Source organism: Peromyscus maniculatus, chromosome 19 (assembly GCF_049852395.1).
Source record: "Peromyscus maniculatus bairdii isolate BWxNUB_F1_BW_parent chromosome 19, HU_Pman_BW_mat_3.1, whole genome shotgun sequence".
Classification (NCBI taxonomy): Eukaryota; Metazoa; Chordata; class Mammalia; order Rodentia; family Cricetidae; genus Peromyscus; species Peromyscus maniculatus.
The window spans coordinates 35,625,794-35,769,972 of record NC_134870.1 but is presented as its reverse complement, the minus strand read 5'-3'; the positions used below and the strand labels follow the sequence as shown (position 1 = coordinate 35,769,972).

Below are 144,179 nucleotides of genomic sequence, written 5' to 3'. Positions count from 1 at the left end.
TTGGGCCTTGCATAACCTTTGTGAATGACTCAGGTTTTTTTCCTGGTTCCTCAACTCTGTCCCATGCATTCAAGGCTGCCATTCGACATAAAATTAGGGTTTGAACATCATATAAACATTGTGTTTGTATTGAAGCATATTGGCCTTCTCCAATAAGCTGATCCTGACAAACTTGTATTCCTTTATCCGTCCATTGTTTTTCTACATTTCTAGCTTCCTCCTTAAACCACGTTAGAAATTGAAGTCTCTGGCTGGGTTCCAGAACAGCTTGTGCAAGGTCCCGCCAGTCCTGTGGTATAATCCTATTATATGTTGACCAAGAGTTTAACATTTGCTTTACATATGGGGAATGCATGCCATAAGATACTATTGCCTCCTTAAACCTTTTAAAATCCATCAGTTCAATTGGAGCCCAAATATTTTGTGTAGCCATTTGATCAGGCATCTGCTGTACGGTTACAGGATAAATTAAGGGTGACTGTGTGAAAACAGGCTTTCTTTCTGTAACCTTATCCAAACTTGAACCAACTTCACTGTTAATTTCTCCTGTCTGAATTTTTACAGGTTTAACAGGTTTTTCTAAAGCTGTTATCCTGGCACTTAAATCGACTATCTTTTTAAATACTAAAATGAGAATAAGCATGGTGATAAACTGCATAATTCCCATAATACTAATCTTTTCATATAGTTGTTCCATTGTCAGACTGCCTAAAATTTCAAACAAAACCCATTCTTCCAATGTACACAGGAAACCCATTTTTTTTATATATATATATAAGCTGATCCCTTGATATAGAAAGAGCTCTGAGACTGGATGAGACATGATCAATCTTGTTGGCTGCAGAGTCCTCATGACTTATTATTGCATGCCATGCTTTCATGTGGCACAAATAGAGATTTATATTACAGTTGGTTATATAGTCCAAATGGACTTATAAAGTTGACAGATGCCTTTTACCTGCTCAAACATAAAACAAAAAAATCATCTTTAGCTGACTTGTGCACACCACACATTCCATACTTTTGTTAGTACATGTAAATATGTTAACTTTAAAAGTTTGTGTATTAAGCCGGGCAGTGGTGGCACACGCCTTTAATCCCATCACTGGGAGGCAGAGGCAGGTGGATCTCTGTGAGTTCGAGGCCAGCCTGGTCTATGAAGCGTGTTCCAGGAAAGGTGCAAAGCTACACAGAGAAACCCTGTCTCGAAAAAAAAGAAAAAAAAGTTGTGTGTTTTCAGAAAAACAGGAACCAAACATCAATGAAGACAAGTAGCTCAGGTGATCTAGCCTCTCAGAATGCCTCTGTTGCAGGTTCCTCAAAATTCTACTTTGAAGAATAACTTCAAAGCTGCTAGCTGAGATGGCCCAGTCACATGCATTACTCAGCCAGGACTTCAGATAAGCCCTGCACTTTCCCATTACACAGAGACTGGACAACAAATAATGCAGTTAGCTCTCCTAAGACTTGATAATTATCTCAATATTTTCAGGATCTTGTAAAGATGCCATAGGCCCCAAACAACAGGAAGCAGTCCAAAGAATATGACACCCACATACCCAAGAGGTGGGGTGGGTTGTGGATGTTTGTCATTATTCAGGGTGTGTTGGTAATGGTTAAAAAAAAAAAAAAAACTAAACAAAGAAGGTTAGATTCCATAATCTGTTTCTAAAGGGAAAAAGGGGAGGTATAGTATAGAAATGATGTGATCAATGGGTGGATTGTAGAATCTACTTTGGAACAACCACTAGTCTCAAATATTTTACATTGGTATGGATTTTTGTATATTGATACAAATTTAAGGTTACTTTTGTGATACTGTATATGTGTTTCTACTCTTGTTTATGATATTAGACTTATGCAGTTCATTTAAAAATGCAATGTAAAGATCTAGTCCTTAAGAGTGCTGCCAATGCCCCGGCAGAGAAGCTGAGGTCAACATCTAATTTGAAATATTAAAAGTGGATACAAAACTATTTCCGCAATGCAGACAATTAAGTGTGTTGTTGTTGGCGATGGTGCTGTTGGTAAAACATGTCTCCTGATATCCTATACAACAAACAAATTTCCATTGGAATACGGACCAACTGTTTTCAACAACTATGCAGTCACAGTTATGATTGGTGGAGAGCCATATATTCTTGGACTTTTTGATACTGCAGGGCAGGAGGATTATGACAGACTACAACCACTGAGTTAGCCACAAACAGATGTTTTTCTAGTATGTTTTTCAGTGGTTTCTCCATCCTCATTTGAAAATGTGAAAGAAAAGTGGGTTCCTGAGATAACCCACCACTGTCCAAAGACTCCTTTCTTGCTTGTTGGGACCCAAAATGATCTCAGAGATGACCCCTCTACTATTGAGAAACTTGCCAAGAACAAACAGAAGCCTATCACTCCAGAGACTGCCGAAAAGCTGGCCCGGGATCTGAAGGCAGTCAAGTATGTGGAGTGCTCCGCCCTCACACAGAAAGGCCTAAAGAATGTGTTTGATGAAGCAGTAATGGCTGCCCTGGAGCCTCCAGAACCGAAGAAGAGCCGCAGGTGTGTGCTGCTATGAACGCCTCTCCAGAGCCCTTTCTGCACAGCCGGTGGTGTCCTCATACTAAAAGCAATGTTTAAATCAAACTAAAGATTAAAAATTAAAATTGGTTTCTGCAATAATGACAAACGCCCTACACCTACCCACATGCACTCATGTGAGACAAGGCCCATTGGTATGCCCCCCTCCCAGTAATAGTTAATTTTGAATAATTGTGTATTGTCTGAAAAGTGATGAGTGCTAGTTTTTGTTTCCTTGTTTAAAAAACAACAACAAAATCCCCCCCCCCCCAAAAAAAATCTAGTCCTTAAAAGTTTTTATTATAAGTCATTTAGAATAATGAAGAAATGCAGGTTAGTAATCATCTGTAACAATCAAACTTGTAGTCAGGTATGCTTTTAAGGTCATACAGAAATGTATTTTAGATAGCTAGATGGTCTTCAAATGCTTCAAAGACCTACAGAGTACAGTATTTAAATTGTTTTAGTAACCTAAGGTTTTTCATGAAAGTGAGACATGTCTGCTCCTGGCAGCACCAATTTACTTCAAGAAAGGATGAGGGACACTGAAGAACCTCCATATGGAGTTTGCTTTTATTGTGGCAAAGTTAGCCATTTGGGGAAAAACCTGCCCTTGCCTCTACTGCTGACAGTATGCTGTCCAAATTGGACAAACAGGACACAAAAGAAAGAGACTGCCAAATTTCACCAAGACAAGGTAGGACAGTTTCTTAATTCTTGATTCTCAAAAGTCTGTCAAATGTTCTAGGGTTGTAGGCCAAAGATGGATGCCCCAATGTTACAGAGGAACCTTGGGTGACTGTCCACATAGCCAGCTGCTTCTGTCATTTCTATAGTTTTGGAAATTTTTCTGCTCGGTACTTTCTGTTTACTCAGGTAATATTTTATCCTTCTTGGGTTTCTGACAGAGCTGAAGATGAGAGTTATAGTTTCAGGTTTCCTCATCCCAAATTAAAAAAAGTTATGTAAGAGATACAAAGTTTATAAGGTTGAAAACATAAAAGCTTAAGTTTTTTAATCTAAAAATGTTTTAAGGTCTAAAAAGATGGTTTTGGGTTGGTAATACAAGTTATAATAGGAAGTAAATTAGTTACAAAACTTTTAACTCACCAAGATAGGATAGATAATGAAATATTTTTTTCTGAATTTGCCAAATACAGATGGACTGGACATTTTAAATGTAATTCTTACTTGACAATTGCTCTTCTTGTATATAGTTTTACTGTGTTAGAGTTAAAACCTTTCCTTTTTATTTGAAAAAATAGGGGGAGCCGGGTGGTGGTGGCGCACGCCTTTAATCCCAGCACTCGGGAGGCAGAGCCAGGTGGATCTCTGTGAGTTCGAGGCCAGCCTGGGCTACCAAGTGAGCTCCAGGAAAGGCGCAAAGCTACACAGAGAAACCCTGTCTCGAAAAACCAAAAAAAAAAAAAAAAAGGGGGGGGGAAGGTTGTGGGATATTTGTGCACTGTGTGAAGATATGTTACTGTGAATGATTTAGTAAAGAACCAAATGGCCAATAGCTAGGCAGGAGGTATAGGTGGGATTTCTAGGCAGAGGAAGAGAGAGAAAGTAGGAGATGAATCTAGGTGCACATCAGACATCAAGGAGACTAGGAGGTAGTCAGACATACAGAATAAAAAAAGGTAAGAAGTCACAAGACAAAATGTAGACTAATATAAACGGGTTAATTTAAGTTATAATAGCTTGTGTGATAAGCCTAAGCTAAGGCCAAGCTTTCATAATTAATGTCTCTGTGTCAATTATTTGTGAGCCGGTGGCTGATAACAAAACTTGTTACAAGTGGATGGGAAAATTTTTGGACTAACAGGACTACAGGACAACTTGTCCCAGTCCCTAGAAATGCATCTAGAGAGCAAAATTTCAGTGCCATAGGACTATGCGGGTTCTATACCAAGATTGCACCCAAAATTATGAATATCACTCCTCTGGGAGAAGGCTGTTTTGAAAAATGGATAATTTTTTTACATCAAAAATAAATTTTTGATAATTTTTGTATACATTTTACAATTTAGCTTATAGTTAATTGGGAGGAAAAAGGGACAAAAAATTTAAACTTTGAATCACCTCCATGTATATTAGTCATAGATAACTAGAAAGTTATAAATGGACACAATGCAACATTCCCTGCCCTGTATGATGACTATGATATTTACAATGGTTCTTTTTAGTGTATGCTTGAGTACCTTACTCTCTGGAGTTAATGGAAGTGCTAATTCTTTGTACCCCAAATGGTTCAATTGTTACGTATAAAACTAAATAAATCAACTGAATTTTCACTCATAAACAGTTTTTCTCATTTTAAAATATAAAAATGTATTTTGTTAAGCAAAGGTGTCCATAAAACATGAAAAAGAAATCAAAAGTTATAGGCATGAACTATATTTTTAGTAAAAAGAAAGCTAAGGGAAAGAATAAACATTTTAAATTAGAAAATATTTTATATTTAAATCAGATTTACAAAGTAAAAGATTTTTTTTTTTAGAAAATAAAGAGGAAAATGAGGACAAAGCTAAAAAAACCTGTGTGTCAGAACAAAGTTTGTGAAAGGCAAAAATTAAGGAAAACTGTGTATATAATTTGGTACTGTTAAAGTTTATTCAAATTTCTAATGTCAAGCTGGGGTATGCCAAATCCCATGTGATACATCTGCAAGATTAACCTAAGACTTAGGAAATATACTGAACATTTCCTTAAGTGTTTCTCAGCCATTTGAGTTCCTCTATTGAGAATTCTGTGTAGAAGATACCCCATTTTTAAATTGGATTATTTGTTGATGTCTAGTTTCTTGAGTTCTTTATATCTTTTGGATATTAACCCTCTATAGGATATAGCTGGTGAAAATCTTTTCCCATTTTATAGGCTGCCTTTTTGCCTGTTTGATTGTATCTTTAGCCTTACAGAACCTTTTCAGTTTCATGGGGTCCCATTTATTGATTGTTGATCTTAGTGCCTGACTATTAGTATTCTGTTCAGGAACTTGTCTCCTGTGCCAGTGAGTTCAAGGCTATTCCCCACTTTCTCTTCTATCAGATTCAGTATATCTGGTTTTATGTTGAAGTCTTTGACCCATTCGGACTTGAGTTATGTGCAGTGTATAAATATGGATTTATTTGTATTCTTCTACATGCAGGCATCCAGTTAGACCAGCATCAGTTGTTGAAGATGCTTTCTTTTTTCCACTGTGCTTTTCTTGCTTCTTTATATAAAAAAAAACAGGTTGTCCACAGGTATGTGGATTTGTGTCTGGGTCTTTGATTCAATTATATTTATCAATATGTCTCTTTTTATGCCAATACCATGTGGTTTTTATTATTATTGCTCTGTAATATATCTTGAAGTCAAGATTTCTTGTTCAAGATTGTCTTTGCTCAGTATTGTTTCAGCTTACCATGGATTTTTTCCTTATGAAGTTGAATATTGTTCCAGGTCTGTAAAGAATTTTGACGGAATTTTGATGGAACATTGAATCTATAGATTGCTTTTGGTAAGATGACCATTAATCCTACTGACCCATGAGCATGGGGGATTTTTCCATCTTCTGATAACTTCCTCAATTTCTTTCTTCAAAGAAGAAAGTTGAAGTTTTTATCATACAAGTCTTTCACTAGCTTGGTTAGAGTAACCACAAGATATTTTATATTATTTATATCTTTTGTGAAAGATATTGTTTCTCTGATTTCTTTCTCATGTTATTTCTAATTTGTATATAGGAGGGCTACTGATTTTTTGGAGTTAATCTTGTATCCAGCCACTTCACTGTAGGTGTTTATCAGCTGAGGGGTTTGCTGGGAGAATTTTTGGAGTTGCTTATGTATGCTATCATATCATCTCCAAATAATGAAAGTTTGACTTGTTCCTTTCCAATTTGTATCCTCTTGATATCCTTCAGCTGTCTTATTGCTCTAGCTAGAACTTCAAGTACTATATTGAATAGATTTAGAGAGAGTGGACAGCCTTGTCTTGTTCCTGCTTTTAGTGGAATCACTTTGAGATTTTCTATATTTGATTTGATTTTGGTTATAGACTAGCTGTAAATTGCCTTTATTATGTTGAGGTATGTTCCTTGTATTCCTACTCTATTTAGAGCTTTTATTATAAAGGGTGATGGATTTTGTCAAAGGCTTTTGCAGCATCTAATAAGACGAACAGGTGTTTTTTTTTTCTTTCAGTTTGTTTATATGGTGGATTACATTGACAGATTTTCATGTTTAACCATCCCTGCATCTCTGGGATAAATTCTACTTGGTCTTGGCAGATGATCTTTTTGATGTGTTCTTGAATTTGGTTTGCAAGTATTTTGTTGAATATTTTTACATCAATGTTCATAAGGGAAATTGGTCTGTATTTCACTCTTCATTTGTTCATTTGAGTGTTTGTGTGGTTTGGGTATCAGGGTGACTGTGGCCTCATAAAGAAGAACTTGACAACATTCCTTCTGTTTCTATTTTGTGTAATAATTTGAGGAGTATTTGTATTAGCTCTTCTTTGAAAGCCTGTTAGAATTCTTTGCTAAAACCATCTGGCACTGGGATTTTTTTTGGTTGGGAGGCTTTTTAATAAATGTTTCTGTTTCCATAGGGCTAATACATCTGTTGATTTAACTTCAGTATATGGTATCTATCAAGAAATTTGTCAATTTCTTTCAGATTTTTCAGTTTTGTGGAGTACAGGCTTTTAAAGTATGACATAAAAAAATCTTTGGATTTCCCCACTATCTGTTATTATGTCCCCCTTTTACTTCTGTTTTTGTTAATTTGGATGTTCTCTCTCTGTCTTTTAGTTATTTTGGATAGGGTTTTGTCTATCTTGTTGATTTTCTCAAAGAACCAACTCTTTGTTTCATTGATTCTTTGTATTGTTCTCTTTGTTTCTACTTTATTGATTTCAGCCCTTAGTTTGATTATTTCCTGCTGTCTACTCCTTTTGGGTGTGTTTGTTTCCTTTTTTTCTAGAGCTTTTAGGTGTGTTGTTAAGTTGCTATTTTGAGATCTCCAACATTTCTTTATGAAGGCACTTAATGCTATGGACTCTCCTATCACCACAGCTTTCATTGGGTCCCATTTTCATTGAATTCTAGGGAATGTTTAATTTTTTTCTTAATTTCTTCCCTGACCCAGCAGTCATTCAGCAGAGAGTCATTCAGTTTCCATGAGTTTGTAGGATCTCTGTTGTTGGTGAAATCCAGCTTTAATGCATGGTGATCAGATAGGATGGCAGTGGGTTATTTAAATTTTCTTGTATGTGTTGAGACTTGCTTTGTAATTCAGTATGTGGTCAATTTTTGAGAAAGTTCTATGAAGTGCCATGAAGAAGATATATTGAATTCCATTTTTAAATCATGTATCAACACCATATTTTATTAAATTGTCTCTATTGTCTTAGAAAATAGTTGTATCTGCTTTGAGTAAATGATCACAATTATGAAGCTTTTGATTTGTGCACCAGATATTTCATTAAAGTCATTCCCACCAGAGGCCTTCTATGGTGTTAGTAATTTTGGGAGAAAAAAAAAACATTTTGTTTTTTCATGTTACTTGTGTTATTTCACTGAGATCTCCCCAATCTCAATTTCTATTGTTATCCTTGTTAGGTTACCCTTTTTCCAATGTTTGTGTTTGCAGTGTTCAGGACTAGGTTGTATACATTTGTGGTCAAGCTTTCATGTATTAAACTGGGGCTCAAGGCACCAGACCCTAAATCTAGTCTGTTCTTGTTGCTGAGCACTGTTTGCAGCAACAGTCCCTATCCAGCAGTTAACCCATTCTAATAATTGACTAGCACACAACTATAAACCAGACACTAGTTCAGTACTGGTTAGCTTAGGGAGTAAGGTAAAGGGACCCTGATTGTACTGTGTACAATGATATATATTAGTTATTTTGTCATGAGAAGACAGGAGAATAAAAGAAAAAGAAGCATTCTCAGTGAGACTATTAAGTAATGTTATTTGTTGAATGTGAGGTAGAGGAGGAGTGAGAATTATTGAGGCAAAGTAAAAAAAAATGGAGGGGGTGGGTGTCATTTGTGGGAGTTTGCTTAGTGGTATACTAAAGAGAGGGTAAAGACATGTACTCAGATATCATAAACAGGCAGCCTCTTGTCTTTTGGAGGTGTAAGAGTAAGAGGAGTGGGTATAGGAAAAGAAACAGGGGGAAAAAAACAAGGAAAAACAAGAAGTAAAAAGGTATGAGCAGTAGGGGGCAGTATTGGTCTGCTACATTGACCTCCTGCAGTATATCGATAATAAATATTTGTTTTGGTGAGGAAGAGAGCAGGGTGAAGGTGTAAGATAATGAAATCACTGCCAAATAAAACATAGCTGTAGTGGGGAAAGAGAAGTGTGGGGATATAATGTGATCATTTGAATATTATTTTGTCTCTTCGGTCTGTTGCTCCAGTCCTCTGGTCCTGGTTTGAGCTATCCTCTGTACTGACTTTCACTAGTTCAGCATCCTCTGCATGTAGACTTTTCTTGACAGCTCTGCTCTGTCAGCTGTAGATAGCCAGCACAAACTCGGTCCTAATGCAGTCTCTGCATTCCCACAGGGTTGAAGAAGTGGGAGGTTGTGTGGAGCCCAAACCACAGTTTAGAGCTCCTGCTTAGCTTACGCAGTGTTGCTTTTTCCAAGGGGTACTGAAGGTGTGTCCCTGGCTGAAGTACCTGGGAAGCCCCTTTATCAAATTCCCTCTGGAATTGCTGTTACAGATTTTTTCTGGCAGGATTGGCCCAGAGACTGCAGCTGTGGTAGGGGTTGCTTTGCTTGCACTTGGAGCAGGAAGTCCAATCGCATGACAGAGGAAGTTCATGGGTCTGATGGCAGAAGAGGTTTGTTGGGCCCATGATCAAGTCAATTTGAAGACCGAAGAAGTAACTGTGGGAGTGTTGAGTTATTATTTTTTTAAAGTTATATGTCTTTAATTCTATGAGATTTTCATGCAATGTATTTTGAACTTATTTATCCCCCAACTCCTCCCGGATCATCCTACCTCTCTACCTACCCACCTTCATGATTTCCTTCCTCGCTCCCTTCGTCTGTCCCTCCCTCCCTCCCTCCCTCCCTCCCTCCCTCCCTTCCTTCCTTCTTTCCTTCCTTCCCTCATCAAGTCTGCAAGTCTGGTTTGTGTTGGATAAGCCTCTTAAGTGTGGGCCCTGCCCTGGTGTGTGGCAGTATAACAGAAGTAAAATTATTCCTATTTGCAGGTGATATAATATTATGCAAAGAAAATTCCGAAACTTCCACCAGAAAATTCCTAGAAACAACCATTTCAGCCAAGTGTCAGGATACAAAATCAACTTATAAAAATCAGTGGCTTTCTATACACCACCAACAAACACACTGAGGAAGGGATCATGGAGACATGCCCATCTTCTATATTTTAAATAATTCTTCCTTTGAACATCAATATTTCATAATGTTTTGTCAGGACTTTGTTTGTTCTTTAACCTTACATGTCCACTGTGTATATATTACAGCCTCTGGTCTTGTCCTTTTTTTGGGATTTCTGTGTGTGCAAATGTGTGTGTGTGTGTGTGTGTGTGTGTGTGTGTGTCTATATGTTTCTTGAACTTTTTCTTTGTCTCTTTTTTCTGTTTCTTCATTTGTTTTGTCCTATTCTATTATTCTGTTTTATTTTATCTAATTTTATTTTATTAACATTATTTTTTTAGATGCCTCTTTGTATCCTAACAAGAGAGAGAGAAAGAGAGTGTGTGGATTCAGGGAAATGGGGAAGATGTGGACGATCTATGAGGAGGGGGAATTATTGTCAGAATATATTGTATTAAAATTTTATTTTCAGTTAAAAAATCAACATTACTCCAAACCTAAGAGATAGAAATACACTTCTCAGTCTTATACTTTTATATTCATTTAAAGCAATGGTCTATTTTTAATGTTCTAGATTTAATGAAGTTAGTGTTTATTTCCCTATATACTCAGGGGAAAAAAAATAAAGCTATTGATCAAAAGCTCAGCAGTAGAAAAGTGTGCCTCAGGGCAGGCACAGTGCAATCCATTCCTAGTGTTTATATTTGCAGAGAAGTTGGAGAGAAATAATTAGTAAACCTTAACAGGGCAACTTTCCTCTCAGCTCGTGGTCTCTTCTGCTCTGTACTTTGGAATTCTGTTTTGTTTGTTTTTCAGATTTTATTTTTTTGAGACAGATTTTCTCTGTGTAGTTTTGGTGCCTGTCCTGGATCTTGATCTGTAGACTAGACTGGCTGTGAACTCGTAGAGATCTGCCAGACTCTGCCTCCCCAGTGCTAGGGTTAAAAGCATATGCCTCTGCCAGGCTTTGAATTCTGTTTTGGGGAAGCTTCCTTAAACCAGGCAGTTGATGAGACTCACCTGGGAGCATTTGCTCATGCAATATTAGATTTCTCTTAACTATGAATTCACTGCTTTGACAGCATGACAATGTCTTCACTGTTGTTAGGTTTCCATAATTCCACCATACATTTATTTACAAACATTTAGTAACCGATGTCCTTGTCTAAATGTCATTGTCAACTTTTTTTCCTCATTGATTCTCTTTTCCGCTAACAACTAGTTCATTTGGAAAGATTTATATTTTTCCTTTTCTAGAATAAATGAGAACTTTCATTCTTTAGTACTCATGAGTTCATGAGGACAAATTGTCCCTGTGTCTGCTGCCAAGAAGAGATCTACCAAGAAGTATTTGATAGGCTTCACTCATGACCCGCTTTACAACTTCCAGGAAGAATGCAGGATGCCTCCTTGTTTTATTTTTCTTGTGCAATTCTCTTAGCCCCTAGAGCTCACCGCTCACAGGTAAATCGGAGACTTTGCTGGCAGGCTCTGATTGAGGAAATAAAAGTGAACATTGGATTGAATAGAACAGCCACAGTCTCTGAACTGTCGTCCTTACCCTAATATCTCTCTGTGTGAGGTAGGTCAAGTGGGGCTCCCAGTGAGACAGCCTTGTGTGAGGTCTTCTCCAGGTTAGTGGCCTTCCTAAAATAATGACACTGGAGGCTTTTTTTTAAAAAATATAGATTTAAATGTCTCCTTTCCCCCCATCTCTTTCTCTCTCTCTCTCTCTCTCTCACACACACACACATTAGCTGATGTCCTCTATTAGTATTTTCCCACTCTACTTTGTTGTCTATCTGTCTATCATTTATCTATGTATCTATTTATCTATCATCTACCTATCTACCTGTCTATCTATCTAACACCATCATCTATCACCTATCTATCTTATCTATCTATCTATCTATCTATCTATCTATCTATCTATCTATCTGTCTATCTATCAATCATCTATCAACTATCTCTATCATCTATCTATCTATCTATCTATCTATCTATTTATCTATCTATCATCTTTGTGTTATCTATTTTAATCTCTGGGTGGTCTTCTGTGATTATATTTCATGATCATTTTGAATCATATTTTAGAAACAGATGAAAGTGACTATTATCTTAGTTAGGAATCTGGGTGGATACAACTATTTCCTCAAAATCAAGAAACTCTGTCACTGATCCCTGGTTGTTTTCATTTGCTGTCCAAAGTACCCTGTTCACCGTATCTTTCATAAAATGTTGGTCTTCTCAAGAGTTATATACATCATCTTGTCACTTCTTCTTTATTCTGGTGAGTACATCTTCCTGTCCTGCATGAGCACCTTAAAGATATTCTAAAAAATTCAGGGAGGCCAAAACTCTGAAAAACCACAAAAGAATGAATGAGCTTGTCTTACTGGGGTTGTGGTCTTTAAATGGTCATGTTACAAATGTCTCTAAAATTATAGCAGTGGATTGCTTTTTCTAACTAGTCCACACTGGAGAAGTTTGAAGGGAGCAGTGGATTAGAACAGGCTGTGCAGACTTTCAATCTCTGCTAATTTGTACCTCAGGTTGTTAACTAAGTTCTATTGGGAAATGCAAAGTCAAGGAAAGAATAATGTCCTTAAATATGCTATTCTTTAAAAATCTAATTTGTTCGACAGCCTGAGGCCCTCTAAGTCAAGACCTATGTTAGAAAGTGTTTTATCCTCAGTCAGGTTCAAGACTGGCAGTTGAACTTCAAAGTGAGGACTTGTGAAATGTTACCTGGAACTTTGAAATTACAGCTGATTAATTTTTTCCAACTTAAGTGAATACATGAAAGATATTTTGAACTCTGAGCCAGGATATTTCACTTAAAATTTATATAATGTTAATAGACCCAGACCTATTAACAAATGGAACATGATACTTTTATATAGGAGAGCAGTATATAGTACTACATTTCGCAAAGCTATATATATTTGGAAATCAGAATTTCCAAATATATTTTTAGTTAATTTTTTACTACTGCCACAAAATCCTTATTTATTACTTACAGCAGTAGGCAATTTACATTAGTGTCTGCTACATTTACATGTAGGTATTTCTTACCATAAGCAGTCTGGACAAGGTCATTTTTATACTTTTTAACTGTCTTCTCTGATCTGTTTTCAGAAAGTACCTTTATAGGTCCAGCATTGTACAGGAGACCAGTAAGTTACTATTATTTTATATGGAAATTTATAATGTAAAGTTTTCTTTTTTATAAATGAATCAATTTAATGTGAAACTTATCAAAGAAAAAAAACTCTTCAAACATTAAAAATGGTGTATTTTTATTACAATAAGTCCAAAATATCAATCCAGAAATATAAGACAACTTATTATTGATATAAGATACAACAATGAGTATGTTAATCCCAAATTCTGGCCATTGGCAATTAGATGTATAATTCAATGTCTATACAGGCAGTGGGGACAGCTCAGTGGTTAACTTACCATTAAAAATGATGACTTCCATGGTATAATGTTACATTTGAAAATAAATGTTAAATTTGAAAATAAATAAACTGTCCCTCTAAATATCATTATATCTCTATATCTGTGGCATATATGTGTCAGAAGGATGTGTAAAAAGTCAGTCATGTGCACATAATATATAGTATTGTTTTCTTTGTATAAATTACCAAAATATTGAAAATTACAAATGTGTGTTTATGAACACACACATAAATGAGATGTATTGACATGTAAATATACCGTAAATATGTGCATCAGATTGCAGAGAATTTACAGAGGAATAAGAGAATAATCAACAAAATATGTTATGAGGGATGAAGGGAATGTTGTTTGTTGGGGAATCACAGATGTTATAATGTGAGTTGGCTGCTTTGCAAGATCATGTTACACTAGCTGTGTGGTGTTCTTATTAGTAGAGGCTTACAAACTAAAAATATGATAATTATTTTTACATGTATTATATGTGTTATATGTCCTTTATATATATGTGTAGATTACATTTAAACTCTTTTGTATGACATTAGTGACTAAGAGTGAAGAACGTTTTCTTCAATAGCCCTTTGTCTAATATATTTCTGTTATCTTTGTGTGTTTTTCAGACAACGTGTGGAATGTATAGTCCTCTAGGAATTTGTACCAGAGAGTATTATCCAGTCTGTGGAACCAATGACCGTACTTATTTCAACAAATGTGCTTTCTGTATTGCATACAGGTAAATAATACAATACTAATACAAGTTCTTCATAATTAATGAATATTTAGTAGCAAAATTTTAGGTTTGCGTTATTGATGTCCATGCTCATAATACACAGAAAATATGACCCTACCAAACCAATGTGCTATGAAAAACAAAGCAACATATATATCTCCCTTTAATATTGTGAATTATAAAAGTGGCTTTTATATTAGGACCAAAGAATATAGTTGTGTTTAACATTGTACAAACAAACAAATCAGTTAACTTAATTATTGGGAATTACTAATTGTAGATGTGTAAATATTATGAGATAATTCTAAAGCCCCAATACATCCCTGCTACAGTCTGCAATCTATCATCCTAGAAAGAAACTCCCTGGGAGGATCCTCTTATACCCTGAACTCCATGAAAGATTCTGTGGCACAGGATGGATGTTCTAGGTAGGGTACTTCCCTCCAACGTTTTTGCCCTGTAATCAGATAGCTGTGTCTCTTGCCACGTTGTTTCCAAGGCCTAGTAACTGTTTCAAATTCTTTTCAATTTTGAGTCTGAGCAAACTCCAAGACTAAGGCAGAGCCAAGGCATAGAAAGGGTCCAGTAAACCCACAGCTGGAAGTATGCAGAAGCTGGGAGCTGTCAGGGTTTAGTTCCACGTAGAAGGAGAAATTAATGCTCACAGTTCAATCTTTTCCTATAGAAAATTACATGATGCACTTCCCAAAGAGTTTGATGTATTCTTTCAATATTTTCTTTAAACTTTTTTACTTCTTTTATTTTTTTCTTTACAGACAAAGCCGTGGTTCCATTAATTTGGCACATTATGGTAAATGCTGAGTTTTCGATGGAGCTGCATCTTCCTATGGATCTTATTATGATCACAGTTTTGTCTGAAGTCTGCAGTGGATTGGAGATTTTGTCATCAGGTTCTCACAGTCCTAGAAGATTGGATGAATCTGTGTAGGACACAGGATAGTAGGCTGGGCTGTCATTGCTCTTTTCACTCCTGGGATCCTGGGATTTCAATGTTTTGCATTCTGTAGTCAGCTATTTAATGACACCTAAGAATCCAAAATTTTAATATATACATTCTGTATACTGACAGTTTAAAATAATCAATATCTTAGTTGTAGTTCTTAATAAAATCTTTCCCCCCTTTTTAAATTAAGTTATTATTTATTCATTTTACATACCAACTGCATATGCCCCCTCCTCCCACCTCTCTCCCCTCCAGTCTCCCCTCCAAATCCAGTCCCATATTGCCTCCTCCAACAAGGTAAAACCTCCCATGGGAAGTCAACAGAGCCCGGTCCATTCAGTAGAGGCAGGTTCAAGACCCTCCTCCCTCCTCCCTCCTCCTGCATCAAAGATGTGTGCAAGGTATCCTGCCCTAGGTTTTAGGCTCCAAAAAGCTAGCTCATGCACCAGGGATAGGTCCTGATTCTACTGCCAGGGGGGCACCTTAAGCAAATCAAGCTTATGTACAAAACTGTCTTGCTTATGCAGAGGGCCTAGTCCAGTCTCATGGAGGCTCTATAGCTATTGGTCTAAAGTTTGTGAGTTCCCATTAGTTTAGTTTGATGTCTCTGTAGGCTTCCCCATCATGATCTTGATGCCCCTTGCTCATAGAATCCCTCTTTTCTTACTTCAACTGGCCTCCTGGAACGCAGCCTGGTGCTTGGCTGTGGATCTCTGTATGTGCTTCCATCAGTTACTAGATGAAGGCTCTATGATGATAGGGTATTCACCTGTCTGATTGCTGCGGTAAGCCAGTTCAGGCACCCTCTCCACTATTGCTAGTAGTCTAAGCTAGGGTCATCTTTGTGTATTCCTGGAAACTTCCCTAGCACCCGGTTTCTCCCTATCCCCATGATGTCTCCCTCTATCATGGTATCTTTCATTGTTTTCACACTCCATCCCTGTTCCAGCTCCACCATCACGTTCCCTTATGTTCTCATCCCCCATCTCCTACCCTCCATTCCCCCCCATCCCCAGTTTACTCATGGTGATTTTATCTATTTCCTATTCCCAGAGGAATCCATGCATCCCTCTTTGTGTCCTCCTTGTTAGCTAGCTCCTCTGGAGCTGTGAGCTGTAGTTTGTTTATCCTTTGCTTTGCATCTAGTATCCACTTATGAGTGAGTACATACCATGTTTGTCCTTCCGAGTCTGGGTTACCTCACTCAGGATGATATTTTCTAGTTCTATCCATTTGCCTGCCAATTTTATGATGTCATTGTTTTATTGCTGGGTAGTACTCCATTTTGCATATGTACTAAATTTTTGTTATCCATTCTTTGGTTGAGGAGCATCTAGGTTGTTTCCAGGTTGTGGCTATTATGAATAATGCTGCTATTAACATAGTTGAGCAGGTGTCCTTGTGGCATGATTGAGCATTCCTTGGGTATATGCCCAAGAGTGGTATAGCTGGGTCTTGAGGAAGATTGATTTCCTATTTTCTGAGAATCTGCGGTACTGATTTCGAAAGTGGTTGTACAAGTTTGCACTCCCACCACCAACAGTGGAGGAGTGTTCCCCTTGCTCCACATCCTTTCCAACATAAGTTGTTATCAGTGTTTTTGTTTTTGATCATAGCCATTCTGACAGGTATAAGATGATATCTCAGTGTTGTTTTGATTTGTATTTCCCTGATGACTAAGGATGTTGAGCAACTCCTTAAATGTCTTTCGGACATTTCAGATTCTTCTGTTGAGAATTCTATGCTTAGTTCATTTTTTAATTGGATTATCTGTTATTGTGATGTCTGATTTCTCGAGCTCTTTATCTTTTTCCATTCTGTAGACTGTCATTTTGTTTTATTGACTATGTCCTTTGACTCACAAAAACTTTTTAGTTCCATGAGGTCCCATTTGGTAATTGTTGATCTCACTCAGCTACTAAAAACAATGAGCTGGGCAGTGTTGGCCCATGCCTTTTATCCCAGCACTAGGGAGGCAGAGGTAGGTGGATCTCTGTGAGTTCGAGGCCAGCCTGGTCTTAGGGCGAGATCCAGGACAGACACCAAAATTACACAGAGAAACATTGTCTTGAAAAACAAAACAAACAGACAGACAAACAAACAATGACATCATGAAATTTGCAGGCTAATAGATGGAACTAGAAAAAAATGTCTTGAGTGAGGTAATCCAGACCTATGAAGATAAACATGGTATGTACTCACTTTAATGGATATTAGCTGTGAAGTAAAGGATAAACATGCTACAATCCACAGACCCAGAGAAGCTAAGTAACAAGGAGAGTTCAAGGGAGGGAGGAACAATGGATCTCCCTGGGAAGGGGAAATAGAATAAACATCTGGAGTGGATGAAAGGTGGGGTGGATAGGAACAGGTTGGGGGAGAATGGAGGGAGAGAGTACTTGGAGAGTAAAATGAAATTGGATGCATCTCGGGGATGAGCTAGAAACCTCAGGAATCTACAAAGGTGACCCTAGCTAAGACTTTTAGTAATAGGGATTCTAGAACCAGAACTCTCCATTGTTGGAGAACATTATTTTAAGCTGTGCTGCTTTTGTTTATATTGCATTTGTTTAACTCTTTGAAGGTGTGCAACTGTGCCTGTCTAAAACACCTGATGGTCTAATAAAAAACAACCAATTCAAGGCAGGAGAAAGGATAAGTGGGGCTGGCAAGCAGATGGAGTATATAGAGGGACAAATGTGGGAGAATAGAAAAAGAAGTAGCCAGAGAAGAGGAGGACTCCAGGGGCCAGCCACCCAGCTACATAGTAAGCCATGGAGTGAGAGTAAAATTTACCGAAGTAAAAGAATAGGAAAGGCCCAGAGGCATAAGGGTGATGGGATAATTTAAGAAATAAAGAGAGCTTTCAAGCAACAAGCCAAAGGCTGGGCATTTATAGTTAAGTATAAGTCTCTGTGTGTGATTTATTTGGGAGCTGGGTGGCTGCCCCCCCAAAAAGAACCAACCCCTCAACTGCTCTCCACCTTCTATAAACTGGCAAGACTTCCAGTGGAAGGATTGGGACATCAACCCAGCCACATAACCCTTTGCCTACAATTTGTTCTTCCTAGAAGATGTGCTAGGACATAGGCAGCACAGAAATTGTGGGAGTGGCCAACCAATGACTGGTTCAGCTTAAGACCCATGCCACAAGAGTGAACCCACCCCTGACATTGTCTGGAAGTCCAGGAATCAGAGACTGGATAGTCCAGAGACCTAGGATAAAACCAATCACAACTGGAAAAACCATCAGTGAAATGATTCCTAATGATATTCTGTTTACTCATAAATTATTACCTATCCCAATTGTCATCAGAGAGGCTTTATTCAGTAACTAACAGAAACTGATGCAGAGACCCATGTGCAACCAGAAGATTTCCTGTGTCCTGTCCTGCTGGCAATCGGGACAAATCTCTCCTACTTGTGTCCCCCAAATAAACACACAGAGGTACATATTAATTATAATTGCATGCCCATGGCTCATGCCTTTTGCTAGCTAGCTCTTATATCTTAAATTAGCCTATAACTATTAATCTATGTATTGCCACATGTTCTGTGGCTTTACCTGCGTCCCATTACATGTTGCCCCTAGGTTGGCTCACTGGCATCTCTGCCAGTCTTTCTTCCTGTCTCTCTCTTTGAATTTCCCACCTGCCTCTAAGCTGCCTTGCCATAGATCAAATGGCTTTATTTATCAACCAATCAGAGCAACACATATTCGCAGCATACAGAAAGACATTCTCCCATCACCCATGTCTAAATATTAAGCATGCCTCAGAAATCTTTCAGAAGAGGGGAAGAAAGGACTGCAAGAGCCAGATGGGTCAAGGACACCTCAAGAAAACCCCACAGAATCAACTAACCTGGGTTTATAGGGGCTCATAGAGACTGTACTGACAACCAAGGAACCTGCATGGGTCTGACCTAGACCCTCTGCTATGTTACAGTTTTGTAGCTTTGTCTTTTTGTGGGACTCCTAACAGTGGGATCAAGGGCTGTCTTAGACTCTTGCCAGCTTTTGGGATGCTTATCCTCATACTGTGTTGCCTCATCCAACCTTGAACTTGATATTCCATGTTTGCTTGATATCCATTGGAGGCTTACCCACCTCTGAATATAAACAGAGTGTGAGTGGATGCAGGGACAGAGAGAAGATCAGGGGAGGGACTAGGAGGAGAAGAAGGAGAGAAAGCAGTTGTTGTGTGTCATAAAATACACACACACACACACACACACACACACACACACACACACACACACACACAGCCTACCATCTAGCAAGGAAAACAATTCCAATTAAAAAATGCTATTTTATTTCAAAACTCCAAGTGTTATTGTGATATTTATGTACCATGGAGATGGCCGAATGGCAGCCTTGAATGCTTGGGACAGAACTGAAGAAGTAAGAAAGAAAACTGAGTTATTTACAAAAGTTATACAGGGCTCAAAAGAAATCTTCACTTATTTGTTACAAAGATTGTCTTCAGCAGTAAATAGAATGACACTAAATTCAGAAGCTATAGAGGTGATAGTTCATCAACCAGCATGACCATTCAATTTAAATTAACTTATACAACTAACAAATGATTTTCATTTAATCAGATATAACTTGCCAAAAGGAAACCTTCCCAAAGTTAGGGTGGAGGAAGGGTTTTGATTTTGTCTTTCAGGAGAATGAAGGCTAAGGAACCTGAAGAACACTGGATAAATGAGACATCTGAAGAAAAAGGATAAGTTATCCAGAAAAAATGTCTAGAGTTTTCAGGTGTGCTGTTAAGTCACTAGTCTAAGATTTCTCCATCTTCTTCATGTGGTCACTTAGTGCTATGAATTTTCCTCTTAGCACTGCTTTCGTAGTGTCCCATATGTTTGCGTATGTAGTCATTAACTTTCATTGAGTTCTAGGAAGTCTTTAATTTCTTTCTTTATTTCTTCCTTGACCTATTGGTGATTCAGTTGCGTATTATTCAGTTTCCATGCAATTGTACTCAGTTTGTGTCTTTTTCATTGATTCTATTTCAATTTTCAGGTCTTTAACTGTTTCCTTCTCATGTTTAATTGCCTTTTCTTGGTTTTCTTCGCTTTCTTTAAGGGGTTTATTGATTTCTTCCAATTTTTTGTTTGTCTTTTTTTCAATTTCTTTAAGAGAATTTTTCATTTCCTCTTTAAAGGACTCTATCATCTTCATAAAGTTATTTTTAAGGTCACTTTCTTCTGCTTCTTCTACGTTTTGATGTACAAGTCTTGCTGTTGTAGAACCTCTAGGTTTTGGTGATACCATATTGCTCTTCATGTTGTTATATGTATTTTTTGCACTGGCATCTACCCTTCTCTTCCCCCAATAAGTGCAAGAAGTGCCAGTGTCTGAGTGAATTGCTCTTGGTCCAATCTGAGCTGGCTGATTCTGTGCCTCAGGGAGCTGATCTTGATCCTATCAGGGCTCTTGGTTCAATCACAGCTGGCAGATTCTGTCTCTCAGGAAGCCTCTTTTGGTCCAATAACAGCTCTTGGTCCAATGAGAGCTGGTGGATTCTATGTCTCAGGAAGCCATTCTTGGTCCAATCAGAGCTGGCAGATTCTGTCTCAGGAAGCCACTGGGGTAGAAGAGGGATGCGTAAGTTTGTGGTAGGGTGTGGGTCTTGTAGATTGCAGGGTATGATGGAGAGTTTGGTGGGGTAGCCTGCCCATAAAAGTCTTCCCTGCTGCCCGGCAACTGGGGCAGCAATCATTGGTTAGGTTTCTAATACCAGGCAGATTAATAGTCACCAGCATCGGTGACTATTAATCTGTAAGTCTTGTCTACCTAAATAACCTAAGGGCTAAGGGTTTACATTAAAGTAAACAATCTGTAAACAAACATACAGTATAAAGACAATGACCTCAACATGGTGGCATATTAATAAAGCATTATGTAATCTATTTCTAGGAGTCATTGTTACCTTTTTTTGTTTATTTAACATACCCTTTAAAGTTAGATTGAATCTTTCCCTGACTGCTTGGCCTGTGGGATTGTGTGGTATAACTGTAATATACTTTATATTGTAATAAGCAAAAATCTGTTTTATTTTACTACATGTATATGCTGGAGCATTGTCAGTTTTAATTTGTACAGGTATTCCCATGATGACCATAACTTCTAATATATATGTAATTACAGAATCAGCCTTTTCAGAACTCATAGGAGTTGCCCATTGAAATCCTGAATAGGTGTCAATGATGTGGTGTATATACTTTAATTTTCTGAAAAAAAAACGCATCTGCTAAATTTCATTTCTTTGTATACCTTTCGGATTACTTCCTATAAGTAATAGAGTTTGGTTATAGAAGGAACAAGTAGAACTTTTTTTTTTTTTACAATAATCTTGGCTTGCTGCCAAATGATAGAAAAGTCCTTTTTTCAAACCTTTGCTACTTATGTGGTTTTTCTTATAACATTCTGAGCCCCTTCCCCCTCCCCACATTTCCTATTAATAACTGGTCAATCTCATCATTACCTTGTACTAGAGGACCTGTCAGATCAATGTGGGACCTGATGTGTGTTTTATATATAGGATGTTCCCTATTTCTGATGATTTCTAGTAATTGTATCAATAGTAAAGTTAATTTTGTGTTATCGGGAATAAGTTGAGCAGTTTCAATATGTAAAACAACTTTCTTTGTGTATTGAGAGTCAGTAACTATATTGAGAGGTTCTGTGCAGATCATTAGTATTATAAAAATAACACACAATTCTGACTTTTGTACAGAATTGTAAGGACTTTGAACCACTTTACTTAAACATCCTGATTTATATTCTGCCTTTCCTGATTTATTTGCATCAGTATAGAAAGTGGAGACTCCAGAGATTGTTTTTTTTTTTTTTTTTTTTTTTTGCCATGCAATGTGAGGAATGACTCAATTGGTCCTTTTTATTTATTCTGTTCTTTTGCTTTTGGAATAACAGTTGTTAATCTCTCCCAAAAAATTACTGTAAGGTTTTTGCCAATACTCTTTCCATACCTATAATTTCTGCTAGGTCCATTTCTGTTAATTGTCGAAGTCTTAATTTTCCTTTTAAAATCAAATCAGAGATCTTTTCTACATATGTCTTTAATTTCTTACTTGCTGCATCAAGATCCCTGTAGGGGAGTGTCTGGAGGGTAGTATGACCAGAATTCAGTTAAGCTATGGATTCACATGATTCATGTGTGCCTCTCATATTTTCTTTTCTATTAGAACCCAAATCTTCTCAGCTTCAGTTGATAATTCTCTTGGACTGTTTAAGTACTTGTCCCCATTAGGGTATTGGCCAAATTTACTAGTCCATCTTTAGTTATTCCAGTGAGAGTCTGTAAATTGGAAATGCTTCCTAATAGTCTTTGAAAATCATTGAGTCCACAATAGATCACTCATGATTTATACCTTTTGGGATCTAATATTTTTATAGCTCTATCTTTATCCTAAGTGATTAATAGAATCTCCTCTTTGTATTTTTCAGGAGCAATTTGATAACTCCAATGAGGCAAAACTTTCCTTACTTCTTCAAATATGCTTTCTAAATTATCTAGCATAGCTTTCTTTGGGTCCCATTTTCATGAATTCAAGAATGACTTTAATTTCTTCCTTGGCCCAGCAGTCATTCAGTAGAGAGTTGTTCAGTTTCCATGAGTTTGTAGGATATCTGTTGTTGCTGAAACTCAGCCTTAATTTGTTGTGGTCTTATAGGATGACAGGTGGTTATTTCAATTTCTTTATATTTGTTGAGACTTGCTTTGTAACTTAGTGTGTGGTCAATTTTATTTTTTATTTTTATTTTTTTAAGTGTTAACACCTGAAGGGTTCATTTTTATTTTTTAGTTTTTTTTTTAAACAAATGATTGATGAAATAATGCAACACCTTAAATTCCAGAAAATGGCATGGTTTTTCAACCTCCTGTGAATACAGTGCATGATCAATCTATTATATATGATTGATACAAGTTCATGCTTTTTGTGTTATGGTGAGACAACATTAAAGAATTCAATTTAGACTGGGTGAAGCACAAGTATAATAATCCTTGAATGTGATCAAACCTATGCAAGAGATAAGTTTGATTCCATCATCTTGGGACTTAACGTCGTACTGTGGTCCATCCATCTTCATCAGTTTCATTCTTAGTGCCACGAAGGGACTCCCTATCTTTCTCAGCTCTCCAGAATGCTTTCTCTTTCTCACCTTCTCGTTCTTTCTCTTTCTCGATCTCTTGAAAGAATTGGGGGAGGAACACGATGAGGTAGATCCCTTTCTTCGGTCCGGTCATCTTTCCTGTCATCAGCCCGTCTCCAAGAGCTTGCTTCTTCTCGCTCTGATCTGAGAGGAGATCCTCTCCAGTCTCTATCATCTCTTAAATCCCTTCTTTCTCTCAGGTCTCTCAGATCACAACGATCATCTCTTTCCCGACGACGGTCATCCCTGTCTCTATCATCACGGCGACTTGAATCTCTCCAGCTTGAAGATTCTTCTGCTGGTCCTCTTCTCCAGCCACCTTCATCCCTGGGTCTTCTAAAGCGATCCTCCCGGTCCCCATCTCTGTCTCTGTCCCTTTCTCGGTCAGGGTCCTTGTTCTCCTCTCGATCTTGACTGTCTCTATCCTTCTCTTTGTCTCTTTCCCATTCACGTTCTTCTGATGGTCTTGATTCTTGAGGTGGACCCCAACTCTCTTCTCTAGCCTTTTCTTTCTCTCTCCATCCACCTGGCTTGACAAATGAGATAGCTCAGCCGTTAAAGTGTGGTCAATTTTAGAGAAGGTACCAAGGAGTGCTGAGAAGGTATAGTGAATTTCATTTTCTTTTCTTTTTTAAATAGAACAATAAACACCTTTATTACATGAGCTATGAATGATACTTTATTTGCCTTCCCGGGCTTTGATCTTCCTCAGATAGAACTCCAGCTCCTCGCCTTCTAGCACATAGCCGTCTGCTCAGCCACACTGGTCTGGTCTTGAGGCGATACAGGCAAGAAGCTTGCCCTGCTGGAACTGCTCCTCCAGAAGACTGGTGATTTTAGTGTTCTTTTTCCTTTCATCATATTTCTTTTGGATTTTTTTTGATCGTTTTTTGTTTAATATTTCTTCCTCTTCAGGAGTCAACTTGGCCCCCTTCTTGCGGCCCAGGGACAGCGCATAGTGAGACTCATACCACTGTCGGTATGGTGTGCTGTCAATAAGCACGATGCAGTTCTTCACCAGGGTCTTGGTGCGGAGCAGCTCGTTTTTGGATGCATTGTAGACAACATCAATGATCCTTGTTTTCTGAGTACAACACTCAGAGCCCCAGGAAAAGTTCCCCACATCCAATCTTAGGGCACGGTACTTCTTGTTGCCTCCTCGGACTCGGACTGTGTGTATACGACGAGGGCCAATCTTCATGTTGGCAGCAGGCTGTCCTAGCTCATACTTCTGCTTCTTGTGGTAGGGCTTTCTCTTACCCCCGGTTTGCGGCACTTGTGCCAGTTGTCTCAAGAGATGCACATCGCTCGGCACTGGCTGGAAAGAGCGAATTTCATTTTCTTTTTTATTTTATTTTACAATATTATTCAGTTCTACAGCCACAGATTCCCTTGTTCTCTCCTTTCCTGCCCCCCTTCCCTTCCCCCCAGCCCACCCCCCATTCCCACCTCCTCCAGATCAAGGTCTCCCCCGAGGACTGAGATCGACCTGATAGACTCAGTCCAGGCAGGTCCAGTCCCCTCCTCCCAGACTGAGCCAAGCGTCCCTGCATAAGTCCCAGGTCTCAAACAGCTAACTCATGCAACGAGCCCAGGACCTGGTACCACTGCCTAGATGCCTCCCAAACAGATCAAGCCAATCGACTGTCTCACCTATTCAGAGGGCCTGATCCAGTTGGGGGCCCCTCAGCCTTTGGTTCATAGTTCATGTGTTTCCATTCGTTTGGTTATTTGTCCCTGTGCTTTATCCAACTTTGGTTTCAACAATTCTCGCTCATATAAACCCTCCTCTTTCTCACTAACTAGACTCCCAGAGCTCCACCCGGGGCCTAGCATCCAGATTTCTCAGTCCTTAGATAAGGTTTATGGCACAACTATTAGGGTCCAGTCATCCTTGTTCCACATCTAGCATCCTCCTATGAGTGAATACATACCATACCACAAGAGCACTTGCTCAGCTATGTTCATATCAGCATTGTTTGTAATAGCCAAAACCTGGAAACAACCTAGATGCCCTTCAACTGAAGAATGGATAAATAAATTGTGGCACATATACACAATGGAATACTACTCAGCAGAGAAAAACAATGACATCATGAGGTTTGCAGACAAATGGATGGATCTAGAAAAAATCATCCTGAGTGAGGCAACCCAGATTCATTTTCAAATCGTGTATCAACACCTTATTTCTTATCTTTGTTGTCTTAGAAAATAGTTGTATCTGCTTTGAGTAAATGATCACAATTATGAAGCTTTTGAATTATGCACCAGATATTTCATTAAAATCATTCCCTCCAGAGGCCTTCTATGGTGTTGGCAATTTTGGGAGGAAAAACTCACTTTGCTTTTCCATGTTACTTGTGTTATTTCATTGAGATCTCCCCAATCTCAATTTCTATTGTTCTTCTTGTCAGGTTACCTTTTTTTCAAACGTTTGTGTTTGCAGTGTTCAGGAGGCAGACAAGGTTGTATACAATTGTGGTCATGCTTTCATCTATTAAACTGGTGCTCAAGGCTGTTCTTGTTGCTGAGTACTGTTTGCAGCAACAGTCCCTATCCAGAAGGTAACCCATTCTAGTAACTGACTAGCACACGATTATAAACCAGACACTTGTTCAGTACTGATTAGCTTAGGGAGTAAGGCAACAGGATGCTGATGTAGCTGTGTGCAACAATATACTGGTTATTTTGTCATAAGTGGACAAGGACATAAAAGAAAAAGAAGCATTCTCAGTGAGAGTGCTAAGTACTATTATTTGTTGGATGGGAAGAAAGGAGAAGTGAGAATTACTGAGGCAAAGTTAAAAAAAATGGGGAGAGGTGAAATTAGTGGGAGTTTGGTTAGTGGTATACTAAAAACAGGGTATGGATATGTACTCAGATATCATAAACCAGGCCAGCCTCTGGTCTTTTGGAGGTGTAACAGTAAAAGGAGTGGGCATAGAAAAAAAAGACAGGAAGGAAAACAAGAAAAACAAGGAGAGCAAAACTTTAAAAGATGTTAGCAGAAGGGGGCAGTATTGGCCTTCTACATTGACTTTCTGCAATATTTGTTTTGGTGAACAGAGAGGAGGGTGAAGTGTAAGATAATGAAATCACTGGCAGATAAATAATATCTGTAATGGGGAAAGAGAAGTGTGGATATGAGGAAATGTGATCACTTGAATATTATTTTGTCTTTTTGGTCTGTTGCTTCATCTCTCCAGTCTTGGTTTGAGCTACCCTCTGCAATGACTTTCACTAGTCCAGCTTCCCCTGCATGTAGACTTTCCTTGACAGCTTCTGCTCTGTAAGCTGTAGATAGCCAGCACAAATTCTGTCCTAATGCAGTCTCTGCATTCCCACAGGGTTAGAGGGGTAGGAGGTTGTGTGGGGCCCAAAGCACAGTTTAGAGCTCCTGCTTAGCTTATGCAGTGTTGCCTTTCTCCACTGGGGTGCTGAAGGTGGCCCTGGCTGCAGGCTCTGAGAAGCCCCTTTATCAAATTCCTTCTGAAAGAGCTGTTACAGATATTTCTGGTAGGATTGGCCCAGAGACTGCAACTATGGTTGGAGTTGCTTTGGTTGCATTTGGAGCAGGAATTCCTGTCTCATGATAGAGGAAGTTCATGGGTCTGATGGCAGAAGCGTTTTGTTGGCCCTTGATCAAGTCAATTTGAAGACTGAAGAAGTAGCTGTGGGAGTAATGAGATACTCTTTATGTAAAGTTAAAAGTCTTTAATTCTTTGAGATTTTCATGCAATGTATTTTGAACATGTTAATCCCCCAACTCCTCCCAGATCTCTCTACCTCTTGACCTACCCACCTTCATGAATTCCTCCCTCCCTCCTTCCCACCATCTCTCCCTCCTTCCGACCATCTCTCCTTTCTTCCCGCCCTCTCTCCCTTCTCTCCGTCTCTCCTCTTTTTCCTACCTTCCATCCTTCCTTACCTCACCAATTTTGCAAGTTTTGTTTGTGTTGGAAAAGTCTCTCAGGTGTGGGTCCTACCCTGGAATGTGGTCAGTACAACAGAAGTCAAATTATTCCTATTTGCAGATAATATGATATTAAGCACAAGATGTTCCAAAACTGCCACCAGAAAATTTCTAGAAACAACCATTTCAGCAAAGTGTCAGGATACAAAATCAACTTATAAAAATCAGTAGGTGTTCTACACAGCACCAACAAAAATGCAGAGAAAGAGATCATGGAGACATGCCCATCTTCTATATTTTATATAATTCTTCCTTTGAACATCAATTTTTTTTCTCATAATGCTTGTCAAGGCTTTGTTTATGTTTTAACCTTACATGTCCTTTTTTATATATTATAGTTTTTGGTTTTGTGTTTTTTGGGATTTCTGTGTGTGAGAATGTGTGTGTGTGTGTGTGTGTGTGTGTGTGTGTGTGTGTGTGTGTTGTCCCTAGATGTTTCTTGAGCTGTTTCTTTGTCTCTTTTTGTCTGTTTCTTCATTTGTTTTTGCTATAATCTGCAGGAAAATGTAATGGAATTCAGCTACTCTCACAAAAGGTGTTACTTGAAAAGGTTAAGGACTTTTCCAAAGTTCAAACCAAGGCTTAGAAGTCTTATTGATATTTTAGCTTTTGTGTATATATTAGCCAATTCCTGCAATGATTTTCTTATATGCTATGTGTGCTTCCAAGAACTCCTAACAGTGTATGTATCTAAAACACCTATCAAGCATCCAAGGCCAAGCAGTCTCCTAAACCAAGGTAACACTTGTACGGAAACACCTGTCTCCTAGATCAGGCAAATAGCTTAACTTCTTGTGCATTTAAGCTGAAATCCTCCTTTCTTATACAGCCTTACTAACATTATAGGCTCCTAACATTTTTACCTAACCACTTCTAGGAATGTAGTTTGAGCACATAAATTCTGTTTTTCTCATATATTAACCGATTTCAGCTCTCAGTTGACCTCCTCCTTTACAACTCCCTTTTATAGTTGTAAAAGAAAGCCTGAAGGTGACTACCTGAGGAAAACTCTTGTCTGCCTTTCTGACTCTAGTCTAGTAGTGATTCTAGCCTGGTGACCTTGCTCTGCCAGAGGATTGCTATTGCTTAGGTTTAAAACTGAATACCTGAGAGACTTGGAGAGAACTAAGAGGTATAAGGAGACTTAGAGGAGGATTTTGACTAGAGAACTTGAGGATGAGATGGAAGATGAGGAAGAGCCAGATGGGGAAGTACTAGATGTGTAAGAATGAGATGAGAAGGACATAGATGAGGCAGAATTAAGATGAGAGAATTAAGATAGAACTTAGAGGGTACAGTGAATAAATATATAGAGAAATCAGGCAAGAAAGGAGCTAGGTATGAGAACAGAACTGAAGCTGTGTAGATAGGATTTTTATCCCAGAGGAATAAAGTAGACGAACAAAGAGCTTGGTGTACTTAGATTCCTTTCCTGAAAATAATTCTTGCCATTTGTAGCTCCTTTTCTGGGACCCTGGGAAAAATATTATTAAGGCAGATCCTTAATAATGTTCAAGATAGTTTGTCCTATTCTGTTATTCTGCTGTATTTTATCTAATTTTATTTTATTAACATTATTTTTTAGTTGCCTGTTTGTATCCTAATGAGAGAGAGAAAGAAAAGATGAGGATTCATTTGGGTGGGGAATTGGGGAGGATCTATGATGAGGGGAAATTATAATATTGTATTAAAATTTTATTTTCAGTTTAAAAAAATCAAGATTACCCCAAAGCTAAGAGATAGAAATGCATTTATCAGTCTTATATCTTTATATTCTTTAAACCAATGGTCTATTTTTAATGTTCTAGATTTAATGAAGAATAGACTATTACAGTTTATTTCCCCATGTACTCAGAAAAAAGATAGCACTTGATGAAAAGCACACCAGCAGAAAGTGTGTATCAGGACAAGCACAGTGAGAATCTGATGGGAGCCATAAGCCTAAGTGACCCTTGATATACATGCTGCCTTACTTGGGCTTCTCTCCTCTTTTCCTAGATCTAGGTCTTGCTGAAATCTCCATAGCATCAGAACCTCTTGTCAGAAATCAGGTAACCGAGTTGCAGTTAGGCAGTTAGGCAAGAATAGATAGATAATCCCCATAGCAACATTCCCTGCTGATTGAACAACCCATGACTAAAGTCCCCTTCCTGATTTCACCCCCTCTTCGCCCCCGCCTATATATGCCTTAAGAGGAAAATAAAATTTTGGATTTTGATCAGACATCCTGTCTTGCTCTCATTCTTTGTGTCTCTTATCCCTCTCATTTGCCGGCCCTCCCTTCAGGACCCATTGAAGACTCTGCTGCCCAGGGCAAGAATCCATTCCCAGTATTTATAGTTGCAGAAAAGTTGGAAAGAAATAATTAATAAACTTTAACAGGACAACTTTTCCCTCAGCTTGTGCTCTCTTTTGCTCTGTACTTTTGAATTCTGTTTTGGGGAAGCTTCCTTAAACCAGGCTGTTGATGAGACTCACCTGGGAACATTTGCCCATGAAATGTTTGGGTTTTCTCTTAACTATGAATTCACTGCTTTGACAGCACGACAATGTCTTTACCACTGTGAGAACATTTGTATTATTCTACCACATATTTATTTTTAAAAAATTAATAACTGATGCCCATGTCTAAATATCATTGTCAACTCATTTTTCCTCATTTATTCTCTTTTCCTCTTACAATGAGTTCATTTGGAAAGATTTATGTATCTTCCCTTTTCTAAAATAAGTGAGCACTTTCATTCTTTTAATACTTATATGTAGCTAGAGTTTTCCTGCCTTGCCCACAGTCAGGACAAATCTTTGTCACCCGCCAGTCCCACAGCCGCTCAGACTCAACCAAGTAAACACAGAGACTTATATTGCTTACAAACTGTATGGCCGTGGCAGGCTTCTTGCTAACTGTTCTTATAGCTTAAATTAATCCATTTCCATAAATCTATACCTTGCCACGTGGCTGGTGGCTTACTGGCGTCTTCACATGCTGCTGGTCATGGCGGCGGCTGGCGGTGTCTCTCTGCCTCCGCCTTCTGCTTCCCAGAATTCTCCTCTCCTCTTGTCCTACCTACTTCCTGCCTGGCCACTGGCCAACCAGTGTTTTATTTATTGACCAACCAGAGCAATTTGACATATAGACCATCCCACAGCACTGTTGGCAAAAGTTTCTACCTAAAACCTGAGAAAAGATTCTAAAACGGAGCTAAAAACAGCTTCCTAATTGTCTCTCTCAAATGAGCAGCAGCTGCCAGTTTGAGTTACTGGCGGGTTCCTGGCTTGTGAGCTCGATCTGCAGTATGGCAGGAATGAGGCCTCTGCAAGTGGCACATTAAGCTGCATGGTGGATTTAGCTTTTGCTAGTACAAAACAAAAAGAGGTTTCTGGGCTACATGCTGCTTTGATAAGAAGCATAGACCCACTATTTCTGAAAATTGATGGCTCCCAGAGCTGGCGGAAAACGTACCACCGCCATGTTGGGAAGCTGAAGTGGGCAGAGTCAGCAGCCACGGTGCCGTTTCAGGCTTAAAGGCTGCAATAGGCCTCAGTTAAAAGCAATAGGCTCAAGCTAATATAAAAAATAAGCCACATAAAGATGGCTACCACACAGAGAATCTGGATTATGTTCTCTTTGATATTCGTAACTGAAGAGAAACATTTGATTGCAAAAGCTGTTTAGTTATGCCAAAATGTGTATTTTAAAGGTACCTTAACTTCAAAATTTGGATGTAAGGATATGTTGCTTTGGAAAGGAGGCTCTGCTTTTGTTTCCACAGAAAGCCAGAGGCTATGGATTTGTTTCAGATTAAGATACATCAGGTTTGACCAGCCAAGACCACCTGAAAGGTCTCTGATGACACCATGGCCCAGATGATCCAACATCCAGAATCGTTTCAAGGCAACTGGCTCAGACGATACAGTCTCACGGACTACTCCATGATCCTAAAATTTTCTTTGTGTCCCCATAAGATACAGCGCCCCCCTCCAGCAGGAAGTAGTAAGAGAAGCTACGCCCAAATTCCCAAATATACCAAGCTGACTTTGGAGATGTGTAAAAGTTAAAACCTTCCTTTTAAAAAAAAGAAAGGGGAAGTGCTGTGGGACGGTCTATATGTCAAATTGCTCTGATTGGTCAATAAATAAAACACTGGTTGGCCAGTGGCCAGGCAGGAAGTAGGTAGGACAAGGAGAGAGGAGAATTCTGGGAAGCAGAAGGCGGAGGCAGAGAGACACCGCCAGCCGCCGCCATGACCAGCAGCATGTGAAGACGCCAGTAAGCCACCAGCCACGTGGCAAGGTATAGATTTATGGAAATGGATTAATTTAAGCTATAAGAACAGTTAGCAAGAAGCCTGCCACGGCCATACAGTTTGTAAGCAATATAAGTCTCTGTGTTTACTTGGTTGAGTCTGAGCGGCTGTGGGACTGGCGGGTGACAAAGATTTGTCCTGACTGTGGGCAAGGCAGGAAAACTCTAGCTACACTTATAAGTTCATGAGGACAAATTGTTCCTCTGTTCTCCAGCCAAGAAAAGATCTACTGAGAAGGATTTGCTAGGCTTCACTTATGACCTGCTTTACAACCTCCAGGAAGAATGCAGGATGCCTTCGTGTCTTATCTTCCCTTGCAATCCTCTTAGTCCATAGAACTCATTGATCATATATAAAATGGGGTCTTCACTGGAAGGCTTTGAATGAGGAAATTGAGGTGAACTTTTGAAGGAACAGAACAACCACAGTCTCTGAACTGTTGTCCATAAACCAAATATCTCTCTGTGTGAGGTAGGTCAAGTGGGGCTCCCAGTGAGACATCCTTGTGTGTGATCTTCTCCGGGTTAGTAACCTTCCTAAAATACTGATACTGGAGGCTTTTTTTAAAATACAGATTTAAATGTCTCTTTTGCCTCCCCTGCTCTCTCTTTCATACACACACACACACACACACACACACACACACACACACACACACACACACTTGCAGATATCCTATGTTAGTATTTTTCCACTTCTTTGTTCTCTCTCTGTCTCTGTCTCTCTGTCTGTCTCTGTCTCTATTTTTAATCTCTGGGTGGTCTTCTGTGATTATATTTTATGACCTTGTTAAATCATATTTTAGAAGCAGATAAAAGAGAATATTCTCTTAATTAGGAATCTGGGTGGATGGGACTGTTTCCTCAAAATCAAGAAACTCTGTCATACTGATCCCTGGTTGTTTTTATTTACTGTTCAAGGTACCGTTTACCTACATTCCAAAGATTTCTTGTGTATCTTTCATAAAATGTTGGTCTTCTCAAGAGTTATGTATCTTCTTCTTTTTTCTGGTGAGTACATTTTCCTGTCCTGGATCAGAACCTTAGGCATATTCTAAAAATTTCCGGGAGGTACATCTCTGAAATACCACAAAAGAATGAATGAGTTTGATTTAATTGTGTTGCAGTCCTTAAATGGACTTGTTATAAATATCTCTAAAATTACAGTGGTGGATTGCTTTTTCTAACTAGTCCACACTGGAGAAGGCTACAGAGAGCAGAGGATTAGAACAGGCTGTGTAGACACACAGTCTCTGCTAATTTGTACTCCAGATTGCTAACTAAATTTTATTGGTAAATGCAAAGTCAAGGAAAGAATAATGTCTTTAAATATGCTATTCTCTGGAAATCCAATTTGTTTGACAGCCTTAGAACCTCCAAGTCAAGGCCTTCATTAGGGTGTCTTTTATCCTCAGTCTAGATCAAGACTGGCTATGAACTTCAAAATGAGGATTTGTGAAACGTTACCTAGAACCTTGAAATTACAGCTGATATTTTGTTTCCAACTTATGTGAATACATGGAAGACATTTTGAACTCTGATTTCAGGGTATTTCACTTACAAATTATGTAATGTTAATAAACCAGATCTATTAACAAATGGAACACAATACTTTTGTACAGGAGCATAGTATATAGTATTACTTTCACAGAGCTATATATATTTGGAAATTACAATTATTTAGATTTGCATGTATTTTTAGTTAATGTTTTACCACTGACACAAAATTCTGATTTATTACTTACAGATGTACTCAATTTACATCAATGTCTGCTACATTTAGATGTAGGTACTTCTCACCGTGAACAAGGTGGACAATGTTGTTTTCTATATTTTTTTTATCTGTCTTCTCTGTTCTCTTTTCAGAATGTTTCTTCATAATATCAGCATTTACCAGGAGATACGTAAGTTACTTTTATTTTCTATGGAAATTTAAAATGTAAAGCTTTCTTTTTTATAAATGAAGCAATATAATGTAAAATTTACTAAAGAAAATAAACTCTTCAAACACTAAAAAATGGTATATTTCATTGCAAGAAGTCCAAACCATCAACCCAGAAATATAAGGCAACTTATTATTGATACAAGATACAACAATGAGTGTCTTAATCCTAAATTCCAGCCAATGGCAATTAGATGTATAATTCAATATGTATATAGGCAGTGGGGGACAGCTCAGTGGTTAACTTACCATTAAAAATGATGACTTCCATATACTAACATGGTATAATGTTACATTTGAAAATAAATGTTAAATTTGAAAATAAATGAATTGTAACTAAATATCAATATATCTGTATGCCTGTGACATTAATGTGTCACAAGAATATGTAAGAAGTCACATGCATATAATATATGTAGTATTGCTGTCTATGTATAAATTAACGAAGTATCTAAAATTGCAAAGGTGTGTTTATAAACATGCACATAAATGAGATGTATTGATATGTAAATATACAGTAAATACATTCATTGAATTGCAGAGAATTTACGAGGAATAAGAGAACAATCAATAAAAATTCAAGCTAGAGGTGAGGTTGATGAACAGAATGTTGTCTGGTGAGGAATCATATAATTATAATGTGAGTTGGCTGCTTTACAAGATCATGTTATACCAGCTGTGTGCTGTTCTTATTAGTAGAGGCTTACAAACTAAAAATATGATAATTATGTTCATGTTTTATATGTGTTGTAAGTCCTTTACATCTATGTGTAGATCATACTTAAACTCTTGTATGACATTAAATACTAAGAGTGAAGAACATTTTATTCAATACCCTTCATCTAATACATTTCTGTTATCTTTGCATGTTTTTCAGTCAGTATGTGGAATATATAGTCCTCATGGATATTGTACCAGAGAGTATTTACCAGTCTGTGGGACCGATGGCTATACTTATGGCAACAGATGCATGTTCTGTATTGCACACAGGTAAGAATACTATAATAAATACAAGTTCTTTCTAAATAATGAATACTTAGCAGCAAAATCTTAGGTTTGTGTTATTGGTGTTCCATGCTCATAATACACAGAAAAATATGACCTTACCAAACCAATGTGCTATGAAAGACAAAGAAACATATGCACTTCCCTTTAATATTGTGAGTTCTGGTAGTGGCTTTTGCATTTGGGACTTATGAATATAGTTGTGTTGAACATGGTGCAAACAAAGGAATCAGTTCACTTAATTATTGGGAAATACTAATTGCAGATGTGTAAACATTATGAGATAATACCAAATCCCTGATGCTCAATGTGTCTCTGCTATAGTCTGCCATGTATCATGCTAGAAAGTGACTCCCTGAGAGGATCCTCTTATCCCTTGAGCTTCATGAAAGATTTTACATCACAAGACATTCTTGGATTCCTCCATCCAATATCTCTGTCCTTTCTGCTCTGTGATCAGAAAGCTGGGTCTCCTGTAGAAATATTTCTTCTGCTATTTTATATGTCATGGTCTCAATGGCTTTTCCACATAACAATCCTCTAATTGCCATGTCTTTCTCAAGGTCTTCTAACAATCCCTACTTCTTTTCTTTTATGAATCTGGGCAAGCTCCAAGACTAAGGCAAAGCTGAGACAGTAGAAAGGGCCCAGTACAGCCGCAGTTGGAAATATGAGGATGCTGGGAGCAGTCAGGGTTTAGTTGCTCAAAGAAGGAGAAATTAATGTCCATAATTCAATCTTTCCCTTTTGAAAATTACATAATACACTGCTCAAAGAGTTTGATGTATTATTTTAATAATTTCTTTAAACTTTTTTGACCTCTTTTATTTTTTCTTTATAGACGAAGCCGTGGTTCCATTAAATTTAAACATGATGGTGAATGTTGAGTTTTTGATGGAGCTACATCTTCCTATGGATCTTATTATGATCACAGTTTTGCACTGAAGTCTACAGTGGACTGGAGATTTTGCCATCAGGTTCTTAGAAGACTGGGTGAATCTGTGCGTAGGACACAGGGTAGAAGGCTGGGCTGTCATTGCTCTTTTCACTTATGGGATCCTGGGGTTTCAGTGTTTTACCCTCTATGGTCAACTACTTAATGACGCCCAAGAATCCAAAATTTTAGTATCTATATTCTGTAAACTGACAATTTAAAACAATCAATACCTTTGTTGTAGTTCTTAATAAAATCTTAAAGTACACTCTTTATCAAGTAAATCTTTTGTGGGATAGAAAGACAGCCCAGTGGTTAGCAATGCATGGTGATCTTGGAGAGAACTCAAGTTTGGTTTCCTGCCCCCATGTTGTGTAACTTATAACTTCCATCTCTTGGGGGGATCTCATACCATCTTCTGTTCACTCTAGAACCTTCACAAACATATTATACATGCACACACACATATAAATAAAAATAAATCTTTTAAAAACAATGCTGTTTGCTTCTTTGGATAATGAGGTAACCCAAACACATACTCTTGACAAATACATATGACAATCTTGGAAGTAAAGTGCTAATTTTGATTTTTTTTCTCCTTTTTTTAATTAAGAGATTTTCTATTTATCATATATATATGATATATATATATATATATATATATATATATATATATATATATATATCACAGATTCCCCTGTCCTTCCTCCTCCCCCTCCCCAGCCCTCCCTCACAATCCAACCCCCCACTCACACCTCCACCAAGGGAAAATCTCCTACTGGGGAGTCAGCAGAGCCTGACACATTCATTCAAGGCAGGTCGAAGCCCCTCCTCCCTGCACCAAAGTGTCTCACCATAGGCACCAGGTTCCAAAAGCCAGCTCATACACTAGGGACAGGTCATGCTCCCACTGCCTGGGGGCCCCCTAATCACTTCAGGCTAGACAGCTATCTCACTTATCCAGAGGGCCTAGTCCAGTACCATGGGGCCTCCTGAGCTATTGGTCTACAGTTCCTGTGTTTCCACTAGTTTGGCTAGTTGTCTCTGCACTTTTTCCAATCATGGTCTTGATATCTCTCACTCATAGAATCTCTCTTCTTTTCCATCTATTGGACTCCTGGAGCTCTGCCTGGGATCTGGCCATGAATCTCTGCATCTGCTTCCATCAGTCACTGGATGAGGGTTCTATCATGACAGTCAGGGTATTCAGCCATCTGATCACCAGAGCAGGTCAGCTCAGGCACCCTCTTGACCATTGCCACTAGTCTATGGTGGAGTCAATTTTATGGATTCCCAGTGTCCTCCATAGCACTCTGTCTCTCCCTATTCCCATGGTGTCTTCACTCATCATGGAATCTCTTTCCTTGCTCTCCCATTCCAAAGCTGATCCAGCTCAAACCTCCCACTCCCCTAAGCTTTCTTTCCTTGAACCCTTTCCCTCCATTACCCCCCTCACCTCCAGTGGGCTCCTGCAGCTCTCATTCATTTCTCCATCACTGGTTGATCCCTGCGTCCCTCCCAGGGTCCTCCTTACCAGCCAGGCTCCCTGGAGCTGTGGGTTGCAGGCTGGCTATCCCTTGATCCACATCTAGTATCCACTTATGAGTGAGTACATACCATGTTTGTCTTTCTGAGTCTGGGTTACCTCACTCGGGATGATATTTTCTAGTTCCATCCATTTGCCTGCAAATTTAAATGATGTCGTTGTTATTGTTGTTGTTTAACTGCTGAGTAGTCCTCCATTGTGTATATGTACCATATTTTCTTAATCCATTCTTTGGTTGAGGGGCATCTAGATGTTTTGAGGTTCTGACTATTACAAATAATGCTGCTATGAACATAGTTGAGCATGTACCCTTGAGGTATGGTTGAGAATTCCTTGTGTATATGCTCAAGAGCGGTATAGCTGGGTCTTGAGGAAGATTGTTTCCCAATTTTCTGAGAAGTCACCATAATGATTTCCAAAGTGGCTGTATAAGTTTATTATGTTTAGGTATGTTACTTGAATTCCTGATCTCGCCAAGACCTTTATCATAAAGGGGTGTTGGATACTGTCAAATGGTTTTTCAGCATCTAATGAGATAATCATGTGGTTTTTTTCTTTCAGTTTGTTTATGTGGTGTATTACATTGACAGATTTTCCTATGATGAACCATCCTTGCATCTCTGGGATGTAGCCTACTTGGTCATGTTGGATAATTTCTTTGATGTGTTCTTGGAGTTGTTTTGCCATTATTTTATTGAGCATTTTTGCATCTTTGTGTGGTTTGGGTATCAGGGTAACTGTAGCCTCATAAAAAGTTTGGCAATGTTCCTACTGTGTCCATTGTGTGGAACACTTTGTAGAATATTGGTATTAGCTTTTCTTTGAAATTCTGATAGAATTCTGCACTGAAACCACCTAGTCCTGGGCTTTTTTTTTGGTTAGAATTTTAATGACTGTTTCTATTTCCTTACGGGTTATTGGTCTATTTAAATTGTTTATCAAGTCTTGATTTAATTTTATTAAGGTGTACCTATCCAGAAAATTTTCCATTTATTTTAGTTTTTCCAATTTTGTGGAGTACAGGTTCTTGAAGTATGACCTGATGATTCTCTGTATTTCCTCATTGTCTCTTGTTATGTCTTTCTTTTCATTTCTGATTTTGTTAATTTAGATATTCTTTCTCTGCCTTTTGGTTATTTTGGATAATGATTCATCGATCTTGTTGATTTTCTCAAAAAACCAACTCTGTTTCATTGATTTTTTTGTATTGCTCTTTTTGTTTCTATTTTATTGATTTCAGCCCTCAATTTGGTTACTTCCTGGCATCTATTTATTCCTCCTGGGTGAGTTTGCTTCATTTTGTTCTAGAGCTTTTAGCTGTGCTAGGAAGTTGCTAGTGTGAGATTTTTCAACTTGTTCATGTGGTCATTTAGTGCTGTGAATTTTCCTCTTAGCACTGCTTTCATAGTGTCCCATAAGTTTGTGTATGTAGTACATTCACTTGCATTGAGTTTTAGGAAGTCTTTAATTCCTTTCTTTATTTCTTCCTTGACCAAGCAGTCATTCAGTAGGGAGTTGTTAAGTTTCCAGCAATTTGTAGGATATCTGTTGTTGCTGAAACTCAGCTCTAATTTGTTGTGGTCTCATAGGATGACAGGCAGTTATTTCAATTTTCTTGTATCTGTTGTGACTTGCTTTGTAACTTAGTATGTGGTCAATTTTAGAGAAGGTTCCATGAAGTGCGAAGAAGAAGGTATAGTCAATTTCATTTTCAAATCGTATATCAACACTGTATTTTATTAAATAGTCTGTATTGTCTTAGAAAAGAAGTTGTATCTGCTTTGAGTCATTTGATCACCTTTATAAACCTTCTTTTGACTTCTGCATCAGATATTTCATTAAAGTCATTTCCTTTAGAGGCCTTGCTATGGTGTTGGTAATTTTGGGACAAAAAAAAACATTTTACTTTTCCATTTCCATGTTACTTGTGTTATTTCACTGAGATCTCCCCAATCAAAATTTCTATCATTATTCTTGTTAGGTTACCTTTTTTTTTTTTCAACGTTTGTGTTTGCAGTGTGCAGGAGACAGATTAGGTTGTGTACATTTGTGCTCATGCTTTCATGTATTAAACTGGTGCTCAAGGCACCAAAGCCTAAATCTAGTCTGTTCTTGTTGCTGAGCACTGTTTGCAGCAAGAGTCCCTTTCCAGCAGTTAACCCACTCTAGCAATTGACTGGCACCCGCCTATAAACCGGACAATTGCTCAGTACTGATTAGCTTAGGGAGTTAAGGCACTAGGATGCTGATGTAGCTGTGTGCAACAATATACTGGTTATTTTGTCATGGATGGACAGGAAAATAAAAGAAAAAGAAGCATTCTTAGTGAGAATACCAAGTAGTATTATTTGTTGGATGGGAAGTAGAGGAGAAGTGAGAATTACTGAGGCAAAGTTAAAAAAAAAATGGGGGGTGGTGAAATTTGTGGGAGTTTGGTTAGTGGTATACTAAAAACAGGGTATGGATATGTACTCAGATACCATAAACCAGGCCAGCCTCTGGTCATAAACTGTTACAGCCTCTGGTGTAACAGTAAAAGGAGTGGGTACAGAAAAAAAGACAGGAAGGAAAACAATGAAAAACAAGGAGAGCAAAGTTTTAAAAGATGTTAGCAGTAGGGGGCAGTATTGGTCTTCTACACTGACTTTCTGCAATATATCAATAATACATATTTGTTTTGGTGAACAGAGGTGGGTGAAGTGTACGATAATGAAATCACTGGCAGATAAATAATAGCTGTAGTGGGGAAAGAGAAGTGTGAGGATATAAGGAAATGTGATCATTTGAATCTCACTTTGTCTCTTTGATCTGTTGCTCCATTCCTCTGGTCCTGGTGTGAGCTATCCTCTGTACTGACTTTCACTAGTCCAGCATCCCCTGCACATAGACATTTCTTGACAGTTCTGCTCTGTAAGCTGTAGATAGCCAGTACAAACTCTGTCCTAATGCAGTCTCTGCATTCCCACAGGGTTAGAGGGCTAGGAGGTTGTGTGGGGCCCAAAGCACAGTTTAGAGCTCCTGCTTAGCTTATGCAGTGTTGCCTTTCTCCACTGGGGTGCTGAAGGTGGCCCTGGCTGCAGGCTCTGGGAAGACCCTTTATCAAATTCCATCTGGAAGAGCTCTTACAGATTTTTCTGGTAGGATTGGCCCAGAGACTGCAGCTATAGCAGGAGTTGCCTTGCTTACACTTTGAGTAGGATGTCCAGTCTCATGATAGAGGAAGTTCATGGATCTGATGGCAGAAAAGTTTTGTTGGGCCCTTGATCAAGTCAATTTGAAGACTGAAGAAGTAGCTGTGGAAGTGATGAGATACTTTTTATATAAAGTTAAATGACTTTAATTCTTTGAGATTTATATGCAATGTATTTTGAACATATTAATCCCCCAACTCCTCCCAGATCACTCTACCTCTTTACCTACCCACCTTCATGATTTCCTCCCTTACTTCTTCCCACCATCTCTCCCTCCTTCCGACCATCTCTCCTTTCTTCCCGCCCTCTCTCCCTTCTCTTCGTCTCTCCTCCTTTTCCCACCTTCCTTCCTTCCTTACCTCACCAATTTTGCAAGTTTTGTTTGTGTTGGAAAAGTCTCTCAGGTGTGGGTCCTACCCTGGAATGTGGTCAGTACAACAGAAGTCAAATTATTCCTATTTGCAGATAATATGATATTATACACAAGATGTTCCAAAACTGCCACCAGAAAATTTCTAGAAACAACCATTTCAGCAAAGTGTCAAGATACAAAATGAACTTATAAAAATCAGTACAAACAAACATGCAGAGAAAGAGATCATGGAGACTTGCCCATCTTCTATATTTTAAATAATTCTACCTTTGAGCATTAGTTTTTTTTCTCATAATGCTTGTCAAGGCTTTGTTTATGTTTTAACCTTACTTGTCCTTTTTTATATATTATAGTTTTTGGTTTTGTGTTTTTGGGATTTCTGTGTGTGAGAATGTGTGTGTGTGTGTGTGTGTGTGTGTGTGTGTGTGTGTGTGTGTGTCCCTAGATGTTTCTTGAGCTGTTTCTTTGTCTCTTTTTGTCTGTTTCTTCATTTGTTTTTGCTATAATCTGCAGGAAAATGTAATGGAATTCAGCTACTCTCACAAAAGGTGCTACTTGGAAAGGTTAAGGACTTTTCCAAAGGTCAAACTAAGGCTTAAGAAGTCTTGTTGATATTTTAGCTTTTATGTATATATTAGCCAATTCCTGCAATGATTTTCTTGTATGCTATGTGTGCTTCCAAGAACTCCTAACAGTGTATGTATCTAAAACACCTATCAAGCATCCAAGGCCAAGCAGTCTCCTAAACCAAGATAACACCCTTAGGGAATCACCACCTGTCTCCAGATCAGGCAGATAGCTTAACTTCTTGTGCATTTAAACTGAGATCCTCCTTTCTTTTTTTTTTTTTTTTAAAGATTTATTTATTTATTATGTATACAGTGCTCTATCTGCAGACCAGAAGAGGGTAACAGATCTCATTACAGGTAGTTTGTGCCACCATGTGGTTGCTGGGAATTGAACTCAGGACCTCTGGAAGAACAAGCAGTGCTCTTAACCACTGAGCCATCTCTCTAGCCCCGAGATCCTCCTTTCTTATACAGCCTTACTAACATTATAGGCTCCTAATATTTTTACCTAACCACTTCTAGGAATGTAGTTTGAGCACATAAATTCTGTTTTTCTGATATATTAACTGATTTCAGCTCTCAGTTGACCTCCTCCTTTACAATTCCCTTTTTTGGCTGTAAAAGAAAACCTGAGGAAAACTCTTGTCTGCCTTTCTGACTCTGTAGTAATTCTAGCCTGGTGACCTTGCTCTGCCAGAGGATTGCTATTGCTTAGGTTTATAACTAAATACCTGAGAGACTTGGAGAGAACTAAGAGGTATAAGGAGACTTAGAGGAGGATTTTAACTGGAGAACTTGAGGATGAGAAGAACAATGAGGAAGAGCCAGATGGGAAGTACTAGATGTGTAAGAATGAGATGAGAAGGACATGGATGAGGCAGAATTAAGATGAGAGAATTAAAACAGAACTTAGAGGGTGCAGTAGATAAATATAGAGCGAAATCAGGCAAGAAAGGAGCTAGGTATGAGAACAGAACTGAAGCTGTGTAGATAGGATTTTATTCCAGAGGAATAAAGAAGATGGACAAAGAGCTTGGTGTACTTACATTCATTTCCTGCCATTTGTAGCTTCTTTTCTGGGACCCTGGGAAGAATATTATTAAGGCAGGTCCTTAATAATGTTCAAGATGTTTTGTTTTATTCTGTTATTTGGTTGTATTTTATCTAATTTTATTTTATTAACATATATTTTGCCTGTTTGTATCCTAATGAGAGAGAGAAAGAAAGAATGCAGATTCAATTGGGTGGGGAAGTTGGGGAGGATCTATGATGAAGGGAAATTATAATCAGAATATATTGTATTAAAATTTTATTTTCAGTTTAAAAAAATCAAGATTACCCCAAAACTAAGAGATACAGATCCATTTCTCAGTCTTATATCTTTATATTCATTTAAAGCAATGGTCTATTTTTAATGTTCTAGATTTAATGAAGAATAGTCTATTACAGTTTATTTCCCCAAGTACACAGAAAAAAGAAAGCACTTGATGAAAAGCACACCAGCAGAAAGTGTGTGTCAGGACAGGCACAGTGAGAATCTGATGGGAGCCATAAGCCTAAGTGACCCTTGATATACATGCTGCCTTACTTGGGCTTCTCTCCTCTTTTCCTAGATCTAGGTCTTGCTTAAGTCTCCATAGCATCAGAACCTCTTGTCAGAAATCAGGTAACCGAGTTGCAGTTAGGCAGTTAGGCAAGAATAGATAGATAATCCCCATAGCAACATTCCCTGCTGATTGAACAACCCATGACTAAAGTCCCCTCCCTGATTTCACCCCCTCTTTGCCCCCGCCTATATATGCCTTAAGAGGAAAATAAAATTTTGGATTTTGATCAGACATCCTGTCTTGCTCTCATTCTTTGTGTCTCTTATCCCTCTCATTTGCCGGCCCTCCCTTCAGGACCCATTGAAGACTCTGCTGCCCAGGGCAAGAATCCATTCCCAGTATTTATAGTTGCAGAAAAGTTGGAAAGAAATAATTAATAAACCTTAACAGGACAACTTTTCCCTCAGCTTGTGCTCTTTTCTGCTCTATACTTTTGAATTCTGTTTTGGGGAAGCTTCCTTAAACCAGGCTGTTGATGAGACTCACCTGGGAACATTTGCCCATGCAATGTTTGGGTTTTCTCTTAACTATGAATTCACTGCTTTGACAGCACGACAATGTCTTTACCACTGTGAGAACATTTGTATTATTCTACCACATATTTATTTTTAAAAAATTAATAACTGATGCCCATGTCTAAATGTCATTGTCAACTCATTTTTCCTCATTTATTCTCTTTTCCTCTTACAATGAGTTCATTTGGAAAGATTTATGTATCTTCCCTTTTCTAAAATAAGTGAGTACTTTCATTCTTTTTGTACTTATAAGTTCATGAGGACAAATTGTTCCTCTGTTCTCTGGCCAAGAAAAGATCTACTGAGAATGATTTGCTAGGCTTCACTCATGACTTGCTTTACAATTTCCAGGAAGAAGGCAGGATGCCTCCGTGACTTATCTTCCCTTCGCAATCCTCTTAGTCCATAGAACTCATCAATCATAGATAAAATTGAGACTTCACTGGAAGGCTTTGAGTGAGGAAATTGAGGTGAACATTTGGAATTAACAAAACAGCCACAGTCTCTGAACTGTTGTCTTTAACCCAAATATCTCTCTGTGTGAGGTAAGTCAAGTGGGGCTCCCAGTGAAACAGCCTTTTGTGAAGTCTTCTCAGGGTTAGTATCCTTCCTAAAATATTGACATTGGAGGCTTTTTTAAAATACAGATTTAAATGTCTCCTTTGCCTCCCCTGCTCTCTCTTTCTCAGATACACACACACACACACACACACACACTAGCTTATTTCCTCTGCTAGTATTTTCCCACTTTACTTTGTTCTCTCTCTCTCTCTCTCTCTCTCTCTCTCTCTCTCTCTCTCTCTCTCTCTCTCTCTCTGTCTGTCTCTCTCTCTATATATATATCTATTTTAAATCTCTGGATGGTCTTCTGTGATTATATTTTTTGATCTTGTTAAATCGTTGTTTAGAAACAGATAAAAGAGAATATTATCTTAATTAGGAGTCTAGTTGAATGGAACTGTTTTCACAAAAATTAAGAAATACTGTCAGACTGATCCCTGGTTGTTTTTATTTGCTGTTCAAGGTATCCTGTTTACTGACAATCCAAAGATTTCTTGTGTATCTTCATAAAATGTTGGTCTTCTCAAGAGTTATGTACATCACCTTGTCATTTCTTCTTTTTTCTGGTGAGTACATCTTCCTGTCCTGGATCAGAACTTTAGCATATTCTAAATAATTTAGGGAGGTAAAAATCTCTGAAAAACCACAAAAGAATGAATGAGCTTGTCTTATTTGTGTTGCAGTCTTTAAAGGGACTTGTTATAAATATCTCTAAGATTACAGTGTTGGATTCCTTTTCTAACCACTTGACACTGGAGAAGGCTACAGAGAGCAGAGGATTAGAACAGGCTGCGCAGACTTTCAGTCTCTGCTATTATTACTCCAGATTGCTAACTAAATCCTACAGGTAAATGCAATGTCAAGGCAAGAATAACGTCTTTAAATATGCCATTCTTTAGAAATCCAATTTGTTTGACAGCCTTAGAAGCTCTAAGGCAAGGTCTCCATTAGGGATTGTTTCATCCTCAGTCTAGTTAAAGGCTAGCTATGAAATTCAAAGTGAGAATCTGTGAAATGTTATCTAGAACCTTGAAATTATAGCTGATTAATTATTTTCCAACTTCTGTGAATATATGGAAGACATTTTGAACTCTGATGTGAGGGTATTTCACTTATAAAATTATATAATATTAATAAACCCAGATCTATTAACAAATGGGACATGATACTTTTGAATAGGAGCATAGTATATAATATTACTTTTCACAGAGATATATATATTTGGAAATTACAATAGTTTAGATTTGCATGTATTTTTAGTTAATGTTTTACTACTGCCACAAAATTCTCATTTATTACTTACAGGTGTACACAATTTACATCAATGTCTGCTACATTTATATGTAGGTACTTCTCACAATAAACAAAGTGGATAATGTTGTTTTTATACATTTTTATCTGTCTTCTCTGCTCTGTTTTCAGAAAGTTCTCTTATAATATCAGCATTTACCTGGAATGAAGTAAGTTACTATTATTTCTATGGAAATTTAAAATGTAAAGCTTTCTTTTTTATAAATGAAGCAATATAATATAAAACTTACCAAAGAAAATAAACTCTTCAAACATTAAAAAATGGTATATTTCATTGCAAGAAGTCTACAACATCAATCAAGAAATGCAAGTCAACTTGTTATTGATACAAGTACAAGAATGAGTATCTTAATCCTAAATTCCAACCATTGGAAATTAGATGTATAATTCAATATCTATACAAGCAGTGAAGACAGCTCAATGGTTAACTTAACATTAAAAAAGATGACTTCCATATACTCACATGATATAATGTTACATTTGAAATAAATGTTAAATTTGAAAATAAATGAATTGTAAGTAAACATGAATATATCTGTATATCTGTGTCATATATGTGTCACAAGAATATGTAAGAAGTAAGTAGAATGCATATAATATGTATAGTGTTGCTGTTTTTGTATAAATTATGAAAGTATCATAAATTGCAAATGTGTGTTTATAAACATGCACATAATTGAGATGCATTGATATGTAAATATACAGGAAATACATTCATTGAATTGCAGAGAATTTACAGAGGAATAAGAGAGCAATCAATAAAAAATTCAACCTAGTAATGGGGGTGATGAACGGAATGTTGTCTGGTGAGGAATCATATAATTATAATGTGAGTTGGCTGCTTTACAGGATCATGTTACACCATCTGTGTGGTGTTCTTACTAGTAGAGGCTTACAAACTAAACATATAATTATTTTCACGTTTTATATGTGTTGTATATCCTTTACATCTATGTGTAGATTATATTTAAACTCTTTTGTATGATATTAAATACTAAGTATGAAGAACATTTTATTCAATACCCCATCATCTAATACATTTCTGTTATCTTTGTGTGTTTTTCAGTCAGAATGTAGAATATATAGTCCTCGTGGATTTTGTACCAAAGAGTATTTACCAGTCTGTGGGACCGATGGCTATACTTATGGCAACAGATGTGCTTTCTGTAATGCACACAGGTAAGAATATTATAATAAATACAAGTCTTTCTAAATAATGAATACTTAGCAGCAAAATCTTAGGTTTGTGTTATTGGTGTTCCATGAACATAATACACAGAAAAATATGACCTTACCAAACCAATATGTGCTATGAAAGACAAAGAAACATATGTACCTCCCTTTAATATTGTGAGTTTTGGAAGTGGCTTTTGCATTTGGGACTTATGAATATAGTTGTGTTGAACATGGTGCAAACAAAGAAATCAGTTTGCTTAATTATTGGGAAATACTAATTGCAGATGTGTAAACATTATGAGATAATACCAAATCCCTGATGCTCAATGTGTCTCTGCTATAGTCTGCCATGTATCATGCTAGAAAGTGACTCCCTGAGAGAATCCTTTTATCCCTTGAGCTCCATGAAAGATTTTACATCACAAGACATTCTAGGATTCCTCCATCCAATATCTCTGTCCTTTCTGCTCTGTGATCAGATAGCTATGTGTCATGTAGAATTATTTCTTCTTTTATTTTATATGACATGGTCTCAATGGCTTTTCCACATAACAATCCTCTAATTGCCATGTCTTTCTCAAGGCCTTCTACAATTCCTACTTCTTTTCTTTTATGAATCTGGGCAAGCTCCAAGACTAAGGCAGAGCTGAGACAGTAGAAAGGGCCCAGTACAGCCGCAGTTGGAAATATGAGGATGCTGGGAGCAGTCAGGATCTAGTTGTTCATAGAAGGAGAAATTAATGTCCACAATTTAATAATTTTCTTTTGAAAATTACATAATACACTGCTCAAAGAGTTTGATGCCTTCTTTTAATAATTTCTTTAAACTTTTTGACCTCTTTCATTTTTCTTTATAGACAAAGCCATGGTTCCATTAAATTTAAACATGATGGTAAATGTTGAGTTTTTGATGGAGCTACATCTTCCTATGAATATTATTATGATCACAGTTTTGCACTGAAGTCTACAGTAGATTGAAGATTTTGTCATCAGATTCTCATAGCCCTATAAGATTGGGTGAATCTTTGTGTAAGACACAAGTTAGAAGGCTGGGCTGTCACCGCTCTGTTCACTTATGAGATCCTGCTATTTCAACATTTTACCTTTGATGGTCAAATACTTAATGAGACCCAACAATCCAAAATTTTAGTATCTACATTCTGTAAACCAACAATTTAAAACAATCACTACCTTCATTGTAGTTCTTAATAAAATCTTAAAGTACACTCTTTCAAGTAAATCTTTTGTGGGATGGAATGACTGCCCAGTGGTTAGCAATGCTTGGCGATCTTGGAGAGAACCCAAGTTTGGTTTCCTACACCCATGTTGGGTGACTTATTACCTCCATTTCTAGGGGGATCTCATACCATCTTCTTTCCACTCTGGAACCTTCACAAACATGTTATACATGCACACACACACACACACACACACACACACACACACACACACACACATAAATGTAAAAGAAAATATATCATTTAAAAACAATGCTCTTTGCTTCTTTGGATAATGATGTAACTCAAACACATGCTCTTGACAAATAAATATGACAAGCTTGGAGGTAAAGTGCTAATTTTTAAATAGTATCTGAGGGAATGACTTTTTTTTCTGGAAATAACTCTTGCCTCAAGAGTTGAACTTTTGTGGTCTGACCTTGCAATAATGTTGACCATATGCATCAGGACTATTTAATCTTAAACCATATTGTCCCTCTTCTTTGTGACCCTTCCATGACCCTGAGCCAGAGCTGAAAGCAGCCTTGAAATCAAATATGCACTAGAAAGATTGAAAGCAATATGTGGTTCTACATTGAAAATATATATTTTTAGTCAAGTGGTATTGTGGGTCAGGAAAGAAAACACCTTTTGAAACCTCTTGAAATGCCTTGCCTCTTTAATCATTCATAGCCACTCTATAGTGTACATAAACACACAAATATAAGAATATGTATTACCGTGTGTGTGTGTGTCTGTGTGTGTGATTACTATATGATGTGTGATATGAGAGTTAATATTAGTAACAGAGATTGAAAAAAAGGAACCCATGTTTGCCTCTGCTGAAATCACTGAGGAAAGCCAGAATAGCCAGCAAATGGCTGCTAATGAAAGCAACATACCTTGTGAATGATATTTGTTTTGATTCAAGACATTAGGCCCTGTGAATAGGCAAAATCAAACAGACAAGCCAGCAAAAATGGAAGTTAAAAGAATCCCTATTCCTGGAAATCAGTATGGCAGTTTCTCAGAAAATTAGGAATCGAACTACCTCAAGACCAGCCATCCCACTCTTGGGCATATACCCAAGGAATGCTGATTCATACCATAAAGATACATGCTCAACTATGTTCATAGCAGCACTATTTGTAATAGCCAGAACCTGGAAACAACCTAGATGCCCGTCAATTGAAGAATGGATGAAAAAAATGTGGTACATATATACAATGTAGTACTACTCAGCAAAGAAAAACAATGAAAGCATGAAATTTGTAGGCAAATGGATGGAACTAGAAAAAATCATCCTGAGTGAGGTAACCCAAACCCAGAAAGACAGTTATGGTATGTACTCACTCATAAGTGGATTCTAGATATAAAATAAAGAACAATCAGACTACAACCCACAGAACCATGGAGGCTATATATATAGCATCGAGGTCCCTAGCACGACTGTGGCTTATAATAAATTTCAGTTTTACTCAATTACTGAGCAAACCTCAATGAAACATCTCACTATTAAGATAAGAATACATACTCTATCAAGCTGATAATAGAAAACTTAATTAATTAATTTTAAAAAAGAAAAAGAAAAGAAAAAATTGAAATATTAAACAAACAAACAAACAAACATTTTACTAAAGTTAAAAAAAGGGAGAACTAGGGACTCATCATTCCTCTCCACATTCTATTCTTTCCTTTGTTTTATATATTTTAAATTTTTTTATCAGTCGGTGGATTCTGCTGGAGGATCCGATGCAGATAAGCACTGGAGGGCTCCTGTTGCAAATCACCCTCTGGAGCGATGAAAGGATCTTTCTACTAGCACGTGGAGGAGACCCAATCTAGTGTTGGTGTGGGCCTGGAGTTTGGTTTATGTCTTTCATCAGGACAATGAAGTTCCTCTTTGGATTCCTGAGCACTGAATGCGCACGCTGTGGCTGCTGCTGAAGCCCAACATGACAGAGACCTAATGGGTCTCCATGAAAAAAATCTACCCTTCTGATGCCAATGGAGATTGAGAGCCCAATATAGCCAGCTTTGGCAAGCATTAATGTTAGCCTAGGAACTGTAGCCATGAGATTGGATTCTCCAGAAGAGCTGCCAGCTAAAGTCATGCTGGAATAAAAAAAAAAAAAATGGGCCTTGGCAGTTCGTGTTCCTGGAGTTGTATCCATGCCAGAGGATGTCCACACAATCCAGAAGAGAATCTGACATTGCTGCTGCTGCTGTTGCTGTTATAACAAGGATGCACACCACTGCTACTGTTTCTGGGATTACCATTTCATAATTGCTTACTACAGCTAGCACAGTGGAGACCCTGGCAACAAAAGTAGCTACCACAGTTAGTTAATCTTTCCTCCTATTGGGCATGATAAATTTAATTCAGTAGTTATATACATCTCGATTGGCTTTGAAAATTATAAACTTATAAACGCAAGTTCCAGTTTCTTTTGGAGTATTATCTTACAAGGACTCCAACATACAGTATGGCTCGTTAAGGAAGGGAATGGCTCAGTTGCTTTTAGCCTACTGGCTATGGGTGAGATAGGACCTATGTTGGTCTTTTCTGTATGGAACACACAGATTGCAGGCCCAGTGCCACTTTGAGATCTTTGGCAGCAATTAACCATGTATCTCACATGATTGATCTGGTATGATAATGAGTATTCAGAGACGGGTAATACCTGGAGGGCACTCACCAACCTAAGACAGAGCACCTATGTGGCCTGGGCAGGTGTCTCCATGACGGGTAAGGTGACCTGCTGACATCCCACGCAACCCAAGTCAGAAGCTCATTTTTTAATAAAAGGGGGACCTGCAGGTCCCTGGCCCACGTTTTGGGTAACTGTTGCCTTGTTTGCAGACCTTGACCTAGATATCCTCCCAATGCTAATTCCCTGCCAGATTCCACCCTCCTGAATGCTTAAGGGAAGTTCCTTGTCCGTGTATCCTGAATAATGGGTGTTAACAGCTTAGATGCAAGATTGTAAAACATCAGTAGTGAACTTCTGCCCTCCAGGGTCCTCCCATTGTGCTGTAAGCCTGTATTTAACCTCCTACCCCCTTCAAGAGATGACATTTGACATTTAAAATAAAAAAACATATATATATATATATATATATATATATATATAATTGAAAAATACTGCGAATGTAATCTATGAATACCACAAATGTGATTAATATCATGAGTGTAAGTAATGAATATCATGAGTGATGAGTGTAATTTAAAAAATAAAAAAAAAGAATCCCTATTCCTTTTGTACACCAGGTTTAAAGCACTCTTCAATAAATAGGGGGCAATGACTTTGCTGAGGGCACATGGAAGATACAGAAGCAGAAAAATCATCTAGGGTTTGCTCTTGATAGAAATTATACACAGAGGAAGAGGCCATTATTTAGTATAGCACCATTAAGTTGGTGCCACATCCAAAGGTGGGCCTTTTCCTTCTATACTCAGAGAATCAGCCTAGGAAATTCTTTGGCAAAGGGAGACTCAGATGTGCAAATCAGTATGCTTTCACTCTATAACTACTACTTTTTAAAAACTTAAACCATAGTTTAGATATTATGAAAGTGAACCACAGTGTTTTAAACTTTTAAATGCTTACCATTAAAAGCCTACCTTTTTAATAGCACAGTAATATTCATTATGTAAATGTACCATAATTTCTTTATCCATTCTTCAGTTGAGGGACATCTAGGTTGTTTCTAGTTTCTGGCTATTACGAATAAAGCTGCTTTGAACATAGCTAAGCTAAGTAACAAGGTCAGTTCAAGGGGGTGGGGACAATGGATCCCCATGGGAATTGTAGATAGAATGGACATCCAGGGTGGAGGAGTGGTGGGGTGGATAGGAACAGGTTGGGGGAGAATGGAGGGACAGAGTACTTGGAGAGTAAACTGAAATTGGGTGCATCTCGGGGATGAGCTTGAAACCTCAGGAATCTACAAAGGTGACTGATGGGTTCACAACACACCCCCACGGTGGGCATGTTTGCGCATGCCCGGCGGACCTAGACACTTCCGCCTAGCCAGTTCCAGGTTAAAATAGCCATTTCCAGGTCAAGGCGTCTTGCATGACCAGGACCCCATGGCTTTGCATGGTTGTGTAGGAGCACGCAATACAACCATGTGATCTGCGCATGTGTGGAGTAGCCACATCGACCTGTGTATGCGTGTGCCACCCAGCCTTTATAAACCGGTGCCATATTTCCGGCTTTCTTCTCCTCCTCCTTTTTCTCCACACACATGTCTCTTCTACAGGCCTGAGCACTTGTTTGTCCTTTTATCTTAATAAAACTCTCCTTAGTGGATTCTGTCGTGTTTCGTGACATTTCCTCGCAGGGTAAGAGCGCTGCTAAATAACTAACATCTGGTGGCGAGACCAAGCGGGCACTTCCAGGCACCCTGTGCCTGGAAACCTGTACACTGGGGATTGCTACACAGAAACCGGGGACTCTGCTTCGTATGCAACAGACCGCTCTCCATTCACCTGGCTGCACTAAACTCCATCCAACACTGCTTCTCTGATTGGTGAGTCCCCCACTTTTCAGTCAGCATAAACAGTTTCCTGAATCTGTGAGAACGACCGTTGAGTGTCCTGCGCCTCACTAAGTATTCTTGAAACTGGGGTAACCCCTGGCTATGGTCTTTATTGGCTACGGTTGGCCCCTATTGTAGGCCTAAATTTCTAGCCATCTCCCACATCTGCAGCCTGAGATATTCCTCGTGGTTGGACCACCACCATTCGGTGCATTCTGGGGCTGTGTGAGGGAGACACGTTCTTCTGGCTTGACGAATCGGTAGACACTGTCCGGATTCGACTAGCAGCCTGTGCCCAGTATCCATCCTTGGCCTTGGGGACACCTGGGGCCTTGGCTCCAGATCACATTTGTTATTTTTATTTATTTTTTATTTATTTTTCTGCCTCTCTGCTGCAGACATGGGAAACAAGGCTTCCAACCCTATTAGTCCTTCCTTTCCCTTAGGCTCTCTTCTTGAAGCTTAAAAACCTCTCAGCTTAATGCCTTACATAAAGATTCCTAAGCTGATCCGTCTCTGTACTAAGAAATGGCCCAAATATGCTTTACAAAATAACAAAAAATGGCCGCTGAGTGGCTCCTTAGATCCCGATATTTTACGGGAGTTATCTAATTTCTGTCAGCGAGCAGGCAAATGGAAAGAGTTGCTTTCTACTTTCTGAGTGCTAAACCATCTCTTCTAGATTCCTTCTCTCCTGCTCATATGCTCCTAGCTATGCCTAAACTGGGGGATTCTCTGACTCCGGAATCTCTGACTCTAGATCTTGCTAACAAACCTCCACCTATTCAACCTCAGGCTCCCACCCCTACTCCTAGGGCGACTGTTCCTTCAGCTCCTCTTCCGGATTCTTCTCCCTCTAAAGCTGATCTTCCTTTGGCAGCAGCTGCTCCTCCCTCGGCAGTGGTCGTTTCCAAAGGCCCTGCCCTGGCTCCGACCTTCACCCCCCTTACCACCCATTCTTGAACTGCTAAAATGCCTGATTCCAGCCATCCAAACCCTTCCACTGTTCTTCCTTTGTGAGAGGTGGCTGATGTGGATGAACTGATTAAAGTTCATGTTCCATTCTCTCTAGCAGAACTCTCTCAGATAGAAAGTAAGCTGGGTTCTTATACTTCTAATTCTGCTTCCTTTATTAAACAGTTTCAATATATAACTCAATCTTATAGTCTCACCTTTCATGATATATACATGATACTTTCTAATAATTTACTTCCTGAGGAGCACAGGTGGGTATGGGAACAGGCTAGGACCCATGCAGATGAAATTCACCAGACTAACCTTTCACACACACACACACACACACACACACACACACACACACACACACCCAGGAGCTGAGGCAGTTCCTGACCCAGAACCACACTGGGACTATAACACCCAGGGTGGCTGTCTAGCCAGAGATAGGTTTATTACCTGTCCCCTAAAAGGCATCTGTAAGGCTGCCCTGAAACCAGTGAACTATGAAAAACTAAAAGTGGTAATTCAAGATAAGGATGAAAATCTGTCTCACTTCTTAGAGCGGCTCACCAAGGCTCTACTTCAGTTCACTAGCTTAGACCCGGAGACCCCTGAGGGCAGGCAGCTGCTAATGACCCATTTTGTCTCATAGAGCTTCCCCAACATTAGGGATAAACTTAAACATTTGGAGAACGGCCCTCTGACTCCACAGGCAGATGTGCTGGCGATAGCATTTAAGGTGGACCATGGGAGAGATGAAAAGGCCCAGAAAAGGAACTGCCAGATGCTGGCAAGCACCATCTGACCGGCTCCCCAAAAGCCGTCTGGTCCCTGTTTCAAGTGAGGGAAGGAAGGCCATTGGGCCCGGGCTTGCACCACTGCCCCACGAAGGGCACCGACAAGGCCTTGTCCAAAATGTTGCCAAAAGGGTCACTGGTCAGCTGACTGTCCTAATGTCCCAAGCGACATAGGAACGCCAGACGAAGACCACCCTCCAGCTGACTTTCTAGGCTTGGCCTACAGGGAGGACTGACGCTGCCTGGTTCCTGCCCCGGCCACTCCCATCTCACACAGGGAACCAAGGGTAATAATAAAAGTAAATGGGCTTCCCACCTTGTTCCTTTTGGACACTGGAGCTACCTACTCTGTCCTGAGAGAGTTTGGGGGGTCTACCTCTCATGCTCGTCTCCCTATTGTCAGGGTTGGGGGACAGCCTTATATACCTCATCAGACACCACCACTTAATTGCATTTTCAGAGGCATCCCTCTCACACACACATTCTTAGTGGTGCCAAGCTGCCCTGTATCTTTAATGGGGAGGGATCTTCTAGCTAAGGTAGGAGCGTCCACTTCTTTCGCTCCACACATTCGCCTCATCCCAGATGCCCAGCAGCTCCCCTCTACCTTCTCCTAGCCACTCACTCTACTGACTCTAACAGTTCTTTTCCCTTTCCAGCCTCTCAGGTAGACCCCAAAGTCTGAAATACCCAAAACCCTTCTATTGCTAGATACCATTAGCCTATTATTATCCAGCTACAAGATCCTGCCAGATATATCACCCAAGCTCAGTACTCTCTCTCACTCCAGAGCCTAAGAGGACTTAAGCCTATCATTTCTGGCCTTCTCAGGAAAAAGCTGCTCCACCTAACATCTTCACCTTTTAACACCCCCATACTTGCAGTTAAAAAGTCTAATGGAACCTACCGCCTGGTTCAAGACCTCTGGCTCATTAACTCTGCAGTGGTCCCTCTCCATTCTGTAGTGCCTAATCCTTATACTCTCCTGTCCATTATCCCTTCGGGAACCTCTCACTTCTCAGTTCTGGATCTCAAAGATGCCTTATTTTCAATCCTCTCAGTCCTCAGTCTCAAAATATCTTTGATTTCACCTGGACTGACCCTGACACTCACTGGTCCACACAGCTGACCTGGACTGTTTTGCCACAGGGATTCAGAGACAGTCCACACCTATTTGGTCAGGCTCTGGCCTCTGACCTGCTTTCTCTGTCTCTCCCTGGCTCTAAACTAATGCAGTATGTAGACGATATTTTACTCTGTAGCCCATCCTTACAGGTTAGCCAAACTAACACCTCTGCTCTCTTAAATTTCTTATCCAGCTGAGGTTACAGGGTATCTCCTTCTAAAGTTCAGCTGTCAACTCCCCAGGTCACCTATTTGGGTCTATCCATTATTCCAACTCACAAGGCTATTACTATGGACAAAAAGTGTCTAATCCAGTCCCTTACAGTCCCTTCTACTAAACAGGAGATTCTGTCTTTCCTAGGAATAGCTGGCTTCCTACGGTCTTGGGTTCCATCTTTTTCTCTCCTTGCTTGCCCCTTATATGAGGCAGCTCAGGGCTCGCCACATGAGCCTCTCCTCCATCCTGTCACTAAACCTTCCCAAAAGCTCAACAGGCCCTTCTTCTGGCCCCAATGCTTCATCTCCCAGACTTAACGCATCCCTTCTCCCTCTATGCAGCAGAGAAGGAGGGATTTGCCCTGGGAACTCTAGGGCATCAGCTGGGACCCTCCTTTGCACCTGTAGCCTATCTGTTAAAGAAGCTAGACCTTACCAATCAGGGCTGGGCACCTTGCATCCGTGCCTTAGCAGCTGCAGAGCTCCTTATTCGGGAATCAAAGAAGCTAAGTTTTGGGTCATCCATTACTGTTTTCTCTCATCATAATCTGTCCCATCTTTTAACTTATAAAGGCTTACAAACTTTACCTCCTTCCTGGGTTCTTTCTCTCCAGGTGGCATTACTAGAGGATGCCACACTTACTTTCTGGACTTGTCCACCTCTTAATATTTCAAGCCTCCTCCCTCAACCTAATGCTGACTATTCTCCTTCTCATTCCTGCACTGAAACCTTAGAGGAACTGTTACCTCACCCTTCACACATACAGGAGGGCACATTGCCTCAGGCTTCTTATACCTGGTACACAGATGGCAGCTCCTTTTTATATGAAGGGACCCATAAAGCAGGTTATGCCTTAGTGTCAGATACTGAGATAATAGAGGCACAGGCATTACCCACACACACCACTAACCAACAGGTTGAGTTGATAACTCTCACCCGTGCCTTCCAATTGGCACAGGGACAATCTCTAAATGTTTACACAGACTCCAAATATACTTTTCATATCCTCCTGTCCCACCCTGCTATTTGGAGGGAATGTGGCCTTCTCACAGCAAAAGGGGAATCAATATCTAACTCAGGCCAAATAATGGCCATGCTGGAGGCTTCCTACCTCTCCAAAGCTATAGGAATTTTCCACTGCTGGTCTCATCAGACCCATAGCTCCATCATCTCTAGGGGAAACAACCGGGCTGACCAGGCAGCCAGGACAGCGGCCCTCCAGGGCCAAGTCTCACTTCACTCACCACAGGGAATCCATACAGTACAGCCTACACCCTCACAGGGAACTCCAGACACTAGACAAATTCTTTCCTATCTACACTAGCTCTTTCATCCTAATAATCTTGCTCTGTCTCAATTCATAAAAGCTTACCTGCAGCCCACCTCTGAGGACTTAACGGTTCTTAAGAACTATTACTGCCTCTTGTGAGATCTGCCAAAAACCAGATCCCAATACCAAGTATAGGAGTCAGCCTTTTGCTACCCACCAGGCTAGCAGTTCCCTTCCAGGGACTGATTGGCAGCTCAATTTTACCAATATGCCAGGAAAGTTAAATATCTCCTCATGATGGTACACTCATTTTCAAATTGGGTGGAGGCATACCTGGTTTCTAATAAGCGGGCTCAGACAGTTGCAGACCTCCTTCTCCGAGAAATTATTCCTCAGTTTGGGGTTCCTGCTTCTCTTCAGTCTGACAATGGCCCAGAGTTCACCTCTCAGACTTCTCAGACACTAGATAAGGCTCTTAACATTCCTTGGCATTTTCATACCCCATACCATCCTCAATCCTCAGGAAAGGTGGAGTGTACCAACCAGACATCCAGGACAGCGGCCCTCCAGGGCCAAGTCTCACCTCACTCACTACAGGGAATCCATACAGTACAGCCTACACCCTCACAGGTATTTAAAAACTATTCTTACTAAGATGTCACAGGAACTTCATCTCGACTGGGTAAGATTATTGCCTCTAGCTCTTCTCAGGCTCAGGGCTCTTCCTAAAAAGTCTCTTTCGATTTCTCCATTTGAACTAATGTATGGAAGGAAGGCCAGTTCTAACACCAAGTCTTTTATCCAACCTTCCAACTGTTCCAGATAGCCTGTTAACTCCCCTTTTATGTCACCTAAGGTCTATTCTATGGAGCTACGAAGACTGTTCATTACCTCAGCCATGTGACAATAATTGTCCACCTCCAATACACACTGGGAATCAGGTTCTTCTCTGATTCCAGTGCCCTTCACCCCTTTCCCCTAAGTGGCAAGGACCCTTCAGGGTAATTCTTGTGACTCCTACAGCTGCTAAACTCGAGGGCTTTCCTCACTGGGTCCACCTGTCTCATCTAAAACCTTTTATCTCACCTCCATCCAGGAAAAAATCTCTCTTCATATACAGTGAAACAAACAGGGCCTTGTACTCTCAAGCTCCAGAGGACATCAGGATCCACTGCCTTGTCACCAATTCCAGAGGAATAAGGTATCACCCCTTTCTTTCCCAACTAGGGCCACACAAAGCCAGAGGCAAAAAGGGCCATCAAAAATATCCAGGCGGTAAGGAAAAATATAATACAACAATCTATCATTGTTCAATACTCAGTAACTGAGCACCTGCATTCCCTAAATGCTAAACTAATAAAGGAAACAGGTGCCTTAAATAAACTACCTCTAATAAGGCTTATCTCAGATAAAAATTAAGCAGAGTACTAAGGCCAGATCTACCTCAGATAAATGTCACATGTCTCCATCTGGGCAGGCCAGATCTACCTCAGATAAATGCCAACTCCAAAAGTAAAATAATAATGATTCTTTTTTCTCTTAGCCTTTTCTATGTAAACAGTATCTTGTCAAACAGAAGGTTCCCAGCCACAGCATGGATGGACAGCTGCAGAACAAGGGGACAGCAGAATGTTATTCTAGGACCGCCCCCACCATCATCCCAGGACTTCACAAGCTACCCTCCCCTTTTCCCCCAAGAGTCAACCAATGCCCACTATTCAGCTGGAAGCAGTCTTTGAGAGAAACATCGCCCCATACCCACTTAACCACAATTTTTTTTTCTTTTTTAAAAAAGAAGAGTCAGGGATGATGGATTCACAACACGCCCCCATGACTGGGCAGCCATATTGACCTGTGTACTTGTGGGCCACCCAGCCTTTATAAGCCAGCACCATATTCCAGGCTTTCTCCTTCTCCTTCTTTCCTTCTCCTTCTCTCCTTCTCCTTCTCCTTCTTTCCTCTCCTTCTCTCCTTCTTCTTCTCCTTCTCCACACACATGTTTCTTCTGCAAGCCCCAGCACTTGTCTGTTATTTTCTCTTATCTTAATAAAACTCTTGTTAGTGGATTCTGTTGTGTTTCGTGACATTTCCTTGCAGGGTAAGAGTGCCGCTAACTAAGTGACCCTAACTAAGACTTGTAGCAATAGGAAATACAGAACTGAACTCTCCATTGTTGGGGAATATTATTTTAAGATGTGTTACTTTTGTTTATGTTGCATTGTTTAACTCTGTGAAGCTGTGTTATTGTGCTTCTGATAAACTATATGATGGTTTATTAAGAACTGAATGGCAAATAGTAAGTCAGGAGAAAGGATAGGCAGGGCTGGCAGGCAGAGAGAATATATAGAGGGAAAAATCTGGGAGAAGAGAAAAATAAGTAGCCAGAGAAGGAGGAGAACTCCAGGGGTCAGCTACCTAGAAACACAGCAATCCATGGTGTAAGAGTACGATTTTCAGAAGTAAGAGAACAGGAAATGTGTGGTGGGCCACACAAACATATTATAGAGATTCAGCTGTGTATTAAAGGTATACTTTGACCAGCCAAAGGTCTGTCAGAAGCCAAGCTGTGAAGGGGCCCCAAAATAGCTTGACCACCCAGCAGCCATGACAGGCTTAGGGGTCTAGACACAGCTTCTATCTATAACAGGCTTACTGGCAGGCCACACCCAGATCCAGGAAAGCCTTAAGCTGATACCACCCAGGGATTTACCTAGGGGTGAGGAAGTACCTGACATCCCAAACATTCCAACCATTAGATAAGGTGACCAGATGTCCTTGAGTCTAGCACACACCTATTTTTTTTTTTTTATAGATACCCCTAGACAACTGTCAGCCAATCAGGGTCCTGGATCCTGGAAATCCCCTCACCCCAACATCTGCTACGACAAAAACTCTGCCCCACCGTAGTTCAGGGTGCTTTGCTCTCACCACTGTGTTGTACAGACAGAGGGACCAGGCTCTGGAGCTTGAAATAAAGGCTCTTTGCTTTTACATGCGGGATTTCGTCTCCATGGTGGTCTTTTGGGGGCCTCCGAGATCTGGGCATAACACAAGCCATTTATTATAAATATTTGGTGTTATCCAGCTTTTAATATTTAATATTTCATCTGTCTTCTGCTATGAAATTCTTACATGCCCAAATATTCCCAGACGAATTGGCAAACAATTCAGCTCCTCAGACCTGCTGAACTTCTAGGTAACTAACTCCCCAGCTGAGCCTAGGAGACAAACTGGCTGGAGACACATTGCTTTGTTTCTTGTGCAAATGAAGCTCAGACCATCCCATTGCCTTGAGCCCTAGTGGCTTTCCAGAGCAATTGCCTGAGAACAAAAGATGTTTTTACATATCAAGGTGCAAGGTAGGGTGGAGCAACATTCCTCAGGAGGCAGAGAACCACATGGCCAGGGGAGGAAGGAACAGGTGTTTTCTGTGGAGACATATAGAATGGAATGACCAGGGAGAAAAAAACACAGAGGTAATGTACATGGTAAGGCAGAACTCTTGTAGAGTTCATCAGACCCAGGAATAGAAAGCGAGTAGAGATGTAGGTAGAAGAGACAGAGGGCAAAGATGAGGTGGGAAGCATAAGAGCTTAGTTGTTAGCAGGACTTTGAGGGAACAGTGAAAGAGAGGACAAAGAGGAACTGAAGCTATGGAGACAGGATTTCATCCCAGAGAAATAAAGTAGATGGATAAGGAGCTTGGTGTATCTAGATTTATTCTTGTCCTGAATGCCTGACAGAGCTGTAGCTGAATAGATGGAGTTTTATCTTAGAGGAATAAAGTTAACTGATATAAGAACATAGTGTACGTAGATTTTCCTTTCCCTCAGATATCCCTCGCTGGATAGAGCAGTTTCCCTGGACTCTGGACATCCATAGAAAAGCCCAGAGCCTTAAGTGTGACAGGATAATTTAAGAACTAAAGAAAGATGGCAAGCAACAAGTCAAAGTAAGGCCAGGCATTTATAATTAAATATAAGCCTCTGTGTATGGTTTTTTTTTTTTTTTTTTTTTTTTTTGAGCTGAATGGCAAGTTCCCCAAAAGAGCCAAAAACCAAACAATAGCTATGGAACCAAAATAAGACCAAAATGCTCTCACCCCAAAACTAAAGGCCTAAGACTGCTCCTTTTAGCTACAGGCCAGAAGTTACTGGAACAGGCCAGAAGTTACTGAGACCAGTCAGTCCAGATTCCAGAAACCAGGAAGTATAAAAGTACAGAGTCACAAGATAGTCACGAGGTAATGCCTGCCAGACTATGGAATGTCCTCTCCCTGGTTTCCAGGGCAACTGACCACAGAAATGCCCCCCACCTGAGGGCAGCCAATGAGAAATGGTGGCGGGCAACCACTCCCTTAGAAGTAATTTCTAGAAGTCCCTAGAAGCGAGCCAATCAGAATTGTACCTGTACTAGCACCCTTAAATGATGTAACCTTGTGACTTTTCCCTTTAAAAGCTGAGCTTGCAGACAGGTGGGCGCTTCCTCCAGCCTCCACTGCGTTGGATGTATTGGACTAAGTCCCTGCCTAGGCTTGTATTGCTTTTGGATATCCAGAATTAAACCTTGCTTTTGCATTCCGGCATGCTCGTCTTTGGTGGTCTCTCTGGGGGTCACGATCTGGGCACAACAATAGCAACATTATGATCTATCAACTTGGAGCTCAGATAGCCATCTAGAGCTTGAGAAATCTCTCTTTTTTTTCTTGTCTTTTTATTAAGAGATTTTCTATTCATTTTACATATCAACCACAGATTCCCCTGTCTTCCTTCCTCCCACCCCCAGCCTCTCCCCCTACCAGCCCCCCATTCCCACCTCCTCCAAGGCATGGTGTCAGCAGAGCCTGGTATATTCAGTTGAGGCAGGTCCAATCCCCTCCTCCCTGAACCAAGGCTGAGCAAAGTGTCTCAGCATAGGCACTAGGTTCCAAAAAGCTGGCTCATGCACTGAGGACAGGTCCCAATCTCACTGCTTGGGGCCCCCCTAAACAGTTCAAGCTAAATAACTGTCTCACTTATCCAGAGTTCCATGGGGGTTTCTCGGCTATTGGATCACAGTTCATGTGTTTTCACTAGTTTGTGCTGCAGGCCGCAGGAATATATCGTGAGGACTCAGCTGGTTATGGCAAAGTCACTACCTAGAGGAATCAGGGAATTCCTCCAGAGTGTGAGACCAAAATGAGCCATCTTAGAAATAAGACCAAAATGCTTTCACCCTAAAACTAAGGCCTAAGATTTCTCCTTTTAGGAATAGGCCATTAGTTACTGAAACCAGTCAGTTCAGATTCCAGAAACAAGGAAGTGTAAAAGTACAGAGTCACAAGATAGTCTGCCTGCCAGACTATGGAATGTCCTCTCCCTGGTTTCCAGGGTAACTGACCACAGAAATGCCCCCACCTGAGGGCAGCCAATGAGAATGGTGGCGGGCAACCACTCCCTTAGAAGTAATTTCTAGAAATCCCTAGAAGCGAGCCAATCAGAATTGTATCCATACTAGCACCCCTAAATGATGTAACCTTGTGACTTTTCCCTTTAAAAACTGAGCTTGCAGACAGGTGGACGCTTCCTCCAGCCTCCACTGCGTTGGATGTATTGGACGAAGTCCCTGCCTAGGCTTGTATATCCAGAATTAAACCTTGCTTTTGCATTCCACATGCTCGTCTTTGGTGGTCTCTCTGGGGGTCACGATCTGGGCACAACAAGAGGAAGCCAAATCCCAAGGAGTTTTTGGTGTTACTTGGCTTGTTATATATCAGCTGTCTTCTGTTATGAAAATCATGTGTGCCTTCGTGGTTTTCCCAATTGACTTTTCCCTAAGAAGTGTGGTGGTAATCTAATTGTACTGAAATGTGATTTTGATTGTATGTTAATAAATAAAGTTGCCCGGGGGTCAGAGCTATTAGAGCCATAGACAGAGTGTGGCGGTGGTGGCGCACACCTTTAACCCCATAGATCTCTGTGTGTTCAGGGATACAGCCAGCATTGGAGACATATGCCTTTAAGACCTAGGGGGCTGTACATTCAGACAGTGATGAGGCAGTCACATGTTTGGGTTTACAACCAATGAGAAGGCAGAACAAAATACTATAAATAGACGAACAGACAGGAAATAGGTCTCTTTCGGGAAGCTGGGACACCACAGGCGGAAGGGTGAGATTTTAGCTCTGAGCTCTGACCTCTCGGCTTTCTCTTTTACATTGTTTCTGTGTTTCTTATTTAATAAGACGGTTAGTTACATCAACAAAGAAGGGCTAACAGTGTGGGACTGATCACTCTCTTGACATACACATTCCAGGTATTTGGAGAACTGCCTCAGGAAAGGCTTTCTCTGGAATCAGATATCTCCCTTGGCCACTTTCAAAGACTAGCAGTAATAACAGTCCACATGCAAGTCTCCTGATTTAAGACAAATTCCACAAGGAGACACCGCCTAGGTCAGATGGATGTTCAGTAATAGCTTTACACAATTTAGCTCAGACCCTCCTTTTTTTCAGCCTTGCTAACTTTATAGACCTCTAACTCCTTATTTAACCACTTCTAGGAATATTTGGATAACCTTCTGCACTGACAACTATGCTCAGCCAGAACCCCAGTTCTCTCAAGCCTCCCTGTAATTATCATCATTGGCAGCATTCAGCCAGGTCCATCCCCAGATGGAGGAAAGTACCTTATCAGAGACACCTCTGTATTCTCTAAGAACAGACTTAACCATCCAGGCTACCTGTTTGAGAAGGCCTGGCCTATGTGCCAATTAAGCTTTACTTCCTCCTTTCCCAAACCCTACCTCTAGTTCCAGATCTCCCTTTAACTATCACCAGAGGCATCTAGCTGTACAGGTTGCCTAGCGACCGAGCACACTTCCCCCCACCCTGCAGAAAAATGGCAGATAGCTTGGACAGATAGGAGCCACAGGAAAAAAAGAAGACAGTTTTATTTTCTCCCATTGACCTAGCAACTTATAGATTCTTAACATTTTCTACTAAGTACGTTTAAGAGTTTAATAGTTGAGCACATAAGATCCCTCTTCTTAGATATTACCTGAATTTAGCCTTTAGTTAATTCATTTCCCCATTGGTCACTTCCCTTTAGGGTTGCAAATGATAATTAACGGTTATTGCCTCTCAATGTGATTCTTATCACCCCTCTGTTTGACCCTGGAAGCTTGGCTTTATATACCAGGACTTCCAGGGCACGAGGAGACAGAGAAGAGAAAAGAGAATGGAAGAATTAGATGGGTAAGAACTTGAGGGAAACAAACAGATGGAAAAGAAGTAGATTGAAGGGCTACAAGAGAGTACTAGAGGAGTGAGATGGAAGATGAGGAAAAGCCAGACGGGGAAGAACAAGATGAGGAAGAACTAGATGAGAGAGAAGGAGATGGGAGAGGAGATGATATGAGAAGAAACAAGATGGATCAGAACCTAGAAGGGGCAGAACTAGATGAATGAATTAAGATAGAACCTAGAGGGGCCCACGGACAAGTGTAGAGAGAAATTGGGCTAGAAATGAGCTAAATATGAGAGCAGAATATAAGCTTGTAACTGACACAATAATAAAGTATATGGACTAAGGAGTTTCGTGTACATGGATTCATTTCTTCTCATCAAAGATTAATTATCAACTGGTTGTAGATTCTCCCCAGACCCTGGGAGGGGACTATCCAGGGGTTGGACCCCATAGTCCCCATTAAGTTTGGCTAGTTGTCTCTGTGCTTTTTCCAATAATGGTCTCGATATCTCTTGCTCATATGATCCTTCCTCTCTCTTGTCCATTGGGCTCCTGGATCTCTGCCTGGGGCTTGGCCATGGACCTCTGCATCTGCTTCCATCAGTCACTAGATGAGGGTTCTATCATGACAGTTAGGGTGTTTGGCCATCCGATCACCAGAGTAGGTCAGCTCAGGCACCCTCTTGATCATTGCCAGTTGTCTATTGTGGAGTTATCTTTGTGGATTCCTGGGGACCTCTCGAGCACCCTGATTCATCCTATTCCCATGGTGTCTTCATTTATCATAGTCTTTTTTTCCTTGTTCTCCCAGTCTGTTCCTGATCCAGCTAGGACCTCCCACTCCCTTAAGCTCTCTTTCCCCTGACCCTTGCCCTCCATTACCCCCCTCACCTCCAATTGGCTCATGTTGATCTCATCCATTTTTCCATTGCTCGGTGATCCCTGTATCTTTCCTAGGGTCCTCTTTACTAGCTAGCCTCCCTGGAGCTGTGAGCTGCAGTCTGGTTATCCTTTGTTTTACATCTAGTATCCACTTATGAGTGAGTACATTGTGGGAGCCCGTTCTGGGGTTCCTCGTGGCTTTACCCAGCAGGTCTGAATAGAGGATGATCAGGACCACGGGCCTGAGTACAGGTGTCTGAGATGGTCTGCACTTGGCTGTGCTGGGGGAGGAGGTCTTTTGCTCCACCCCTTGGCGTCTCTATAAAAACCCTGGACCAGAGACAGTCCGGGCCCGTTGGAATAGGTTCCAGGCCCTCTCGAGGCTATCCTTTATTTTCTATCTGTTTATCTCCGCAAGATTCTCCGCTATAAATCCTTCTATCTAATATTTCCTGCTGATCGCACTCAAGAAAACTCTGGGAAGCTGTGGGGGTGGTGGGTAAACGCCCCACAGTACATACCATGTTTGTCTTTCTGAGTGTGGGTTACCTCACTCAGGATATTTTCTAGTTCCATTCATTTGCCTGCAAACCTCATGATGTCATTGTTTTTCTATGCTGAGTAGTACTCCATTGTGTATACGTACCACATTTTATTTATCCGTTCTTCAGTTGAAGGGCATCTAGTTTGTTTCCAGGTTCTGGCTATTACAAATCATGCTGCTATGAACATAGTTGAGCATGTGTCATTGTGGTATGATTGAAAATTCCTTGGGTATATGCCCAAGAGTGTATAGCTGGGTCTTGAGGGAGATTAATTCCCAATTTTCTGAGAAAGTGCCATACTGATTTCCAAAGTGGGTGTACCAGTTTGCATTCCTACCAACAGCGTAGGAGTGTTTCCCTTGTTCCACATCCTCTCCAACATAAGTTGTCTTCAGTGTTTTTGATCTTAGCCATTCAGACAGGTGTAAGATGGTATCTCATAGTCATTTTGATTTGCATTTCCTGATGACTGAGGATGTTGAGCAATTCCTTAAATGTCTTTCAGCCATTTGAGCTTCTTCTGTTGAGAATACTCTGTTTAGCTCCATAGCCCATTTTTTAATTGGACTGTTAGGTATTTTGATGTTTAATTTCTTGAGTTCTTTATATATTCGAGAAATCTTTTTCAAAAAGATATTAAGACTCCTTTAAGAGTTTTAGCCTGCTAGTATGTTAAGTAGCAACAAACAAACAAACAAAAAACTAAGTAAAAATGCCTGCCACAGCACAAGCATTGACATTATAGAGCTCTAGGAAGGTTGAATGCAGTTTTCAGCATGAACTTCTGACTGGGCTCATGTGCTTTCAGCTTTGCTTTCTGTGACGGAGAAGTGGGCAGAGTCAGCCGCAAAAGCCTTGGGCAGAGTTCCAGACCACTTAGCTTATCCAGACTCAAAAATAAAAAGAATTTTGAATTGTTAGTAGGCCTTGAGAATGACATGCAATTAGAGGATTGTTAAGTAGTAAAGCCATTGAGATCATGTGATTTGAAATAGCAAAAGAAATATTTTTACATTAGATATAGCTATCTGATCACAGGGATAATGGATGGAGGAACCCTAGAATGTCTTGTGGTGTAAAATCTTTCATGGAGCTCAAGGAATAAGAGGTTCCTCTCAGGGAGTCTCCTTCTAACATGATAGATTGCAGACTGTAGCAGAGATACATTTAGCATCAGGGCTTTGGGATTATCTCATAATGTTTACACATCTGCAATTAGTAATTCCCAATAATTAAATTAACTGATTTCTTTGTTTGCACAATGTTCAACACCACCATATTCATAAGTCCCAGATGCAATATTAAAAGAAGGTACATATGTTTCTTTGTCTTTCATAGCACATTGATTTAGTAAGGTCATACTTTTTTTCTGTGTATTATGAGCATGGAACACCAATAACACAAACCTAAGATTTTGCTAAGTAATTATCATTTAGAAAGAACTTGTATTTATTATTGTATTCTTACCTGTATGAATTACAGAAAGTACATCTTTTGCCATAAATATAGCCATCGGTCCCACAGACTGGTCTATACTCTTTGGTACAAAATCCATAAGGACTATACATTGTACATACTGGCTGAAAAAGACACAAAGATAACAGAAATGTATTAGATCATGGGGTATTGAATAAAATGTTCTTCACTCAGTATTTAATGTCATACAAAAGAGTTTAAATATAATTTACACATCGATATAAAGGACATACGACACATACAAAACATGAAAATAATTATCATATTTTTAGTTTGTAAGCCTCTACTAATAAGAACACCACACAGCTGGTGTAACATGATCTTGTAAAGCAGCCAACTCACATTATAATTATATGATTCCTCACCAGACAACATTCCGTTCATCACCCCCATCACTAGTTTGAATTTTTTATTGATTGTTCTCTTATTCCTTTGTAATTTCTCTCCAATTCAATGAATGTATTTACTGTATATTACATATCAATACAGCTCATATGTATGTTCATAAACATACATATGCATTTTTAGATGCTTTGGTAATTTATACAAAGACAGCAACACTATATATATATTATACATCATTCTAAAATACCATATCTGTTTGTGGTCACCCTTCCCAGGCTTGCCTCTAGGCTCTATATTCTTTCTCCATTTAATTGCTTTTCTGGAAGTTTTGTACAAATAGAAATAAGCAAAATTCCTATGTATTCACTTTATTCTCTCATGATTATTCTTTGGTTCAACCACATTGTGAATTATATTTTAAATTAATGAATGATGTCCTTTCTTGAATTCCTAAATAAAATTTATAAATGCATTCACCACTTGTTGGACATCTAGGAGGCTTTTGATATTTAACTATTACTATTAATGCTACTGTGAACATTACCACATAAGTGTTTTCATTGAATTGTCTTTCTTTCTATTTGTAAATTCTTAGAGATAGAGTTTGTGGCTAATATGGTAGATAAGTATACATGATAGCTAAGAAGTGTCAACCATTTTTCAAAGTGGGTATACTTTTTATGGTCTCTTTAGTAATGTGTTAATATACTGCTTTCTCTACATCTGTGGCAACACTTGTTATTATATATTTTGGTTTATAGTCACTATAGTGATTGAGTATATTCAAGATGGACTATATTGTGACTATGTGATATTGTGTAATGATTACTATAATCTAATTCAATTATCCACTACCACATGTGTTCTCCAAAGGATAAATGAAAATTTATCTCTTGGGATAGAAATTCATAACTTCTTATTAACAGCTTTCCCCAAAACCAACAACTCCCAGTTTCTGGGAATAATCCTTCCATCCTCTGATTCTGTTATTGTTACTTTTTATGGGTCTATATGTGAATGAGATCATATAGTGTTCTGCATCTTCCCCACTTTCAATCATATCATCCAAGGTCATGTATGTTTTCACACATGACAGGTTTCCCTTATTTTTATGGTTGAGAAATATTCTGTTATGTGTGTATAATACATATTTTATTCACCCCCTGGTTCTAGTTTCTTGGTTATCTTCATATACTTGTTATTATAAATAATGTCACAATGAACTTGGGTGAGTAGGTATCTCTCCTGTATGTTTACTCTGGGATTCTATGATTATATGCCCTTTCTTGTTTCTAATTTCTGAAGAAACTTCACAATGTTTTCCATTGTGACTACATTAGTTTCCATTCTCCCCAAGAGTTCACAAGAGTTCCAGTTTTTGTTTCTCCCCCCAACACTAGTCAAATGCCCTGTCCCTGACCTATACTGTCACACCCATTAGTACATATCTTGAGTATTCACTCCGTATGAAGCACATTGTTCGTATATGTTTTCTCATTTCATGGCTTCCTTTTTCATTTTGTTGATGATTCCCTTTGCTGGGAAGCAGCTTTTAAAATTTTCTTCTATTTTTGAGATTTATCTTTCCCTTTGCTCCCTATGAATCATTCATATACCCTTTCATTGTCATTTTTCAAATTAATGACCATTTATCATTAATTGTTATATAGATACATGTATATACTGATATATTCTAAAATATAACATGATTAGTCTGAGTAATGCTACTCATATTTATGTTTTCAGGTCTGAGTAGTTGCTAATGAGTAATAAACTGGTGTGTGCATCCCTGGAGAAAATTATTTCTCCCTCTCTCAGCATTCCTTAGTTGCCTGTAGTTCTTTGTGTAGGGTTGTTCACTTTGGCATGTCAATTGTTGTCCTCATTCAGCTCATGTTCAGGTAGTCATGGCGAGACTCTATGAGTGTAGCTTCTGATGTTACTAGGAGACAAATTCTCACAGAAACTATCCTGGTCTTCTGGCTCTTAAAATCTTTCCACCCTTTCTTCTGCAAAGTCCCTGAGCTTAGGACACGGGAATTTTTTTTTTTTTTTTTTTTTTTTTTTTTTTTTTTTAGATGTATCCACTGGGACTGGGATCTAAAACTCTGGATTTGGATTGGTTGTGGTTTTCTGTAACTATCTCTATCTGTTTCAAAGTAAAATTTCCTTGACAAGTGGTGAGTAATAATACACTTATCTGTTGCTATAAGGACAGCTAAAGAATGAAATTAGGAATCCTACTGGTTTAGTAAGTGATCATATCAGTTTTCTTCCAAAATCCATGAGTACCTTAGTCCCAGTGGGTTTGTTGGGTTTCTAGTACCAGGAGTGATTTTCCTTTTGTTGAGTGAGTTTTAAATCCATTTAGAGAGCTGTTGGTTACCTCCAAGGTATATGTGCCACTACTGAACCCATAGGGTTATTATGGCATGTTGGTAATTGTTTTGGTCCATAGGTGTCATTGCTGGGTAGACTTGTAGCCTCCCTCTTTTGGAAGATTGCATGGTGCCTTGTGGTACCATGAAAACTAATCTTCAGGGAGAAGCCATTCAGGTCTATTTCAAACTTTTTAGTTTGATGTCTCAATGTTTACAGATGCATCTCCAACATGGGTGTTGCAGGAGCTCTCTGAACAGTTTGAAGGCAGTGATTGATATAAGACTCCTTTCTGTACCTTGGCTGGTTAGAGTCTCCTCTTGCAATGATTTACTTATCAATAAATATGGACGGGGCTTCCAGTATTTTTCAAGTTTTTATTTTTCCAGGCATGGTTTCTCTGTGTTATACAAACAAAATATTTGTGTTTCAGCAATAGAGTTTTATAATCCAGTTCTGGTTAGCAATCAAGTTCAATGTCCATGTCCTATATACTTTGGTTAAGCCTTCCATTGGCTCCCCTTTTTCTCATCCCTATCAATTTACTACCTGCTTGAATCCTCCTGCCTTCCATACTCTTCCAATATATTTTCACCTATATTCTACTATTACCCTCCCAAATGCATAAATAAAAGTTAATTTCTCCCCCACCCCCCAGATTCCTCACGTACTTCATGTTAAACATGCAATCCAACTGGTTGGAAGCTAGGACCCTCATAGGAGAAAAAAATAACATGTAGCAGTGGTTGTTGTCTTTTTGGAACTGGGTTACCTCATTGAGTATATGTTTCCCCAGTTCTGTCTATTTTACCTGCAAATTCCATGTCTTCATTTTTCTTTACAGACCAATCATATTTTATTGTTTATATGTCCTCCGTATTCATTATCTATTCATTAGTTGAGGGACATCTAGGTTAATTCCATTTTCTTTTATGAATAAAGTGGAAATGAACATGGAAGTATATGGATCTCCGTAGTTAGATTAAAAAGTCCTCTGAGTATATCCCAGGAGTTTTACAGCTGGGCTACATGACAGACCTATTTCTATTTTTAGTTTGATAATCTTCCAGAATTATTTCAGCCTGGCTGAACTAGTTCATAATCTCACATGCTGTGTAAGTTCCCTGTTTCCAGCATTCTCACCAGTGTGTGTTGTCATTTGTGTTTCGGATGATGGCCATTGTGACCAGAGTGGGAGAGAGTCTTAATATAGTTTTCCTCTCCGTTGTCTGATGGCTTAGAATGTTAGACACTTTTTAAAATGTTTATAAACCATTTTTATTTCATCTTTTGACAATTTATTTCCATTCATTTCCATAGTCATTTTCAAGTTCTGTTGTTTTCTTTGTGTTTAGTTTTAAAGTTCTTTTTCTATTCTAGCTATGACTTCTCTGTCCAGTATATAGTTGGCAATGATGTCATCCTATCCTTTAAGCTGCTTCACTGAATTGACCTTTACCTTTGCTGTGCTGAGTTTGGTGAGTGGTATACTAGAAAGAGAGTGTGAACATATGTAGCCAGATATCATAAACCAGGCCAGTCTCTGCTCATTGGGAGGTGTAACATAAGAGGAGTGGGTGTAGAAAAAGAGACAGAAAGGAAAACAAGAAAAAACAGGAAGTGAGAAAAAAATTTTAAATGTAGACGAATTTCTAAACGGTCTTAATGAATAAAAAACAGAGAGCCAAATATAGGGGTGAAAGCCTTAGAGATCAGTGAAGTAGCAATAGCCACCAACCTTACCTCTCCAGCTCTGCAGCTACCAAAAGTAAGTCACTTCCTGTCTACCCATGCCTTTATTGCCTTGCTGTTCTGCCCTTTCATTGCCTCTTAGCCCAGCTACCTCACTTTCCTTGTTACTGCCTACCTGTACAGACCTCCAGGTCTCTATGGTTGGCACCATGCTTGGGATTAAAGGCATGTGTCACCATGCTTGGCTGTTCCCTAGTGTGTCCTTGAACACACAGAGACCCTACCTGCCCTGTGATCACATTCAGGGTTTGTGCTACCACTGCCTGACTTTTTTGTTTACTGGCTTGCTATTTCCTCTGATCTCCAGGCAAACTTTATTACCATACACATAAAACGTGACCACTTTTCAGCACAAATAAAATATCACCACATTAAAAAGCTATTAGCAGAGCCGGGCGTTGGTGGCGCACACCTTTAATCCCAGCACTCGGGAGGCAGAGCCAGGCAGATCTCTGTGAGTTCGAGGCCAGCCTGGGCTACCAAGTGAGCTCCAGGAAAGGCGCAAAGCTACACAGAGAAACCCTGTCTTGAAAAAAACAAAACAAAACAAAACAAAAACAAAAACAAAAACAAGCTATTAGCAGTCTGAGGCAGTATTGTTCTTCTACATTGACTTCCTGTAGTATATCTACAATACATATTAGTTTTGGTGAGTAAGAGAGCTAGGTGAAGGTGTAAGATAATGAAATTACTGGCAGATAAATAACAGTTGTAGTTTGTTCTATTCCATTATTTTGTTTTATCTTATCTAATATTATTTTATTAACGTTATTATTTATTAACATTATTTTTTTTAGATGCTGTTGCTAGAGTTTTCCTGCCTTGCCCACAGTCAGGACAAATCTCTGTGACCCGCCAGTCCCACAGCCGCTCAGACCCAACCAAGTAAACACAGAGACTTATATTGCATACAAACTGTATGGCCGTGGCAGGCTTCTTGCTAACTGTTCTTTTATCTTAAATTAACCCATTTCTATAAATCTATACCTTGCCACGTGGCTGGTGGCTTACTGGCGTCTTTACATGCTCCTTGTCCTGGTGGTGGCTGCAATGTCCCTCCTCCTTCCTGTTTCCCCGAGTCTCCTCTCTCTTTGTCCCGCCTTTACTTCCTGCCTGGTCACTGGCCATCAGTGTTTTATTTATATAGAGTGATATCCACAGCAAGATGCCTGTTAGGATTCTAACAGGAAAGAGAAAGAAAGGGTGCAAATACAGTTGGGTAGGGAAGTTGGGGAGGATCTATGAGGAGAGGAAATCATAATCAGAATATATTGTATTAAAATTGCATTTTCAATTTAAAAAATCAAGATTACCCCCAAAACTAGAGATAGAAATTTTTTCTCAGTCTCTTTTATACTTATTTAAAGCAATGGTCTATTTTTAATGTACTAGATAAAATAAAATACAGACTATCATTCAGTGCTTATTTATGGATATACTCAGGAAAAAAGAAAGCAACTGATCAAACGCACAGCAGTAGGAAAGTGTGCCTCAGGGAAGGCACAGTGAGAATCCATTCCTGGTGTCTACTGTGGCAGAAAAGTTGGAGGGAAGTAATTAAATCTTAAGAGGGCAACTGTCCCCTCAGCCTGTGCTCTCTTCTGCTCTGTACTTGTGAGTTCTGTTTGGGGGAGTTTCCTTAAATCAGGCTGCTGATGAGACTCACCTGGGAGGATTTGCCCACGTGATGTTAGGTTTTTCTCAACTATGAATTCACTGCTTTGGCAGGAGGACAATGTCCTCACCATTGTTATAAGGTCTCCATGATTCTTTAAAAACCTTTAATAACCTATGCCAGTCTCTAAATGTCATTGTTAACTCATTTTTCCTCATTGATTCTCTTTTCTTCTTATAATTAGTTCATTTGGAAAGATTTGTGTATCTTCCCTTTTCTAGAGTAAGTGAGAACCTTCAAACTTTCAGTACTTATGAATTCATGAAGACAAAATGTCTCTGTTTCTCCAGCCAAGAAAAGATCTACCGATAAGTATTTGATAGGCTTCACTCATGACCTGCTTTACAACCTCCAGGGAGAACACAGGATACCTCCGTGCCTTATCTTCCCACTACAATCCTCTTAGCCCATAGAGCTTATTGATCATAGATAAATTGGAGACTTCGCTGGAAGGCTCTGATTGAGGAAATAAAAGTGAACATTGGATTGAATAGAACAATCACAGTCTCTGAACTGCTGTCCTTAAACCAAATATCTCTTTCCGTGAGGTAGGCCAAGTGGGGCTCCCAGTGACACAGCCTTGTGTGAGGTCTTCTCCAGGTTAGTGGCCCTCCTAAAATAATGACACTGAAGGCTTTTTTTTAAAAAATACAGATTTAAATGTTTCCTTTTCCTCCCCTGCTTTCTTTTTCTGTCTCTCTCTCCCCCCCACACACAAACAGATTTCCTCTATTAGTTTTTCCCATTTTATTTTGTTATCTCTCCTATCTATCATCTACCTATATGTCATCTATCTATCTATCTATCTATCTATCTATCTATCTATCTATCTATCTATCTATCTACCTACCTATCTATCATCTATCTATCTATCTATCTATCTATCGATCGATCTGCCTTTGTAATAATTTATCTATCATCTATTTATATATCATCTATTGAACATTTACCTATTTTTAATCTCTGGGTGATTTTTGGTGATTGTACTTCATGACATTGTTGAATCATATTTTAGAAACAGATAAAAGAGAATTTTTTTTAATTAGGAATCTGGGTGGATAGAACTGTTTCTATAAAATAAAGAAACTATGTCACTGATTCCTGGTTGTTTTTATTTGCAGTCCCAGGTACCATATTTAACTATATTCCAAAGGTTTCTTGTGTATCTTTCATAAAATGTTGGTCTTCTCAAGAGTCATGTACATCACCTTGTCATTTCTTCTTTTTTCTGGTGAGTACATTTTCCTGTCCTGGATCAGAACCTTAAGCATATTCTAAAAAATTCAGGGAGGTAAAATCTCTGAAAAACCACAAAAGAATGAATGAGCTTGTCTTACTGGGTTGTAGTCTTTAAATGGTCATGTTACAAATTTCTTTAGAATTACAGCAGTGGGTTGCTTTTTCTAACTAGTCCATACTGGAGAAGTCTGCAGAGAGCAGAGGATTAGAACAGGCTTTGTGGACTTTCAGTCTCTGCTAATTTGTACCTCAGATTGTTAACTAAGTTCTATTGGAGAATGCAAAGTCAAGGAAAGAATAATGTCTTTAAATATGCCATTCCTTGAAATGCAATTTGTTTGACAGCCTGAGGCCCTCTAAGTCAAGCCCTAGTTAGGGGTGTTTTATCCTCTGTCAAGTTCAAGACTGACCGTGAACTTCAAAGTAAGGACTGGTGAAATGTTACCCGGAACCTTGAAATTACAGCTGATTAATTGTTTTCTAACGTAAGTGAATACATGGAAGGTATTTTGAACTCTGAGGTCAGGGTATTTCACTTAAAATTTTATATAAAGTTAATAAACCCATATCTATTTACAAATGGAGCATGATACTTTTATGTAGGAGAGTAGTATATAGCACTAGTATTCACAGAGCTATATATATTTGGAAATTATAATTGTTTAGCTATGCATGTATTTTGAGTTAATTTTCTACTACTGCCACCAAATTCTCATTTATTACTTACAGCTCTAGGTAATTTTCAACAATGTCTGCTAAATTTAGATGTAGACACCATAAACAATGTGGACAAGGTTGTTTTTATACATTTTTATCTGTCTTCTCTGCTCTGTTTTCAGAAAGTTTCCTTATAATATCTGCATTTACCTGGAGTCATGTAAGTTACTATTATTTTATATGGAATTTTAAAGAGTAACATTTTATGTTTCATAGGTGATGCAATTTCATGTAAAATTTACAAAAGAAAATAACCTTTCCAAACATCAAAAAATGGTATAACTTTTTTTGCAATAAGTCCAAAACATCAATCCAGAAATGCAAGTCAACTTATTATTGATACAAATGCAACAATGAGTGTCTTAATCTCAAATTCCAGCTATTGGCAATTAGATGTATAATTCAATATCGATACAGGCAGTGTGGACAGCACAATGGTTAACTAACCATTAAAAACGATGACTTCCATATACTCACATGGTAGAATGTTACATTGGAAATAAATGTTAAATTTGAAAATAAATGAATTGCCTCTCTAAATACCAATATATTTGTACATCTTTGACATATATATGTCACAAGGATGTGTAAAATTGGGTCACATGCATAAGTATATGTAGTATTGCTTTCTTTGTATAAATGACAAAGGTATCTAAAATTTAAAATGTGTGTTCGTATACACGCACATAAATGAGATGTATAGATATGTAAATATACATTGAATATGTGCATCAAATTGCCGAAAAATTTCAGCAGAATAAGAGAATAATCAATAAATATTTCAATTTACTGATGTGAGGATGAAGGAAGTGTTGTCTGGTGGGGAATCACAGATGTTATAGTGTGGGTTGGCTGCTTTACAAAATCATGTTAGATGAATTGTGTCGTGTTATTATTAGTAGAGGCTTACAAACCAAAAATATATTTTTACATGTTTTATATGTGTTATACTTACTTTACATCTATGTACAGATTATATTTAAACTTTTTTATGCCATTACATAGTAAGAGTGAAGAAATTTCATTCAATAGTCCATCAGATGATACAATTATGTTATCTTTGTGTGTTTTTCAGTTATTGTGTATAAAGTATAATATTGGTGACCCTTGTCCCAGAACACTTAGGCCAGTCTGTTCTTCCATTGGCCGTACTTATCCCAGCAAATGCATTTTCTGCAAAGCATTCAAGTAAGAATATGATACTAAATACAAATTCTTCCTAGATAATGAAGACTTAGTAGCAAAATCTTAGGTTTGTAGAAATGATGTTCCATGCTCATAATACACAGAAAATATGACTCAACCAAACCAACGTACTATGAAAGACAAAGAAACATATGCACTTCTCTTTAATATTATGAGTTGTGATAGTGGCTTTTGCATTTGGGACTTAAGAATCTATTTGTGTTGAACATTGTGCAAACAAACAAATCAATTAATTTAATTATTGGGAATTACTAATTGTATATGTGTAAACATTATGAGATAATTCCAAAGCCCCAATGTTCAACAGATGTCTGCTACATTCTGCAATCTATCATGCTATAAAGAGACTCACTGGGCAGATCCTCTTATCCCCTGAACTCCATGAAAGATTTTACACCACAGGATGGATGTTCTGGGATACCTTCATCCAATATCCTTGTTCTTTCTACTCTGTGATCAGATAGCTGTGTCTCCTGCAGAAATATTTCTTCTGCTATTTTATACCACATGGTCTCAATGGCTTCTTCACATAACAATCCTCTAATTGTCATGTCTTTTTCATGGCATACTAACAATCCCTACTTCTCTTCTTTTATGAGTCTGGGCAAGCTTCAAGACTAAGGCAGAGCTGAGACAGTAGAAAGGCCCAGTACAGCCACAGTTGGAAGTGTGAGGATGCTGGGAGCTATCAGGATTTAGTTGCTCATAGAAGGAGAAATTAATGTCCACAGTTCAATCTTTCCCTTTTGATAATTATATGATTCATTTCTCAAAGAGTCTGATGTCTTCTTTCAATAATTTCTTTAAACTTTTTTGACCTCTTTTATTTTTTTCTTTACAGAGCAAGCAATGGTAGAATTAAATTTAAACGTAAAGGTATATGTTGAGTTTTTGATGGAGCTACATCTTCCTATGGATCTTATTGTGATCACAGTTTTGCCCTGAAGTCTGCAGTGGACTGGAGATTTTGTTGTCAACTTCTCATGGTCCTAGAAGATTGGGTAACTCTCTGTGTAGGACACAGGATAGAAGGCTGGGCTGTCACTGCTCTTTTCACTTCTGGAATCCTGGGATTTCAACATTTTACCTTCCGTGGTCAACAACTTAATGACACCTAGTAATCCAAAATCTCAATTTTGTGTTCTGTAAACTGACAACTTAAAATAATCAGTATGGTTGTTGTAGTTTGTAGCATGAATCTTAACTTTTCTTATTAATAAAAGCAAAACTGGAGCCAGGTATTGGGGTGAATGCTGAATAATCAGAGAAACAGACCAGTCACAGCTAACCTCACCTCACCAACTTCTCAGCTGATCCTGTTTCCTCAAACTGGAAGCTTCTGAGTTTTCATCCGAATGGATCTCACTTTAACTGCTGCTAAAAGCTAAAAGCCTAAAAAGACTCTAGTTCCTGGTCCTCATGCCTTATATAACTTCCTGCTTCCTGCCATTACATCCTTGGATTAAAGATGTGTGTCACCACACCTGGCAATTTCCTGTGTGACTTTGAACTCACAGAGATCCAAATGGATCACTGCCTCCCAATTTATAGGATTAAAGGTGTGTGTTCCACCATTTTCTGGCCTCTATGTCTGTCTAGTGGCTGTTCTGTTCTCTAAACTCAGAAAAGTTTATTAGGGTGCACAATATATTGGGGGATACACTATCGCTGCAGTAGTTCTTAATAAAATCTTAAAGTGCACTCTTTATTGATATAAACTTTGGGGATATGGAAAGATTGCCCAGTTATTAGGGAAGCTTGACAATCTTGGGGAGAACCCAAGTTTGTTTTTCTGCACCCATGGTAGGTGGCTTATAACCTCCATATTTAGGGAGTTCTCATAGCATCTTCTGTCCACTGTGGACACATGCACAGACATGTTATACATGCACATACACACATACATATAAACATAAACATAAATAAAACTTTTAAAAACAATGTTCTTTGCTTCTTTGGATAATGAGGTAACACAAACACATTCTTTTGACAAATAAATATGACAAGTTTGGAATTCAAGAGCTGATTTTTGAATAGTACCTGTGGTAATGACTTTTTTCTGGAAATAACTCTTGCCTCAGGAGTTGAACTTTTATGGTCTGACCTTGCAATGATATAGACCATATACATATATCAAGACTAGTTTTAAACCATATTCTCCCCTTTTCTTTGTGACCCTTCTCTGTCCCTGAGCCAGCACAATGTATGGGTGTATTGTGATCATTGTTCACCTAAAGCAGCAGGCTAAAAGCAAACTTGAAAACAGTATGCATTAGAAAGACTGATAGAAAGATGTGGTTCTATGTTGATAACATGTTTTCAGTCAAGTGCTATTCTAGGTCAGTAAAGAAAACACTTCACTTTTGAAACCTTATGAAATTCTTTGCCTCTTTAATCATTTACTGTCATTTGGTAGTCTACCTGTACACACATGTATATGGTTACATATGTATTACCATAATAGAACCATACACACACACACACACACACACACACACACATTGAAAGAATCCCTATTCCTTGTGTACTCCAGGCTTTATGCACTGTTCAATAAGTAGGTGCAATGACCTTTGCTAAGACCAAATGGAAGATGCAGAAGTAGAACAATCATCTATGGTTTGCTCTTAATAGAAATTATACAAAGAGGAAAAGTCTGTTCTTTAATGTAGCACTGCTAAGTTTGGTGCCACATCTGAGGAGGGGCCCCTTTCTCCTGAATTCAGAGGATCACCCTAGAAAAGGTTTTGGCAAAGGGAGACTCAGATGTGCAAATCAGCATGCTTTCACTTAGTGATGACTTTTTTTTTTTAAACTTAAACCATAGTTTAGATATTATGAAAATGAAACACAGGGTATTAAACTTTGAAGAGCCTTCCATTAAAAGCCTACCATTTTAAAAGCTGAGTAATACTCATTGTATAAATGTAACACAATTTCTTTATCTGTTCTTCAGTTGAGGGACATCTTGGTTGTTTCCAGTTCTGGTTATTACAAAAAAAGCTGCTATGAACATAGCTGAGTAAATGTCTATTGGAGAAATTATTTTGGCCACTCCACGTAGTTAAAAAGATATTTATTTAATGGCGTAACTCACAAATTAAGTGAAAGGTAGGTCGCAGGGTCTGGGAAAGGTGTATCGCAGTCCAGAGGTGTTCTCTGGAGCTCTGCTCAGTCCACCTCCAATGTTCAGCGTCCCGGCAGAGAGAGAGCTCACAGAGAGAGCGCTGGCCCATTTAGCTCTCAGGTTTCCAGGCGCCTCCCCTCGCCCCACCTCGTAGGCTGGAGAGTTGCCAGTCTCAATGGGGGTTGGAACTTCCAGATCCAAGCTGGAATGGCTACCCACTACACATGTCCTTGTGGTAAAGCGGAGTATCCTTTGGGTCTATGCTCAGGAGTGATACAGCTGGTTCTTGAGGTAGAATGCTTCCCCAAATTCTGAGGAACCACCATTTTGATTTCCAAAGTGGCTGTACAAGTTTGCACTCCCAAGAGCAAAGGAGGAGTGTTCCCTTTGCTCCAGATCCTCTCCAGGATGATCTGTTGCTTGTATTTTTAATCATAGCCATTCTGAAACTGTAAGATGGAATCTCTTGTGTTTTGATTTGCATTTCCCTGAGGTCTAATGATTTTGAACTTCTCCTTAAATGTTTCTTGGCCATTTAAGATTCTACTCTTGAGAAATTTCTGTTTAGATCTGTCCCCTATTTTTTAATGGGATTATTTTGCATTTTGATGTCTGGTTTCTTGAGCTCTTTATATATTTTGTAGATTAGCCCTCCGTCAGATATGGGGTTGAGGAAGATCTTTTCCCATTCTGTAGTCTGCCATTTTTTCCTATTGACTGTGTCCTTTGCCTCACAGAAGCTTTTCAGTTCCATGAGGTCCCATTGAGTAATTGTCCATCTTACTCAGCTATTAAAAACAATGACATCATGGAATTTGCAGGCAATTGGATGGAAATAGAAAAAGTTATCTTCAATGAGGTAATCCAGACCTAGAAATATAAACATGGTATGTAGTCACTTCTAAGTGGATATTAGCTGTAAAGTAAAGGATAACCCACAAACTCATAGAGGCTAACTAACAAGGAGAGCTCAAAGGAGGACAATGAATATCCCTGGAAAAAGCAAATGGAATATACATCTGGGGTGGAGGAGGAGTGGGGTGGATTGGAACAGGTTGAGGGGTATGAAGGGAGAGTGTACTTGGAGAGTAAACTAGAATTGGGTGCATCTTGGGAATGAGCTACAAACCTAGTGCAATAGAAACTCCCAGTTATCTACAAAGGTGATTCCCCTAGCTCAGACTTTTAGGTATGGGAAATATAGAACCTGACCTGGCCATCTCCTGTAAACAGGGAAGACTTCCAGTTTAGGGACTGGGACATCAACCCAGCCACAAAACCCTTCACCTACAATTTTTGCTGCCTACAAGATGTGTTGGGGCATAGGCAGCACAGAAATTGTGGGAGTGGCCAACCAATGACTGGTCCAGCTCCAGACCCTTGTCAGGAGAGGGAGCTCACAACTGACACTGCCTGGAGGTTCAGGAACCAGAGGTTGGAAAGTCCGGAGATCTAGGATTGAACCAAACAAGACTGAAAAAAAAAAAATGAAATGATTCCTATTGACACTCTGCTCTACTCATAAATTGGAGCCATCAAAGAGACCTCATTCATTAACCAATGAAAACAGATAGAGGCCCACAGCCAACTATTAGGCAGACCTTGGGAATCTTGCAGAAGAGGGGGAGAAAGGATTGTAGAAGCCAGATGGCTCAAGGACAACTCAAGAAAAACCCATTGATTCAACAACATTGGGTTTATAGGGGTCATAGAGTCTGTATTGGCAACCAAGGAGCATGCATGGGACTGACCTTGGCCGCCTTTAATATATGTTACTGTTGTGTAACTTGGTTTTCTTGTGGGACTCCTAACAGTGGGATCAGTGGCTGTCTCTTCCTCTTTTGCCAGCTTTCTGGCCCCTTATTCTCATACTGGGTTGCCTCATCCAGCATTGAACTTGATGTTTCATGTTTGGTTGATATTCACTGGAGACTTGCCCTTCTCTGAATATAAATAGAGTGTGAATGGATGCAAGGACAAAGGGTAGATGAAGAGAGGGACTGGGAGGAGAAGAAGGAGAGAAAATAGTGGTTGGGTTGTAAAACATACATATATGTGTGTGTGTGTGTGTGTGTGTGTACATATGTATGTATATATGTGCATAGATACATAGATATTTACATACACATATATGCCCTAACATCTAGCAAGAAAAATAATTTTAATTAAAAAATTCTGATTTATTACAAAAACTGCAAGTGTCATTTTGATATTTATATGATGGTGCTGGACAAAGTATATGTTTCAATGATTTGTTCTTAGTAAATAAACATAAATATGTAGCTATTAGCACAACTCCTTGTAGGCCATTTACATCATTCTAAAATATGTTATATCTGTTTGTGGTCACCCTTTCTCAGGCTTGCCTCTAGCCTGTATGTTCTTTGTCCACTTAATTGCCTTTCTGGATATTTTGTACAATTAGAATTATGCAAAATTTCATTTGTATCTACTTCCTTCACCCAGGATTATTCTTTTTTGGGTCAGCCACATTGTGAATTATATTTTAAAATAATGTATGAAATTCTCTCTTGAATTAATAATTAAAATTTTAAAATGTATTCATCACTTGATGGACATCTGGGATGTTTTGATATTTAACTATTATTATTAATTGTAGCTAGAAGTTTTCCTGTGCCTTGCCTAACCCCGATGTTCCATAGCCACTTATAAAATAATCCCTCAGAGGCTTATATTAATTACCAACTATATGGTCTATGTCAGGCCTCTTGTTAGTTAGCTCTTATATCTTAAATTAATTAATTTCTATTAATCTATGTTTTGACCCGTGTTCCATGGATTTACTGGTCTGCTGATATGTTGCTCCTTGAATGACAGGCTGGTTCTCTCCCACTCCACCATTTCCTTTCCTGTGTTCCTCCTTAGATTTCCCACCTACCTTTAAGCTTCCTTGGCATAGGCCAAAGCACCTTATTTATTAACCAATGGGAACAACATATATTCACAGTATACAGAAAGATGTCCACAAGCGTTTCCCCTTTTGTATCTAATCAAAAAGGAAGGTTTTAGCTTTAATATAGTAAAATTATTTATAACAAACTGTTATCAAGCAAGAACTACAGTTTCAATATCTAGTCTATTTACACTTGACAAAATTAAAGAAAATATTCTATCATCTATCTTATATTTGTGAGTCTAAAGTTTTATATCTATTTTACCTTTTATCACAACTAAGGAAAATTGTAATTATAACTATTTAGTCTTCAACTCCATCAAAGTGCCCAAAGTATATAATATTACCTAAGTAAACAGGAGGTGCTTTGTAAGCAACTTTCAAAATTCTGGAAATGGCAGAATTCCTCTGCAACTTTGGGGCATCCATTTTCAGTGTATAGGCCAAGAGTCTCTCAGTTGCTTCTCCTTGTGTCCTGCAGAATGTCTGGCAGTCTCCTCTGTGAAGCAGGAACCTTGAGGGACCATCTCACCTTGGTTTGGAAAAATATAGTGGTCATTTTTTCATGGGTCCTGCATGTCTAGTCGATACAACATTTTGTCAAACTGTCAAGGCAAGAAGAGTTTCTTGTCCAAATGGCTAACTTTTGCCATAAAGAAATCAAACTCCATATGGAGTTTCTTCAATGCCCATCATTTTCTTTGAAGCAATTGGTGTTGTCAAGAGCAGACGTGTCTCATTGTCTAGTCTAAGTTCTTAAAACATTTCTTAAGTCTAAATTCTTAAAACATTTTAAATACCATATTTTTTAGGTCTTTGAAGTGCTTGAAGATTACCTACCTTATTGAGATATACTATTATATACCTAAAAAACTTAACTAACATGACTATAAATTTGATTATCCTAGGTAACTATTAATCTGAATTTCTTAATTATATATTACAATCTTAAATGAGTTGCATAAACATAATTCCTCAAACAAGAGTAGGAATATATATATCATAACAAAATCAACTTTAAATTTGTAATAAACTACAATCTATAGCAATATAAAACATTTTAAACAAATTGTTGCTATTTAAAAGTAGATTTAGCCGGGCAGTGGTGGCGCACGCCTTTAATCCCAGCACTCGGGAGGCAGAGCCAGGTGGATCTCTGTGAGTTCGAGGCCAGCCTGGGCTACCAAGTGAGCTCCAGGAAAGGCGCAAAGCTACACAGAGAAACCCTGTCTCGAAAAACCAAAAAAAAAAAAAAAAAAAAAAAGTAGATTTAATAATGTAGCACTTCCTGCTATCTTATCTATAATAACCTCTTTTCTTCTTTAGAAAGAGATTGCCTTTGCAATCAACATCTTTTAAATAAAATAAATATTCATAAACAATATTTTGGGAATTTGGGCATAGCTTCTTATACCACTTCCTCCTGATTGGGGGGGGGTGCTTGGCAATCTTATGGGGATCCTCTGAAAATTAAGAATTATAGTTAAATCTTGGTTGTAGTAGCCTTTGAGGATGGATTGTCTCAGCCAGTTGCTTTGAGGCTGATTAAGGATGTTGGGTCATCCATGCCATGGTGTCACTGCAGACCTTTCGGGGAGTCTTGGCTGATCAAACCATATTAGCCTGGAAGTAATCCACAGGTTCTCATCTTCTGTGGAAACAAAAACAGAACCTCTTTTCCAAAGACACAAAACTTGAAGTCATGGTACCTTTAAAATTTATATATATATATATATATATATATATATATATATATATATATATATATACACTCACACACACACACACACACACACACACACACACACACACACACACACACTTAACTAAGCAGCCTTTACAATCAAATGTCTTTCTGCAGTTAAAAACACCAATGACAATATAATCTAGACTCCCTGTGTGATTTCCATTTTACACGGCTTGTTTTTTTCTTGTTTTTCCAAGACAGGGTTTCTCTGTATCTTTGGAGCCTGTCCTGGACTAGCTCTGTAGACCAGGCTGGCCTTGAACTCACAGAGATCCACCTGGCTCTCCCTCCAGAGTGCTGGGATTAAAGGTGTGTGCCACCAACGCCAGGCGGCTTATTCTTTATATTACTTTTACTGTCTTTTTAAAGTCTTTACTTTTTAAATTATCTACTTTATATAATTGTCTCTCCTTTTCCTTTCTTTTCTAAGCCTATGTACATTTTCACACATAATGTAAACAATTTAGAGGTTTATTCCGTCTGAATCTTTCTTTTGTTTATCTATGATCCTTTTCTGATCATTGCAAACTGCAGCATGGCCTAGATTGAAGTGACAGTCCTGGCTGCTGACTCTGCCCACTTCAGCTTTTTAGCATGGCAAAGGTACCAAGGAGCATCATTCTTACCCTGACTACTCTGGGGTCCATGCTGCCATCAGGTAGCATGCAGCTGGTGCATAAACACTTTTTGTCTTTATGAGTAAAGGCTAAATCCACCATGCAGTGTGCTGTGCAGCTTGGAGACACCTTTGTGTCCTGAGGCAGGAATTTGCCATTCTACATTCAAGCCTGAATGCTGTAGTGTCTTGTGGCCTACATGAGACATGAAGTAGGAAGCTGTTTTTGGCTCTGTTTTACAATCTCTTATTAAGTTGTTTCAGTTTTTAGGTGGAAACTTGAGCCAACATGTTGGGCAGCCAAATGTAGTTAAAAGTTTTCCTATGTCCCACCTGGCCCTGAGGTCCTGAGCTACTTATAAAATAATCACTCAGAGGCTTATATTAATTACCACCTATATGGAATATGGCAGGCCTATTGCTAGGTAGGTCTTATATCTTAAATTAACCCATTTCTATTAATCTATGTTTTGCAACAGGATCCATGGCTTTAATGGTCTGCTGGTATGTTGCTCCTTGGGCGGCAGCTTGCCGTCTTTCCCACTCCACCTTTCTCTTTCCTGTATCTCTCCTTAGACTTTCTGCCTGCCTCTAAGCTTCCTTGACATAGGCCAAAGCAGCTTATTTATTAACTAATGGGAAAAATATATATTCACAGTGTACAGAAAGACATCTCCCAGCTACTGTGAACTTTACCACACAATGCATTCATGGAATTGATTTTATTTCTACTTTGTAAATTCTTAAAGATAGAGTTTGTGACTAATATGTAGATAAGTACACATGGTAGGTAAGATGTACCAACCATTTTTCAAAGTGGCTGTCCTTTTTAAAGGTCACCTTCGTAATGTATCGATATACTACTTTCTCTGCATCTGTGCCGACACTTGTTATATCTTTTGGTTTATTGTCACTATATTGATTGAATATATTCAAGATGGACGATTTGGTGACTATGTGTAATGATTACTATAAATTAATTCATGCATCCATCACCACATATGTTCTACAAAGGATAAATAAACATTTAACTCTTGTGATAGAAATTTATAACTTCTTATTAAAAGCTGCCCCCTAAGCCTATAACTCCTAGGCTTGGGGAACCACCATTCCATCCTTTGATTCTGTAATATTAAATATTAATGGTCTATATGTGAATGAGACCATATAGTGTTCTTCATTTTCCTCACTTAGAATCTTATCACCTAAGATCATACATGTTTTCACACATGGCAGGGTCCCCTTATTTGTACAGTTGAGAAATATTCTGTCATGTGTATATAACATATAATTTATTCAATTGTTGATTTTAGTCTCTTGGTTATCTTCATATACTGGTTATTATTATTATGTCACAATGAATGTGGGAGAGTAGATATCTCTCTAAAATGCTTTCTTCTGGATTGTTTGATCATATGGACTTTTTGATTTCTAGTCTGAGGAAACTTCATTTTGTTTTCCACTGTGACTGCATTACTTTCCATTTTCCCCAACAGTTCACAAGAGTTCCAGCTTCTGTTTCTCCCCACGACACTGGTCAAATGCCATGTCCCTAAGCTATTTTGTCACACCCATTCTTACATATGTTGAATATTAACTCCTTATCAAGCACATAGTTTGTAAATATTTTCTCCTTTTATGACTTGCTTTTTCATTTTGTTGATAGTTTCTTTGCTCTTCAGAAGCTTTTAAAATTTTTCTTCTATTTTTGAGATTTATCTCTTTTCTTTTTTCCGTATGAATCATCTCATCTCCTCCTTCATTCTCATTTTCAAATTAATGACCACTTATCATTAACTGTTTTATAGATACATGTATATAATTATATATTCTAAAATAAAACATGATTAGTCTGTATAATGTTATTCATATGTATGTTTTTATGTCTGACCATTTGCTAATGAATAATGAACTGGTGTGTGCATCCCTGGGGAAAATTATTTTTCCTACTCTCAGCATTCCTTAGTTTTGGTTAGTGATGTACTAAAAAGAGAGGGTACACATATGAACCCAGATATCATAACCCAGGCCAGCCTCTGATCATTAGGAGGTGTAATGTAAGAGGAGTGGATGTAGAAAAAGAGACTGGAAGGAAAACAAGGAAAAACAAGAAGTGACAGCAAAATTTTAAAAGCTATTAGCAGTCTGGGGTAGAATTGTTCTTCTACATTGACTTCCTGCAGTATATCAATAATATATATTTGCTTTGGTGAGGAGGAGAGCTGGGTGAAGCTGTAAGATAATGAAATCACTGGCTGATAAATAATAGTTGTAGTGGGGAAAGAGAAGTGTGGATATGAGGAAATGTGATCATTTGAATCTCATTTTGTCTCTTCAGTCTGTGGCTCCAGTCCTCTGCTCCTGGTTTGAGCTATCCTCAGTACTGACTTTCACTAGTCCAACTTCCCCTGCATGTAGACATTTCTTGAGAGCTCTGCTCTGTCAGCTGTAGATAGCCAGCACAAACTCTGTCCTAATGCAGTCTCTGCATTCCCACAGGGTTGGAGGAGTGGGAGGTTGTTTGAGGCCCAAACAATACTTTAGAGTTCCTGCTTAGCTTATGCAGTGTTGCTTTTCTCCACAGGGGTGCTGAAGGTGGCCCTGGCCTCAGTCTCTGGGAAGCCTTCTATCAAATTCCTCCTGGAACAGCTATTACACATTTTTCTGGTAGGATTTGCCTAGAGACTGCAGCTATTGTAGGGGTTGTTTTGGTTGCACTCGGAGCAGGAAGTCCAGTCACATGATAGAGGAAGTTCATGGATCTGAGGCCAGAAGAGGTTTGTTAGGTCCTTGATCAAGTCAGTTTGAAGACTGAAGAAGTAGCTGTGGGAGTGATGAGATATTCTTTTTATATTCTTTTATAACGTGAAATGTCTTTAAATCTTTGAATTTTTCATGCAATGTATTTTGATTGTATTTATTCCCCATCTCCCCCCAGATCTTTCTACCTCTTTACCTACCCAACTTCATGATTTCCTCCCTCCTTCCTTTTTACCCTATCTTCCTTCCTCCCCCTTCTTCCTTTTCTTTATCCCTCCCTCCCCTCCCTCCTCTCCTTCCTTCCATCTTTTCTTACCTCATCAACTCTGCAAGTCTGGTTTTTGTTGGAAATGCTTCTTAGTTGTGGGTCCTGTCTTGGAGTGTGATCAGTATAACAGAAATCAAAATTTTCCTTTTGTACAGAGTATTATATTATGCACAAGACATCCCAAAACTCCCACCAGAAAATTACTAGAAACAACCGTTTCAGCCAAGTGTCAGGAGACAAAATCAACTTATTAAAATAAGTAGTTTTTCTATATACCACCAATGAACATTTTGAGAAAGAGATCATGGACCCATGCCCATCTTCTATATTTTAAATAACTCTTCCTTTGAAAATCAATTTTATCTCATAATGATTTGTCAGGGCTTTGTTTATTCTTTAACCTCACCTGTCCTTTGCATATAAATTATAGTTTCTGGTTTTGTGTTTTTTGGGATTTCTGTGTCTGAGAATGTGTGTTTGTCTATATGTTCCTTGTTTTTTTTTTTTTTTGTCTCTTTATTTCTGTTTCTTCATTTGCTTTGTTCTATTCTCTTATTTTCTTTTATTTTTAACTAAGTTTACTTTATTGACATTATTTATTTAGATGCCTGTTAGAATCCTAATAAGAGAGTAAGAAATGGTGTAGGGTCTGTTGGGTAGGGAATTTGAGAAGGATCTATGAGGAGGGGAAATCATAATCAATATATTGTATTAAAATTTTATTTTCAGTTTAAAAAATAAAGATTACCCCCAAATTAAGAGATAGAAAAACATTTCTCAGTCTTATTCTTTTATATTTATTTAAAGCAATAGTCTCTTTTTAATGTACTAGATATAATGAAGTACAGACTACCAGTCAGTGTTTATTTCCCTATATACTGAGGAAAAAAGAAAGCAATTGATCAAAAGCACAGGAGTAGGAAAGTGTGTCAGGACAGGCCCAGTGAGAATCCATTCCTATTGTCAATAGTTGATGAAAAGTTGGAGAGAAGTAATTAATAAACCTTAACAGGGCAACTGTCCACTCAGCCTGTGCTCTCTTCTGTTCTGTACTTTTGAATTCAGTTTCCTTATACCAGGCTGTTGATGAGACTCACCTGGGATCATTTGCCCATGCAATGTTAGGGTTTTCTCTTAACTATGAATCACTGCTTTGACAGCATGACAATGTCTTCACTGTTATTATAAGGTCTCCATGATTCTACCATACTGTTATTTAAAAACATTTAATAACTGATGTCCATGTCTAAGTGTCATTGTCAACTCATTTTTCCTCATTGATTTTCCTTTCCTCTAACTACTAGTTCATTTGGAAAGATTGATATATCTTCCCTTTTCTACAATAAATGAGTACCTTCATTCTTTTAGTACTTATGAGTTCATGAGGACCAAATGTCCCTGTTTCTCCGGCCAAGAAAAGATCTACCAATAAGTATTTGATAGACTTCACTCAACACCTGAATTACAACATCCAGGGAGAATTCACAATGCCTGTCTTCACTTCCCCGAGCAATCCTCTTAGCTCTTAGAGCTTGCCACTCATAGATAATTTGGAGCCTTTGCTGGAAGGCTCTGATTGAGGAAATAAAAGTGAACATTGGAATTAACAAAACAGCCACAGTCTCTGAACTGTTGTCCTTAAACGAAGTATCTCTCTGTGTGAGGTAGCTCAAGTAGGGCTCCTAGTGAGACAGCCTTGTGTGAATGCTTCTCCAGGTTAGTGTCCTTCCTAAAATAATGATACCGGAGGCTTTTTAAAATAAAAATACAGATTTAATTGTCTCCATGTCTCCTATTCCTCCCTGCTCTCTCTCTCTCTCTCTCTCTCTCTCTCTCTCTCTCTCTCTCTCTCTCTCTCTCTCTCTCTCTCTCCCTCTCTCTCTCTCTCTCACACACACACACACACACACACACATACACACACACACTAGCAGATTTCTTCTATTAGTAATTTCCCACTTTACTTTGCTATGTCTCTCTATATCTATCTATATCTATATCTATCTATCTATCTATCTATCTATCTATCTATCTATCTATCTATCTATCTATCTATCTATCTATCTATCATCTATCTCTATTCAATCTCTGGGTGGTCTTCTGTTATTATACTGATTACCTTGTTGAATCATGTCTTAGAAAAAGATAAAGAGCATATTGTCCTAATTAGAAATCTGGGTGAATGGAACTGTTTTCACAAAATCAAGAAACTCTGTCAGACTGATCCCTGGTTGTTTTTATTTGCAGTCCAAGGTATCCTGTTTATTGACAATCCAAAGGTTTCTTGTGTATCTTAATAAAATGTTGGTCTTCTCAAGAGTTATGTACATCATCTTGTCATTTCTTCTTTTTTCTGGTGAGTACATTTTCCTGTCCTGGATCAGGACCTTAAGCATATTCTAAAAAATTCAGGGAGGTAAAATCTCTGAAAAACCACAAAAGAATGAATGAGCTTGTCTTACTGGGTTGTAGTCTTTAAATGGTCATGTTACAAATGTCTTTAAAATTACAGCGGTGGGTTGCTTTTTCTAACTTATCCACACTGGAGAAGTTTGAAGGGAGCAGTGGATTAGAACAGGCTGTGTAGATTTTCAATCTCTGTTAATTTGTACCTCAGATTGTTAACTAAGTTCTATTGGGAAATGCAAAGTCAAGGAAAGAATGATGTCCTTAAATATGCTATTCTTTAAAAATCTAATTTGTTCGACAGCCTGAGGCCCTCTAAGTCAAGACCTATGCTAGGGGTGTTTTATCTTCTGTCAAGTTCAAGACTGGTTGTGAACATCAATGTGAGGACTTGTGAAACTTTACCTGGAACCTTGAAATCACAGCTGATTAATTTTTTCCAACTTAAATAAATGCATGAAAGATATTTTGAACTCTAAGTTCAGGGTATTTCACTTAAAAATGGCTACAGAGTGAGTTCCAGGAAAGGCGCCAAAGCTACACAGAGAAACCTTGCCTCGAAAAACCCAAAAGAAAAAAATTTATACCAAGTTAATAAACCCATATCTATTAACAAATGGAGCATGATACTTTTATTTAGGAGAGTAGTATATAGCACTAGTATTCACAGAGCTATATATATTTGGAAATTAGAATTGTATAGATTTGCATGTATTTTCAGTTAATTTTTTACTGCTGCCACCAAATTCTCATTTATTACTTACAGATATAGGCAATTTTCAACAATGTCTGCTAAATTTAGATGTAGGTTCTTCTCACCATAAACAATGTGCACAAGGTTGTTTTCACACATTTTTATCTGTCTGCTCTGTTTTCAGAAAGTTTTCTTTTAATATCAGCATTTGCCAGGAGTGAAGTAAGTTACTATTATTTTATATGGAAGTTTAAAGAATAAAGTTTTCTGTTTCATAAATTTGGCAATTTAAGGTAAAATTTACCAAAGAAAATCAGCTCTTCAAAAATTAAAAAGTCATATTTTATTATCATAAATCCTAAACATCAATCCAGAAATGCAAGACAATTTATTATTGATAGAAGATGCAACCATGAATATCTTAATCCCAAATTACATCCATTGGCATTCAAATATATAATTCAATATCTATACAGGCAGTGGGGACAGATCAATGGTTAACTTACCATTAAAAATGCTGACTTCCATATACTCACATGGTAGAATGTTACATTTGAAAATAAATGTAAAACTTGAAAATATTTGAATCGTCCCTGTAATATCAATATATCTGTGTATCTGTGACATATATGTGTCACAAGGTTATGTAAACATTGAGTCACATGCATATAATATATATAGTATTGCTGTCTTGGTATACATTTCTAAAGTATCTTAAACTGAATACATGTTTATTAAGATGCACATACATGAGATGTATTGATATGTCAATATAGAGTAAATATTTGCAGTAAATTGCAGAGAAATTACAGAGCAAGAAGAGAATAATCAATAAAAGATTCAATCTGGTGATGGGGTTGATGAAGGGAATGTTATCTGGTGGGGAATCACAAATGTTATGTCAGTTGGCTGCCTTACATGATCATGTTACACCAGCTGTGTGGTATTCTTATTAGTAGAGGCTTACAAACTAAAAATATGATTATTATTTGACATGTTTTATATGTGTTATATGTCCTTCACATCTACGTGCAGATTATACTTAAACTATTTTGTATGACATTAAATACTAAGAGTGAAGAGCATTTTATTCAATAGCTTATACACACACGCATATATGAATATATATGTATTACCATAATAGACCCACTTTGTGTGTGTTCATTGTGTGATATGAGAGTTAATATTAGTGACAGTGATTGGTATAGGGGAAACTATATTTGCCTCAACTCAAATCCCTGGGGAAAGCCAGAATAGCCAGTAAATGGTTGCCTGTAAAATCAACATACCATGTGAATGATTTTTTATTTAATACATTAGGCACTGTGAATAGACAAAATCAAACAGACAAGCAAGCAAAAATGCAAGTTGAAAGAATCCCCATTCCTTGTGTACACCAGGTTTAACGCACTGTTCAATAGGTAGGGGGCAATGACCTTTGTTGAGACCAAATGGAAAATGCAGAAGTAGAACAATCATCTAGGGTTTGCTCTTAATAGAAATTATACACAGAGGAAGAGTCTGTTCTGTAATATAACACTGCTAAGTTTGGTACCACATCTGAGGAGGGGCCCCTTTTTCCTGAACTCAGAGAATCACCCTAGAAAAGTCTTTGGCAAAGGGAGACTCAGATGTGCAAAACAGCGTCCATTCACTGAGTGATTAGTTTTTTTTTTTTTTAAACTTAATCCATAGTTTAGTTATTATGAAAGTGAATCACAGGGCATTGAACTTTTAAAAGCCTTCCATTAAAAGCCTACCATTTTAAAAGCTGAGTAATACTCATTGTGTAAATGTAACACAATTTCTTTATCCATTCTTCAGTTGAGGGACATCTTGCTTGTTTCCAGTTCTGGCTATTACTAATAAAGCTGCTATGAACATAGCTGAGCAAATGTCCTTGTGGTAAAGTGGAGTATCCTTTGGGTCTATGCTCAGGAGTGAGATAGCTGGTTCTTGAGGTAGAATGTTTCCCCAAATTCTGAGGAACCACCATTTTGATTTCCAAAGTGGCTGTACAAGTTTGCACTCCCAAGAGCAAAGGAGGAGTGTTCCCTTTGCTCCAGATCCTCTCCAGGATGATCTGTTGCTTGTATTTTTAATCATAGCCATTCTGAAACTGTAAGATGGAATCTCTTGTGTTTTGATTTGCATTTCCCTGAGGTCTAATGATTTTGAACTTCTCCTTACATGTTTCTTGGCCGTTTGAGATACTCCTCTTGAGAAATCTCTGTTTAGATCTGTCCCCTATGTTTTTTTTTTTTTTTTTTGGTTTTTCGAGACAGGGTTTCTCTGTGTAGCTTTGCGCCTTTCCTGGAACTCACTTGGTAGTCCAGGCTGGCCTCGAACTCACAGAGATCTGCCTGCCTCTGCCTCCAGAGTGCTGGGATTAAAGGCATGCGCCACCACCGCCCGGCATGTCCCCTATTTTTTTAATGGGATTATTTTGCATTTTGATGTCTGGTTTCTTGAGCTCTTTATATATTTTGTAGATTAGCCCTCTGTCAGATGTGCGGTTGAGGAAGATCTTTTCCCATTCTGTAGTCTGCCATTTTGTTCTATTGACTGTGTCCTTTGACTCACAGAAGATTTTCAGTTCAATGAGGTCCCTTTGAGTAATTGTCAATCATATTCAGCTATTAAAAACAATGACATCATGAAATTTACAGGAAATTGAATGGAAATAGAAAAGGTTATCTTCAGTGAGGTAATCTAGACCTACAAATATAAACATGGTATGTAGTTACTTATAAGTGGATATAGCTGTAAAATAAAGGATAGTCCACAAACCCACAGAGGCTAACTAACAAGGAGAGCTCAAAGGAGGACAATGGAAATCCCTGGAAAAAGCAAATAGAATAGACATCTAGGTTGGAGGAGGAGTGGGGTGGATTGGAACAGGTTGAGGGGTATGAAGGGAGAGTGTACTTGGAGAGTAATCTAGAATTGGGTGCATCTTGGGAATGAGCTAAAAACCTAGTGCAATAGAAACTCCCAGTTATCTACAAAGGTGATTCCCCTAGCTCAGACTTTTAGGTATGGGAAATACAGTACCTGACCTGGCCATCTCCTGTAAACAGGGAAGACTTCCAGTTTAGGGACTGGGACATCAACCCAGCCACATAACCCTTCGCCTACAATTTTTGCTGCCTACAAGATGTGTTGGGGCATAGGCAGCACAGAAATTGTGGGAGTGGCCAACCAATGACTGGTCCAGCTCCAGACCCTTGTCAGGAGAGGGAGCTCACAACTGACACTGCCTGGAGGTTCAGGAACCAGAGGTTGGAAAGTCCAGAGACCTAGGATTGAACCAAACAAGACTGGAAACAAAAATGAAATGATTCCTATTGACACTCTGCTCTATTCGCAAATTGGTGCCATCAAGAGGCCTCATTGACAACCAATGAAAACACATGTAGAGGCCCACAGCCAACTATTAGGCAGACCTTGGGAATCTTGCAGAAGAGGTGGAGAAAGGACTGTAGGAGCCAGATGGGTTGAGAACAACTCATGAAAAACCCACAGATTCAACAACATTGGGTTCATAGGGCTCATAGAGTGTGTATTGACAACCAAGGAGCATGCATGGGACTGACCTAGGCCTACTTTAATATATGTTACTGTTGTGTAACTTGGTTTTCTTGTGGGACTCCTAACAGTGGGATCAGTGGCTGTCTCTTTCTCTTTTGCCAGCTTTCTGGACCTTTATTCCCATACTGGGTTGTCTCATCCAAACTTGAACTTGATGTTTCATGTTTGGTTGATATCACTGGAGACTTGACCTCCTCTAAATATAAACAGATGTGAGTGGATACAAGGGCAAAGGGGAGATGAAGGGAGGGACTAGGAGGAGAAGGAGAGAAAATAGTGGTTGGGTTGTAAAACACACACACACATATATATGTGCATATGTATGTATATATACATATATACATAGATATATAGACATTTACATACACATTATGGCCTAACATCTAGCAAAAAAAGTAATTTTAATTAAAAGATGCTAATTTATTACAAAAATTGCAAGTGTCATTGTGATGTTAATACAATGGAGCTTTACAAAGCATATGTTTCAATGATTTATTCTTAGTAAATAAACATAAATATATAGCTATTAGCACAACTCCTTGTAGGCCATTTACATCATTCTAAAATATCTTATATATGTTTGTGGTCACCCCTTCCCAGGCTTGCCTCTAGCCTGCATGTTCTTTTGTCCACTTATTTGCCTTTCTGGATATTTTGTACAATTAGAATTATGCAAAATTTCATTTGTATCTACTTCCTTCACCCAGGATTATTCTTTTTTGGGTCAGGCACATTGTGAATTATATTTTAAAATAATGCATGATATCCTTTTTTGAATTGATAAATAACATTTTAAAATGCATTCATCATTTGATGGACATCTGGGATATTTTGATATTTAACTATTATTAATTGTAGCTAGAAGTTTTTTGTGTCCTGCCTGACCCCAATGTTCCATAGCCACTTATAAAATAATCCCTCAGAGGCTTATATTAATTATCAACTGTATGGCCTATCACAAGCCTCTTGTTAGTTAGCTCTTATATCTTAAATTAATTAATTTCTATTAATCTATGTTTTGACCCGTGTTCTATGGGTTTACTGGTCTACTGACATGTTGCTCCTTAGTTGACAGGCTGGTTCTCTCCCACTCCACCATTTCTTTTCCTGTGTTCCTCCTTGGATTTCCCACCTGCCTTTAATTTTCCTTGGCATAGGCCAAAGCAGCTTATTTATTAACTTATGGGAACAACATATATTCACAGCATACAGAAAGATGACCTCCAGCATTTCCCCTTTTCTATCTATCAAAAAGGAAGGTTTTAGCTTTAATATAGTAAAATTGTGTACAGCAAACAGTTATCAAACAAGGATTACAGTTACAATGCCTAGTCTATTTGCACTTGGCAAAATTAAAGAAAATATTCTATCATATAGTCTATGTTTGTGAGTCTAAAGTTTTATATCTAATTTATATTTTATCATGACTAAGGAAAATTATAATTATAACTATCTAGTCTTCAACTGCATCAAAGACCCCAGAATGATATAATATTACCTAAGTAAACAGGAGGTGCTTTGTAAGCAACTTTCAAAATTCTGGAAATGACAGAGACTGCTGGCTGCCTGGGCAGTCACCCAAAGTTACTCTGCAACTTTGGGGCATCCATTCAGCCTCTAGGCCTAGAGTCTCTCAGTTGCTTCTCCTTGTGTCCTGCAGAATGTCAGGCAGTCTCCTCTGTGAGGCAGAAACTTGAAGGACCATCTCATCTTGATTTGGAAAAATGTAGTGGTCATTTTTTCATGGGTCCTGCATATCTAGTCGATACAACATTTAGTCAAGCAGTCAAGGCAAGAAGAGTTTCTTGTCCAAATGGCTAACTTTTGCCATAAAGAAATCAAACTCCATATGGAGTTTCTTCAATGCCCATCATTTTCTTTGAAGCAATTGCCGCTGTCGGGAGCAGACGTGTCTCATTGTGCAGTCTAAGTTCTTAAAATATTTCTTAAGTCTAAATTCTTAAAATATTTTAATACCATCTTCTGTAGGTCTTTGAAGTGTTTGAAGATTACCTACCTAATTGAAACATACCTTTATATACCTAAAAAACTTAACTAACATGACTATAAATTTGATTATCCTAGGTAACTATTAATCTGAATTTCTTAATTATATATTACAATCTCAAATGAGCTGCATAAATATAATATCTTAAACAAGAGTAGGAATATATATAGTATAAAATCAACTTTAAATTTGTAATAAACTAAAATCTATAGCAATGTAAAACATTTTAAACAAATTGTTGCTCTTTAAAAGTAGATTCAATAATGTACCATTTCATCCTGCATATCTATAATATCCTCTTTTCTTCTTTATAAAGAGATTGCATTTACAATCAACTCTTTTTAAATAAAATAAACACTTATAAACAATATTTTGGGAATTTGGGCATAGCTTCTCATACCACTTCCTGCTGATTGGGGGGTGCTGGCAATCTTATGGGGATCCTGAGAAAATTAAGAATTTTAGTTAAATCTTGGTTGTAGTAGCCTGTGGGGATGGATCGTCTCAGCCAGTTGCTTTGAAGCTGATCATCTGTGCCATGGAGTCATCAGAGACCTTTCTGGAAGTCTTGGTTGATCAAACCATATTAGCCTGGAAGCAATCGACAGGTTCTCATCTTCTGTGGAAACAAAAGCAGAACCTCTTTTCCAAAGACACAAAATTTGAAGTCAAGATACCTTTAAAATACTATATATATATATATAAAACTCAGCAGCCTTTACAATCAAATGTCTTTCTGCAGTTAAAAACACCAAAGACAATATAATCTAGACTCTCTGTGTGATTTCCATTTTACATGGCTTATTTTTTATATTACTTTTACTGTCTTTTTAAAGTCTTTACTTTTTAAATTATCTACTTTTTTATATAGTTTTCTATCATCCTTTTCTTCTCTTTTCCAAACCTATGTACATTTTTACACATAATGTAAATAATTTAGAGGTTTACTCTGTCTGAATTTATCTTATTTTATCAATAATCCTTTTCTGATCATGCTTGCAAACTGCAGCATGGCCTAGATTGAAGTGGCAGCCCTGGCTGCTGACTCTGCCCAATTCAGTTTTTCAACATGGCAGAGGTACCCAGGAGCATCACTCTTACCCTGCCAACTCTGGGGTCCATGCTACCATCAGGTAGCATGCAGCTGGTACATAAACACTTTTTGTCTTTATGAGTAAAGGCTAAACCACCATGCAGTGTGCTGCGCAGCTTGGATACACCTCTCTGTCCTGAGGTAGGAATTTGCCATTCTACATTCAAGCCTGAATGCCGTAGTGTCTTGTGGCCTACATGAGACATGAAGTAGGAAGCTGTTTTTGGCTCTGTTTTACAATCTCTTATTAAGTTGTGATTGAAATTCATAACTTATTATTAAAAGCTGCACCCCAAGCCCATAACTCCTAGCTTTAGGGAACCACCGTTTCATCATCTGATTCTGTGATACTAAATTTTAAGGGTCTATATGTGAATGATACCATATAGTGTTCTGTGTCTTCCCCACTTAGAATCATATCATTTAAGATCATATATGTTTTCACATATGACAGGGTTCCCTTATTTTTATAGTTGAGATATATTCTGTCATGTGTATATAACATATAATTTATTCAATTGTTGACTCTAGTCCTTTGTTTTTCTTTATATACTGGTTATTATTATGTCACAATGAATGTGGGAGAGTAGATATCTTTCTAAAATGTTTCCTTCTGGATTGTTTCCTCATATGGACTTATTAGGAAACTTCATTTTGTTTTCCACTGTGACTGTATTATTTTCCTTTCTTCCCGACAGTTCACAAGAGTTCCAGCTTCTGTTTCTCCCTCCGACACTGATCGCATGCCCTGTCCCTAACCTATTCTGTCACACCTATTCTTACATATCTTGAATATTAACTCCTTATCAAGCACATAGTTTGTAAATATTTTCTCCTTTTATGACTTGTTTTTTCATTTTGTTGATAGTTTCCTTTGCTGTGCAGAAGCTTTCAAAATTTTTCTTCTATTTTTGAGATTTATCTCTTCCCTCTCTTCCCTATGAATCATCTCATCTCACCCTTCACTCTCATTTCCAAATTAATGACCATTTATCATTAACTGTTACATAGATACATGTATATAATTATATATTATATACATATATTCTAAAATATAACATGATTATTCTGTATAATGTTACTCATATATAGGTTTTCATGTCTGACCATTTGCTAATGAGTAATGAATTGGTGTGTGTATCCCTGGAGAAAATTATTTCTCCTACTATTAGCATTACTTTGTTGCCTATAGTTCTTTGTGTAGGGTTGTTCACTTTGGTATGTCTATTTTTGACCTCATTCAGCTCATGTTCAGGTAGTCATGATGAGACTTTGAGTGTAGCTTTTGGTATTACTAGGAGACACAGTCTCACAGAAAACTTCCTGATTCTCTGGCTCTTAAAAATCTTTCTGCCCTTTCTTCTCTAATATTCCCTGAGCCTCATATGTGGGATTTTTTTTTTCAGATGTATCCAATGGAACTGGGATCCACAACTCTGAAATTTGATTGGTTGTGGGTTTTTTGTAACCATCTCTATCTTTTTCAAAGATAAGGGTTGAGGAATACACTTATCTGTGGCTATAAAGACATGTATAAGGTTTGTACTATTTAATAAAGTGGTGCCAGTAAGTTCTCTTTCAAGATCCATGAGTTCTTTATTCCCAGGTAGTTAGTTAGTTTTCTAATACCAGGCTTGATTTTCCTCTTGTTGAGTTTGTCTTCAATCCAATTAGAGAGTTTTTGGTTACCTCCAAGGTATGTGTGCCACTACTGGACCCATAGTTTTATGGTTATGGCTCATAGGTGTTATTGCTGGGTAGACTTCTCTCTTATTCCTTTGAAAGACTGTATCACGCCTTATGATATGATGAAAGCTAATACTCAGTGAGGAGTCATCCTGGTCTGGTCCAAACTTTTTAGTTTGAAGTTTAAATGTTTACAGATGCATCTCCAACATGGGTGATGACTCTGAAAAGTTGTGTTGCAGGAGCTCTCTGAAAAATTTGCAGGCAACTGACTGTAACAGTGGCAGTTTTCTTTTGGGGACTGGGTTTCATTCTTGTAAAAATCAGCTGCCTGCAAGCTGTTCAGAGAGCTCCTGCAACACAGCTTTTGTGAGTCACCACTCATGTTGGAGATGTACCTGTAAACATTTAGACATCAAATTAAAAAGTTTGTAACAGACCTCATTGAGTATATGTTTCTCCACTTCTATCGATTTTACCTGCAAATTTCATGATTTCATTTTTCTTTACAGACCAATTGCATTTCCTTGTTGATATGTGCCCCATATTCATTATCCATTCGTTAGTTGAGGGACATCTAGGTGAATTCCATTTTCTATTATGAATAAAGTGACAATGAAAACGTATGTACATGTATCTGTGTAGTTAGATATAAAGTCCTCTGAATATACCCCAGGAGTTTTTCAGCTGGGCTACAAGACAGATCTATTTCTATGTTTAGTTTAAGAATTTTCCAGAATTATTTCAAGGTGGCTGAACTAGTTTGTTCTCTCACACAGTGTATAAGGGTCCCCTTTACCAGAATTCACACCAGCATTTGTTGCCATTTGGGTTTCTGATAATGGCCATTGTGACTAGAGTGAGACAGTGTCTTAATATAGTTTTCCTCTCCATTTTCTGATAGCTAAGAATGTTAGACACTTTTTAAAGTAATTATTAAACATTTGTATTTCATCTTTTGACAATTAATCTTTGTTCGTTTCCATAGTCACTTACAAGTTGGGTTTTTTCCTTTGTGTTTAGTTTTTAAAGTTCTTTTTCTGTTCTAGCTTTGACTTCTCTGTCCGGTATATAGTTGGCAATGATGTCATCCCATTCTTTCGGTTACTTCACTGAATTGACCTTTACCTTTGCTGTGTGGAAGCCTTTTAGTTCATGATCCCATTTGTCAATGCTGTTCTTACTTCCTGTGCCATCAGATTCTTATTTAAAATACTGGAGAAAACATGGGGGGAACAGGGGAACCCTCATTGACCGTTAGGGAGATTACAAACTGGTAGAGTCTCTATGGAGAGTTCTCCAAATGCTAAAATTAGATCTATCATATAACCCACTTATAGCACTCCTTTGTATAGTCACCAAAGGACTGAAAATCATCCTGCAAAATACAAACTGGATGTGTGGGGGGTAATGAAGGGCAAGGGTCGAGGGAAAGAGAGCTTAGGGGAGTGGGAGACCCCAGCTGGATCAAGAATAGAGAGGGAGAACAAGGAATAAGAGACCATGATAAATGAAAACCCCATGGGAATAGGAAGAAGCAAAGTGCTAGAGAGGTCCACAAAAATCCATAAAGATACTTCCACATTAGACTGCTGGCAATGGTTGAGAGAAAGTTGGAACTGACCTACTCTGGTGATAGGATGGCCAAACACCCTAACTGTCGTGCTAGAAATCTCAACCAATGACTGATGGAAGCAGACACAGAGATACACAGCCAGGCCCCAGGTGGAGCTCCAGGAGTACAATCTTCGAGAAAGAGGAGGGACTGTATGAACGAGAATTGTTGAGACCAAGATTGGAAAAAGCACAGGGACAAATACCCAAACTAGTGGAAACACATGAACTGTGAACCAATAGCTGAGGAGCCCCCAACTGGATCAGGCCCTCTAGATAAGTGAGACAGTTGATTAGCTTGAACTGTTTGGGAGGCACCCAGGCAGTGGGACTGGGATCTGTCCTTAGTGCATGAGCTGGCTGTTTGGAACCTGGAGCCTATGCTGGGACACTTTGCTCAGCCTTGGTGAACGAAGGAGGGGACTGGACCTGCCTGGACTGAATCTACCAGGTTGAGCTGAATCTCCAGGGGAGTCTTTGCCCTGGAGGAGATGGGAATTGGAGATGGGAGGGGGGCGTGAGGAGGGAGGACAGGGGAATCCATGGCTGATATATAATATTAAATCAAATTAAAAAAAATACATGCTCAGCCATGTTCATTTCTGCTCTATTCACAATAGCTAGGAAATGGAAACAACCTAATGTTCTACAGCTGAAGAATGGAAATGAAAATGTGGTACATATAAACTATGGAATTTTATTCCTTGTTAAAGAAAAATGAAATCATGAACTTTGCAGGTGAATGTATACAACAAAAAAAGTATTATATTGAGTGCTACTTTAATTCCTTCTTCTGTATTTAACTCCCTTACATACCCCAAACCCAGAAAGACAAATGTTGCAGGTTCTCTCTGATTGAAGGCTCCTAGCTACAAACCTTCAGATGTGAGTACGTAGTCTGTAGTAACTACAGAAACTAGGAAAGTAAAATGTGGTCATTGCTAGGATAGGGTTGTTGGGTAACAAAAGAGAGGGAAATAGCAGGGTACAAGCACTGTGATCAGGGAAGTGAGAAATGGAGTGTGCTCCTTAAGGAGCAGTAGGGAGTTAGAAACAGAAGGTAGAAAGAGGATGAAGGATAATAGCAGGATACAAGTAATCTGATCGGGGGGAAAACGGTAAATGAAGGGATCCATTAGTGAAGGGAGAGGGGTGTAAATACAAGGAAAGGAGGGAGGTGGGTAAAATAACAATAAGGATGGCTGAAAAGGCCATAAGGAACCATACTATTAAGTATTTACCTAAAAAATAAAAGGCTTTTCATTTTACATATGCATATAATATGTATAGTATTATTTTTATTATATAGATATTGTACATATAGGTAGTACTTTTCTGTATATCTATATATACATGAGTTGTTGGACAGACCTATCTGAGAGACTCCCACAACCTTAAGCCTATTTCTATTGTCCTTGGTTACCTGCTAGAGCTGGAAGGTAAGTCTCTATTGCTGAAGACATCATGCACTTCAGAAATAGGTCCCAGAGACCCATGAGTTGTAACTGACCTGAATGCCCCTTGTCTTAGTTAGGGATTATATTGTTGTGAAGAGACATCATGACCACAACAATTCCTAAAAGGGAAAACACTTATTTGGAGTGGCTTACAATTTCAGAGGTTTAGTCCATTATCATCATGGTATAACATGGTGGGTTTCAGGCTGACATGGTGCTGGAGAAGGAGCTGAACGTCCTACATCTTGACTTGTAGGTAAGAGGAAGTGGTCTGTCTTACTCGGCATGGCTTGAGCATGTATTAGGCCTCAAATCCCTCCTCCACAGTAACACCCTTCCACCAACAAGATCACACCTACTTCAGCAAGGCTACACCTTCTAGTAGTGCCATTCTCTTTGAGGAACAATTTTTTTTTTTTTTTCAAACCACGACATTTCTTCTCAGGACTAGCTTTCCTGGTAGCAAAAGGCACTATGCAAAGTTCCACAGGAGAGAAGTACCCAAGAGTACCACTCAGCTATGATGCCTATGAACCATTACAGTGACCAACAATGCATGAAAACCCTTATGTGCAGTAGTGGCCCACATACCTTGGCAGTAACCACATGCTCTCCACTTGTACTTTAGACCCATACAATAGGAAGGATAACATGTCTGGTACTGAAACCTAGCTAAATACTCAGTGCTTAGTGAAATCATGTTTTTTGGGGAGAATCTACAACTATTAATTTACCAATACATTATAGTTCCTAACAATAGTCTATAAGCATTGGTTCTTAAAAGTGTTGTGTTCACCTCACATCAAGGAAACTTCTCTTCTCAAAACTCAGAGACCATTATAGAAATCTACAGCCAGTGAAAAGCAGAGTTTTGGAGTGCAGTCCCAATGAATGCATCTATCGAACCCTTCCACACCTAAGGTTCAGGGAACATTGTGGAAGAGGAGGCAGAAAGATTGTAAGAGCCAGAGGATCAGGGAGTTTACTATGTGGTAACGACTCTTAATAACATAAGAAGATATACTTGTAAAACCTCACCAACATGACTGCTCAGATGTGAGCTGAAGGATAACACTTAGCAGTATGCCAAATAGGACAGGAAAAGGCCCACAAGGCCTCAAAACTTCTCCAAGAACACAGGCAACCAAGTAAAGCTCAGAGTGGGAGAGGTAGAGCTCTACAGGCTAGAGTATACCAACTGGTTTTCTAGTACCAAATGATCAACTTTGAAAACATACAAATAAGTAACAATATTTGGACTCAATAGGTTTTATGTAGGCATGTTTATGTATATATATATACACATACATACATATATATACATATATATGTACATCTATAAATACATATATGCATTCAACAGTAATGAAAAAAGAAACAATTTCTTTATGAAGGCACTTAGTGCTATGAACTTTCCTCTTAGCACAGCTTTCATAGTGTCCCATTTTCACTGAATTCTAGGTTGTCTTTAATTTCTTTCTTTATTTCTTCCTTGACCCAGCAGTCATTCAGTAGAGAGTTGTTCAGTTTCCATGGGTTTGTAGGATTTCTGTTGTTGGTGAAACTCTGCTTTAATCCATGGTTGTCTGATAATCCAGGATAGGGGGTTATTTCAATTTTCTTATGTCTGTTGAGACTTGCTTTGCAACTTATTGTGTGGTCAATTTTGGAGAAGATTCCACAAAGTGCTGAGAAGAAGGTATAGTGAATTTCATTTTCTTTTCTTTTCTTTTTTTTTTTTTTTTTTTGGTTTTTCGAGACAGGGTTTCTCTGTGTAGCTTTGCACCTTTCCTGGAGCTCACTTGGTAGCCCAGGCTGGCCTCGAACTCACAGAGATCCACCTGCCTCTGCCTCCCGAGTGCTGGGATTAAAGGCGTGTGCCACCACCGCCCGGCTGAATTTCATTTTCAAATCGGGTATCAACACCATATGTCATTAAATTATCTGTGTTGTCTTAGAAAATAGTTGTATCTCCTTTGAGTCATTTGATCACAATTATGAAGCTTTTGACTTCTGCACCAGATATTTCATTAAAGTCATTCCCACCAGAGGCCTTCTATGGTGTTAGTAATTTTGGGAGAAAAAACTCGTTTTGTTTTTTCATGTTACTTGTGTTACTTCATTGAGATCTCCCTATTGGGGTTAGAATTGCTGGTTAAATTTCTATTCTTCTTGTTAGGTTGCCTCTTTTTTTTTTTTTTTTTAAAAAAAAAAAAAGAGTTCAGTGTTCAGGAGGCAGACTAGGTTGTATACATTTGTGTTCATGCTTTCATCTATTAAACTGGTGCTCAAGGCACCAGACTCTAAGTCCAGTCTGTTCTTGTTGCTGAGCACTGTTTGAAGCAACAGTTCCTGTCCAGCTGTTAACCCACTCTAATAATTGACTAGCACATGACTATAAACCAGACACTAGTTCAGTACTGATTAGCTTAGGGAGTAAGGTAAAGGATTCCTGATGGTGCTGTGCTGAATGATATATTAGTTGTTTTGTCATGAGTGGACAGGAGAATAAAAGAAAATGAAGCATTCTCAGTGAGACTATTAACTAGTTTATTAGTCCCTGGATGGGAAGTAGAGGAAAAGGGAGAATTACTGTGACAAAAAAAAAAAAAAAAAGGAGAGAGGTGGAATTTGTTGGAGTTTGGTTAGTGGTATACTAAAAATAGGGTATGGATATGTATCCAGATACCATAAACCAGGTCAGCCTCTGGTCTTTGGGAGGTGTAACAGTGAGAGGAGTGGGTATAAAAAGAGACACGAAGGCAAACAAGGAAAAACAAGAAGTGAGGAAAAAATGCATGAGCAGTAGGGGGCAGTATAGGTCTGCTACATTGACCTCAAGTTTTGGTGAGGAAGAGAGCTGGGTGAAGGTGTAAGGTAATGAAAACACTGGCAGATAAATGATAGCTGTAGTGGGGAAAGAGAAGTGTGGGGATATAAGGAAATGTGATCATTTGAATCTCACTTTGTCTCTTCGGTCTGTTGCTCCAGTCCTCTGGTCCTGGTTTGAGCTATCCTCTGTACTGACTTTCACTAGTCCAGCATCCCCTGCACATAGACATTTCTTGACAGTTCTGCTCTGTCAGCTGTAGATAGCCAGTACAAACTCTGTCCTAATGCAGTCTCTGCATTCCCACAGGGTTAGAGGGGTAGGAGTTTGTGTGGGGCCCAAACCACAGTTTAGAGCTCCTGCTTAGCTTATGCAGTGTTGCCTTTCTCCACTGGGGTGCTGAAGGTGGCCCTGGCTGCAGTCCCTGGGAAGCCCCTTTATCAAATTCCTTCTGGAAGAGCTCTTACAGATTTTTCTGGTAGGATTGACCTGCAGCTGTGGTAGGGGTTGCTTTGTTTGTACTTGGAGCAGGAAGTCCAGTCTCATGATAGAGGAAGTTCATGGGTCTGATGGCAGAAGAGTTTTGTTGGTCCCTTGATCAAGTCAGTTTGAAGACTGAAGAAGTAGCTGTGGGAGTGATGAGATATTCTTTTTATAAAGTTAAACGTCTTTAATTCTTTGAGATTTTCATGCACCGTATTTTGAACTTATTTATCCCCCAACTCCTTGCAAATCCCCTTACCTCTTTACCTACCCACTTTCATGATTTCTTCCCTCCCTTCTTCCTTCCCTCCTTTCCTACCTTCTATCCTACCTTACCTTATCAATTCTGCAAGTCTGGTTTGTGTTGGAAAAGCCTCTCAGGTGTGGGTCCTGCCCTGCAGTGTGGTCAGTACAACAGAAATCAAATTATTCCTGTTCGCACATAATATGATATTATGCACAAGAAGTCTCAAAACTCCTACTAGAGAATTACTAGAAACAACCATTTCAGTCTAGCATTAGGATACAATATCAACTTATAAAAATCAGTAGCTTTTCTAAATACCACCAACAAAGGAGATCATGGACACATGCCCACCTTCTATATTTTAAATATCTCTTCCTTTGAAAATCAATTTTATCTCATAATGCTTTGTCAGGGCTTTGTTTATTATTTAACCTTACATGTACTTTGTTTATGTAGTATAGTCTCCAGTTTTGTGTTTTTTGGGATTTCTCTGTGTGGGAATGTGTGTGTGTGTGTGTTTCTTGAGATGTTTCTTTGTCTCTTTTTCGTCTGTTTCTTCATTTGTTTGATCTTATTCCCTTCTTTTGTTTTATTTAATCTAATTTTATTTTATTAACATTATGTATTTAGATGCCTGTTTGTATCTGAACAAGAGAGAGAAAGAAAGGATGTGGATTCAGTTGGGTGGGGAAGTTGGGGAGGATCTATGAAAAGGGGAAATTATAATCAGAATACATTGTATTAAAATTTTATTTTCAGGTTAAAACATCAAGGTTACTCCCAAATTAAGAGATAGAAATACATTTCTCAGTCTCTTCCTTTTATATTTACTTTAAGCAATGGTCTATTTTTAATGTACTAGATATAATGAAGTACAGACTATGAGTCAGTGTTTATTTATGGATATGCTCAGGAAAAAAGAAAGCAATTGATCAAAAGCACAGCAGTAGGAAAGTGTATCTCAAGACAGGCACAGTGAGAATCCATTCCTGGTGTCTACTGTGGCAGAAAAGTTGGAGGGAAGTAATTAAATCTTAAGAGGACAACTTTCCCCTCAGCCTGTGCTCTCTTCTGCTCTGCACTTTTGAGTTCTGTTTGGGGGAGCTTCCTTAAACCAGGCTGCTGATGAGATTCACCTGGGAGGATTTGCTCTTGCAATGTTTGGGTTTTCTCTTAACTATGAATTCACTGCTTTGACAGAAGGACAATATCTTCACTGTTGTTAGAAGGTTTCCATGATTCTACCATACATTTATTTACAAACATTTCATAACCGATGTCCATGTCTAAATGTCATTGTCAACTTATTTTTTCTCATTGATTCTCTTTTCCTCTTACAATTAGTTCATTTGGAAAGATTTATGTATTTTTCCTTTTCTAAAATAAAATAGCACTTTCATTCTTTTAGTACTTATGAGTTCATGAGGACAAATTGTCCCGTTTCTTCAGCCAAGAAAAGATCTACTGATAAGTATTTGATAGGCTTCACTCATGACCTGCTTTTACTTCTATGAATACAGGACGCCTCCGTGCCTTATCATCCCTGTGCATTCTTCTTAGCCCACAGAGCTCATCACTCATACATAATTTGGAGACTTCATTGGAAGGCTCTGATTGAGGAAATAAAAGCAAGCATTGGATCAACAAAACAGCCACAGTCTTTGAACTGTTGTCCTTAACCCAAATATCTCTCTGTGTGAGGTAGGTCAAGTGGGGCTCCCAGTTAGACAGCCTTAAGTTAGGGCTTCTCCAGGTTAGTGTCCTTCCTAAAATAATGACACTGGAGGCTATTTTTTGAGATTACAGATTTAGATGTCTCCCTTTCCTCCTTTGTTCTCTCTCTCTCTCTCTCCTCTCTCTCTCTCTCTCTCTCTCTCTCTCTCTCTCTCTCTCTCTCTCTCTCTCTCTCTCGTACACACACACACACACACACACACACACACAGACACACATTAGCAAATTTCCACTGTTAGTATTTTCCTACTTTGTTATCTATCTATCTATCTATCTATCTATCTATCTATCTATCTATCTATCTATCTATCTTTGATCTATGTATCATCTATGTATCTATCTATCTATCTATCTATCTATCTATCTATCTATCTATCTATCTATCTTTCTGTCTGTCTATATTTAATCTCTGGGTGGTCTTCTGTGTTTTTATTTTATGACCTTATTGAATCACATTTTAGAAAGAGATAAAAGGAATTATTGCCTTAATTAGGAATTTTGTTGGATGGAAATATTTCCACAAATTCAAGAAACTCTGTGACTGATCCCTGGTTGTTGTTGTTGTTGTTTTTCAGCTGTCCAAAGCATTGTGTTTACCGACATTCCAAAGGTTTCTTGTGTACCTTTCATAAAATGTTGGTCTTCTCAAGAGTTACGTACATCACCTTGTCATTCCTTCTTTTTTCTGGTGAGTACATTTTCCTGTCCTGCATGATAACCTTAAGCATATTCTAAAAAATTCAGGGAGGTAAAATCTCTGAAAAACCACAGAAGAACGAATGAGTTTGCCTTACTGGGGTTGTAGTCCTTGAATGGTCATGTTACAAATGTCTCTAAAATTAGTGGTGGGTTACTTTTTCTAACTAGTCCACAATTGAGAAGTCTGCAGAGAGCAGAGGATTAGAACAGGCTGTGTGGACTTTCAGTCTCTGCTAATTTTTACTTGAGATTGCTAAGTAAATCCTATTGGTAAATGCAAAGTCAAGGCAAGAAAAATGTCTTTAAATATGGCGTTCCTGGAAACCCAATTTGTTTGACAGCCTGAGGCCCTCTAAGTCAAGCCCTAGTTAGGGGTGTTTTATCCTCTGTCAAGTTCAAGACTGACCGTGAACTTCAAAGTAAGGACTTGCAAAACTTAACATAGAACCTTGAAATTACAGCGGGTTGTTTTTTTCCAATTAAGTGAATACATGAAAGATATTTTGAACTCTGAGGCCTGAGTATTTCACCAAAAAATTTATATAACCTTAATATACCCAGTTCTATTAACAAAAGGAAGATGATACTTCTATATAGGAGAGTAGTATATAGTACTACTTTTCATAGAGCTGTATATATTTGGGAATTAGAATCATCTTGATTTGCATCTATTTTTAGTTAATTTTTTACAACTGTCACAATATTCCCATTTATTACTTACACCTGTAGGCAATTTACAACAATGTCTGCTACATTTAGGTGTAGGTACTTCTCACCAAATCAGTGTGGACAAGGTTGTTTTTATACATTTTTATCTTTCTTCTCTGCTCTATTTTCAGAAAGTTTCTTTATCATATCAGCATTTTTCAGGACTCATGTAAGTTACTATTACTTTATATGGAAATTTAAAAAGCAAAGTTTTCTTCTTTATAAAACAAGCAATTTAATGTAAAATTTATCAAAGAAAATAAATTCTTCAAAAATTTGTATATACCATTAAAGAATGGTATATTTTATTACAATTAGTCCAAAACATCAATCCAGTAATGCAAGAACACTTATTGTTGATACAAGATGCAACAATTAATTAGTATCTTAATCCCAAATTCCAGCCATTGGCATTCAGATTTATAATTCAATATCTATACAGTCCAGTGGAACAGCAGAATGGTTAACTCTCCGTTAAAAAAGATGACTTCTGCCGGGCGGTGGTGGTGCATGCTTTTAATCCCAGCACTCGGGAGGCAGAGGCAGGCGGATCTCTATTAGTTTGAGGCTAGCCTGGGCTAAAGAGTGAGTTTCAGTAAAGGTGCAAAGCTACACAGAGAAACCCTGTCTTGAAAAACTAAAAAAAAAAAATGAGTAGAATGTTACATTTGAAAATAAATGATTTGTCTCTCTAAATATCAATATATCTGTTTCTCTGTGAGTATGTGCAAAAATTGAATCACATACATGCTATATATACATGTATATATAATTACTTTCTTTGTATAAATTACCAAAGTATCTAAAATTGAAAATCTGTGTTATGAGCACACCCATAAATGAGATGTATTGACACATAAATACATAGTAAATATGTGCATTGAATTGCAGAGCACTTATAGAGGAATAAGAGATAATCAATAAAAAATTCAATTTGGTGATGGGAGGATGAAGGGAATGTTGTCTGTTGGGGAATCTCAGATGTTATAATGTGAGTTGGCTGCTTTACAAGATTATGTTACACCAGCTTTGTGGTATTCTTATTAGTAGAGGCTTACAAACTAAAAATATAATAATTATTTTCAAGTGGATTATATGTGTTATATGTCATTTACATCTATGTGTAGATTATATTTAAACTCCTTTGTATGGCATTACATACTAAGTGTGAAGAACATTTCATTCAATAGCCCATCATCTAATATGTTTCTGTTTTCTTTGTGTATTTTTCAGTCAATGTGTAGAAATTTTGTTCCTTATATGACTTGCCCCAAAGAGAATAATCCTGTCTGTGGGTCCAATGGCCATACTTATACCGGCAGATGCATGTTCTGTAAAGCATACAAGTAAGAATACAATACTAGATACAAGTTCTTCCTAAGTAATGAAGACTTAGTAGCATAATCTAGATTTATATTATTGATGTTCCATGCTCATATTACACAGAAAAAATTACTCTACCAAACCAATGTGCTATGAAAGACAAAGAAACACATGTACCTCCCTTTAATATTGTGACTTTTGAAAGTGCCTTTTGCATTTGGTACTTAAGAATATACTTTGTTGAACACTGTACAAACAAACGAATCAGTTCACTTAATTATTGGGAATTACTAATTGCAGATGTGTAAACATTATGAGACAATTCTAAAGACCTGATGCTCAATGTATCTCTGCTACAGTCTGCAATCTATCATGCCAGAAAGGAACTCCCTGGAAGGATCCCCTGAATTCCATGAAAGATTTTATACCACAGGATGTTCTAGGATACCTCCATCCAATATCCCTATCCTTTATACTCCTTTATACTTTATACACACACACACACACATACACACACACACACACACACACACACACACACACACACACACACACACACACACAAATAATAAGATAGCTGTGTCTCATGTAGAAATCTTTCTTCTTCTATTTTATATCCCATAGTCTCAATGGCTTTTCCACTTAACAATCTTCTAATTGTCATGTCTTTCTCAAGGCTTACTAACAATCCCTACTTCTTTCTTTTATGAGTCTGGGCAAGCTTCAAGACTAAGGCAAAGCTGAGGCAGTAGAAAGGGCCCAGGACACCCACAGCTGGAAGTGTGAGGATGCTGGGAGCTGTCAGAATTTAGTTGTTCATAGAAGGAGAAATTCATGTCCACAATTCAATCTTTCCCTTTTGAAAATAACATAATACACTGCTCAAAGAGTTTAATGTCTTCTTTCAATAATTTCTTAAAACCTTTTTGACCTCTTTTATTTTTTTCTTTACAGAGAAAGCAATGGTAAAATTAAATTTAAACATTATGGTAAATGTTGAGTTTTCGATGGAGCAACATCTTCCTATGGATCTTATTATGATCACAGGTTTGCCCTGAAGTCTAAAGTGAATTGGAGATTTTGTCATCAGGTTCTCATGGCCTTAGAAGATTGGGTGACTCTCTGTGTAGGATACAGAGTAGAAGACTGGGCTGTCACTGTTCTTTTTACTTCTGGGATCCTGAGATTTCAATGTTTTACATTCTATGGTCAACTACTTAATGACACCTAGTAATCCAAAATCTCCATTTTACATTCTGTAAACTGACAACTTAAAACAATCAATACCCTTGTTGTAGTTCTTAATAAAGTCTTAAAGTACACTATTTATCAAGTAAATCTTTTGTTGGATGGAAAGACCCCCCGGTGTTTAGCAAAGCTTGGCAATCTTGGAGAGAATTTAAGTTTGGTTTCATATATCCATGTTAGGTGACTTATCACCTCCACCTCTAAGGAGATCTCATACCATCTTCAGTACACTTTGGAACCTGCACAGACATATTATACACACACACACACACACACACACACACACACACACACACACACACACAAATCTTTTAAAAACAATGCTCTTTGCTTCTTTGGATACCGAGGTAACCCAAACACATACTTTTGACAAATACCAAAGATGAACTTGAAAGTAAAGTGCTGATTTTTGAATAGTATCTGCAGGAATGACCTTTTTCTGGAAATAACTCTTGCCTGAGGAGTTGACCCTTTTGTGTTTTGACCTTGCAACGATGTTGACCATGTGCATTAAGACTATTTATTCTTAAACAGTATTGTCCCTCTCTTCTTTGTGAACCTTCCATGACCCTGAGCTAGAACGATATATGAGTGTATTATGTTAGCTATTCCCCTGAAGCAGCAGGTTGAAAGCAGCCTTGAAAAAAAATATGTAATAGAAAAGATTGAAAGCAACATGTGGTTCTATGTTGATAAAATGTTTTCAGTCAAGTGCTATTAAGGAAACCCTTCACTTTTGAAATCTTTTGAATGCCTTACCTCTTTAATCATTTACAGTCACTCTGTATTCTACCTATACATGCACATATATGAATATATATGTATTACCATAATACACCTATATGTGTGTGTATATGTGTATGTTTACTGTATGGTATGTGATATGAGAGAATATTAGTAACAGAAACCCATGTTTGCCTCAGCTGAAATCACTGGGGAGAGCCAGAATATCCAGCAAATTGTTGCCATGAAATAGCATACCTTGTGAATGATATATTATTTACAACATTAGACCCTATGAAAAGGCAAAATCAGAGAAGAAAGCAAAAATGTGAGACAGAGGAACCCCATTTTGTTCAAATACCAGGTTTCATGCACTATTCAATAAACAGGGGACAATGACTTTGCTGAGGACACATGGAAGATGCAGAAGTAGAAAAATCAGCTTGGGTTTGCTCTTGATAGAAATTACAAAGAGGAAGAATCTGTTTTGATATAGCATAACTAATATTGGTGCCACAACTGAAGAAGAGCTCCTTTGTTCAGAACTCATAGAATCAGCCTAGAAAAGTCCCAGGCACAGGGAGACACAGATGTGCAAATCAGTATGCTTTCACTAAGTGACTATTAATTTTTTTTAAACTTAAATCATAGTTTAGATATTATGAAAGTGAATTGCAGGGCATTAAACTTTTAAATGCCTACCATTTTAATAGCTGAGTATACTCATTATGTAAATGTAACACGGTTTCTTTATTCATTCTTCAATTGAGGGACAGCTTGGTTGTTTCTAGTCTGGCTGTTATGTGTAAAGCTGCTATGAACATAGCTGAGCAAGTGTTCTTGTGGTAAAGTGTCCTTGTGGTACAGTGGAGCATCCATCCATTGGGTCTATGCCCAGGAAAGGTATAACTGGTTTTTGAGGTACAACATTTCCCAATTTTCTGAGAAACCACCATATTGATTTCCAAAGTGGCTGTACAAGTTTTCACTCCCACCAGCAAAGGAGGAGTGTTCTCTTTGCCCCAGATCCTCTCCAGCATGATCTGTTGCTTGTGTTTTTAATCATAGCCATTCTGACACTGTAATATGGAATCTCAGTCATTTGCATTTGTATTTCCCTGAGTGTTAATTATGCTGAACATCTCCTTAAATGTTTCTTGACCATTTGAGATTCTTCCTTGAGAATTCTCTGTTTAGACCTGTCCCCTATTTTTCAATTAGATTATTTGACATTTTCACGTTTGGTGTCTTGAGCTCTTTATATATTTTGGAGATCAGCCCTCTGTCAGATGTGGGTTTGGTGAAGAGCTTTTCCCATTCTGTAGGCTACCATTTTGTCTTTTGACAGTATCCTTTGTCTTACAGAAGCCTTTCAGTTCCATGAGGTCTCATTTAGTAATTGTAGATCTCTCAGCTATTAAAAACAATGATATCATGAAATTTGCAGGCAAATGAAGGGAACTTGAAAAAAATTTATCTTGAGTAAGGCAATCCAGACCTAGAAAAATAACCATGGTATGTACTCACTTATAAGTGAATATTAGCTGCAAATTAAAGGATAACCATGCCACAATCCACAGACCCAGAGAGCTAAGTAACAAGGAGAGGTCAAAGGAGGACAATGGACATCCCTGGGAAGGACAAATAGAATAGACATCTAGGGTGGAGGAGGGGTGGCATGGATAGGAACAGGTTGGGGGAGGATGGAGGGAGAGTGTACTGGGAGAGTCAACTGGAATTGGGTGCATCTCAGGAATGAGCTGGAAACCTAGTGAAATGGAAATTCCCAGGAATCTACAAAGGTGACCCTAGCTCAGACTTTTAGCAATGGGGAATACAGAACCTGACCTGGCCATGTCCTGTAAACAGGAAAGATTTCTAGTTGGGACATCAATCCAGGCATATAACCTTCTGCCTACAAGATGTGCTGGGGCACATGCAGCACAGAAATTGTGGGAGTGGCCAACCAATGACTGGTCCAGCTCTAGACCCATGCCAGGAGAGGGAGCCCATATCTGACACTGCCTGGAGGGCCAGGAAACAGAAGGTGGATAGCCCAGAGACCTAGGATAGAACCAAACAAGCCTGGAAACAAAAATGAAATGATTCCTATTGATACTCTGCTCTACTCTTAAATTGGTGCCTAGCCTTATTTCCATCAGAAGTTTCATTCAGCAACTAATGAAAACAGATGCAGAGTCCCACAGCCAAACATAAGCAGACTTTGGGAATCTTGCAGAAGAGGGGGAGAAAGGATTGTAGGAGCCAGATGGGTCAAGAACACCTCAAGAAAAACCCACAGAATCAACTAACCTGGGTCATTGGGGCTCATAGAGAATGTACTGACAACCAAGGAGCCTGCATGGGACTGACCTAGGCCCTCTTTATATATGTTAAAGTTGTATAGCTTGGTCTTCTTGTGGGACTCCTAACAGTGTGGAATCAGGGGCTGTCTCTTTCACTTTTGCCAGCTTTTTAGATCCTTATCCACATACTGGGTTGCCTCATCCAGCGTCGAACTTGATATTCCATGTTTAATTGATATCCATGGGAGGCTTGCCTCCTCTGAATATAAACAGAGCATGAGTGGATGTAAGGGCAGAGGGGAGATGGGGGGAGGGACTGGAAGAAGAAGAAGAAGAGGAAGAGGAGGAGGAGGAGGAGGAGGAGGAGGAGGAGGAGGAGGAGGAAGAAGAAGAAGAAGAAGAAGAAGAAGAAGAAGAAGAAGAAGAAGAAGAAGAAGAAGAAGGAGAGAAAACAGTGGTGGTGATGTAAAAATATATATGTAGCGTGCACGCACATACACGCACACGCATTTAAAAGCCTATCATCTATCAAGGAAAACAATTCTAATTAAAAATGCTATTTTATTTGAAAAACTGCAATTGTTGTTGTGGTATTTATATACAATGATGCTGGCCAAGGGATATGATTCAATGATTTGTTTTTAGTAAATAAACATAAATATATAGCTATCAGCATGACTGCTTGTAGACCATTTAAATCATTCTAAAATCTCTTATATCTCTTTGTGGTCACCCCTTCCCAGACCTACATCTAGGCTCTGTTCTGTTCTTTCTCCACTTAATTGCGTTTCTGGATGTTTTATACAAATATAATTAAGCAAAGTTTCCTTTGTATGGACTTCCTTCACTCATGATTATTCCTTTTGGTTCAGCCACATTGTGAATTACATTTTTAAATACTGAATGATATACTTTCTTGAATTGGTAATTAAAATTTTCAAATGCATTCATCACTTGATGGATGCCTGGGTTGTTTTTGATATTTAACTATTATTATTAATAATATACTATGAACATTACCCAACAAATGTTTTCATTGAATTGTTTTTATTTCTACTTTGTAAATTCGTGGAGATAGAGTTTGTGGCTAATATGGTAGATAAGTATACATGGTAAGTAAGAAGTGCTAACCATTTTTCAAAGTGGCTGTACTTTTTTACAGTCTCCTTAGTAATGCATGAATATACTGCTTTTTCAGCATCTGTGGCAACACTTATTGTTATATCTTTTGGTTTATAGTCACTATAGTGATTGAGTATATTCAAGATGGACAATATGGTTGTAAGGATTTGGTCCTTAATTATGTCATCAGCCTTTGCCAGCTTCCCAGCCTAAAAAGCCGGTGGGCGCTCTGTGGGCTCTCTGTCCCCTCTCCTCTCCGCTCCTTCCTCCCGTTGCCCCCCCCCTTGCTCCCACACTTCTGTGTCTCTCTGCCTCTCTCTTTCTCTCTCTTTCTCCCCTCTCCACTAAAGCTCGAAAAAGGTAACCATGGCTGTGATTCTTTTAATCAGCATGCTCCTCCACCGGCACAGGTGGCAACCAGCCACAAGGGGCAGTGCCACGGCATAACCAACAATGGTGACTATGTGACTTTGTGTAATGAGTACTATAAAGTAATTCATGCGTCCATCACCACATGTACTCTACAAAGGATAAACATTTATCTCTTGTGATTGAAATTCATTAACTTATTATTAAAAGCTGCACCCCAAGCCCATAACTCCTAGGTTTGGGGAACCATCATTTCATCTTCTGATTCTGTGATATTAAATTTTAAGGGTCTATATGTAAATGAGATCATATAGTGTTCTGCATATTCCCCACTTAGAATCATATCATCTAAGGTCATATATGTTTTCACACATGATGGGGTTCTGTGGCAAGCCACAGTAATAGGAACTGGAAGTCCAGCTATATATTATAAGCTATACCTTGACAAGACCAAGGGTTAATCGAGTGGGAAGCCATTTAGCAAGGACTATCTGGTGTTACACAGCTTAATATTCAGTTGTGCTTTACTATGAATTCCTTGTGCTCATAATTCTCCTAAAATGTGTACGTGTGTGTGACCCTCTGTTTCAAAGTACTTGGATAAAGTCATGTAGACAGAACCTTCTGCCTCTGAGTTCCTGGCTCCCCTTTAGCATTTGTTTTGGTTATCTGCCTTTTGCAAATATCCTCCCTAAGCTACTTCCTAATAGGGTCAACTCCAAACAAAGCCTTGAAAAGCAAGAGAGGAACAGATAGCTACCAGACTACCTGCTAGATGCCTGTAGCCCCCCAAACTAATATAAAATGTCCTTTTAGTGACAACCTGTCTCCCAGGCTAAGTGCCTGTCCCCTAGATGCATACACAGCTTTGTTTCTTGTGCAAATCAAGTTCAGGTCTTCCCCTCTTTCTCACCACCCCAAAGCAACTTCTTAGATCAAAGGGGTTCCTCCTCACCAGGTATTTCAAGCTATGATACAGATTGACTAGCTACCAGTACTCCTCCCCCGCCCTGTCAGGAAACTGGCAGCAGAGGAAAATAGTGACCCCTTTTAACTCTTAGTGACCTACAGATTTTCCCTCCCCCATCACCTGTAAGTTTATGGTTGAACACATTTGTGATAGACTTGTAATGCCTTCACCTAACCACAGTAAGGACATATTTCTAGCACGTAAATTCCTTTTCTGATTTATTCCAACTGCTATTTGACTCCAATCTTGTCTCTCCCCTTTTGGGTTGCAAGTAAAGTTGCCAGGAAGCTTCTGGTGGGGACCCTGCAATCTTGTGTTGTATACTCAACATGAGGTGTTGCTGCTTGAAAAAGGACATAGACCAGTCCCTGAGAGAATGAGGGGAGATTTTTGAATTGAGATAATTGGACAAAAGAGCTTCATGTGTCTGGATTCATTCCCATGCCTATGGTAGCATCCTTTCTGGGCCCCTGGGATAGTATAATAATAAGGCTGGACCTTTGTTGTTATACAAAAGGGTTCCCTAATTTTTATAGTTGAGAAATATTCTGTCATGTGTATATAACATTTTATTCATTCATTGACTTTAGTCTTTTAGTTATCTTCATATACTGGTTATTATAATTATGTCACAATGAATGTGGGAGAGTAGACATCTCTCTAAAATGCTTTCTTCTGGATTGTTTGATCCATATGGACTTTTTTGTTTCTCGTCTGAGGAACCTTCGTAATATTTTCCATGGTGACTACATAACTTTCCATTCTTCCTAACAGTTCAGAGAGTTCCAGTTTCTGTTTCTCCATCTGACACTGGTTAAATGCCCTGTCCCTTACCTATACTGCCACATCCATTCTTACATATCTCGAATATTAACTCATTGTGAAGCACACAGTTTGTAAATATTTTCTCCTTTCATAGCCTGCCCTTTCATTTTGTTGATCATTTCCTTTGATGTACAGAAGCTTTTTAAAATTTTCTCCTATTTTTGAGATTTATCTCTTCCATTTCCTTCCTACAAATCATTTCATATATGTAATGACTATGTCCTTAATTATGCCACCAGCCTGCGATAGCGTCCCAGCCTAAAAAGCGGGTGTGCCCTCTCTGTGCTCTCTTTCTGTGTTGCTTCTCCTTCTGTATTCTCTTTCCTCTGCGCGGTCTCTCTCTCTCTCTCTCTCTCTCTCTCTCTCTCTCTCTCTCTCTCTCTCTCTCTCTCTCCATTTCTCTCTCTCTCTCTCTCTCTCTCTCTCTCTCTCTCTCTCTCTCTGTCTCCCAATAAAGCTCTAGAAAGGTAGCCATGGCTCGATTCTTATGCCACTGCAGCATCCAGTAGTCGCTTAACCAACAATATATCCTTTCATTCCCATTCCCATTTTCAAATTAAAGACCATTTCATTGTTATATAATTGCATATATATACACATATATATATGTATATGTATATGTATATGTATATCTATCTATCTATCTATCTATCTATCTATCTATCTATCTATCTATCTATATATATCAATGGTATTAGTCAGTATAATGTTTCTCATACATATGTTTTCATGTCTGACCAGTTGCTAAAGAATAATGAATTGGTGTGTGCATCCCTGGAGAAAATTATTTCTCATACTCTCAGCATTCCTTAGTTGCCTATAGATCTTTGTGTAGGGTTGTTCACTTTGGCATGTCTATTTTTGACCTCATTCAGCTCATGTTCAGGTAGTCATGATAAGACTTTATGAGTGCAGCTTCTGGTATTACTAGGAGACACAGTCTCACAGAAAACTTCCTGATTTTCTGGCTCTTAAAATCTTTCTGCCCTTTCTTCTCTAATATTCCCTGAGCCTTATATGCAGGAATATTTTTTAGATGTATCCACTGGGACTGGGATCCACAACTCTGAATTTTGATTGGTTGTGGTTTTCTGTAACCATCTCTGTTTCAAAGAAGAATTTCTATGATAAGGGTTGTACTGGTTTAGAGCAAGTAAGTTCTCTTCCAAGCTCCATGAATTCTTTATTCCCAGGTAATTGAATTGGTTAGGTTTCTAGTACCAGACATGATTTTCCTCCTGTTCAGTGGGTCTTAAATACATTTAGAGAGCTGTGGTTACCCCCAAGGTATGTGTGCCTCTACTGGACCCATAGGGTTTTCATAGCATGTTGGTCATTGTTATGGTTCATATGTGTCTTTGCTGGGTATTCTTGTTGCCTCCTTCCTTTGGAAGATTTCATGGTGCCTTATAGTACCATGAAAGCTATCTCTCAATGGGGAGTCATTTAGGTCTGCTCCAAACTTTTTAATTTGATGTCATTCTACAGATGGATCTCCAACATGGGTGATGACTCAGAAAAGATGTGTTTCAGGAGCTCTCTGAACAGTTTGCAGGCAGCTGATTTATACAAGAAATCTCCTTTCTGCAGCTTGACTGGTGAGAAACTCTTCTTGCAATGGTTTATTTATTGATAAATATGGACAGGACCTTCCAGAATTTTTCAAGCTTTCACTTTCTCACACATGATTTCTATGTGTTATACAAACAAAGTGTTTGTGTCTTCAGCAATATAGTTTTATAATCCAATTCTGGTAGGCAACCAAGGTCAATGACCATGACCTATATACTTTGGTTAAGCCTTCCCTTGGCTCCCTTTTTCTCATTCCTATCAATCACTTTACTACCTGTTTGAACCCTCCTGTCTTCAATACTCTCCCAATATTTTATTTCATCTATATTCTACTGTGACCCTCCCAAATGCATCTCCACCAATAAAAGTTAATTTCCCCCCCCAGATTTCACATGTACTTCATGTTAAATATACAAACCAAGTGGTTTGAAGGTAGGACCCTCATAGGAGAAAAAAAAAATGTAGCAGTTGCCTTTTGGGGACTGGGTTTTCTCATAGAATATATATATTCAATTGATTTTACCTGCAAATTTCATAACTTCATTTTTTCTTTGTAGTCCAATCATATTTCATTTTTTCTAAACCCCATATTCATTATCCATTCATTAGTTGAGGGACATCTAGGTTAATTCCATTTTCTATTGTGAATAAAGTGGCAATAAGCATAGATGTACATGTATCTGTGTAGTTAGATATAAAGTCCTTTGAGTATTTCCCAGGAGTTTTACAGCTGGGCTACATGACAGATCTATTTCTATTTTTAGTTTGAGAATCCTCCTGAATTATTTCAGGGTGGCTGAACAGGTTTGTACTCTCACACAGTGTATAAGAGTCCCCTTTACCAGAATTCACACCAGCATTTTCTGTCATCTGTGTTTTTGATAATGGCCATTTTGACTAGAGTGAGACAGCGTGTTAATATAGTTTTCCTCTCCATTTTCTGATGGCTAAGAATGTTAGACACTTTTTAAAGTAATTACTGAATATTTGTATTTCATATTTTGACAATTAACTTTTGTTCATTTCCATAGTCATTTACAAGTTGGGTTTTTTTCCTTTGTGTTTAGTTTTTAAAGTTCTTTTTCTGTTCTAGCTTTGACTTCTCTGTCCGATATATAGTTGGCAATGATGTCATCCTATTCTTTCAGTTGCTTCACTGAATTGAACTTTACCTTTGCGTTGCAGAAGCCTTTTAATTCATGATTCCATTTGTCAATGTTGGTCTTACTTCCTGTGCCATCAGAGTCTTATTTCAAATACTGGAGGAAACATGGGGAAAAGGGAACCCTCATTTACTGTTAATGGGATTGCAAACTGGTGGAGTCACTATGGAAATCAGTATGGAGAATTCTCCAGATGCTAAAATTAGATCTATCATATGACCCTCTTATAGCACTCCTTGGTAACACAAACAATAACAGGTTCAGCCTATATTGTTTTCTTCCAGGTCCCGTGGAAGAGTCTAAGAACCAGCTGAGGATTCTAATCTGAGGGCTATCAAATGAATCTAAGCACACTGAGTTCTATAGTCCATTCACTTTATTCTTCTCAGTCAATTCTATCTACACAGTTTCTTTTCTATTCTCATACTTAGCTCCTCTCAGTCCCTCCTGCTCTCAGTCCCTTCTGCTGTTCTCTTATGTCTATCTAGTTCTTTCCATCTCTGTCATCATCTTTATTCTTCTCAATCAAATTCTCTTCTGCTGTGAGGGAACCAGTATATATAAGCAGTAATTCTTTGGCAAAGCAATGGAAGGCTTGAAGTTTTCAGGGTCTCAGAGAGAGGTGATAAGGATCCATGCATAGAGCAATAATTGTCAGCTTCCAATTACAACCCAAAAGGGGGAGTGACTGAAGGGAAGTTTTCTGGTAGAATCAACTAAAGGTTAAGATCAATTAGGGAATTTCTGTGCTCAAAGTATAATCTAGAAATGGCTAGGTAGAATGTTAGGGGTAAATAAGTCACAAGAAAGTAAACTGTCTTTGGCGTTGCTTTTCCTGCTCGTTCAGGCTGCAACTCCTTTCTGATAGGGAGGGGGACACATGCTAGGTGGCTAAGGAACCTATGTCAGAGCATGTAGTATTTGATTAGTAAAAGCACTTTCACTCAGAGTAATTGCTGAGGAGAAAATCTAGGAATAGCACCTGACTGAGAAGGAATTAAAACTTAATTCGCATAAGAAAGAAGCTAGGCACCCACTGCCTTAACTCAGTAACTAGCAAATGGCTAAAACATTATCCCAGGAATGTGAGCAGTAAATCTCTTAAATTAGGGTCTTGTGTAAATAACCCCGGGCTGATGGTAAGGAGTTGAGGATTTAATTGTTAGTGGTTCTTTTCTCCATCTGTGGGTGAGATGAGCTAATGTTTATCTATGTGCAGTTTTGTCTTTGGAAAAAGGGTATCTTTGCTGAAATACTTTTGTCTGGAGAATGGCCCTGGCCAGATATATGTTAATGAAAAATAAACACAGTTGGGGGACAGTTATCCAATTACCCCAAATGTATAGGGAAAGGTGTGCCCAAGATTGAGATGCAATCATAAGATTACATGTACATATAACATGGAAATGCACGGTAAATGAGGAGAATCATAACTGTTATTGTGCAAGAAGTTCACAACAAGACACAGCCAGTTCATTCAAAAGGCAGTAATTCCATAACGCCTTGAACGATGGTTTCCTCTAACAGAACCCTTTGTTCTGATAGGTTGACCTTCTGAACTCTAGTTGTCACTGCTGTATACTCCATGGACTTTTGCTACCACTGGCTCTCAATACCTTGGTACATTCCCTAAAGGACTGAAAATCATTCTGCAAAAATATATGCTCAGCCATGTTCATTTCTGCTCTATTCACAATAGCTAGGAAATGGAAACAACCTAATGTTTTACAGCTGAAGAATGAATGGAAAAGGAAAATGTGGTACATATACACTATGGAATATTATAGTGGTAAAGAAAAATGAAATCATGTACTTTGCAGGCAAATGGATAAAACTGGAAATTATCATATTGAATGCTGCCTTAAATACCTTATTCTGTATTCAACTCCCTTATATACCCCAAACCCAGAAAGACAAATGTTGCATGTTCTCTCTGATTGGAGGCTCCTAGTTCCAAACCTTCAGATATGAGGACATAGTTTGTAGTAACTACTGAAAAAAGGGAAATAAAATTCAACCATTGCTAAGATAGGGGTTTTTGGTAACAAAAGAGAAGGAAATAGCAGGATACAATCACTGTGATCAGGGAAGTGAGAAATGGAGTGTGCTCCTAAAGGAGCAGTAGGGAGTTAGAAACAGAAGAAGGTAGAAAGGGGATGAAGGATAATAGCAGGATACAAGTAATCTGATCGGGGGGAAAACAGTAAATGAAGGGATCCATTAGTGAAGGGAGAGGGGTATAAATACAGGGTAAGGAGGGAGGTGGGTAAAATAACAATAAGGATGGCTGAAGAAGCCATAAAGAACCATACTATTAATATTTACCTAAAAAAATAGAAGGCCCTTCATTTTATATATGTATATAATATGTATAAGTATTATGTTTAATATCTAGATATTGTAACTATTCTTTTGGTAGTCTTTCAGATAGCTCTGGTCAACAGTTCAAATATAGATTGCTGTTGCTAACAATTCATATGTATATATATATATATATGTGTGTTTTGGGCCAGAGCTATCTGAGAGACTCCTACAACATTCAGCCTATTTCTATTGTCTTTGGTTACCTGCTAGAGCTGGAAGGTAAGTCTCTATTGCTGAAGAAACCATGCACTGTAACTAGAGATTTCCTGCCTTGCCCACAGTCAGGACAAATCTTTGTCATCCGCCAGTCCCACAGCTGCTCAGACCCAACCAAGTAAACACAGAGACTTATATTGCTTACAAACTGTATGGCCATGGCAGGCTTCTTGCTAACTGTTTTTATAGCTTAAATTAATCCATTTCCATAAATCTATACCTTGCTACGTGACTCGTGGTTTACCGGCAGCATCTTCACATGCTGCTTGTCATGGCGGGGGCTGGCAATGACTCCTTCTGCCTTCCTGTTCTTTCTTTTCTCCTCTCTGTTAGTCCTGCCTATACTTTCTGCCTAGCCACTGGCCAATCAGTGTTTTATTTATTGACCAATCAGAGCAATTTGACATACAGACCATCCCACAGCACTTCCCCTTTTCTTTCTTTCTTTCTCTCTTTCTTTCTTTCTTTCTTTCTTTCTTTCTTTCTTTCTTTCTTTCTTTCTTTCTTTCTTTCTTTCTTTTAAAGAGGAAGGTTTTAACTTTTACACATCTTCTATAGTGTATATGTACCATGTTATGGAGTAGTCCATGAGGGTGTGTCATCTGAGCCAGTTGCCTTGAAATGGTTCTGGATGTTGGATCATCTGGGCCTTAGTGTCATCAGAGACCTTTCAGGGGGTTTTGGCTGGTCAAACCTAATGTATCTTAATCTGGAACAAATCCATAGCCTCTGGCTTTCTGTGGAAACAAAAGCAGAGCCTCCATTCCAAAGCAACATATCCTTACATCCAAATTTTGAAGTCAAGGTACCTTTAAAATATACATTTTGGCATAACTCAACAGCTTTTGCAATCAAATGTTTTTCTTCAGTTACGAATATCAAAGAGAACATAATCCAGATTCTCTGTGTGGTAGACATCTTTACGTGGCTTATTTTTTATATTACCTTGAGCCTATTGCTTTAAACTGCAGCCTTCTAAGCCTGAAATGGCACTGGTGCTGTGGCTGCTGGCTCTACCCACTTCAGCTTCCCAACATGGCAGTGGTACGTTTTCCACCAGCTCTGGGAGCCATCAACTCTCAGAAATAGTGGGTCTATGCTTCTATCAAAGCAGCATGTAGCCCAGAAACCTCTTTTTTTGTTTTGTACTAGCAAAGGCTAAATCAGCTTAATGTGCCACTTGCAGAGGCCTCATTCCTGCCAAACTGCAGGTCGAGCACACATGCCAGAAACCTGCCATAGTAGCTCAAACACACAGGCTGCCACTAACTTGAGAGAAACAACTAGGAACTGTTTTTTAGCTCCGTTTTAGATTTTTTTTTTTCCCTCAGGTCTTAGGTGGAAACTCTTGCCAACACGTTGGGCACCATTTGTAACTAGAGTTTTTCTGCCTTGCTCCCAGTCAGGACAAATCTTTGTCATCTGCCAGTCCCACAGCTGCTCAGACCCAAACAAGTAAACACAGAGACTTATATTGCTTACAAACTGTATGGCCGTGGCAGGCTTCTTGCTAACTGTTCTTATAGATTAAATTAATCCATTTCCATAAATCTATACCTTGCTACGTGACTCGTGGCTTACCGGCAGCATCTTCAGATGCTGCTTGTCATGTCAGGGGCTGGCAATGACTCCTTCTGCCTTCCTGTTCTTTCTTTTCTCCTCTCTGTTAGTCCCACCTATACTTCCTGCCTAGCCACTGGCCCATCAGTATTTTATTTATTGACCAATCAGAATAATTTGACATACAGACCATCCCACAGCAATGCACTTCAGAAATAGGTCCCAGAGACCCCTGAGTTGTAACTGACATGAATGCCCCTTGTCTTAGTTAGGGTTTATATTGTTGTGAAGAGACATCATTACCACAGCATCTTTTAAAAGGAAAAACATTTATTTAGGGTGGCTTACTTTTTTAGAGGTTTAGTCCATTATCATCATGGTGCACCATTTTGGAGTTCAGGCAGACATGGTGCTCAAGAAGTAGCTGAATGTCCTACATCTTGACTTGTAGGCAAGAGGAAGTGGTCTGTCTCACTTTGTGTGACTTGGGCATATATGAGGCATCTAAGCCTCCTCTACTGTGACACACTTCCTCCAACAAGATCATACCTCCTCCAACAAGGCCACAGCTCCTAATAGTGCCATTTCCTTTGGGGGAGCATTTTTTTAAACCACGGAACCCCTTATCAGGACTAGCTTTCATGGTAGCAGAAGACAATATGCAAAGTTCCACAGGAGGGAAGCAACCAACAGTCCCACTCAGCTATGACGCCTATGACCCATTCCAATGACCTTCATGGTATGATAAGCCTTATGTGTAGTAGTGGCACACAGACTTTGGCAGTAACCAAATGCTTTTCACTTGTATTTAAGACCTATATATTAGAAAGAATACCATATCTGGTACTGGTACATGACTTCACTAGCTAAATACTCAGTGCTAGTGAAATCATGGTTTTTGGAGAAGAATCTACAACTACTAATTTGCTAAACCATCATAATTCCTAACACCATTCTATAAACATTGATTCTTTATCACCCAGAAGTATAGTCTTCACTCCTCATCAAAGAAACTTCTCTTTGAAAAATCAGAGACCATTACAGAAAACCATAACCAGTCAAATGCAGGGTTTTGGAGTCCAATCCCAATGGATATATCTATCAAATGCTCCCACACCTAAGACTCAAGGAACATGTGGAAGAGGAGGCAGAAAGAATGTAAGAGTCAGAGGATCAGAGAGTTTGCTGTGCCATTATGTCTCTTAATAACATCAGAATCTCTACTTGTAAAATCTCACCAACATGACTGCTCAGATGTGAGCTGAAGGGTGACACTTATTAACATGCCAAACTGGACAGGGAAAAGCCCACAAGGCCTCAACCCTTCACATTGAACTACAGGCAACCAAGTAAAGCTCAGAGTTGGAGAGGTAGAATTCCCCAGGGAAGAGCACACCAACCAATTGGTTGTTTAGTGCCCAATGATCAGTCTTGAAAACATACATATCTATAACATTATTTGTATTTAGGAATACGTGGTGTGTGTGAGTGTGTGTTTGTGTCCAAATACATATATGTATTCAATAGTAATGAAAATTGAGACAATGAATTTGAAGGGAAGTATGGAAAGTCATATGAGAAAGTTTGGAAGGAGGAAAAGGACTGAAGAAATATTATAATTAATATCTCAAAAATAAAGAGAAAATAAGTTTGATGTGGTGGGGCACGCCTTTAATCCCCACACTCAGGAGGCAGATGCAGGTGGATCTCTGTGAGTTTGAGGTTAGCTTGGTCTTCAAGGTTGTGTTACACAGAGAATCCCTGTTTTGAAAAACCAAAAATAAATAAAAAAATAAAAATAAAAACAACAAGCCCTTTACTTGTGTCTCTAAGTTGAATTTTATTCTTTATCTTTAAAGATATCTATTTCAGGATATTGGGCATGATGTTGAGTTCCTTGATCCATTTGGAATTGAGTTTTGTACAACATGAGAGATAAGGATCTCACTTCTCACTTTTTCTGCATATTGAAAATCAGGTTCCTTTTTTTTTTTTTTTTCCCATTGAGCTGCTTCTCTTGTTAGAAACAAGTGAGGTATACTGAGTGGAAAAGTGCATTTGGTATCTCTGCCCCTACTCTGGCAATGATGCCCCCAGTACAGCCCAAAGAAAAGCCAGAACAAAAAAGTGAAGCCCTCTCCCTGGCCCCAGTCAACATTTTGCTTGCCATTCAGTCAACATTTTTAGTTTAATTCAAGGAAACCATGCTAAATCTCCTCAGAGCCAGTTGTCTATAGCCCTGCCTTCACTTTGCAGCAGGACAAAATAGTCTTCTCTGGTTCTGGGGCAGGCAGACCAGGCCATAGGAGACACTAGTTCCCTTTCCTGACCTGAGAGTCTCTAATTTTAGTCCAATGTTTATTAACTTCAATTCAATGTTCATTTTGTCATCTTTTACAAAGATCAGGTAGCTGTTCCTGTTGGACTTATATTTGATTTCTCTGTTTCTGTAATTTATTTATGTATTTATTTTTTGTGCCAGTCCATGCTGTTTTTATTACTCTGGTTATGTATTATGATATCAAACCAGGTATAGTGATACCTTCTGCAGTATACTTTTTGTTTAGAACCACCTTGGCTACCTTTGGGTTTTTTTGTGTTTTGTTTTTATGTCTGTGAAAAAAGGTCCTTCTATTTTAACTAAGATTGTATTGGAACTTTGCCAACTATTTATCTGAGAAAGAATTATCAAATAGCATGTACAAAGAACTTAAAAAAACTAAACATCAAGAGAAAAAAATAACCCATGGAACTGAAGAGAACATTCTCAAAAGAAGATACACAAATGTCTAGTAAAAAAACAGTTCACTTAAAAAAGTGTTCAACATCCTTAGCCATGAAGGAAAGCCTGATGAAAAGAAGTATATTCAGAGACCATAGCATCACACTCAGATGTGATGCCTACATTAAGAATACAAATGAGGAGTTCGGTGGGGTGTTAGGGAAGTTGTCAGGAATCCCCAAGAATGACCCCAGCCTGGGCTACTAGCAATAGTGGAGAGGGTTCCTGAACTGAACTGAACTGGCTTGCCCCAGAGATCAGATCAGTGAATACCCTAACTGTCATCACAGAACTTTTCTCCAATGACTGATGGAAGCAGATGCAGAGATTCACAGCCAGTCACTAGACAGAGTTCCAAGAGTCCAGTCAAAGAGAGAGAGGAGGGATTCTATGAGCAAGTGCATCAGGATCATGATAGGGAAACATGCAGGGATGACCAAACCAAACTAGAGGGAACTCATGACAGTTGAATCAATGGCTATGGAGCCAACATGGGACTGGACTAGGCCCTTTGCATGGTGAGACAGTTGTGTAGCTTGATCTGCTTGGGAGGACCCTTGATGGTAGGATCAGAATCCATCTCTAGTGCATGACTAGGCTTTGTGGAGCCCACTACCTATGATGGGATACCTCGTGCAGCCTTGAGGCAGGGGGAAGGGCTTGGACTTGCCTTTACTGAATGTGCCTCCCCATGGGAGGCCTTGCCTTCTTGTGGGAGGGAGTGGGGGATGGGCTGGGAGGGGGAGGCTAGAGGGACAGGAGGAAGGAAGAGGGAGATATTTGGTGTGTAAAATGAATGAAAAAATTTTCTTAATAAAAAAAGTATACAAATGATAACCAATGCAGGGGACAAGGAAACTTTATATACTGGGTGAGATTGTAGACTACTTTAGACACTGAGATGTAAAGTCAGTTTTCTTTAAGAGCGTTGTCATTACTGGGTCCACTGTGCTCTAGTGAAACACAAGTGTCTGAACTTATGGGTAGCACAAATGGGACTTGGTGGGTGAAAGACAACAATTGGACACAAAGTTTGGTGGATAGGGACAGGATGGATCTAGAAAGAGTTGGGGGAGGAGTGAATATGGGCAAAACACATATGAAATTCTCAGAGAACTAATTAAAAAAAGGAAAGACAACTCAACAACCTAGAAATGGATCTCCTACTTCTCCAAATAAATAACCAATGGTCTTTGTATACTACTACAGAGGCACCTGCTTATCCATTCAGGAGGAATGGAACTACCCTGGATGCCTGTCAATAATGAGTGGATAAAGAAGATAAATAAGGAAATTGGATATTGCTCAGATGTAAAGGAGCAGAAATGATGAAATTTGCAGGCAAATGGATGCATGTGGAAATAACTGTACTAAGTGATGCACCTCAGGCCTGTCAATACAAACAAAGCATATTCTCTCTAAGATGTGGATCTTGGCTTCAAACCTTTCATTTTGTGTGTTTAACTTGGAGCACAAGTGGAAGCCAGGAAAAAAAATTAGGTTATCATATGTGATCCATGAATAGAAACAGGAGTCAACATCGGTTGCTGTACTGTGTTTTTTTCTGTGAGTAGCATTTGAAAGGGACACCGTCCTCATAGTCTTGCAAACAGATCAGCTATTTCATAACTTCACTTAAATCTACAATTATCTGATAAAAATGGTGAAATATAAAAAAAAATCAATGATTCCCAGTTAAGCCTACAATGCCTCTAGCACAGAGAAATTCTGAGAATTCAGTGGCAAGAGGCCCATATCTGATGACAGTTCCCCAACTCTTTTCTGTGATTTTGGTTTCCTTGAAGCCCTTGTTTGGGAGCTTTTCTCTATTTTGAGATCTATTATGAATCTGTGGTATTTTGTTATCTTCATAGTTCTGCATTTATGAAAACAAATTTTCTCCAACCTCCTCTGTAGATGTAACCAACCGTCTTATTAAATAAGAAACACAGAACCAATGTAAAAGAGAAAGCCAAGAGATCAGAGCTCAGAGCTAAAATCTCACCCTTCCTCCTGCGGTGGTCCTAGCTTCCCGAAAAAGAGCTATTTCCTGTGTGTCTGTCTTTTCATAGTATTTTGTTCTGCCTTCTCATTGGTTGTAAACCCAAACACGTGACTGCCTCGTCACTGTCTGTATGTACAGCCCTCTAGGTCTTAAAGGCGTATGTCTCCAATGCTGGCTGTATCCCTGAACACACAGAGATCTATGGGATTAAAGGCATCCGCCGCCGCCGCCGCCGCCACCACCACCACCACCACCACCACGCTCTGTCTATGGCTCTAATAGCTCTGACCCCCCGGGGCAACTTTATTTATTAACATACAATTAAAATCACATTTCAGCACAATTAGAATACCACCACACTCCTCTGAAGGGGGTCTTTGAAAATTATCTGATACTTTTGCTTGAGTAATTTTAAACCCTCCAGGAGGAACACCTGTATCTCTTTATCTTGGACCACCAGTGTTATGCAAATCAAGCTCACAAGTGAATTAAAGAACTCTTTTTTAGGATCTCTATGACTGGGAAAGAGGACAACAGAGTTGCCCTTCTCCATACCTGTTAACCTCTGTCTTCACTACCTTCTCTGAGGTATGTCTTACTGAAATCTACTCCAGTAGCCATGGAATATAATATTGGTCCTAGAAATGACAATTCTCTTTTTCCCAAAGAAGGCACTGAGATTCTAAAGTAGGTAGAGACCTCTGGGCTTAGGGACAATATGGGCGAGGGGTCCTCCCTAAGTGTCTTACACCTCCTCTCACACATCCAGGAGGCCTCTGTTCTTGCATTCTTTTCTATTGCAAAAGAGGATCAGGGCAGGTGAGAGCAAATAGTCCATCTTCATGAGGACTCTAGGTGATTAGAGCGGTTCTTTTGCCAGCACTAAACTTCAGGGAGAGAGTGCAGATAACACCGTACAAGCCATAGAAACAATAGCATTAATTCATAGACATTTCTTTGCTCTGTCATCCAAGGGGACCTGTAACTGATACCCAGCAACAAACACATGTCACTACTGGATCTTAAAATACTCTTTCAATCGAAATAAAAGGCTTTTGAAAATTGACTGTTTCAAGGCTTGGGTAAGAAATAATAAAAAATATTTGGTGGGGGTTCCTTGTAAGGTCATAGAAGAAAGTGCTCAAATACAGTAACGGAGCCTTAGAAGGACATAGATGTCAACTGAAAAGGATCTTGTGTAATTTGCAATAGAAAAATTCAAATAACAATTGTAATCATTTCCATTCACTAAGTGAATAAAAGAACACTTGACACACACAATCTAAAATATATGGAGCAAATATTTTTTCCTTTCTCAAACAACTTGACAAAGCCCAAAATATATATTGATTTGTTTTATTTTACTGTTGAGGATTGAACTACTCTTGGTATAGAACCAACATCCTCAGAAACTAAGAGAAACAAACACCCCAAATGAGATAGACTCTACAAGAATTCTGAAACTTTCCTGATGCTTTATTTTATTTTTTAATTTTTTTTATTCATTTTACATACCAACCACAGATTCCCTTCTTATCATTCTTCCCACTCCCCCTACTGTCTCCCCCCCATCCCCTCCTCCAAAAGGGTAAGATCTCCTATGGGGGCTCAGCTAAGCCTGGTATATTCAACTGAGGCTGGACCAAGGCGCTCCGTGATGTATCAAGGGTGAACAAAGTGTCTGACATTTTAAGCAAAAGGACAATGCTAGAAAATTGTTTTTAAATTTTTCATTTTTTTAAATTCTTATGGATTATCTCTCCAGTAACAGGGAGAAAAAAGAAAAGTGCAATTTCTCATATTGCAAGAGGAATAATTCTACCCTTATGAAAAATTGGCATAATTGTCTATAGAAAATACAATGGAATGCACAATTTATTTTAGAATTTCTAAGATGCGTGTGTCAAGGAAACAAAAGAGAAGATCAGTGCCCTAATATTACTGATATGCTCTATATGTATGTATATTAGACAGTTGTAGCAAAACTAAAAGTTTAGAGCTATTTGTAGTAGAGTCTTGTATTATGCATTGTACTATTCAACCAGGAATGAAATAATGATAAATCTGACAAAGGATATTAAATTTACACGGAACACTAGAACTTGATTTAAGATACAATATTATTCATATGCAAATTCTCCTTCATGGGAATAAAACAATCCCCATTAGAATACTAACAATGGCTTCTATAGGAGATATTAACAAACATATTCTAAAATTCACATGGTGGCAAGGCACCTCGATTTTCCACATGGATTTTGAAAAAAAGATAAAGGGAACAAATTGATTTAGAGTTCTGAGACCATCTATTTTCAAGATTTACTACACACTACAGTAATCAAGACATTGACTATGGGCTGCAAGACATTTAGATCAATGGAAATCAGTAAAGAATAAGATTGCTATCATTTGAATGAATATGTACAAGAGATTTTGACAAAATCAAAATAGTAATTCACTAAGGAATGGAAAAATAGTGCTTGAACCTTTTAGTACCCTTGTCTTTAAAGCTGATTTTTTATTTGTGCAATATGCAAAAATTAATTAAAAAAGTATCTTAGAACTAAGTATAAAACTTCAAGAAGTTTTAGCAAAAGCCTTTGTGATGTTTAAAGATTTTTGATGCAGTTCAAATGTTTGGCAAGAGTGAACAAGTTGATATGTTGGACTTTAGTTAAAAATTTGTAATTTGGTAGAAACTTAAAAGTGAAATATGTAACTGCAATGAGCTAACCATGCCATACCTCTAAGTTGCTGAAGAGGAGGCATAAATACAACAGTTTTATACGAGACTTAAAATCATTTGGTTTGTGAAGCTGCAACCGGAAAACAACCTGAAAATACATCCTTAGGTGAATGGATGCATACATTTTGGTGTATCTATGAACATGAGCTAGCAATTCATAACAAAGAGGAATGAACTGTCCACATAAACCTCAAAATAACTACTACTAATTAAAGAAAGTGATACAAAATGTAGTATATTTTAATATGTTGGGATAGACAGCTGATCCGTTATTGGTTGAGGATGTCGTGCTATCTTTTCTCTGATCATTATATTTTTGTGCAATTACATATGTTCTTTATATATATGTCATTTCCTTTGTAACAAACAGTGCTCAACTTTCTGTCTAAGCAGTCTTTATCTTCTTAAAGTGTTCAATAAGACTGATCTAAATTATTATTTCCAACTGTGGTGCACAGTTTCTTTCCTGTTATAGGCTGTATAGAAGTAGCCTTGTGCTACCATTTTATCATCTAGTGCTAACTTGTAAGATTTGTCTTAATAATTGCTGTCTGAATTCGTTTATTTTCTCCTAGTCTCATCGCAAGTTGATATCAGACCAAATGGCTTTCTTTATAGTGATCAAGTTTATCTTATTAATCATGTTGGTGCTTAACACTTTCTAAAGTAAGTATTTATTTCTTTGTCCTTGAAAAGTCTTTGATCATTCAGTAACTGCAATAATTGGGCCATGCTAGAGGTGAAGAGCCCCCAGGGAATGATAGAGAGGATCCTGAGGATGATTTTTTTCTTAATGTAAGACATTTCATGGAAAAAACATGGGCCCCTTTTAAAAAGTACCAAATTAGATTGGATGTAAGGAATTTCCTCGAGGTCCTGCTTTAAGGCTGAAGACCTTCATGATAGTCACTGCTTGCTTTCAACTTCAACTTTCTCATCTGCAGAGTAAGAAAATGATCTGTTTTGATAGAGTCATCCTAGAATTATACAGGTTACTATCTTAGGGTTTCTGATATCAGTCAGATTTATAGCAGGCATTCAAACTTTTGTATAATGAAATTTAATCACTTCTCTTTTGTGTGTTTATGTATTCTAGGATCATAGGGAATCAAGGGTGTAATTAAATGCCACAGTTTAATTTTAAAAGCCCAACAGTCATTATTATTATTGTTATAGTTTCCTCTCTGTTCTGATTGCAGCTACGCACTCAAAAATTAAGTATGATGAGAGATGTAAGGTGAGCTTTCATTTGGATGAGTAAAAACTTCATGCTTCATAGTGTATTTTATAGTACCAAAAAGATTAACACAAGATATGTTGATTTAAAACAAACAACAAAACCCCTTGACATTTCTATTTGTGATGACGTCAGAGTGCCTGATTGTCTCTGTCTGTGCTGTATTAGGTATGAGGTCATGTGGAGAAGACTAGTTGGACCTAGCTCAGTGAGATTGAAGAAATATGTAATATGTGATGAGATGTTCAGAAAATGGGGAGTATATGAACTATAGATAACATGGTAAGAGTGGTATGGATTTTGATGAAATAGAAAAGTCTTGTAACCTGAAGCACAAAGAGTAAAAAAGATTCTAGGTCAAGATGGTGGGGTGACAAATGGAAGCTAGGAATATTTAGTCTACTAGGCCAGAAAGATTAGGATGTTAATCTTCAAGAAAAAGATGAATGTTTTTACATGGATCCAATGCAACTTTTGAGACCCATTAGAAGTGTCTAAAACCAGATACTTATACAGAGAAATTGCACAATAGTCCTGTCAAAGATAATGGTAGCTCAGAGTATAATAGGGGAAATGAAAGTAAAAACATATGAATTGAACTAGTGGTGTGGCTACTTTTATGAATTAATCAATAAGGAATTATTATGGAGTATAGTATGTGTTTCAGGAGTTATTTTAATATTCAAATTCTGATGTTCAAAACAGAATTTCCAGACTTCCAAATCTAAAAGCAACTCAGATAAATTTTATACATCAGGATATTCATGCATGTGGGAGATGAAATCTTCTATTTCTGTCATTATTGTTTTTATTTTTTTAAAAAATATCTCTGATTTTTATAGACTGACTGTGCTGGTGGAGATTCAAGAATAGATTGTAGCAAAGATTACTTACCTCTTTGTAGATCAGATGGCAAAACCTATAATAATTATTTAGCTTTTTGCAATGAAGCAAGGTAAAAATGAACAAGCAAACAAACAAAAATCCTTTATATTTTTATTATATTATATTTCATATTACTCTTCTTAAATATTGTTACCTTATTTAATAATTCCAGGAAAACCAATATTGACAATAATGTAATTCATTGAAATAATATGGGATTTGAATGTTATTTATGTGTAAGGAAATCACCACTCAGAAGGGTTTCATGGTGGAATATCTTTAGAATTATTCTCACTGATCAAGACATATAGACATCCAATAAGCCCATAAAAACCATAGTCCCTGATCAATTACTTTACCACAAGACAATTTTGTCCTTCATTTGAATTTCAACAAAATAGTATCTATTACAAATATATGCATCTATAAATGTATACATACATACACACATAAACACACACACACACACACACACACACACACAAACTGGTTTTTCAAGGCAGGGTTTCTCTGTGTAGCCCTGGCTGTCCGGAACCTCAGTCTGTAGACCAGACTGGCCTTGAAATCAGAGATCCATCTGCCTTTGCCTCTGCCTCCTAAGTGCTTGGGTTAAAGGCATTCTCCATCTCCACCCAGTTTATATTTTGTTATTTCTCTCTGGATGGAACATTTATTTATTCTTTCAACATGTTTGCTGTTTTGGTCACAGGTCATTGAGGAACAATAAAGTAACTGAAGGAAGAATGAATCAGTAATAAATCAGGAATATATCTTCATTCTTCCACTTTTTAACTTAAGCTTAACATCGTGCATTTGTTTGATCATAAAATAAGCAATGGACTGTGTCTTAATGAAAAACCTACTAAACCATTCCAGTTAAAGTTCAACAACAGAATAAACAGTTTTCCTTCTTGTAGAAATGATCCAAAACCGTAATGTGAATGAAAACATGATGAGAGGAAGGAGATATGATACAAGAGGGAGAAACCAAGGGAATTGCATTCAGCAGAAGGTTCCCCATAACAGAGAAGTTATTAGTAGACAGATCACAGGGCCAACGAACAATATCAGAGGATTAGTCTCTGGTTCCAAAGATAGCGTCAAAAGGGACACTTCTCTAGAGAGCTGGGCATTGGAAAATATACAGAATCTGGCTAGATGGTTAGTCAACCTCTGAAGCATAGCTCATGAAGGCTTGGCTGAACACACAGGTCCAAGGGGAAAATTTGTGCTGCTAGTGAGACATAGGTAACAAAATGAGGATCAAGCCAGTAGAGTGGGTCAAAAGCTATTCTTTAGATGACAGGTAGGCAATGATGTCAACTCACTCTAAGATGATAAGGCTGCTTCAGGTCACGTCTGTTTTTATAGAAGCACATTGAACTAGTCTGCAGAAAAGAAGGGTGAGCTGGAAAGTGTGGGACCAAGACAAGGCCTGGCTTTAGAAAAGAGATCCCACAATGCTTAGTGCATCACACAAAAAGTCTTACTTTGAGGAACCCTGGTGGGTTTCATATAAGATTTCTAATATAATGACCTAACTGTTTTTTTTTTTTCTTTTTAGGATCCAAAATGGCAGACTTAAATTCAGACATTATTTTCAATACTGATTCTATGAAATGGCTTTAGAAAGGCAGCGAATCCTCTTGTTCTTTCTGTTTTGCTAATATGATTTGAGAAGTTTCCATCACTGTTTTTTATACCAGAGGTTTTGGAAACTCAGCCCACGCAAGACATGATTTGTTTCTGAATTCACAAAATAATTATTTCTTAGTTGAGTTGTTCTTAGCAAATTTCTTGTTTTGAAAATACTAATAATTTCCTTTGACAAAGACAATTTGATGAATAAAAAAAATCAAAATGCTACATGTTTTGTGGATTCCCTCTCCCAGTTGCTTTGAGATCTATACATTGTTGAAGGTACTTCCTAGATACTTAAATGATTAGTTTGCCACGATGAGAAGCAGCCCTTGTACAGCGCTTTTGAAAGAATACTGATGCTGGCAGATCACTTATACGTTCAGGCACATTGTAGTTGATCAGTACATTATGTGAAGAAGTGGTGTAAGGACAGACTGAAACTGCAGTATGCTAAAGTTCCGTCTCAAGTTAGATCACTCAAGGAACCCTTGAAGCACATACTCTTGCCCCATTGAAATGTCACTTCTTGCCTCCCATTGTATTCTTTGATTTTTCTGAGAGATGCTACAAAGAGAATGATTTGACATCTTCTTAAAAGGCCTTTTTGCTCATTTATTTGCTTTCCTTTTTATTTATTTTTAGGAAGGCATAGAAATCCTTATTTTATAAATTCTACTTTCAAAACTACAGCCTTTATGCTTTTTTGTTTTTGCTTTATAACAGAAGTGTGAGTTAAACATAATTAAGAAGATTTTTTTTTTTTTTTTTTTTTTTTTTTTTTTTTTTTTTTTTGGTTTTTTCGAGACAGGGTTTCTCTGTGTAGCTTTGCGCCTTTCCTGGAGCTCACTTGGTAGATCAGGCTGGCCTCGAACTCACAGAGATCCACCTGGCTCTGCCTCCCGAGTGCTGGGATTAAAGGCGTGCGCCACCACCGCCCGGCAATTAAGAAGATTTTTAACAAGAAACAGACATTTAAATATTAAATAACTAAAATCTGCTAACTAATAAATTATTAATCAGAAAACTTATTTTATGAGATTAAAGAACAGAGAGGCTGCCTAATATGCAGTTCATAACTTTAACTCAAATGCATTGACTCCAGTGGGGAAATGTGCAAGAATATGCATTCAATTTCATTGACTGGATAGAACAATTAGAAACCAACCATACATAGACTCAATCATAGATACTTTAATGGAGGTCATTTTGAATTTTACTCATTTACATAAACATGTCAATGATCTGTTCCATTTTATGCACACAGATGTTGCATAGCATAGACTTATTCTATATTATAATCTAGACACGACTTCAATCCAAATTTTGGATGCATTCTATATATATGCAGAAGTCAAGATCCCAAATAAACACAAGCATTACACCCATTGACTTTTACTTTTTATGATTTGGATTCCACTTAGATGGACCTAGAGTAGATTTTATTTAATGCCTTAGTTTTTTTTTTTTTTTTTTTAAATTTTTCATTTTACAAACCAACCACAGTTCCCCCTCCTTCCCCTTCTCATGCTCCTCACCCACTTCCCCCCATCCATTCTCCAGAGAGGGTAAGGCCTCCCTTGGGGAGTCAACATGCTCTACCGACTGAGCATGCCGTTTACCTATGCTTTATACTTCTCTGGATTTTAGTATGTGTTTCTTGCTTGATATTGTTTGCATTGGTTGTAGTTACATCTTATCTAGGTCATTATCCCTCATTATTTCTGGACAATATTTGATAACCATTCCTTTGTATATAGTCTTGTATTAGTTTAGAACCTTCTTATTTAGACAAAAAGGGGGAGATGTAGTGGGTAGCCATTCCAGCTTGGATCTGGAAGTTCCAACCCCCATTGAGACTCTGGCAACTGTCACGCCTAAGAGTCAGGGCGAGGGGAGGCGCCTGGGGACCCGAGAGCTGGATGGGCCAGCACTCTCTCTATGCACTCTCTCGGTGCCGGGACGCGGACCGGTGAAAGGTGGATTGTGCAGAGCTCCGGAGAACACCGCTGGATTGCAATACACCTTCCCCAGACCCTGTGACCTACCCATTACTTAATTTGTGAGTTACGCCATTAAATAAATATCCTTTTAACTATGTGGAGTGGCCAAAATAATTTCTCCAATAGATATGGGTCTTATCAGAGTCATATGACAGACTACACAAAAACAAGTTTTTTTTTGCACAATGCTCTAACTAAATACAAAGCTCCATCTCATCTTTTGCTTTTTTTTTTTTTTTTTTTTTTTTTGGTTTTTCGAGACAGGGTTTCTCTGCATAGCTTTGCGCCTTTCCTGAAGCTCACTTGGTAGCCCAGGCTGGCCTCGAACTCACAGAGATCCGCCTGGCTCTGCCTCCCGAGTGCTGGGATTAAAGGCGTGCGCCACCACCGCCCGGCCCTGCTTTTAGAAAAAAAATAGAAAGTTTGAGGTAAACTTAAAGGTAGAAATATGGATTAGAAGTTTCTTTTTTCCCCCCAAGATGTTTTACTACACATGGTCTGTTGATTAAAATTATGGGTGTATTTTCTATTTCTGTAAAATATCATTTGGATTTTTCAATTAGTTCATTTATCAGTTAATATAATATGTATACTTTAATAAACAATATTATATGTCTTTCAATCCATATGCTTTGGATACATTTTAATTTATCAGGACCTTCAGTATTTCTCAGTATTGATTGGTAGTTTTGAACAGACAAGTCTTTTGTCTCATGGGTAAAATACAGTCTAAGTATGCTATTCCTTTAGACCCACTTTAGTAGCAATTGTTTGTTTTCTTTTTCTCTTTCTCTTTCTTTCTTTCTTCTTTCTTTCTTTCTTTCTTTCTTTCTTTCTTTCTTTCTTTCTTTCTTTCTTTCTTTCTTTCTTTCTTTCTTTCTTTCTTTCTTTCTTTCGTTTGACAAGCCTCATTATGCAGCTCTGGCTGTACTGGAACTCACTATGTAGACAGTCTGGCCTCAAATTCATAACTATCTATCTGCCTGCCTCTGCCTCCCCAGTGCTGAGATTATTATGCCTAGCCAACAATTGTTTTCTTAATTTTATTTTTAGATTTTTTTTAAGGTACATAAAAATATAACGAATTTTTTTGTGTTGAATTTGTAACTGGAAGCTTTGCAAAGTAGAGTATTTTGTTGTAGCACTTCGTGTGAGTAGGTTTCTTTGGATTTTCTAGATGTATTTTTGTGTCATTTGTGAACACAGACTAATTACATTTGTTTATGAAATTTGGATGCCTTCATTTCTTATCTTCCACAAGGAATATACTTGGAACTTCTGTTACTATGTCCAGTAGAACTCATGAAAGCAGACATCATGGCTTATTTCTGGTCAGAGAGAAAAGCCTTTTAGGCTTTTACTCTTAGTAAGATTAAGTTAGCTGTTGTTTTTCTCATAATGGGGGAAGCATTTTAATCTAATATGTTGAGTGATTTTACCACATGACATACTTTTAAAAATGTCGTCTATGATAATCATGCTTTCCTTCCTTTCCTTACTAACACATTGATTTCCGTGTTGACAATTACATTACAACAATACTCTTCTCTCTCTCTCTCTCTCTCTCTCTCTCTCTCTCTCTCTCTCTCTCTCTCTCTCTCTGTGCATGTGTGTATGTGTATGTGTGTGTATGTACCACAGTTCATTTGTGGGGATCAGAGGAAAACCTGTGGAGTTAGTTTTCACTTTTCATCATATGGGTTCCAGGGAGGAATGTGGATTTTTCAGGCATGGAGGCAAGAACCTTTACTTTCAGAACCATCTCAGCAGCACTAAATCCTTTCAATATGTTGGCAAATATGGGTTCCTGTCATGTCACTAGGGACTACATGAGTCAATACTTATAAAAGATGTTGGTCTGTGGATTTTGCAGATGGGTCGTTGTCTATCATTACTATCAGGGTAATACTGGCTTCAAAGAGTGAGCTATCAAGTGTTTTCTGTTTGTATTCCTTGGACAAATTTGAGGAACATGAATATTAATTCTCCTTTAAATGCTTGGTGTAATTCCCTAGGGAAGCCACCTGATCTGGAAGTTTTTGATTAGTGTTTGAATCTTACCATATTCAGGTTTGTTCATGCTCCTTCTTAGAAAATAATGCATTTTTATGAATTTGTCTACTCCAGTTAGGCCACTCAATTTTGTTAACATACACTTGCTCATCATATTCTCATACAAAATATATTACAAGTCCATTGAGTGTAGATTCACTGAGCTTTCTTTAACTCTACCAGAGACTTCTAGAGTCAAGATGCTTAAAGTGAAAAATGTTTATACTTTGCAGGCAATCTTAAAATTCTTACATGTAGGTTCAGGTACTGAAAGAAAGACAAAGACCTATATTTACAAGGTTTTGAAGTTTGGGAAGCGAACGGATCCAAGACACTGGTAATATTTGGGAAAGTATGCACAAAAGTCTAGAAATCAGGAACTACTTTTGAACTGATTTTATTTGCAGTGAATGGAACAAGCTCAAAAATTATGTAGACTCCATTAGCTGAAGAACACCATGCTAGCTTCACACTTGAACTCGACAGGGAATCCATTGTGAAATGAGAATTGCAAGTGGATTTTGAAGTTATAGATAATTCGGTTCATATGAACATCTAACATTTCCCCTCATGGTTGAGAGTCAGCTTCCCTTTGCTCAGCCTGAAAAAGACAACAAGAGAAATCAAGCTATCGTGGGACAAAGAGAAATACGATTATTTGAAATCAGCCAGGAAAAGCAGGCTTAGCCGCTGGGTGCTGTGGCCCTCATTCACTGTTCTGAGGACTTATGCACGTTGATTCTGCCACTGCTCCTCTCTAGGCAATGTGCTTTATCAAGAATATGAGAGATTTGGTGTCTAAGGCCTTTTGTAATTACAATTGTTTACAGGGGATGTGGTGTTAACAGTTAAGTAATCTCCAGATTTCACAAACAAGAGAACTATTCTTAACTTGCTGAGCCTTCAAAAATTCTGATAACTTACTTTGCAACTCTTTCTTAATCAGTTGTTACATAAAACCTTTTTGTTGAATCCTATTTATTTTTATTCTGCATATGTGCATTGGTGGGGGGACAGATGTGTGCCATCACACATATATAAAGGTCAGAGGACACACATATTCAGGATTAACTTCTTTTCTTTTATCATGCTGGTCTGTGGGATGAAATTCATACTGTCAGCCTGGGAGGCAAGAATGTTTACCTGATGAGTCATCCATCACCCTGGCCCACATAATTATGATTTCTAAGTGGCACAAATAATTTTGGTTCTTGTAGAAGGACAGAACACTAGATGGTTCATATATATGACTCACCAAATCCAATTTTGGTGTCATTACAATTAGAATATTATTATTACTATTATTTTTGTTTTTTGAGACAGGGTTTCTCTGTGTAGCTTTGCTCCTTTCCTGGATCTCGCTCTGTAGGCCAGGCTGGCCTCGAACTCACAGAGATACGCCTGGCTCTGCCTCCCGAGTGCTGGGATTAAAGGCGTGCGCCACTGCCGCCTGGCTTAGAATATTATTTTTAAGCAACAATAGCTAATGGAAGGGTTTCCTAGTGTTTGTTCTTTGATATGGTTGGTTTACTTCCCTCATCTTTCAACACTGAAGTTCACATGAGCAGGAATTTCTGAGTTTTTGTTCATTGTTTTACTTCCAAATCTTAAAGTACTGTCTGGTACACGGGCGCTGTTAAGAAATATTTGATAATTCCACAACTGAAAGTGATTTTATCTTTCTATAGTTAGATTAATAAACACTATTCCCTGAGACTTAACTGAATATTTATTTCAATGATTAAGTATCTTGAGACCAAAAATGTGCCTCAGTAGTTAAGGGAGCTTGCTGCTCTTCCAGAGGACCAGAATTTGGTTCCCAGCACTCATATTGAGTGGCTCACAAACCACCTGTTAACTCTAGCTCTATGGGATCTGATAACTTCTTTTGGTCTCCATAGATACCACCTATAGGTTTTTTTTTTTTTTTTTTTTTTTTTTTTTTTTTTTTTAAAATTAGATATGTTTAAATATTTTGTTAGGAAAATTATAGCCAGGACATTGTTTAGAGAGGACTATATAGACATAGGAAATATTATTCTCTTTTCTATGACTGAAAAGGAAAACAAAAGATTATTACCTTTTTGCTTCCTTGAATACACAGGAGTTCCCATATGTTTTTCCATCAGAACCACAGACTGGTTTGTAAACCGAGTCACACCTTTTGATACCATCTGGGTTCTTGCTGATCAGGCTTCCAGCCTGCAAAAATGGGAGCGATCATCAGGTAAGGACAGAGTGATGAGTTTGATTCAAACATCACCAAGGAAAACATTAACTGCTCATTTATTATTGAGAAACATTATTCTCTATTAATCATATTAGTCCCTCAATACATACAATACAATAAATCTCGAGGTCTATAGCGTTATGTCAATGTCTTGAATGAACAATATATTTTGACCTATTTTACAACTCTAGGCATGGAAGCATAGTGCGTTCAGGTTCAAGTCTCACAGATGAATGTGTTAAATATCTAATCAGTGGCGTAAATATGAAGTTATTTACTGCAAAGTTTGTAACACATAACCTGTTCTTACATAATTTAGAGACAAGTCTTAACTCTAAAATGAGAAGCAAGTGTGCGGACAGCCATGCTGACAAGTGTAAATGACATAGAGTTTATTGATTGTTTTTCTGTGCCAAAGAAAGAAAGATGAAGCGGGAATAATATTATGCACAATTCCTTTACGTAGTACCTAAGGATTTTTTTTTTAGTATAAATTACTAAGTAGCAGAGTACCATAAAGCTTTTAGCCTCTGAGAACAGACGTTAATACGAATGGTGAGATACTTTTAGTCAAAAGCCTTCTTATGATGGTGACTCATTCAAACATAGCCTATAAAATAGACATAGTTATTTCTCCCATTTTAGAAGGAATATGAAATTGTCAAAGTTGTATGATATCCTGAAGACTTCAGAGACCTGCTGAGGGTGTTAATATGGATGGCAACCATCTTTCTGGGAGAGTAATGCTTTATATCAACCAAGAGACACTAGGAAGAACAAATAGCTTTCCTCTGAAAGGAAGATGAAAATAGATAATTATTTTTATAAAAAATAAAGTTTTCCTTAAAATGAGATAGAGGATGTGTTCTATCAAATTCAGGTGTAAGTATAAAATGGAACTGTTCAGAGTCATTAATAAATGAAACCAAAAAGCCACAGGGGAGAGAGGGCAAGTGACAGAAAAGTACAGTAGGACCCAGAAGAGGATGCAGGAGACATGCTGAGCATGTGGATGCTCATCTTTATGTAAAAATGGCTCATAAGCATCCAGCATGTTGTTATTCCATCCATTGACCAAACCAGGAGAACTGATTATTATGTCTCACTTATCCTAGACTAGAAGAATATAGATTAAAAATAAATGGTATTTTTTGACATGTCCATGATTGGATTGAAACTATAGGTGGTTAGTTATAAAGGAACAACATAACTTGTATGATATAGGAAACGATCAGGAACATATTAGCAAGCTATACAGGACTCTCTGTGATATGGATGACAAGTGAGCAAGTGTGATTTGGAATGACATTGGATGACAAACAGGGTCCTAGTCCTAAAAAGCCCTGAATGTCACATTTGGGAGTTTAAGTTGCATTTTCTAGGTAACTAGAAACACTGAAGAATTTTGGTCGGGAACAGCAAACTAGAGTTTCATTTGGAATCATCATGTTCAGTGTCCAGATTACAATTGGTATAGAAATGGGTGTGAAGGTTAAACCTGAAAGGAATAGGCTCAGTTGATGAGATTTTGAATTAATTCAGTTCAGGTTTTGAATTGAAGATGACAGAAAGAAACAAAAAATGATATAAAAGTGAAAGTCCCTCAGTGATCATGGGTGTGAAATTAACCTTTTGCTTTTATTTTGCTTGGTCTGTGGCATTGCAGATTGTGAGTTTGTGGTATTCAGTTAACTATTATGAGGCCTGGAAAACAGAATAACTGAGATAAGTTTAAAGGATAAAACAGACATCAATACTAACCTTTATCCTCATTGTATCATCCTTTGAAAGGTTGTCTACATTTTTCCTTTCTTCTTGTTTATATAAAGACCTTGGTTTCCTTTGTTGGCTAGAAGGTTCTGGCTTCCCTTGCTGGCTAGAGGATTCTAAACTCCCAGGCTTGCCTTTATTGCTAGGTAATGTTGGCTTCGCTTTTTGGCTAAGAGACTCTGGCTTGCTTTTGTCCTTAGGTGATTCTGGCTTCCCTTTTTGGCTAAGAGATCCTGGCTTTCCTTGTTGACTAGGTGATCCTGATTCTTCTTGCTTGTTAGAAGCATGTGGAGTCCCTTTTTGGTTTGATTCCCCTGGCTTCCCTTGCAAAATCCAAGCACTGGGCATCCTAGGCTTATTCAAAGCTTCTGGCCTCCCTTGCTGAAAACCACGCACTTTTTTCCCTGGCTGGTTGGAATACCCTGGTTGTCCTTGCAGAATGAACATTCCTGGTTTGCCTTGTATGAGACTACCTCCTTGTTTGTCAGGTTCCTGCTCTCCCCCAGGATTAGCTTCATTTTTTGTCTCTAGAACAAGTGCAGGTGTTTGATTCTCTTCTAGCT

The 144,179-nt window shown here is 38.3% G+C and overlaps 3 protein-coding genes, 2 long non-coding RNA genes and 2 pseudogenes across 15 annotated transcripts; 6 read left to right on the top strand and 1 right to left on the bottom strand.

Moving 5' to 3' along the window:
* Positions 1 to 1,908: 1,908 nt before the first annotated feature.
* Positions 1,909 to 2,772, top strand: LOC102921619 (cell division control protein 42 homolog pseudogene; annotated as a pseudogene).
* Positions 2,773 to 11,285: 8,513 nt separating this feature from the next.
* On the top strand, positions 11,286 to 15,252 carry LOC107401305 (ovomucoid-like). 3 transcript variants are annotated; one of them, XM_076555200.1, is made up of 5 exons: positions 11,286 to 11,375; positions 12,120 to 12,201; positions 13,050 to 13,087; positions 13,994 to 14,106; positions 14,880 to 15,252. In XM_076555200.1, exons 1-5 carry the CDS (start codon positions 11,307 to 11,309, stop codon positions 14,923 to 14,925), a joined length of 348 nt encoding a protein of 115 aa, XP_076411315.1. In that variant the 5' UTR covers positions 11,286 to 11,306; the 3' UTR covers positions 14,926 to 15,252. The 3 variants fall into 3 exon arrangements, with proteins under 3 accessions (XP_076411315.1, XP_015851902.2, XP_076411316.1); XM_015996416.3 differs by having other exon boundaries at positions 11,355 to 11,493; XM_076555201.1 differs by lacking the exon at positions 11,286 to 11,375 and adding an exon at positions 11,382 to 11,545.
* An 8,754-nt stretch (positions 15,253 to 24,006) lies between these two features.
* On the bottom strand, positions 24,007 to 24,536 carry LOC102921935 (small ribosomal subunit protein eS8 pseudogene; annotated as a pseudogene).
* Positions 24,537 to 31,978: 7,442 nt separating this feature from the next.
* Positions 31,979 to 47,484, top strand: LOC107401307 (ovomucoid-like). The gene is made up of 5 exons (XM_076555199.1): positions 31,979 to 32,000; positions 44,235 to 44,337; positions 45,194 to 45,231; positions 46,149 to 46,261; positions 47,116 to 47,484. Exons 2-5 carry the CDS (start codon positions 44,283 to 44,285, stop codon positions 47,159 to 47,161), a joined length of 252 nt encoding a protein of 83 aa, XP_076411314.1. The 5' UTR covers positions 31,979 to 32,000; positions 44,235 to 44,282; the 3' UTR covers positions 47,162 to 47,484.
* Positions 32,066 to 35,677, top strand: LOC143269578 (uncharacterized). Its single transcript, XR_013046078.1, has 4 exons — positions 32,066 to 32,539; positions 33,395 to 33,432; positions 34,348 to 34,460; positions 35,317 to 35,677. It is a non-coding gene; the product is annotated as an uncharacterized LOC143269578 (long non-coding RNA).
* Positions 47,485 to 57,347: 9,863 nt separating the features above from the next.
* Positions 57,348 to 58,452, top strand: LOC143269577 (uncharacterized). The gene is made up of 2 exons (XR_013046074.1): positions 57,348 to 57,587; positions 57,930 to 58,452. It is a non-coding gene; the product is annotated as an uncharacterized LOC143269577 (long non-coding RNA).
* Positions 58,453 to 72,832: 14,380 nt separating this feature from the next.
* LOC121823988 (uncharacterized) lies at positions 72,833 to 135,789 on the top strand. 9 transcript variants are annotated; one of them, XR_013046075.1, is made up of 9 exons: positions 106,908 to 107,067; positions 107,676 to 107,788; positions 108,639 to 108,676; positions 109,741 to 109,853; positions 118,882 to 118,991; positions 132,377 to 132,467; positions 133,001 to 133,038; positions 133,207 to 133,320; positions 135,488 to 135,789. XR_013046075.1 is itself a non-coding variant. In XM_076555194.1 (8 exons), exons 2-6 carry the CDS (start codon positions 107,734 to 107,736, stop codon positions 132,454 to 132,456), a joined length of 396 nt encoding a protein of 131 aa, XP_076411309.1. In that variant the 5' UTR covers positions 106,908 to 107,067; positions 107,676 to 107,733; the 3' UTR covers positions 132,457 to 132,467; positions 133,001 to 133,038; positions 135,488 to 135,789. The 9 variants fall into 9 exon arrangements, 6 of the variants coding, with proteins under 6 accessions (XP_076411311.1, XP_076411309.1, XP_076411308.1 ...); XM_076555194.1 differs by lacking the exon at positions 133,207 to 133,320; XM_076555196.1 differs by lacking the exons at positions 106,908 to 107,067; positions 107,676 to 107,788; positions 133,001 to 133,038; positions 133,207 to 133,320 and adding exons at positions 72,833 to 73,266; positions 73,788 to 73,897.
* The last annotated feature ends 8,390 nt before the right edge of the window (positions 135,790 to 144,179 follow it).

Excerpts from the sequence above, each read along its gene's own strand:
- LOC107401305 (XM_076555200.1), top strand. The coding sequence starts at position 11,307 with ATGCAGGATGCCTCCTTGTTTTATTTTTCTTGTGCAATTCTCTTAGCC. Across the intron at positions 11,376-12,119 it reads CTAGAGCTCACCGCTCACAG|TACCCTGTTCACCGTATCTT; the intron begins GTAAATCGGAGA and ends TGCTGTCCAAAG. Across the intron at positions 14,107-14,879 it reads GCTTTCTGTATTGCATACAG|ACAAAGCCGTGGTTCCATTA; the intron begins GTAAATAATACA and ends TTTTCTTTACAG.
- LOC121823988 (XM_076555196.1), top strand. The coding sequence starts at position 73,843 with ATGTTGGTCTTCTCAAGAGTCATGTACATCACCTTGTCATTTCTTCTT. Across the intron at positions 73,898-108,638 it reads GTCATTTCTTCTTTTTTCTG|AAAGTTTCTTTATCATATCA; the intron begins GTGAGTACATTT and ends CTCTATTTTCAG. Across the intron at positions 109,854-118,881 it reads ATGTTCTGTAAAGCATACAA|ATGGATCTCCAACATGGGTG; the intron begins GTAAGAATACAA and ends GTCATTCTACAG.
- LOC107401307 (XM_076555199.1), top strand. The coding sequence starts at position 44,283 with ATGTTGGTCTTCTCAAGAGTTATGTACATCACCTTGTCATTTCTTCTT. Across the intron at positions 44,338-45,193 it reads GTCATTTCTTCTTTTTTCTG|AAAGTTCTCTTATAATATCA; the intron begins GTGAGTACATCT and ends CTCTGTTTTCAG. Across the intron at positions 45,232-46,148 it reads CAGCATTTACCTGGAATGAA|TCAGAATGTAGAATATATAG; the intron begins GTAAGTTACTAT and ends TGTGTTTTTCAG.